Genomic DNA, 144,179 nt, shown 5'->3' on the forward strand with positions numbered 1-144,179 from the left:
CTCACTCCTGGCTGGAGCAGCGGGGTGCGGGGTGTCAAGAACCTCCTCCTCACTCCTGGCTGGAGCAGTGGGGTGCGGCGGTGTATTCTCTCATCTCTGCTTCTCTCTCTGTGATGTCAGAGGCTCAGTGTTTAGTTCAGGCATGTTGCCCAACACCCCACCCCCATTGGGCCAGGGGTCCTGCAGCAAACAGCCACACCTCATAACACAAAGTCCTGTGGAATGGAGTCACTGTGACAATCTCAATTGCATGGTCCTCACATCCACTCTCCTCAAAACCAGATTGGATGAGACAACCAGAGCTCTCTCCCCTGTGACATCTCCTCCAATGGGTTTTGAGGAGGCGAGGAGTATGCAATTGAGATTCTCCCATGGTGAGATTGGTGACACATTGCTCTAGTCTAGTTTGAGACCCAGTTTGCTGACTGAACTAAATCCCATAGTCTATCTTGCAGTATCATCGACTAAGCTGAACAAGCTCATGAAGTGGCTAATAACATGTGGGTTGAGAGAATGAAGCAATGCATGTCAGAAATGTAGGCCTACTGTTCTATTTCTGCGGTAAAGGAGGAGACAGGGAGCTGGACGACGAAAGAACGACACGAGTCAGAGCCATGTTTTTAACCAACTTTAATTCCATGTTTGGCCTTCAATGGTTTGTTTTACCCTGTCATCATTGGTCAGTCTGGTACAGAACAGGGCTGGCAGTAGTAGTTGCAGGTGCTAGTCCAGGGCCCTATTCATTAGGGAACACAAGCAAACAGCTTTAGTGTTGTTTTTTCATCTAAATTAAAACAAGCCTTTCTTATTGGACTAAATCCAGATATTCCCTCTGCTTCAGTCTGTTTGGTGTATAATGAACAAGACCCAGGGTTGGGTGAGGGACAGTCACAGGAGCAGAGTTTCAGAACACTTAAACACCTAGCTAAAGGAATGAGTGGTGGCTTTTTCCTGGCCCTCTTTCCTTGCTTGTTGCAACGGCAAAACCTCCTGTGCCACTGGCCCCGAAGAAAACTGAAAGGGGAAGGATGGAGGTGGGACTTTCAAAGCAGTGTGTGAGACGTCACCCGACCAGACCCCTCCCTGCCAGGAAATGTCAGAAGTCTGTCAGCCAGGTAATTATGCAGGCAACATCTGGAGCTCAAACTGAAGCTACTGATAGGTGCGAGTGCACCTTATTGCAAATGGATTGACCCAGAGTCATAAAACAGGTTTAACTGCATTTGAGCGCATACCCAGACTGTTGTTGTCTCAAAGTCCTGATCTCAGATCAGTTTTGCTTTTCACCTGTCAAAGGTTCCGGTTAAGATTGGTGCAGGCTAGAGCTGATCCCAGGTCTGCATTTTAGGGCAAGTTTTACGACGTGCAGTCAATGCCACATAGAGCTACCGCTTTCAAGGAGCAGGGACACTAATCCTGACACTTATAAGAAATCCCACTACAACCTCCGACGAGCCGTCAACCAGGCAAAGCCTCAATACAGGACTAAAATCGAATCCTACTACACTGGTTCTGACACTCAGATGTGGCAGAGCTTGTAAACGATCAAGGATTACAAAGGGAAACCCAGCCATGAGCTGCCCAGTGATGCAAGCCTACCAGACGAGCAAAATGCCTTCTATGCTCGCTTCGAGGAATGCACGAGAGCACCAGCTGTTCCGGACGACTGTTTGATTTCGCTCGCCATAGCCGATGTGAGTAAGACCTTTAAACAGATTAACATTCACAAGGCCGCGGGGGCAGATGGGTTACCAGGACGGGTACAAAGAGCATGCTCTGATCAGTTGGCAAGTGTCTTCACTGACATTTTCAACCTCTCCAGGACCCAGTCTGTAATACCTGCATGTTTCAAGCAGACCACCATAGACCCTGTGTCCAAGAATGCCAAGGTAACCCGTCTAAATCACTATCGCCCCATAGCACTCGGCTGTAGTGGAGCGGGTTGAGAGCTTCTAGTTCCTCGGCATCCACATCACTAAGGAATTAACATGGTCCAAACACACCAACACAGTCGTGAAGAAGGGACGACAACACCTCTTCCCCCTCAGGAGGCTGAAAAGATTCAGCATGGGCCCTCAGATCCCCAAAAAGTTCTACAGCTGTACCATCTTGACTGGCTGCATCATCGCTTGATATGGCAACTGCTTGGCATCCAACCGCAAGGCGCTACAGCGGGTAGTGCGTGAGGCCAAGTACATCACTGGGGCTGAACTTCCTGCCATCCTGGACCTCAATACCAGGCGGCGTCAGAGGAAGGCCCTAAATAATTGTCAGACTCCAGCCACCCAAGTCATAGACAAGCAGTACCTATGCACCAAGTCTGAAACGAAAAGAACCCTGAACAGCTTCTACCCCCAAACCTTAAGATTGCTAAATAGTTAACCAAATAGCTACCCGAACTATCTGCACTGACCCCCTTTTGCATCAACTCTTGACTCATCACATACGCTGCTGCTACTGCTAATTATCTATCCTATTGCCCAGTCACTTCACCCCTACCTATATGTATACTGCTGCTACTGTCTATTATCTATCCTATTGCCCAGTCACTTCACCCCTACCTATATGTATACTGCTGCTACTGTCTATTATCTATCCTATTGCCCAGTCACTTCACCCCTACCTATATTTATACTGCTGCTACTGTCTATTATCTATCCTATTGCCCAGTCACTTCACCCCTACCTATATTTATACTGCTGCTACTGTCTATTATCTATCCTATTGCCCAGTCACTTCACCCCTACCTATATGTATACTGCTGCTACTGTCTATTATCTATCCTATTGCCCAGTCACTTCACCCCTACCTATATTTATACTGCTGCTACTGTCTATTATCTATCCTATTGCCCAGTCACTTCACCCCTACCTATATTTATACTGCTGCTACTGTCTATTATCTATCCTATTGCCCAGTCACTTCACCCCTACCTATATTTATACTGCTGCTACTGTCTATCTATCCTATTGCCCAGTCACTTCACCCCTACCTATATTTATACTGCTGCTACTGTCTATTATCTATCCTATTGCCCAGTCACTTCACCCCTACCTATATGTACATATCTACCTCCATTACCTCATTCCCCTGCACATAGACTCCCTACTGGTACCCCGTGTATATGGCCAAGTTAACTTTACTCATTGTGTATTTATTCCTTGTGTTATTATCGTTCTATTGTTCTCTCTACATTGTTGGGAAGGGTAAGGAAGCATTTCACTGTTAGTCTACACCAGTTGTTTACGAAGCATGTGACAAAGAACACTTGATTTGGTTTTCGTTAGTGTTGTAATGGGGCCCACTGATGCCGGGTCAGTCAGGGGGGCAGGTTCCGTTGTCTGAGAGCTAATGACCCAGATCACATTCCATTTTATTGCAGTCATTTCTATTCACAAACCCCTTTAGAAGCCTTAGAAGATCCATTCAATATATTCAATTAAATAAATATACAGAAAGTATGGGGCGCGATAATGTTGAGTTCTATAAAAGTAGCCTCCCAGAGTAAGACCGGTCAAAGTACATTAATTAATAAGGGCTGCATAGTACAAGGGCAGGCGCTGTCATTTTAATAGCTGAATGACCATTTTTTGGGGGGGATGGGGTGGCTGAGTACTGTCTAACGGGGGGGGTACCAGACTGCATTGTGCACTTTACAAAACATTGTGCTGTTTTTCAGCATATAACATCGTACCTATTTGGCAAAGAAAACATTCATCGACCATCAAATCGTTATGAAATGAAACTTGAGGGACCGACATGGAGACACTGTACAGAGAAGAAGCTCCTTTTGAAGGTTCAAACTGAATAGAACTGTAACCTTTGACATGATTGGACCATGATGATGACAGACAGAAACACCAAAACATCTTCAGAGTCGAAATAAGCTTATTTTTCAATTCCTTGTACAATTGCCCAATTGACATCATTTATCGAAGGCTCCTGTGGGAAGTTTCCCCTAGGTACAGATCTGGAATCAGCTTCCCCTCCCCAATCCTAACATTAACCATTAGTGGGAGAAGTTAAAAACTGAGCCAAGATCAGCATCTAGTGGCAACGTCACCCTACTCCATTACTGAACACTTAATTAGGACTACTCAGACATTTAACAATAACCATTGGTAGACCAATATCACTAACATCCAAAAAGTCAGAAAAAAGCCAAGGTCTGACTTTACACCATTGTAGTCTGCTGTAGGCTTAATGAATGTGTTAGGTAATGGCATTCCAACTAATACAGTTTCCTATGAATATTTTACAGATTTTTCTGGTAAACTTGTAGAACTTGTGGCATAATGGTCCTGTAGTCTCCATCTGAGGTCATTTAAAGACAGAATGACAAAGACCACTTTCTATCTTAGTTTAGGTCTGCCCATAGAAATATAATCTACTGTGAAATTGTCATGGTCTGAGGGCCTTCACCCATTCTAGTGATTCTATGGGTCAGCCAATAACAAGGTTCTGGTGACCACTGACCATCCCACATGGAGATTTACACTATTAAACACCACGTAAAACAAATAACAAGATCATTGAATAGAATACTTCTGCGACCATCAGTGCTTCTCTCACGGTTTCATATACAAGAGTAAAGTAAATTCATGTAAAATGAGTAAAAAATAAAATTAAAAAACAATTTGTGCAATGACAAATGGTATGCCTTTGTTTATCTCTCAAAAGGTGAAATGTCTAGCTAGCAATTCAGGAGCTCCGGGCTGGCCCATGTGACAGTCCACCGTTTCATTCTCTCCCTGTGTCAGTTTAAAACCAGTCCGTTTACAATGCCAGTTTGAGTTTGTCTCGCAGAGTCAAGTCACTGTCCTTGGACAGGCAGTGTTGCCAGCATCCTCTCCTCTTTCTCTCTGCAGGCCCATAACAAGCTAAATGAAATCTGTAGTAGTTGATGATGTAACAAACATGAAGACATGATGAAGAACACAATTACATTAAAAAATGAAAAGGCTTCTTGATTGGCAGAGGTTCTTCTCAGCTTCCAGCCTATCACAGGTTCCAGTGAAGGTGTGGTCTGTGTCATTCATCCTAGATCTATTCCTGGGTTTAAGCCCTCATCCCAAAACCTCCCTCTTTCTCACAACCAGTCCTCTCTGCTCTCTCTTCCGTCCTGCCTGAGTTCCTCACTCTCTAGCTTCGTTCTGCCCAACGTTCTTAGCTGGGCCTAGCCCTGGGCTAGATGAACTTGAAGCACTTAGTCTTGTCGTGGGGTAGGCGCGTCTTGAAGAGCACAGAGTCCACGCGGAACTGCGTGTAGAGTAAGGGCATGTAGCCGTACACCTTGACAAAGAAGTTGATGCACTTGTGGCGCTCGTGGAAGTGAGAGTCGTCATGCGACAGGGCCTGAGGGCAGCCGGGGCAGCGGAAGGTCCAGCGAGACGTCACCTGAGATGGGGAGAGAGAGGGAATGTGTGAGACAGGGTGTGAGTCTGTATACATATCTAATTACAATGTAACAACCATTTTTATTGCTTTGTTGATACCGTGAACATGCAGTCGTAACATATGGTCGTACACGGAGTATACCAAACATTGCGTTGCACCCCCCCTTGCCTTCAGAACAGCCTCAATTCATTGGGGCATGGGACTCTACAAGGTCTCAAAAGTGTTCCACAGGGATGCTGGCCCATGTTGACTCCAATGTTTCCCACAGTTGTGTCAAGTTGGCTGGATGTCCTTTGGGTGGTGGACCATTATTGATACACATGGAAAACTGTTGAGCCTGAAAAACCCAGCAACGTTGCAGTTCTTGACAAAAACCGGTGCGCCTGGCACCTACTACCATACCCCGTTCAAAGGCACTTAAATATTTTGTCTAGCCAATTCACCCTCTGAATGGCACACACATACACAATCCATGTCTCAATTGTCTCAAGGCTTAAACATCCTTCTTTAATCTGTCTCCTCCCCTTCATCTACACTGATTGAAGTGGATTTAACAAGTGACATTAATAAGGGATCATAGCTTTCACCTGGAATCACCTGGTCAATCTATGTCATGGAAAGAGCAGGTGTTCTTAATGTTTTGTAAACTCAGTGTGTGTCAATGAATACTAGCACAGAAAGCTACTGAGCCAGTAACTGAAAGGTCGCTGGTTAGAATCCCTGAGTCGACTAGGTGAAAAATCTGCCAATGTGCCCTTAAGAGAGGCCCTTCAAATCTAATTGAAAGGCCCTCTGGATAAGAGTGTCTGCAAAATGACAAAAATGTCCAATGTAATTGTCCGCAACACACAAGATGGAGGCTTACTGCATCTCTTAAGGCTGATTTTCCAGAATATTTCAAGTCACTTAGTTACAGGAGATTACTTCCACTACCTGCACTATTCACCAGCCTAATTCCTACCAGGGAATTCCTGTCAAGTTACACACTCCATCAAAGCATGTCCTTAAATTCTAATTCTAAGAAACACCTCTGAATCAAGCCTCTGTATATCAAAGGGGCTAAAACTGAGGGTCTCACAACTTCCACTTGGCTTGGTTGGTATAATTAGTCCACTAGCCATAAATCTGTAAATACTAGTCAGAAATGTATTGCAAATAGATTTAGAGGGAAGCGCAAGCTTAGGGCAACAATTCAATCTCGCTGTGTACTGATTTATAATTCACAACAGTATATTGAACATGTCAGGTTGAGTAATGGTTGGTCTAAGTGAGCAGAAATATAAATAAGCAGGCCCCCGGGTGTGTTTTTTGAGAGTACATGTGTGTGTTCAAAATGTGTACGTTCGATGTGGGTGTGTGTGCATGCGTGGCCCATTGACCTTGATAGGGGGCTTGCGGGTGATGTGCGACACCAGGAAGTTCATGGCGATGTCCTCACAGTTGATATACTCATCCACTATGTCGCGGATGGCCTGGGGCATCACGTACGAGTACAGGTACGCATAGTACTGCAGCAGAGACAACATGCAGCAGAGGATCAATGTTCATTAGGGCACATAACATTTGAAACATAGGGTTCAGTAAGACAGGCGAGTTGGCAGCAGAGTTACGTCACATAGAGGTCAGGGGTCACAGGTTTGAATGATGGGAGAGGGGAGGGACTGTACCTTGTGAAAGAAGGCGGCGCCCGTCAGTACCATTGACAGTTCACAGGAGTAGTTAGAGTTGTAGAGCCACGACTGGTGGTTGACGTCCCAGGCATGGAACCTCCCAGGGAAGCCCACGATGCGGTCCCTGGCCTCCCTCCATACTCTGATAAACACAATGACACGTAGTGAAACGAGTTACTGACCATACTGTAAAACCCACAACCAGACTGTTATACAGTTACTAACCATACTCTGATACCCACAACCAGACTGTTATACAGTTACTAACCATACTCTGATAAACACAATGACACGTAGTGAAACGAGTTACTGACCATACTGTAAAACCCACAACCAGACTGTTATACAGTTACTAACCATACTCTGATAAACACAATGACACGTAGTGAAACGAGTTACTGACCATACTGTAAAACCCACAACCAGACTGTTATACAGTTACTAACCATACTCTGATAAACACAATGACACGTAGTGAAACGAGTTACTGACCATACTGTAAAACCCACAACCAGACTGTTATACAGTTACTAACCATACTCTGATACCCACACCAGACTGTTATACAGTTACTAACCATACTCTGATACCCACAACCAGACTGTTATATAGTTACTAACCATACTCTGATACCCACAACCAGACTGTTATACAGTTACTAACCATACTCTGATACCCACCAGACTGTTATATAGTTACTAACCATACTCTGATACCCACCAGACTGTTATACAGTTACTAACCATACTCTGATAAAAACAATGACACGTAGTGAAACGAGTTACTGACCATACTGTAAAACCCACAACCAGACTGTTATACAGTTACTAACCATACTCTGATACCCACAACCAGACTGTTATACAGTTACTAACCATACTCTGATACCCACAACCAGACTGTTATACAGTTACTAACCATACACTGATACCCACAACCAGACTGGTATATAGTTACTAACCATACTCTGATACCCACCAGACTGTTATACAGTTACTGACCATACTCTGATACAAACCAGACTGTTATACAGTTACTAACCATACTCTGATACCCACAACCAGACTGTTATACAGTTACTAACCATACTCTGATAAACACAATGACACGTAGTGAAACGAGTTACTGACCATACTGTAAAACCCACAACCAGACTGTTATACAGTTACTAACCATACTCTGATACCCACAACCAGACTGTTATACAGTTACTAACCATACTCTGATACCCACAACCAGACTGTTATACAGTTACTAACCATACTCTGATATCTACAACCAGACTGTTATATAGTTACTAACCATACTCTGATACCCACAACCAGACTGTTATACAGTTACTAACCATACTCTGATAAACACAATGACACGTAGTGAAACGAGTTACTGACCATACTGTAAAACCCACAACCAGACTGTTGTACAGTTACTAACCATACTCTGATACCCACCAGACTGTTATACAGTTACTAACCATACTCTGATACCCACAACCAGACTGTTATACAGTTACTAACCATACTGTGATTAACACAATGACACGTAGTGAAACGAGTTACTGACCATACTGTAAAACCCACAACCAGACTGTTATACAGTTACTAACCATACTCTGATACCCACCAGACTGTTATATAGTTACTAACCATACTCTGATACCCACAACCAGACTGTTATACAGTTACTAACCATACTATGATACCCACAACCAGACTGTTATACGTTTACTGACCATACTCTGATACCCACAACCAGACTGTTATACAGTTACTAACCATACTCTGATACCCACAACCAGACTGTTATATAGTTACTGACCATACTCTGATACCCACAACCAGACTGTTCTACAGTTACTGACCATACTCTGATACCCACCAGACTGTTATACAGTTACTAACCATACTCTGATACCCACAACCAGACTGTTATACAGTTACTGACCATACTCTGATACCCACCAGACTGTTATACAGTTACTAACCATACTCTGATACCCACAACCAGACTGTTATATAGTTACTAACCATACTCTGATACCCACCAGACTGTTATACAGTTACTAACCATACTCTGATATCTACAACCAGACTGTTATACAGTTACTAACCATACTCTGATACCCACCAGACTGTTATACAGTTACTAACCATACTCTGATATCTACAACCAGACTGTTATATAGTTACTAACCATACTCTGATACCCACAACCAGACTGTTATACAGTTACTAACCATACTCTGATAAACACAATGACACGTAGTGAAACGAGTTACTGACCATACTGTAAAACCCACAACCAGACTGTTGTACAGTTACTAACCATACTCTGATACCCACCAGACTGTTATACAGTTACTAACCATACTCTGATACCCACAACCAGACTGTTATACAGTTACTAACCATACTCTGATACCCACCAGACTGTTATATAGTTACTAACCATACTCTGATAAACACAACCAGACTGTTATACAGTTACTAACCATACTCTGATACCCACCAGACTGTTATATAGTTACTAACCATACTCTGATAAACACAACCAGACTGTTATACAGTTACTAACCATACTCTGATACCCACCAGACTGTTATACAGTTACTGACCATACTCTGATACCCACAACCAGACTGTTATACAGTTACTAACCATACACTGATACCCACAACCAGACTGTTATACAGTTACTAACCATACTCTGATACCCACCAGACTGTTATATAGTTACTAACCATACTCTGATACCCACAACCAGACTGTTATACAGTTACTAACCATACTCTGATACCCACAACCAGACTGTTATACAGTTATTGACCATACTCTGATACCCACAACCAGACTGTTATACAGTTACTAACCATACTCTGATACCCACAACCAGACTGTTATATAGTTACTGACCATACTCTGATACCCACAACCAGACTGTTATATAGTTACTGACCATACTCTGATACCCACAACCAGACTGTTCTACAGTTACTGACCATACTCTGATACCCACAACCAGACTGTTATACAGTTACTAACCATACTCTGATACCCACAACCAGACTGTTATACAGTTACTGACCATACTCTGATACCCACCAGACTGTTATACAGTTACTAACCATACGCTGATACCCACAACCAGACTGTTATATAGTTACTAACCATACTCTGATACCCACAACCAGACTGGTATACAGTTACTAACCATACTCTGATACAAACCAGACTGTTATATAGTTACTAACCATACTCTGATACCCACCAGACTGTTATACAGTTACTAACCATACTCTGATACCCACAACCAGACTGTTATATAGTTACTAACCATACTCTGATACCCACAACCAGACTGTTATACAGTTACTAACCATACTCTGATACCCACCAGACTGTTATATAGTTACTAACCATACTCTGATACCCACCAGACTGTTATACAGTTACTAACCATACTCTGATAAACACAATGACACGTAGTGAAACGAGTTACTGACCATACTGTAAAACCCACAACCAGACTGTTATACAGTTACTAACCATACTCTGATACCCACAACCAGACTGTTATACAGTTACTAACCATACTCTGATAAACACAATGACACGTAGTGAAACGAGTTACTGACCATACTGTAAAACCCACAACCAGACTGTTATACAGTTACTAACCATACTGTGATTAACACAATGACACGTAGTGAAACGAGTTACTGACCATACTGTAAAACCCACAACCAGACTGTTATACAGTTACTAACCATACTCTGATACCCACCAGACTGTTATATAGTTACTAACCATACTCTGATACCCACAACCAGACTGTTATACAGTTACTAACCATACTATGATACCCACAACCAGACTGTTATACGTTTACTGACCATACTCTGATACCCACAACCAGACTGTTATACAGTTACTAACCATACTCTGATACCCACAACCAGACTGTTATATAGTTACTGACCATACTCTGATACCCACAACCAGACTGTTCTACAGTTACTGACCATACTCTGATACCCACCAGACTGTTATACAGTTACTAACCATACTCTGATACCCACAACCAGACTGTTATACAGTTACTGACCATACTCTGATACCCACCAGACTGTTATACAGTTACTAACCATACTCTGATACCCACAACCAGACTGTTATATAGTTACTAACCATACTCTGATACCCACCAGACTGTTATACAGTTACTAACCATACTCTGATATCTACAACCAGACTGTTATACAGTTACTAACCATACTCTGATACCCACCAGACTGTTATACAGTTACTAACCATACTCTGATATCTACAACCAGACTGTTATATAGTTACTAACCATACTCTGATACCCACAACCAGACTGTTATACAGTTACTAACCATACTCTGATAAACACAATGACACGTAGTGAAACGAGTTACTGACCATACTGTAAAACCCACAACCAGACTGTTGTACAGTTACTAACCATACTCTGATACCCACCAGACTGTTATACAGTTACTAACCATACTCTGATACCCACAACCAGACTGTTATACAGTTACTAACCATACTCTGATACCCACCAGACTGTTATATAGTTACTAACCATACTCTGATAAACACAACCAGACTGTTATACAGTTACTAACCATACTCTGATACCCACCAGACTGTTATATAGTTACTAACCATACTCTGATAAACACAACCAGACTGTTATACAGTTACTAACCATACTCTGATACCCACCAGACTGTTATACAGTTACTGACCATACTCTGATACCCACAACCAGACTGTTATACAGTTACTAACCATACACTGATACCCACAACCAGACTGTTATACAGTTACTAACCATACTCTGATACCCACCAGACTGTTATATAGTTACTAACCATACTCTGATACCCACAACCAGACTGTTATACAGTTACTAACCATACTCTGATACCCACAACCAGACTGTTATACAGTTATTGACCATACTCTGATACCCACAACCAGACTGTTATACAGTTACTAACCATACTCTGATACCCACAACCAGACTGTTATATAGTTACTGACCATACTCTGATACCCACAACCAGACTGTTATATAGTTACTGACCATACTCTGATACCCACAACCAGACTGTTCTACAGTTACTGACCATACTCTGATACCCACAACCAGACTGTTATACAGTTACTAACCATACTCTGATACCCACAACCAGAATGTTATACAGTTACTGACCATACTCTGATACCCACCAGACTGTTATACAGTTACTAACCATACTCTGATACCCACAACCAGACTGTTATATAGTTACTAACCATACTCTGATACCCACAACCAGACTGGTATACAGTTACTAACCATACTCTGATACAAACCAGACTGTTATATAGTTACTAACCATACTCTGATACCCACCAGACTGTTATACAGTTACTAACCATACTCTGATACCCACAACCAGACTGTTATATAGTTACTAACCATACTCTGATACCCACAACCAGACTGTTATACAGTTACTAACCATACTCTGATACCCACCAGACTGTTATATAGTTACTAACCATACTCTGATACCCACCAGACTGTTATACAGTTACTAACCATACTCTGATAAACACAATGACACGTAGTGAAACGAGTTACTGACCATACTGTAAAACCCACAACCAGACTGTTATACAGTTACTAACCATACTCTGATACCCACAACCAGACTGTTATACAGTTACTAACCATACTCTGATAAACACAATGACACGTAGTGAAACGAGTTACTGACCATACTGTAAAACCCACAACCAGACTGTTATACAGTTACTAACCATACTCTGATAAACACAATGACACGTAGTGAAACGAGTTACTGACCATACTGTAAAACCCACAACCAGACTGTTATACAGTTACTAACCATACTCTGATAAACACAATGACACGTAGTGAAACGAGTTACTGACCATACTGTAAAACCCACAACCAGACTGTTATACAGTTACTAACCATACTCTGATACCCACAACCAGACTGTTATACAGTTACTAACCATACTCTGATACCCACAACCAGAGTGTTATACAGTTACTAACCATACTCTGATACCCACAACCAGACTGTTATACAGTTACTAACCATACTCTGATACCCACCAGACTGTTATATAGTTACTAACCATACTCTGATACCCACCAGACTGTTATACAGTTACTAACCATACTCTGATAAACACAATGACACGTAGTGAAACGAGTTACTGACCATACTGTAAAACCCACAACCAGACTGTTATACAGTTACTAACCATACACTGATACCCACAACCAGACTGTTATACAGTTACTAACCATACTCTGATACACACAACCAGACTGTTATATAGTTACTAACCATACTCTGATACCCACAACCAGACTGTTATACAGTTACTAACCATACTCTGATACCCACAACCAGACTGTTATACAGTTACTAACCATACTCTGATACACACAACCAGACTGTTATACAGTTACTAACCATACTCTGATACAAACCAGACTTTTATACAGTTACTAACCATACTCTGATACCCACAACCAGACTGTTGTACAGTTACTAACCATACTCTGATACCCACCAGACTGTTATATAGTTACTAACCATACTCTGATACCCACCAGACTGTTATATAGTTACTAACCATACTCTGATACCCACAACCAGACTGTTATACAGTTACTAACCATACTGTGATTAACACAATGACACGTAGTGAAACGAGTTACTGACCATACTGTAAAACCCACAACCAGACTGTTATACAGTTACTAACCATACTCTGATACCAACCAGACTTATACAGTTTGATTCAATTATGTAGAGGAAAAGTCAGCATTATACAGGGGAAAATGAGCGGAGAATTCCATCAAAATGTGACCACAATATAAACATATTGTGCTGTACATGAAGGCCTATAATGAAAAGTATTTAGCTGACAACAAGGTTTCTACAGCTCATCAGCAAGGACAGCAATCGACAAGGAGAAGAGTTCTATAGAGGTATGTGTTGTGCATTCATTTCTCTCCCACACACTGCACCCACTCATCTCTGAGGGGGTGTCCTCTCTGCATGCACACACACCTCTTCTGGAGTTACCTACATTTCTACTTCTGGTGAACAGAGGAATTCTCCATAAGTGCACACACATCAAGTATATACTCCTATCAAACGTCAGACCTTTTCCTTGGCGATCTAGCACATTCTCATTACATGCATGCTATAACAATTCCCAGTGGAGCTGTTCTAGGTGAGGAGAAACATTCCAGGATAGTTCCAGGAGAGTTCAAGGTGAGGAGGAACATTCCAGGATAGTTCCAGGAGAGTTCAAGGTGAGGAGGAACATTCCAGGATAGTTCCAGGAGAGTTCAAGGTGAGGAGGAACATTCCAGGATAGTTCCAGGAGAGTTCAAGGTGAGGAGGAACATTCCAGGATAGTTCCAGGAGAGTTCAAGGTGAGGAGGAACATTCCAGGATAGTTCCAGGAGAGTTCAAGGTGAGGAGAAACATTCCAGGATAGTTCCAGGAGAGTTCAAGGTAGGGAGAAACATTCCAGGATAGTTCCAGGAGAGTTCAAGGTGAGGAGGAACATTCCAGGATAGTTCCAGGAGAGTTCAAGGTGAGGAGGAACATTCCAGGATAGTTCCAGGAGAGTTCTAGGTGAGGATAAACATTCCAGGAGAGTTCTAGGTAGGGGGAAACATTCCAGGAAAGGATACATATTCCAGGTCAGTTCCAGGAGAGGAGAAACATTCCAGGAGAGTTTCTGGGGAGTTCATGACAAATGACACCATTCATACAGTGCAGCATTTTGCCTGCCCGGACATGCTGCAGTGGCTAACCTTTAGATGACGCACAGAGTGCTGTTCACATAATCACAAGCCCCCACTTAGGCTTTAAACTGTACTTAAAGCCACAGCCTGGGATTTAAAGCTGTTCAATAGTCAATTAAATCCTTGATATTTACCCATTGATCCTTGAAGAATGCAACTTATAAATGCCTGAGGGACGTAGCATAACTATGTCTTTACCATAACCCAAAATATAGGCTAAGGTTTTATTTCTCCATTGTTTAAAAACAGCAAGAATGTAAACAATGCATAGCTTCAAAATATGGTTAAGATTTTGTACAAATATGTTCAGCATGTAGAGCGCTGTCTATGGATTTGGGAGGGGTAACATTTCCCTAGCACGGCCATTTTGTTATTTATTTTTATCCAAGAACGTAGCTTTATATATAGTACTTACAGTGCATTCGGAAAGTATTTTTTGTTTAATTACAGCCTTATTCTAAAATTGATTAAATACTTCCCCCCCCATCTACACACAATTCCCCATAACGACGAAGCAAAAACAGGTATTTAGACATTTTTGCAAATGTATATAAAAAAACAACAGAAAGACCTTATTTATATAAGTATTCAGACCCTTTGCTATGAGACTCTAAATTGAGCTCAGGTGCATCCTGTTTCCATTGATCATCCTTGAAATGTTTCTACAACCTGATTGGAGTCCACATGTGGTAAATTCAATTGATTGGACATGATTTGGAAAGGCACACACGTCTATATAAGGTCCCGTAGATGACAATGCATGTCAGAGCAAAAAACATGCCATGAGGTCGAAGGAATTGTCTATAGTGCTCCGAGACAGGATTGTGTCGAAGCACAGATCTGGGGAAGGGTACCAAAATATGTCTGCAGCATTGAAGGTCCCCAAGAACACAGTGGCCTCCGTCGTTCTTAAATGGAAGAAGTTAGGAACGACCAAGCCTCTTCCTAGAGCTGGCCGCCCGGCCAAACTGAGCAATCAGGGGAGAAGGACCTTGGTCAGGGAGGTGACCAAGAACCGGATGGTCACTCTGACAGAGCTCCAGAGTTCCTCTGTGGAGATGGGAGAATCTCCCAGAAGGACAACCATATCTGCAGCACTCCACCAATCAGGCCTTTACGTTAAAGTGGACACGCGGAAGCCACTCCTCAGTAAAAGGCACATGACAGCCCGCATGGAGTTTGACAACAGGCACCTAAAGGACTCTCAGATCATGAGAAACAAGATTCTCTGGTCTGATCAAGGAAACGTCTGGAGGAAACCTGGCACCATCCCTACGGTGAAGCACGGTGGTGGCAGCATCATGCTGTGGGGATGTTTTTCAGCGGCAGGGACTGGGAGACTTGTCAGGATCGAGGGAAAGATGAATGCAGCAAAGTAGAGAGAGATCCTTGATTAAAAACTTGCTCCAGAGCACTCAGGACCTCAGACTGGGGCGAAGGTTTACCTTCCAACAGGACAATGACCCTAAGCACACAGCCAAGACAACGCAGGAGTGTCTTCAGGACAAGTCTCTGAATGTCCTTGAGTGGCCCAGCCAGAGCCCGGACTTGAACCCGTTGAACCCGACCGAACATTTCTGGAGAGACCTGAAAATAGCTGTGCAGGGACACTCCCCATCCAACCTGACAGAGCTGGAGAGGATCTACAGAGAAGAATGAGAGAATCTCCCTCAGTACAGGTGTGCCAAGCATGTAGCATCATACCCAAGACTCGAGGCTGTAATCACTGCCAAAAGTGCTTCAACAAAGTACTGAGTAAATGGTCTGAATACTTTCCGAATGCACTGTAAATATTCAAGGTGAGGCAAGTATAGCTCGGGTGGTGCTTGAAAATTCAACATGGTCCATTTTTCTCTTGTTGATCTGTCAGGGTCAGTGAGATCTGTGTTTGTTTTTTGTGGTATATTCTGTGCTACAAATGCTTTTCAATGCCAGTGTGGGTTGGTATTTGGTATTTTATTAGGATCTGCACGAGCTGTTGCAGCAGCTACTCTTCCTGGGGTCCACACAAAGCATGAAATAATACAGAACATTAATAGACAAGAACAGCTCAAGGACTGAACTACATAAATGTAAAACGTCCCACACAACCTACATATCAGTACATACACACAATATCTTTGATGGAAGGGAGTTCCACGCAATCATGGCTCTATATATTACTGCATGTTTTTTAACATTTGTTCTGGATTTTGGGACTGTGAAAAGACCCCTGGTGGCATGTCCGGTGGGGTAAGTGTGTGTGTGTCAGTGCTGTATGTAAGTTGATTATGCAAACATTTTGAATTTAACAATGTTTCTTATAAAAACAAGAAGTGATGCAGTCAGTCTCTCCTCTACATTTAGCCAAGAGAGATTGACATGCATAGTATTGATATTAGCTCTCTGAATGTTATATATATTTTTTTAATATTTTGGAATAAGTGTCAATTCACACATTTGTCATTATCTGTAGACAGATAATTTGTCTGCTGGGTTCCAAAGAAAAATGTACTTTTATAAATCTATTAAACACAAAACATATGGCACTTTCTTTTTCCAAAGAACTTTGGCTCCAATGACTGGTCCCGACACAGACTCCCCCCTCACTGACCTGAACCCAAACATGATCTCATCATGGCGGAGGTGGGCGTCGTCGTCGATGGACAAGATGGCTTCCGTCTCCACGACGTCCCAGGGCAGGAACCGGTTGTTGAGGCTGTTCTTCTCCGTGCGCACCACCTGCAGGACAGGAGACATGTTAAAGGGATAGGGCAACATCTTGGCAATGCCCTTTTGTCTACTTCCCCAGAGTCAAATGAACTCATGGATGAACTCATGGATACCATTTTTATGTCTATGCGTGCAGTTTGACGGAAGTTGAAGGTATTTTCTGGAGCCATTGCTAACTTGTGTTAGCGCAAAGACTGGAGGTCCACTGGAGTCTTCACTGAAAAATTATCTTTTAGTATTTTGTTCATTAGTTCACTGGTAATACAATCCCAATAATGTGTGTATGCCAGCAGTCAAATTTTCAAAATAGAGGACTTCCAGTACAGAGCAAAAACAGTGTGTTGTGCATCCTTTGAGTCCTAATGTGGAATTTCATTAAAGTAGGCCTACAGCACAGGGTAGTAAACCACTCCGCCCCCCTTTCTCAACAACATTCTTAGACTAACCCCTCTTTAAAAACATGAAAGTATGGACTGATCTATTAGCAAATAAGATTTAAGAGGATTTTAAAATGTGTCAACCAAATAGGCTATTAATTGAAGATCATTCAACTATCTTCCCATAATAACCCCCTACAGAGAGGAAACATCACCTACAGGCTGTGTCATTTGGGGTTCTTGAATATTCTGTTTAACTTCTCATCTATTATAAAAGCCAGACCTTTTCTGTGGACTAAACATTTTCTCTTTCCTTTTATATCAGCGGGTGTAATTTGACTGGCTGGCCTGCAGACTTCTAGGGAAAAGCTTCAAAGCGAAGCAAGGAGAGCAGATCAAATCAGCTTCAGGAGCTAGCCTGATGTACTAGAGCGCACTCTCTCAGACACACAGCCTTCTGAGACTGCTGCACCACATCACAGGTTGAGGTTACACTTTTTGCATTTCAGAGTATTCTCTCCCATTAATATGGTTTATTCTGAGCAGTGAGAGCACTAAGCAGCAGGGGTATGTTTGGTATTCAGCGACGGTGGAAGGTACTCACCACGATGGGCAGGCCGATGTCTGGCCACAGCAGGTCGTCTGAAGGAGGCTTGGGGGAGTTCCACACCACCACCACTTTGTTGAGGTAGGGCAGCCCGTTGAGCCTCTCCAGGGAGTTCATCAGAACCTCCTCCCTCTCGTAGGTCAGCATGACCACGGTGAACTGCTCCCGAGGCACGTTCCCACCCAGCGCTGCTTGAAACTCCTTCCCCGAGCCCCCCGTGCCACTGCCAATGGGGCGGAAGCCCGTGCCCGAACCCAGGAACTTGGCCTCCGAGGGCAGCACCGGGTCCAGCGGCGTGTGAGGGAAGAGGTGGAAAGGCCCCGGGGCGCGGTTCCAGGTCTGGTAGGTGTCGGATGCTGTGTACGTGAAGTTGCGAAGGAAGCGTGGTGAGGCGTAGGGTGGCTCTGTCTCCACGGGACCCAGGTCCAGGTCGCCATTGTCGGCCAGGTTAGCGTCCGTGCCCGCCATCTTGCCCGCCTTGTGGGGGATCTCCTGGGCGGGCTCCTCGTGGATGGGCGCGGGGGGGACCTGGATGCGGGTCCGGACGCTAGCCAGAATTGTGCCCAGGACGTTCTCTGAGGTAGAGAAGTAGGTTTCCCACAGGAAGCGGCCCTGCCGCCGCATGGCCAGTAGGTCATTGTCTGATAGGCTGCGTAGCAGGAAGTGCAGCTCGGTGATGCGGGGCTTGGGCACCATAATGGCCGCCTCGCTCCAGTGGACCAACTGATGGTAGGGCAGCCTGGCGTGGTCCCCCACTACCACAGGGATGGCCCCCACCTCCAGGGCCTCAAACAGCCTCATGCCGTTGCCCGCTGAGGCCATCAGTTGACCGTCCCCGGGGGAGATGACCAAGGCAAAGGTGGAGGCCTTAAGGACCTCTAGCCGCTCCTCCCTCTCCCCACACAGGGCCCACTCTGTGGGCAGGCTGGGCTGCGGGCTCTTACAGGTGAACTCCACCAGCACCTGGTCCAGGCGGCTGTCCTGCACTGCCTTAAGCGTTCCGATGATGCGATCGTCGTAGTCGGCTGGCGGGTCTCCCTCCATCTCCTCCTCAAAGGACTGGGGCGGCCCCTCCTGCAGGCTGCTCCTCAGAGACTCCACCCTCTCGCCCTGGAAGGTAAACAGGTACTTCCTCTTGACGGGCACCTGGGGCGGCACCTCCAGGAAGTTTGGCTCAGAGAGGGCGTGGACCAGTGGGGACACCACCAGGTCGAAGCCCTCGCGGTACTGCTGCTCAAGAAAGATGGACTGGGCCACTGCAGCCCGGCCAGTGCTCACATTGTACAGGAAGTTCTGCGTCATGGACTTCCTGGAAAGGTGGACCAGGAGATGGTTGTGTCCGTCAGACCTCCAGTATGGCAGAGCCTTCAGCTGCTTCTCCAGCGCTGAGGGGGCCGGGAGGGGGGAGGAAGGAGACTCCTGCAGCTCCCCCACCAGCACCACATACAGACAGGCGATGCTGGGGTTGTCCGTCACGTAGATGCTGCTCTTCACCGAGGTGGCGAAGGCCTGCCTGACCAGCGGGTCCAGGGACTCACCCCAGGGGTAGGAGGCAGTGTCGTAGACGTACACAGGGAAGCCCGAGGTCAACGGGCAGCGGGCGTAGTCGAAGCAGGAGCGCAGGCGGCAGATGTGGGCAGACTTGGGCGGGGGTAGTCCTGGGTCGTCCTTGTCAGGTATTAACCTCACGGGAAGCGAGAGCTTGGGCTGGTTCTGGGCCATCAGCTCCTTGTATGAGTGCTCCGTCTGGCTGATGACGTTCTTCAACTGCAGCAGGTCCTGCTTGGCACTGTCGATGCTACGCTTGCACGCCTCGATGCGCAGGTTGAGCCGGACGATCTCCCCGTTCAGCTCCTGCCGCTTGGCCTCCAGCTGTAGCAGCTCCTCGCTGACCGACTCGCGGATGCGGCACAGGTCCTGCACGTGCTTGGCTTCGCACAGCTCACCGCCGGGCCGAGGGCCGAAGATGCGCTTGTCGGGGCCGCCCGCCTCGTCGATGGTGGTGAGGTAGTAGTGGGCGATGAGCGGGAAGAAGACCAGGATGAAGAAGAGCATGAAGCTGAGCCAGGTGAGGCGCACGCGCCGCAGCACCCACGGCTGGCCACCAGCCCCCACCCCACCACCGTTACGCTGCATCATGGGTTAGGGTCACTGGGCTCAGCGCCGCACCGGAGAGTCTACTAGTATACAGGAATCAGCAGCCATGGTGCAACCTCGTCAACATGGTGAAAGTGTGGACGCTAAACCATCAGTTGTTCATTGACTTGTTTTGTCCTCATAAAATGTGGATCGACTTGATCTTGGTTTTCCTTTTGGTATCAGATGTCAAGGGACCTCACCTTTACCCTGCAGGTGTGCCATAGTTCAGACAAGTCCATGCCATCGTTCCTTTTGTATGATGTAGTTGTATTCCTGACCTATGTAAGCACAGTGTCGGGGGAGGGGAGCCCCATCCGGAAAACGCCTTGGACGAGAGCATGGCTGGTCACAGTGCAGCAGAGTGGCATCATCGGTTGGCCGCTCCTGCCCAGGTTGTGCCCATTATCTGGGTCCGAGTGGGTCTGCCGAAGAGCGAAAGGCCTCCAAATGTCAAAACCTAAAACAGATACAGAAAAACTATGTCAAAATGAGAATATGTAAGGTCCCTAAAGGCCCGCACATACTGTAGGATTTTGCAGTGTCAGCTGCTGGCACATGCGCAGATCAAATACACCTCTGCAGTTGACGTAGCCTACGTTGGTTGACGTAGCCTACGTTGGTTGACGTAGCTTACGTTGGTTGACGTAGCTTACGTTGGTTGACGTAGCTTACGTTGGTTGACATAGCCTACGTTGGTTGACGTAGCCTACGTTGGTTGACATAGCCTCGCAAGCCAATCGCAGAATGTAACGACAGAACGGAAGCAAAATGTTCAAATGTGTGCTTTTGTGTGAGTGACAGATGTTTAAAGTTAATTTAAAAAGTCCTATATACTGCATAATTTACTGCATTACAACACACAGCCTAGTTTTTCATTTCTCTCTACAGGCCTGAGATCAGTAAATGATCTGAAAAGCAGCACTGGGCGTACTGTATCAAAACTGCTGACACAAGGTAAGGTTCTACCAACAGCATCTCCTTCCTTGAGTCTACATCCTTATTAGGAACGAGGGCTTTCTCCTCCTCACCAGCTTTCACGTCACAGGCTACATCACTTACCAGACAGGTCTTCCTCCAAAAAGAACAAAAAAAAAATAATTAAAAAAGAGACTGCAGAATCACAATACCGACTAGGCTTCTCTGTGTTGGGGCAAACAGCAACAACAAAGGTTCAGGTTTGCTATCAGCAGATAAATCCTAGTGCAAATAAAAGAGACCGATTCAGCGTAAAGGGCAGTCGTGGACGGGAGGACACCTAAAATAAAATGTTGGGTTTTACTCCTCAAACAACAGCCCTAATGCATCAGTGAAGAATGAAAATAGCCTACTCTCTGGCAGACCAAAATAAAAAAAAGGCATGGAACACAAACTAATCAATGCTGGTTCCAGTCTCTGACAAGGCAACAAGGTCACTGTGTAGTATCCTCACTACTACACCAGCAGAAGCTGGTGCTAGGTCACTGTGTAGTATCCTCACTGCTACACCAGCAGAAGTTGGTGCTAGGTCACTGTGTAGTATCCTCACTGCTACACCAGCAGAAGTTGGTGCTAGGTCACTGTGTAGTATCCTCACTGCTACACCAGCAGAAGTTGGTGCTAGGTCACTGTGTAGTATCCTCACTGCTACACCAGCAGAAGTTGGTGCTAGGTCACTGTGTAGTATCCTCACTGCTACACCAGCAGAAGTTGGTGCTAGGTCACTGTGTAGTATCCTCACTGCTACACCAGCAGAAGTTGGTGCTAGGTCACTGTGTAGTATCATCACTGCTACACCAGCAGAAGTTGGTGCTAGGTCACTGTGTAGTATCCTCACTGCTACACCAGCAGAAGTTGGTGCTAGGTCACTGTGTAGTATCCTCACTGCTACACCAGCAGAAGTTGGTGCTAGGTCACTGTGTAGTGTCCTCTCTGCTACACCTGCAGAAGTTGGTGCTAGGTCTTATCAAATAGACCTGAACACTAAACCCACAACATCCTCATAGGGTTAACATCACAGAATGGAAATCAGATTGGAGAGTTCACGCTGACATATATCTTCATAAAAGACGAAGTACGTGTTTACCTTAGCAACAGAAAAGGTTCATTTGTTGATGGGCCTGAAAAACTCTGACGAATAGACTGCACCAATCATTGGACTAGTCTGCAGAAGTGTCACGTTCACTAACATGTCCTGGCAGGACACTCACAGATCCCGATGCCAAATAAAAACCATCTTTCCCTGGGTTCGGTGCCAGGAAAAACAGGAATTCCCCCCTGCTGACTCCATCTGACTGGGTTTCTGACACACACACACACACACACACACACAGTATGTACAGATAACCGAAAGCCTTGTGGTGATTTGGAGACTCAAGCATCCAGCAGGATGAGTGGGCATATGCATTTCTCTCCCCTAATGGAGCATCTTGCAATATGGCCTCGTGCACCTGCTCTCCTGCTGGAAGGTTGGGAGATGGAGACAAAGCGCACTGTGCACTTTGTGTAACATAGCCCATTACACACACCAGTAACATTCACTGCATCAGACCACACTAGTCTGTTCCTATTTTCCACACTGTAGTAGCCATCAGGGGCTAGCCTGGCTGCCATCAGGGGCTAGCCTGGCTGCCATCAGGGGCTAGCCTGGCTGCCATCAGGGGTTAGCCTGGCTGCCATCAGGGGCTAGCCTGGCTGCCATCAGGGGTTAGCCTGGCTGCCATCAGGGGCTAGCCTGGCTGCCATCAGGGGCTAGCCTGGCTGCCATCAGGGGCTAGCCTGGCTGCCATCAGGGGTTAGCCTGGCTGCCATCAGGGGCTAGCCTGGCTGCCATCAGGGGCTAGCCTGGCTGCCATCAGGGGTTAGCCTGGCTGCCATCAGGGGCTAGCCTGGCTGCCATCAGGGGCTAGCCTGGCTGCCATCAGGGGTTAGTCTTGTCAACACAGTACGTGTCATTACAGCAGCAGTAGTCATCAGCACAGCACAGAACAGCTGACTGACAAGCCCCAAGGAGCCCGTGTCACATGATTTAATCTCTGCCTTGGGACCCTTGACCCCCCCAGATGTCTGGCGGTGGGCCTGAGGTGCCACGGGGAGACTTAAGGGGTCTACAGACAATACACAAACAGGCTTCCAGGGAGCGTAGTGTTGCAATGTCTTGTTTCATCATAAAAGGGGCAGCTTCTTGTAATACCCTCAGTCATTCAACAGTTTTTTTTCTACCTGGAAGTTGAGACCTGACGTATCATTCCTTGCGAAGACTGAGGGGCAGTATGGAGTGAGTATTACAACGGAAGTCCCGCCCCTGTGTCTACATCACATCTTTTCCTGTATCCCGTCGGGTATAAACACAGACGAGATGGGTGTTCTGCTACTTCGTTTCTACGAAGCTTCCTTTCTTGTGCTTTTTATTTAGAGATTATGTCTATGTCCAGTTTCGAGGCGCGTCGGTGAGAGCTGCTGAGATAATAGAAGAACTTTTACTACCCTTCAATACGCTTGTATTCAGACAAGCAAGCAAAAGAATATAGCTGGAGGGAGATATCACAAAATTTGAACACGAATACATATAAAGAAACATGGAGTAAGATTTTGGACTGGTATGTTGGCAATCTATAAAGGGTGAAAGAGACGAGGAGTGGGGCTGCCACTGGTGTGAGTCCCACCGACTGTCTGACAACTGGATTGGCTTTGTGGTTACGTGAAACATCAGACAGACACCAATATGCCAGATACGGTACGTCATCATGCAGCTGAGTCCTTTGGTACAGTATGTGTGCTTGTGATCTTATGTTGAGCAGACCTAGTTAGAGCATGTGAAATCAGCTGTTTTGAATGGGAGAAATTGTGAGTGCCTGTGTTATAATAATGATGAGCAGGGCTAGTTCAAATATCTGAAAGCAGAGTTTTGTGTCTGCCTTAATTACATTGAGTTGTTCATGAAATCAGTTCTTTAAGTTAAACATGTTTAACTCAAAAGGAGCACATGGAGATAGTTTAAGATTTCTTGCATTGTATTCACCATCTGCTTGTACAGTCCAGAGACGGAGCGGAGCCCTGAGGGGCCCCATCTACAGGTGATTCATCGCATAGAACACACCAGACTAGCCTGACATGTAGCTAGCATTTGTAAACAGGCATATAACATGAGATCCGGAAGTTCAAACATTGTCGCTAGCTAGAATCAAAAAGAGCGGCTTGGCCCCTCTTCCTTGGTAAACTACTCTGGCTCCCCCTAGTGGATATACACTACACAAGGCTCCTCTTCCTTGGTAAACTACTCTGGCTCCCCCTAGTGGATATACACTACACAAGGCCCCTCTTCCTTGGTAAACTACTCTGGCTCCCCCTAGTGGATATACACTACACAAGGCCCCTCTTCCTTGGTAAACTACTCTGGCTCCCCCTAGTGGATATACACTACACAAGGCTCCTCTTCCTTGGTAAGCTACTCTGGCTCCCCCTAGTGGATATACACTACACAAGGCCCCTCTTCCTTGGTAAACTACTCTGGCTCCCCCTAGTGGATATTAGGGATGCACCGGTACAGTGGTCCCAGGTTCGGTATGCATCACGGTTTGTGGGCCACAGTAACGGTACGGTTTCGGTATCTTTATATTTAAGAAAAAAAATGTAAACACATCGCCCTTTAAACAATGAACTCTTTATTTTTCCTATAGACAAATCAAACTTTCCATTCAGAAAAATGGCAGCATGACTGACCAGGCCTGGTTTCTGTCTCTACTGTATGAAATCAAGGGGGGAAAAAACATTCAAATTAAAAGTGCTTCTTAGCTTTGACAACCTGTAGGTGCTTTGCCTTCTCTATTATAAATACAGGGTACATAATTGAATAGGCAATATTAGATGTAAAAATAACAAAAGTGCAACATCAAGTTTGGTACCCTATATGAGATATCTATTCCTTCATGTTGAGGTTCTTCTGTAAAAAGATAAGCATGTCAACATTCTCTAAAGCAAGACGAGAACGGCTTGCACTGACAATGTCCCCTGCGGTGGAGAAAACTCTCGCTTGCAACAGAGATTCCCCGGACACGGAGGCTTTGCAACATGGGGGAAGTTTTGCAACATGGGGGAACTTTGACTGGTTTGTTTTCCACCACACAAAAGGATCAGCATCCACATGAAGGCATTCTGCTGCCTCGTATGAGGTGACCTCCTCCTCAATCATTGTGGAAAAGGGCTTGGTCTGCTCCTCTGAAAAGCTCCCCAAAGAACTCTGCCATGGTCTTCTTTTGTGGAGGGGAGAATGAGGATGGATTTTCTTCTTCTGTGGATGGCCCTGCTTGAAACTGCAAGAAAAATGGCAAACATTATTAAGTGTAAGTGACACACATCATCACATTTTAACATGCATGATAAAAACAATAAAAAACAATATGAAAAATAATTTAAAAAATAGATAAAATACCTGATGTTCATGCTCCACAATTTATTTGATGAGATCCTTGTAGACTCTGTCGCAGCAGGCTGGCAGGGATTTAAACCTTGGACCAAGGGCTGTAGCTCTGTGATGGTCGTCTAGAAGATCTGTGTATCTTCTCTCCAAGTCCTGAGTGATGGCTGCCTTGGCCTCCCTGATTGTTGCACTGTCCTCAGGACCTGGTGCCATGGATTTGAGAATCATTGTTTTTAAGAGGGGGAATCATTGATGAGGTGGGACTTGTTTCACTGCTCATGAGACTAATCATTGTTTTCAGGGGGGTTGAGTAGCTGAATGAGTTTTTCTGCCAGCTTCAGTTCACTGTCAGTCAGCATGGCTATGTCTTTGACGGACTTCTTCACAGCCTTGTCCAGTACAGCAGAGTAGATGGCTGGTTGCTGTTCCATGTAACGTTCCAGCATGTCATGTATGGTATTCCAACAGGTTGTGACATCATGGATTCATTTGTGCTTTGATATAGAGTTGAAGTCAGAAGTTTACATACACCTTTGCCAAATACATTTAAACAAAGTTTCACAATTACTGACATTTAATCCTAGTAAAAATGATTCCCTGTCTTAGGTCAGTTAGGATCACCACTTTATTTTAAGAATGTGAAATGTCAGAATTATTTATTTCAGCTTATATTTCTTTCATCACATTCCCAGTGGGTCAGAAGTTTACATACACTCAATTAGTATTTGGTAGCATTGCCTTTAAATTGCTTAACTTGGGTCAAACGTTTTGGGTAGCCTTCCACAAGCTTCCCACAATAAGTTGGGTGAATTTTTGCACATTCCTCCTGACAGACCTGGTGTAACTGAGTCAGGTTTCTAGGTCTCCTTGCTCGCACACACTTTTTCAGTTCTGCCCACAAATGTTCTATAGGATTGAGGTCAGGGCTTTGTGACGGCCACTCCAATACCTTGACTTTGTTGTCCTTAAGCCATTTTGCCACAACTTTGGAAGTATGCTTGGGGTCATTGTCCATTTGGAAGACCCATTTGCGACCAAGCTTTAACTTCCTGACTGATGTCTTGAGATGTTGCTTCAATATATCCACATAATTTTACTTCCTCATGATACCATCTATTTTGTGTGGTGCACCAGTCCCTCCTGCAGCAAAGCACCCCCACAACATGATGCTGCCACCTCCGTGCTTCACCGTTGGGAAGGTGTTCTTCAGCTTGCAAGCCTCCCACTTTTTTCTCTAAACATAATGATGGTCATAATGGCCAAACAGTTCTATATTTGTTTCATCAGACCAGAGGACATTTCTCCAAAAAGTACGGTCTTTGTCCCCATGTGCAGTTGCAAACCATTGTCTGGCTTTTTTAATGGCAGTTTTGGAGCAGTGGCTTCTTCCTTGCTGAGTGGGCTTTCAGGTTATGTCGATATAGGACTCGTTTTTACTATGGATATAGACACTTTTGTACCCGCTTCCTCCAGCATATTCACAAGGTCCTTTGCTGTTGTTCTGGGATTGATTTGCACTTTACGCACCAAAGTAAGTTCATCTCTAGGAGACAGAACGCGTCTCCTTCCTGAGCGGTATGATGGCTACATGGTCGCATGGTGTTTATACTTTCGTACTATTGTTTGTACAAATGAACGTGGTACCTTCAGACGTTTGGAAATTGCTCCTAAGCATGAACCAGACTTGGAGGTCCACAATTCTTTTTCTGAGGTCTTGGCTGATTTCTTTTGATTTTCCCATGATGTCAAGCAAAGAGGCACTGAGTTTGAAGGTAGGCCTTGAAATACATCCACAGGTACACCTCCAATTGACTGAAATTATGTCAATTGGCCTATCAGAAGCTTCTAAAGCCATGACATCATTTTCTGGAATTTTCCAAGCTGTTTAAAGGCACAGTCAACTTAGTGTATGTAAACTTCTGACCCACTGGAATTGTGATACAGTGAATTATAAGTGAAATAATCTGTCTGTAAACAATTGTTGGAAAAATTACTAATGTCATGCATAAAGTAGATGTCCTAATGGACTTGCCAAAACTATAGTTTGTTAACAAGAAATTTGCGGAATGGTTGAAAAACTAGTTTTAATGACTCCAACCTAAGTGTATGTAAACTTCCGACTTCAACTATATTTAGCATCTCTTGCTTGACTGTCACAACTTGGTGAGCGGTGGTGCTTTTGTGAAAAAAAGTCACCACTTTTCTGACCTTCCTCAGGAGGCGAGACACTGCCTTGAGACTGCCCTCTTGCCTGTGAGGTTCAGGATGTGTGCAAAACATCTAATGTGGGGCCCAAACCCATCAGCTTCATGGATGGCGTTCAATGTTTTGTGCGTTATCTGTAGTGGCTGGGATAGTGATATTTGGTCTCTCTAGCTTCCACTCAGTCACAGCATTCATTCATTATAGGGGTAAGTGTGCGCTTGTATCACTCTCATACAGGTGATGAGATTGCAACACATAGCTCTTCATCTCCCAGACCAGTACATAGTGAACCGTCACAGTGAGGTAGCTTTGAGTTGCTCTGGCGGTCCAGCTACCAGTGGAGAGAGTTAGATAGGGTGTCTGTGTCAATTCCTTTTCAATGCCTCTCTGTGATGTTTCATAGAGTTTGGGAATTACTTTGCTGCTGAAATGCGTGCGGGAGGGGACATTGTAACCCAGTTCAATTTGTTTCATCAGGTGACGAAATCCCGAGTCAGTAACCACCGAATAGGGCTGCAAATACTTGGCTTTGAACACTCCCATTGCTTTCGTTATTTCTTTATGTTTTTCCAAATTGTTGTTGGAAGGCATCAGCGAGAGATTGTTGTGTTTTCGCTAACGAGTGGACTTTCCTTGGCTCCAGCTGCAAGGGTGATGGCGACGTAAATGACATGTTAGAAGTGTTTCCACTCGAGTAGCCGACACTGGCAAAGAAATGCGTGCAAACTGTACTTTGTTTACAGTCTTCTTACCCTCGTCATTGTATTGAACGCTGAATCCAAAATGTTTCCACACAGCGGATTTGAAAGACTGCGGTACCTCTTCAAATTTGCTTCACTCTGTCTCGCTAGCACTCGCCATTGTCACATTGGAGCTGAGAGAATATTTGTTTTTAGTTCCCCCCCCTCTTCATGGGGCTCATTTAGGGAGGTTTCCTACTGAGATCGTCCATTGGTTGTGTAAGGTGGAGGGGGTTGCGGTCACTGCGGTTGCCACATTTGGAGACATTGCTGTGGAGTAAAGTTTGTCAGCCCTCAGGAGCCCCCTAACGGCCTGGGGTCCCAAGCAGTTGCCTGCCTTGCCTGTTCACAAGCTGCACGTCTGGTTCTGTGGATCTAAATGTACAATGTGCGTGTAGTCTGCAGTGCAATAAGCATTTTTCGGAAAATATTGGAAAATGAGGCATATCGTAATTTCGCGATTCACGTGCGCGTATTGAACAGTAGGGGGCGTACGGAACGGTTTGACAACATATTGTGTACCGTTTCATCCGTAGTGGATATACACTACACAAGGCTCTTCTTGTTTGGTAAGCTACTCTGGCTCCCCCTAGTGGATATACACTACACAAGGCCCCTCTTCCTTGGTAAACTACTCTGGCTCCCCCTAGTGGATATACACTACACAAGGCCCCTCTTCGTTGGTAAGCTACTCTGGCTCCCCCTAGTGGATATACACTACACAAGGCCCCTCTTCCTTGGTAAACTACTCTGGCTCCCCCTAGTGGATATACACTACACAAGGCCCCTCTTCCTTGGTAAACTACTCTGGCTCCCCCTAGTGGATATACACTACACAAGGCCCCTCTTCCTTGGTAAGCTACTCTGGCTCCCCCTAGTGGATATACACTACTCGCCTCCCTGCGGACCTGGCATCCTTTCACTCCCTCCTCTCTACATTTTCCTCTTCTGTCTCCGCTGCTAAAGCCACTTTCTACCACTCTAAACTCCAAGCATCTGCCTCTAACCCTAGGAAGCTCTTTGCTACCTTCTCCTCCCTCCTGAATCCTCCTCCCCCTCCCCCCCCCTCCTCCCTCTCTGCGGATGACTTCGTCAACCATTTTGAAAAGAAGGTTGACGACATCCGATCCTCGTTTGCAAAGTCAAACGACACTGCTGGTCCAGATCACACTGCCCTACCCTGTGCTTTGACCTCTTTCTCCCCTCTCTCTCCAGATGAAATCTCGCGTCTTGTGACGGCCGGCCGCCCAACAACCTGCCCACTTGACCCTATCCCCTCCTCTCTTCTCCAGACCATTTCCGGAGACCTTCTCCCCTACCTCACCTCGCTCATCAACGCATCCTTGACCGCTGGCTACGTCCCTTCCGTCTTCAAGAGAGCGAGAGTTGCACCCCTTCTGAAAAAACCTACACTCGACCCCTCCGATGTCAACAACTACAGGCCAGTATCCCTTCTTTCCTTTCTCTCCAAAACTCTTGAACGCGCCGTGCTTGGCCAGCTCTCTTGCTATCTCTCTCAGAATGACCTTCTTGATCCTAATCAGTCAGGTTTCAAGACTGGGCATTCAACTGAGACTGCTCTTCTCTGTGTCACGGAGGCTCTCCGCACTGCTAAAGCTAACTCTCTCTCCTCTGCTCTCATCCTTCTAGACCTATCTGCTGCCTTTGATACCGTGAACCATCAGATCCTCCTCTCCACCCTCTCCGAGCTGGGCATCTCTGGCACCGCGCACGCTTGGATTGCGTCCTACCTGACAGGTCGCTCCTACCAGGTGGCGTGGCGAGAATCTGTCTCCGCACCACGTGCTCTCACCACTGGTGTCCCCCAGGGCTCTGTTCTTGGCCCACTCCTATTCTCGCTATACACCAAGTCACTTGGCTCTGTCATATCCTCACATGGTCTCTCATATCATTGCTATGCAGATGACACACAATTAATCTTCTCCTTTCCCCCTTCTGACAACCAGGTGGCGAATCGCATCTCTGCATGTCTGGCAGACATATCAGTGTGGATGACGGATCACCACCTCAAGCTGAACCTCGGCAAGACGGAGCTGCTCTTCCTCCCGGGGAAGGACTGCCCGTTCCATGATCTCGCCATCACGGTTGACAACTCCATTGTGTCCTCCTCCCAGAGTGCTAAGAGCCTTGGCGTGATCCTGGACAACACCCTGTCGTTCTCCACCAACATCAAGGCGGTGACCCGATCCTGTAGGTTCATGCTCTACAACATTCGCAGAGTACGACCCTGCCTCACACAGGAAGCGGCGCAGGTCCTAATCCAGGCACTTGTCATCTCCCGTCTGGATTACTGCAACTCGCTGTTGGCTGGGCTCCCTGCCTGTGCCATTAAACCCCTACAACTCATCCAGAACGCCGCAGCCCGTCTGGTGTTCAACCTTCCCAAGTTCTCTCACGTCACCCCGCTCCTCCGCTCTCTCCACTGGCTTCCAGTCGAAGCTCGCATCCGCTACAAGACCATGGTGCTTGCCTCACGGAGCTGTTAGGGGAACGGCACCTCCGTACCTTCAGGCTCTGATCAGGCCCTACACCCAAACAAGGGCACTCCGTTCATCCACCTCTGGCCTGCTCGCCTCCCTACCTCTGAGGAAGCACAGTTCCCGCTCAGCCCAGTCAAAACTGTTCGCTGCTCTGGCACCCCAATGGTGGAACAAGCTCCCTCACGACGCCAGGACAGCGGAGTCAATCACCACCTTCCGGAGACACCTGAAACCCCACCTCTTCAAGGAATACCTGGGTTAGGATAAGGTAATCCTTCTAACCCCCCCCCTTAAAAGATTTAGATGCACTATTGTAAAGTGGTTGTTCCACTGGATATTATAGGTGAATGCACCAATTTGTAAGTCGCTCTGGATAAGAGCGTCTGCTAAATGACTAAAATGTAAAATGTAAAATGTACACAAGGCTCCTCTTCCTTGGTAAACTACTCTGGCTCCCCCTAGTGGATATACACTACACAAGGCCCCTCTTCCTTGGTAAACTACTCTGGCTCCCCCTAGTGGATATACACTAGACAAGGCCCGTCTTCCTTGATAAACTACTCTGGCTCCCCCTAGTGGATATACACTACACAAGGCCCCTCTTCCTTGGTAAGCTACTCTGGCTCCCCCTAGTGGATATACACTACACAAGGCTCCTCTTCCTTGGTAAACTACTCTGGCTCCCCCTAGTGGATATACACTACACAAGGCCCCTCTTGTTTGGTAAACTACTCTGGCTCCCCCTAGTGGATATACACTACACAAGGCCCCTCTTCCTTGGTAAACTACTCTGGCTCCCCCTAGTGGATATACACTACACAAGGCCCCTCTTCCTTGGTAAACTACTCTGCCTCCCCCTAGTGGATATACACTGCACAAGGTGGACTTCCTCTCTGGCTGGAACGCAGCAAAAAGAGTCCGCGCCCCTCCCCCCCAAAAAACGACTCCACCCACATGCACGTAGATCAACGGTGTTAAGAGGGCCTATCAGGAGCCTCAGATGAATCACTGAGGGGCATCAGGCCTGTGATGCAGATCTCCAGAGTAAATGGGAGACAGATGCTGCAGCCTCTCGGGTCCAAACCAACGCCACCTCTAATCGGGCTGTGAACACACAGATTTAGTGTTGACGTTAGCCCTGGGGAGAAACACACACACCGAGTCTCATCTACAACGGCAGGACTTGGCTAATCCTCAGAGTACAGTCTCTACTACCGAGTTCAATTTCATCTGTAGGGTATGGAGGTGGAACACACACAAACGCACACAGACAGTATTGATCAAGCCAAACACAGTTTATGAGAGAATCAATGATAATCTAATCATCGGGATAGGCTCGTGTTGCGAGGCAGTTTTATGTAAAGCTAATAGATGACAGTGCTGAGGTGGTGTCCGCTTGCACTTGCACTCTGGGAGAAAGACCAGTGCAAGGAGGAATAGACAGAGGCAGCCCAGAACACATTGCATTACAGCGGCATGTATTAAGATGTGGTGTCCTTGCCTTCCCCTTCAAGCGGCTACATCAACAGGAATATGTAAAGCTGCCGGCCGATAATGTGTGAGAGCTTGGGCTAGCTCTATTTCAGGGGGCCAGAATTCAGCAACATTTTCAAATCAAGAGGCCACGGCGGGAGGGAGAGGCAGAAGCAGAGTCTGTTTGATGACCCAGATAAAGGATATTTTCACTCAACTGCTGAGTAGCCAGTCGATGGGTTAGTAAGCACATCGGTGCTCAGAGCTGGGGAACGGCGCAGTCTATACATTGGCGATTTTCCAAATTAATTTCATTTCGGCCGTATAAAAAACGCTGCTATGAACTTGTGAGCTATCTTGGCTAACTTTGTCAAATGATGTGTGTGTCAGGGGACAGTGACAAGGCAACGTGATGACGTTAGGATGATAAAAGGGTGTGAAAAGTGGTCATTGAGCCTAGAATGATGAAAAGGGTGAATCTAGGCCTAGTGAGCCTGGAAGGCTTATATCTTTATGGTGAAAACCAGACAGGTCTAGACTAGCAGGACAAGCGTCACTGACTAACCCTCCAGACAAAGTTTAAAGGGATACTGCAATATTCTGGCAATTAAGTCGTTTTTCTACTTAACCAAAACATACGCTACCATACCTGTTCACTTCGTCATTGCGCAAACGCTATTTAGCAAACTCTGAGGCAAGAGTAAAATCAACCTCAAAAGTTTCTCAGCTGGTAACCACGACAGTTTGAAGTAGCCCAAAGGAAATACACCCATAGACTTTTTCCAGATTTTGTTCTGTTACAAACTGGGATTAAAATGTATTTCTTAGGGCCACACAAGTGGCGCAGAGGTCTAGGCCCGGATTTGATCCCGGGCTGTGTCACAGCCGGCCATGCCCGGGTGACCCATGAGGCGGTGCACAATTGGCCCAGCATCGTCCGGGTTTAATTGACCAACTGATGGGCATATTTTTTTTACGTGATATTGCACTAGGAAAGGGATAACTTTACATAGAATGTAGGTTAATGAAATAATAAAAATAAAAATGTGATTACTTTTTAGCCTAGTGGTTCTGAACAGGCTAAAAGACATTCTTCGCACGCTTTGAGGATAACCCAGTGCAACTGACGTGGCCCGCTACCAAGGACGGTGGGCTCTCCTTCTCCGTGGACGACGTGAGAAAAACATTTATACATGTTAACCCTCGCAAGGCTGCCGGCCCAGACGGCATCCCTAGCCGCGTCCTCAGAGCATGCGCACACCAGCTGGCTGGTGTGTTCACGGGCATAGTCAATCTCTCCCCATCCCAATCTGCTGTCCCCACATGCTTCAAGATGGCCACCATTGTTCCTGTACCCAAGAAGGCAAAGGTAACTGAACTTAATGACTATCGCCCCATAGCACTCACCTCTGTCATCATGAAGTGCTTTGAGAAGCTAGTTAAAGATCATATCACCTCTAAGTTACCTGACACCCTAGACCCACCTCAATTTGCTTACTGCCCCAATAAATCCACAGACGATGCAATCGCCATCACTCTGCCCTATCCCATCTGGACAAGAGGAATACCTATGTAAGAATGCTGTTCATTGACTACAACACCATAGTACTATCCAAGCTTATCATTAAGCCCTAGGCCCTGGGTCTGAACCCCACCCTGTGCAACTGGGTCCTGGACTTCCTGACAGGAATCCCCCAGGAGGTGAAGTTAGGAAACATCACCACCATTCCACTGATCCGCACCACACAAGGGTGCCTGCTCAGCCTCCTCCTGTACTCCCTGTTCACCCACGCCTGGCATGACCTAGCACGCCTCCAACTCAATCATGAAGTCTGCAGACGACAACAGTAGTGGGCTTGATTACCAATGATGACGAGACAGCCTACAGGGAGGTGGTGAGGGCTCTGGGACAAACAACCTCGCACTCAACATCAACAAAACAAAGGAGATGATCGTGGACTTCAGGAAACAGCAGAGGGTGCACCCCCCCTATCTACATCGACGGGACCGCAGTGGAGAAGGTGGAATGTTTTAAGTTCCTGGGCGTACACATCACTGACAAACTGAAACGGACCACCCACACAGACAGTGTGGTGAAGAAAGAGCAACAGAGCCTCTTCAACCTCAGGAGGCTAAAGAAATTTGTCTTGTCACCTAAAACCCTCAAACTTTTACAGATGCACAACTGAAAGCATTCTGTCAGGCTGTATCACTGCCTGGTACAGGAACTGCACTGCCCTCAACCGCAAGGCTCTCCAGAGGGTGGTGCGGTCTGCCCAACGCATTAGTGGGCAAACTACCTGCCCTCCAGGACACCTACAGCGCCCGATGTCACAGGAAGGCCAAAAAGAAAATGAAGGACAACAACCACCCGCCTGCTCACCCCGCTATCATCCAGAAGGCGAGGTCAGTACAGGTGCATCAAAGCTGGGACCGAGAGACTGAAAAACAGCTTCTATCTCAAGGCCATCAGACTGTTAAACAGCCATCACTAGCACATTAGAGGCTGCTGCCTACAGGCATAGACTAGAAATCACTGGCCATTTAAGGAATGGAACACTAGTCACTTTAATAATGTTTACATATCTGGCATTACTCATCTCATATGTATATACTGTATTCTGTACTATTCTACGGTATCAGTCACTTAATGTTTACGTATCTTGCATTTCTCATCTCATATGTATATACTGTTTTCTATACTATTCTACTGTATCTTAGCCCGTTGCGCTCTGACATCGCTCGTCCATATGTATATAGGCCGTCATTGTAAATAAGAATTTGTTCTTAACAGACTTGCCTAGTTAAATAAAGGTTAAATAAAAATAAATAAATACAACTGTCTTAATTCATTCCTACTTAGATTTGTGTATACTGGGTATATGTTGTGTAATTTGTTAGATATTACTGCACTGTTGGAGCTAGAAGAACAAGCAATAACATCGGCTAATCATGTGTATGTGACCAATAAAATTTGATTTATAAGTATTTAGGCATATTATGTGAATTAGACCTCATGTGAAATCATTGAGAAAAGCACAAGAGTTACTGATGGATGTAGGCCAGTCTAGATTGTTTATGGGCTGATCATATAGAAATATCAAAGCATTCTTTCGATAGACAGACAATTGCTTAGGAGTTATGGCGCAGAAACCACTGACTTTTCTCTCATCAAGACCCCTGCTGGTAACAGTTACATGGTTAGGACAACTCATGAGGTCTCCTAAATGTCTGTCGACTAGGTGGACCTAAAGAGTCTTCATGCATAGCTTATATTTGTACCTATAAGAGTAGGAGTAAAATGACTAATCTCATCACTTATGACCAATTTTCTACTCAGACGCTTTGAGGATTTCCCCAGCTCATCTGACTCTGGGGAAGTAGAAACATTGATTATTTACCAGAATATCACAGTATCCCTTTAAGAATCACACAGAGTCAGAAGAACAGGTGGTTGAGTGAGAGAGAGGGACTTATCTCCTCGAAATGTACACTGTGACTGGGTGAGTGAGAGAGGAATTTTAAAAGGGAAGGAACTAGGAAGCATGAGTTTTTACTCACCAATGTAAAAGCAGTGTGGTCAAAGACTTAGCAGTAGTCACAATCTGGTTACCTATAAGTACAAACAGTTATGTTTTTGGGTTACAACAAATGTATTAACTTATTTCAGATATCTTCTTAACTACCCACAATGCACTCTTATCATATGGAGGATGTACTCTGTGTACTCTGTGCTACCGAGTTCGTATGCTTGCTCGGTAGCTAGCTCAAGTTGGCTAACGTTAGCCACAAGCCATGCTACCATGTAATTACATTCCAGACCAAGTGTTGGCGGTGGTGAGCTACAATCCACCAACCACAGGAAGTGTGATGTAAACAATGGGGCACGTGGGGCCATGCTCTTCACGGACTTTGTGGCTGAGTTATCTGGTGGGAACCCTGTAGCACAGCAGGCTCTGGTGCCTTCTTCCCGTGGGCTCGAAACGAAATAAAATCATACCTGCTTGCTCTAATTTTGTAGAACCTCGTCGGTTCTTTTTGTTTCGTAAACTTTTCAGCATGCTCTCTGAAGTAGTCTACAGGAGTTTTGTAAAATGTCCACCTTCGCTTAGTGCTAGCATGCTAGCTGACAGACATCTGGAATGTATGCTCTAGCAACTCCTGTGGCGGGCCGGGCGCATGCACTCTGACACAGTCGCCAGTTGTACGGTATTTCCTCTGACACATTGGTGTGGTTGGCTTCCGGGTTAAGCAGGCATTGTGTCAAGAAGCAGTGCGGCTTGGTTGAGTCGTGTTTGGGGGACGCATGGCTCTCGAACTTGGCCTCTCCTGAGTCTGTATGGGAGTAGCAGTGAATGGACAAGACTAACTACCAATTGAATACTACGAAATTGTGGAGAAAACCTTTCAACTTGACTTGTAACAATACATTCATAACATATTTGCTTGTAAGTTGGCTGAAAATTGAAGTTTTGTTGGAGTTCACATTAGGATTGCTTGCCGGGCCCTGCATTTTACGTCACCCCTCGGAAAACGTTTTCCGACATGATTTAAACTTTCTTCGGAATTCTGATCGGTTTTATGAAATAACTCGTAAAATAGAGAAGTGAGGTGTAACTTTGCATTGGGACATTTTGTGTGTACTAATGCAAAATCAATGTTATATTTATGCTTCATAACCTCTAAGCGCTTTTCAGATAGTCGGTGGAATATCGCAGAAAACCCTGCACAGTACACCACTTGTCCCTCTAGTCAACACGGCTAGTGCCTTCACACACACACACACACACAAAAAAGGCGACAGCTCACAGTCGATGCGACAGCTCACAGTCGATGCGACAGCTCACAGTCGATGCGACAGCTCACAGTCGATGCGACAGCTCACAGTCGATGCGACAGCTCACAGTCGATGCGACAGCTCACAGTCGATGCGACAGCTCACAGTCGATGCGACAGCTCACAGTCGATGCGACAGCTCACAGTCAATGCGACAGCTCACAGTCAATGCGACAGCTGGCGGTGAGAACTGCATCAAAATAAACCAACATTGCATAAAAACATATTTACATGCAACAGAAATTATGAATAAACAAATGTATTAGAAAACAAAGATTTGTATTGTTAAAAAGGATTCTAAACTGATAGCTAGCTAGCTGGAGTGGGCAAGTAAGCTGATTCTACTGTTGGACATACAGTACATGCTGATGGATCACCATGCAGGCCGTTTTGTACTGTGATTGGTCAACAACGACGGCACCACTTCAAAAATAGAGTAGAATCCTATTTTCTCCACCTAGTCTGAGCGGCTTCCACAGGCACAGCAGAGCACTCCACTTGGATAGAATTACACCCCCCGCCTAAGTTAAATTGAAAATGAATGGGCCACCCCATCCGCACTGTCGGTCAGCTCCTTTAGTGCCTCTAAATGTTTCAGTCTCTCTGCACACTGTGGCTGGGTGAGTGAGAGAGAGTGAGCCTTAAGGCACGTCTTGTGGAGAGAAGGAAAAAAGGCAGAGAGAACTGTTACATCCAGAGAGAGGGATATTAGATTTGAGTGGACTCAGACATTGGGACATTGCCTCAACTAGATTTGGGGATGGCAGGAAGAGAGGTTTAGTAGCTTGTCCGCAGTGTACAGTACCCTAATACATGTACAGGGCGGCAGGTAGCCTAACGGTTAGAGCATCGGGCCAGTAACTGAAAGGTCGCTGGTTTGAATACGAGTAAACAAGGTGAAGATTTGGTCGATGTGTCCTTGAGCAAGGCACTTAACCCTAATTTGCTCCAGGGGCGCCATACTAATATGGCTGACGCAGTAAAACAACACATTACACTGCACCTATCCGGTGTATGTGACAAATACACTACCGGTCAAAAGTTTTAGAACACCTGGTCATTTAAGGGTTTTTATTTTTTACTATTTTCTACATTGTAGAACAATAGTGAAGACATAAAAACTATGAAATAACAGGTGGAATCATGTAGTATCATGTAGTAACCAAAAAAGTGTTAAACAAATCAAAATATATTTAAGATTTCAAATAGCCACCCTTTGCCTGGATGACAACTTTGCACACGCTTGGCATTTTCTCAACCAGCTTCACGAGGTAGTCACCTGGAATGCATTTCAATTAACATGTGTCCCTTCTTAAAAGTTAATTTGTGGAATTTATTTCCTTCTTAATGCATTTGAGCCATTCAGTTGTGTTGTGACAAGGTAGGGGGGTATACAGAAGATAGCCCTATTTGGTAAAAGTCCGTATTATGGCAAGAACACCTCAAATAAGCAGAGAAACGACAGTCCATCATTACTTTAAGACATGGAGGTCAGTCAATCAGGAACATTTCAAGAACTTTGAACGTTTTTTTCAAGTGAGGTCGCAAAACCATCAAGCACTATGATGAAACTGGCTCTCATGAGGACCGCCACAGGAATGGAAGACCCAGAGTTACCTCCGCTGCAGAAGATAAGTTCATTAGAGTTACCAGCCTCAGAAATGGCAGCCCAAATAAATGCTTCACAGAGTTCAAGTAACAGACACATCTCAACATCAACTGTTCAGAGGAGAGTGTGTGAATCAGGCCCTTATGGTCAAATTTCTGCAAAGAAACCACTACTAAAGGACACCAATAAGAAGATGAGACTTGCTCGGGCCAAGAAACACAAGCAATGGACATTAGACCGATGTAAATTGGAGATTTTTGGTTCCAACCGCTGCCTTTGAGACGCGGTGTGGGTGAACAGATCTCGGCATGTATATTTCCCACTTTAAAGCATGGAGGAGAAGGTGTTATGGTACTTTGCTGGTGATAGTGTCTGACTTATTTAGAATTCAAGGCACACTTACCCAGCATGGCTACCACAGCATTCTGCAGTGATCCGCCATCCCATCTGGTTTGGGCTTAGTGGGACTATCATTTGTTTTTCAACAGGACAATGACCCAACACACCTCCAGGCTGTGTAAGGGCTATTTTACCAAGAATGAGAGTGATGGAGTGCTGCATCAGATGACCTGGCCTCCAGAATCCCCCGACCTCAATTAAACTGAGATGGTTTGGGATGAGTCGGACCGCAGAGTTAAGGAAAAGCAGCTAACAAGTGCTCAGCATATGTGGGAACTCCTTCAAGACTGTTGGAAAAGCATTCCAGGTGAAGCTGGTTGAGACAATGCCAAGAGTATGCAAAGTTGTCAAGGCAAAGGGTGGCTATTTGAAGAATCTCAAATATAAAATATATTTTGATTTGTTTTAACACTTTTTTTGGTTACTACATGATTCCATATGTGTTAATTCATGGTTTTGATGTCTTCAATATTATTCTACAAAGTGGAAAATAGTGAAAATGAAGAAAACCCCCTTTTTTTCTTTTACTTATTTCTGCAACACTATTGCAGAAAGGCTGAACAGAGTGAGGTCTGCCTACTAACTTATTTAGAATGTGAATTTGACAGAGCATGAGAGACCGACCGTGAGAGAGATACAGAGGACAGACGGGAGAAATCACACAGCGTGTATTTTTACTAAGGCCCAGTGTACCGTGTGCACTCCTCCAAAAGGGTACCAAAGAAAGCACTCTAAACTATTCAGATGGTGACTCTGATCTGTCATTCTTCAGTTCTTGCATCAGTGTTGTAAAATAGCAGCTCTGCAAAGCACAACAACTCATTATATAAGACTGCATTAGTACCCGGCTGACTTAATAGTACAGGGCAAAGCATGCTGACCGCCGGGGACAGGGGTCCTCGGTATACCTCGAGGGGCCATCGTTGAGCTGATATACGGCCGTCATAAACAGTGAACACCACACGAGGGACTTGGTGATCCAGAATGCACAGATTTTCTGAGTTTCCTAAGGCATCAACTGGCACGGTGCTCTGCTGATGAACACGTGACCCCAGCAGATGACACTGTCTGTGTCCCAAATGGCACCCTATCCTCTACATCACGCATCACTTTTAACCAGAGACCCCATGGGCCCTGGTCAAAAGTGGTGCACTATATTAGGCAGTAGGGTGCAATTACAGGACGGAACCAATGTGTGAGTAGTGAGTAAGTGTATTTTTGAGAAACGCTCTACCTGGGCCTGTGCCTGTCTGATTTCCTAATAGCATCCCTCCCTGTGTGTTTTCAGTAAACTACCAAGTGAATTCACTGGTATGTTGCAGCAACCTTGGAGTATTCTCTGAGAGGAAAAACCAGGAAGACAGCCGTGGAGCAGGGCACAGGGCTGTACAGGGAGGGGTGTGGAGGAAGAGGAGAGGAGGAAGACAGCTGTGGAGCAGGGCACAGGGCTGTACAGGGAGGGGTGTGGAGGAAGAGGAGAGGAGGAAGACAGCTGTGGAGCAGGGCACAGGGCTGTACAGGGAGGGGTGTGGAGGAAGAGGAGAGGAGGAAGACAGCTGTGGAGCAGGGCACAGGGCTGTACAGGGAGGGGTGTGGAGGAAGAGGAGAGGAGGAAGACAGCTGTGGAGCAGGGCACAGGGCTGTACAGGGAGGGGTGTGGAGGAAGAGGAGAGGAGGAAGACAGCTGTGGAGCAGGGCACAGGGGCTGTACAGGGAGGGGTGTGGAGGAAGAGGAGAGGAGGAAGACAGCTGTGGAGCAGGGCACAGGGCTGTACAGGGAGGGGTGTGGAGGAAGAGGAGAGGAGGAAGACAGCTGTGGAGCAGGGCACAGGGCTGTACAGGGAGGGGTGTGGAGGAAGAGGAGAGGAGGAAGACAGCTGTGGAGCAGGGCACAGGGCTGTACAGGGAGGGGTGTGGAGGAAGAGGAGAGGAGGAAGACAGCTGTGGAGCAGGGCACAGGGGCTGTACAGGGAGGGGTGTGGAGGAAGAGGAGAGGAAGACAGCTGTGGAGCAGGGCACAGGGCTGTACAGGGAGGGGTGTGGAGGAAGAGGAGAGGAGGAAGACAGCTGTGGAGCAGGGCACAGGGCTGTACAGGGAGGGGTGTGGAGGAAGAGGAGAGGAGGAAGACAGCTGTGGAGCAGGGCACAGGGGCTGTACAGGGAGGGGTGTGGAGGAAGAGGAGAGGAGGAAGACAGCTGTGGAGCAGGGCACAGGGCTGTACAGGGAGGGGTGTGGAGGAAGAGGAGAGGAGGAAGACAGCGGTGGAGCAGGGGCACAGGGGCTGTACAGGGAGGGGTGTGGAGGAAGAGGAGAGGAGGAAGACAGCTGTGGAGCAGGGGCACAGGGCTGTACAGGGAGGGGTGTGGAGGAAGAGGAGAGGAGGAAGGCAGCTGTGGAGCAGGGCACAGGGCTGTACAGGGAGGGGTGTGGAGGAAGAGGAGAGGAGGAAGGCAGCTGTGGAGCAGGGCACAGGGCTGTACAGGGAGGGGTGTGGAGGAAGAGGAGAGGAGGAAGGCAGCTGTGGAGCAGGGCACAGGGCTGTACAGGGAGGGGTGTGGAGGAAGAGGAGAGGAGGAAGGCAGCTGTGGAGCAGGGCACAGGCTGTACAGCCCTGCTCCAGGAGGGTGAGAATAGGAGAGCAGCAGCTGTTTCAGCCATGGCTCATATGCAGCCAGCTGACTGTGAGCCACCTTGAGGGCCTCTCTCTTGCAGAGTTACAGTGGAACCACAGTGACATGGCTAGATGGGATACATCTTAAGTCAAAAGGTTGCATGTCAGAGGGAATTTTAGCATTTGATCTAACTCACCCTTTTCAAACCCTTAACCTCATTCTCCTAACCTACTACATGAATTCTCCTAAACTTCTGCGAAAAGTCTATTCTGATGGTAGCTGTATACTATCTACTCCAGCGCCACAGAGCAAGGCAGAGGCAGAAACGCAGAAAACCTTCCTCTTCTAGGACTCCTCATTAATAGCAGTCAGATAATTCAGCTCCAATAAATAACATTTAGCTGGTTTGTGATAAAACAGTCTCTGTGGTGGTGCATTGGAGCCTTGCATACAATAGTGATTAGAGTGCACTCCTTGTGGTCCACCTCATACCGCATACAGTGTGTGTGTGTGTGTGTGTGTGTGTGTGTTTTTACATATGGTGCGTACAGAGTGTTCCACTGACAGATGGGCCTGGGTGCCTCCAAGCCAGCTCTCTGAATATGACAGAGATAAGAGCAGTTTCAGTGTCCCACAGGGAAAGGTGGACAAGAATAGAAGCAGAAGCGCTTCAGTTAGCATGTTGAGAAAGACTATTGGAAATAATGAATAAGGTGCAACCTGCAGTGTTATCAAATGTATGCAAAAACATGGGTGGTACAACAATAATGAAAGAAAAATATAAAATATAAATTTAAGTACATTTAAATAAATTCATTAGGCCCTAATCTATGGCTTTCACATAACTGGGCAGGGGCGCAGCCATGGGCATAGACCCACCCACTTGGGAGACAGGCCCACCTTCTGGGGAGCTAGGCCCAGCCAATCAAAATTAGTTTTTCACCACACAAGGGCTTTATTAGAGACATAAATACTCCTCAGTTTCAGTTGTCCGGGCGGCTGGTCTCGGACAATCCGCTGGTGAAAAAGCCAGATGTGGAGGTCCTGGGCTGGAATGGTTACAAGTAGTCTACGTTTGTGTGGCCGGTTGGACGTACTGCCAAATTCTCCAAAATAATGCTGGATGTGGCTTATGGTAGAGAAATTAATTTTCAATTCTCTGGCAACAGCTCTGGTGGACATTCCTGCGGTCAGCATGCCAATTGCACCCTCCCTCAAAACTTTTGACATCGGTGGTATTGAGTTGATTGACAAAACTGTAGATTTTAGAGAGTGACCTTTTATTGTCCCCAACACAAGGTGCATCTGTGTAATGAACAGTGGTGGAAAAAGTACCCAAATGTCATACTTGAGTAAAAGAATAGAAAGTCACCCAGTAAATAGTAAAAGTTGAAGTAAACCAGTAAAATACTACTTGAGTAAAAGTCTAAAAGAATTTTGTTTTAAATATACTTAAGTATCAAAAGTACAAGTATAAATCATTTCAAATTGCCTATATTAAGCAAACCAGATGGCACAATTTTATTTTTTTTATTTAGGATAGCCAGGGGCACACTCCAACACCTGACATAATTTACAAAACGAAGCATGTGTTTAGTGAGACAGCCAGATCGGAGGCAATAGGGATGACCAGGGATGTTCTCTTGATAAGTGCTTGAATTTAACAATTTTCCTGTCCTGCTAAGCATTCAAAATGTAACAAGTACTTTTGAGTGGCAGGGAAAATGTATGGAGTAAGAAGTACATTATTTTCTTTAGGAATGTAGTGAAGTAAAAGTAGTCAAGAATATAAATAGTAAAGTGAAGTACAGATATCCCCAAAAACTACTTAAGTAGTACTTTCAAATATTTTCACTTAAGTACTTTACACCACTGGTAATGAACATGCTATTTAATCAGCTTCTTGATATGCTACACCTGTCAGGTGGATGGATTATCTTGGCAAAGGAGAAATGCTCAATAACAGGGATGTAAACACATTGGTGCACAAAATGAGAGAAATAAGCTTTTTGTGCGTTTGGAACATTTCTGGGATATTTTATTTCAGCTAATGAAACACAGGACCAACGCTTTACATGTGGCTACAGTGGTGGTGAGGCACCTAAAAACCCAAAGCCCGAAGAAAATTAAACAAAAGTAGTTAGTCCAGTGTTTCGCAAATTCAGGTCCTCGAGACCCCAAGGGGTGTATATTTCAGTTTTTGCCCAAGCACTACACCCTTGGGGGTCCCGATGAGGAAGAAGAGGTGGTGGTGTTTGGGAAACGTTGAGTTAGTCTGACAACCGTTTGAAAGACTGAGCCCAATGCCTAGTGGGGAACAAAACAAACAAGCCTTAGGCATGAAAACTAGTGTGAAAAGCTGTTGAATGGAAAGCAAAGAAACAATTGATGTTTTCTTCTGTAAAACTGCTGTCAGCACAGGCACCCTCTCAGTCAGGAGTGACGCGTCGATAGAAACACGCTTCAGGTTTCTTCTGTAAAACTGCTGTCAGCACAGGCACGCTCTCAGTCAGGAGTGACGCGTCGATAGAGAAACGCTTCAGGTTCCTTTTTGCGACAGTGAGGGAGACAGACGGGGTTCTCCCGTTTTTCAGTGTAGAACAGCTCTTATACACTTGTCTAATAAGCTCGAACAGACAAGTTAGATCACTAGAGGCAATAAATGCATGGTCTGTATGATGCATTGCCAGGCTGAGCATCCATCTTAATAAGGGGATTCAAACTAAAAAGCTGTGACTGACCACAATCAAATTACAGACAAAGCCCTCATGGTACTCGTTAAATGATGTGCCTGCCTAATAAGGCTATTTATTTCTTTTTTGCTCTCGACTCCTTGGCTGCTGTGTGAAACTTCCCACTCGCAGACAGACATTAAGCCCCTTACCCCTGTCACTCACAACAAAAGACTAAAGATCATTTCTTATGATCTGGAGAAAAAAAAAATGGAAGCAGTTTCAACTTTTTGCATTTGAAGTTTGGTCCGACAGAATCAGTTATATGGTCATTGAAACACAGACATTATTTTACTGATGAGAACTTAACCTTTCTACTGACACCCTTTTTAGGTCTCAAATAGAAACATTTTAAAACAGACCATACTAAAACCGGCAGTATCAAGTGAACACGATTGTAGAAAATTGATGCTCCATCTCTGTCAGGTGCGGAATTGCGGTACCACATACGGCTTAGCAGCATTTTTGCCACAGACATTTATGTGCTAGCTGTCTTTTCTGTTTAATAAATGTGACTGACCACCTTATGGTGCAAAATTTGAAAGTGTTTTTAAAATTATTATTTTTTACATTGGATGAAAGTAGAGACTCGGCGCTACAAAATGGTATATCATACACTGCAGTTGAGTAACAATGGGAAAGTAATTATGCTTTAAAAGTTGATGAACTTGTTACTCCACTTCAGAGAAAATGTCTCTTGAATGTTTTGGTACACCCACTGGAGAACTCTTCTTTGTCTACACCTATTCAGCATCATTCACACCCTCTTAAGCTTTAGCCCCACCGATCTCTTTAAGGATTCAGGTGAGGCCATGTGCTAAACAGAGTGAGTAAGGTACAGTAGTAAACAAAAGATTAAAACTAAAAAAGTGGCCTACATCCTAATCTGACTTTGGTGCTGGTCATATTGTTCTTCACTTTACCGTCAACGGTAAACACACTATATAAAATCAAACTTTAATTTGTCACATGCAGAGGATACAGAAGGTGTAAACAGCACAGTCAAATGGTTACCTGCATATTTGCATAGTAGCAATATCAAAAATAGAAAGACTTCAGATTCAAATATTTAGATATTAGATAATGCTAACCCATAGAGTTGTTTAAATTTTTGGGTCATGTGAAAGAAATTCTATAACCACCCCCCAGCCACATCTAGCTAAGTGGATGGATCACTATTGTCTAGATATATACACATGTTCATTGGCAGTAATCACCTCCAGACACACCTAACTTGATGGGTCATGAATAATCTGGCAAAGTAGAATCTTTTGCTTAGACATGTAGCTAGCTACTGACTATATAAAATAATGAACCATAATCCCAACCCATACAGTAGTACTAGCAATGCAAATTGATTGCCATAGCTAGCCACCATGCATGAAAAGCTGTAGTATTGATTTTAAAAAATGACCCATTTTTCTCCCCTATTTCGTGGTATCCGATTGGTTGTTACAGTCTTGTCTCATCGACGCAACTCTCGTACGGACTCGGGAGTGGCGAAGGTAGAGATCCATGTGTCCTCCAAAACACAACCCAGCCAAGCCACACTTCTTGACAACGCCCGCTTAACCCACACCAACGTGTCGGAGGAAACACCGTGCACCTGGCGACCGTGTCAGCGTTAGGCTATAAATAGCAACGCAAATGGATTTCTGAGATACTAAGAAAATTACTACACAGATCATACACATAACGTTAGCTAGCTAACAGTATGATTTAACTTAAAGAAAACTGACAAAATTGGAAACGTATAATATCAGAAAATGTAGCAAGACTAGTACCTGTATAAATGGATGAACGCTTCACAGCAGACTAACGTTAGTTTTGATTGTACAGCTAGTTTGGACCAAGTTGTGTCAAGTTACTCCGGTTCACACTGACCGTGTGAAAAAAGTAAATCGATCCCAACTTTTTCCCACTGATCTTTGTTGATAGTGCCTGCTAAATTCAGGGCTGCAATGCTGTTGAGAGTAGTAGCGACACTTTTGCAGTTTGCCATGGCTAATGTTACAGGGCATTCGGAAAGTATTCAGACCCTTTGACATGTTCCACATTTTGTTACGTTACAGCCTTATTCTGAAATTGATTAAATAGTTTTTTCCCCTCAAAATCAACACACAATTCCCCATAAGGTTGTGTGTGCAAATGTATTAAAAATTAAAAACTGAAATTATACATTTGGAAAGTTATCCAATTCTTCTATGAAGATCATCTCAAGCTCTGTCAGGTTGGATGGGAAGCGTCACTCCAGAGATGTTCGATCGGGTTCAAGTCCACTCAAGGACATTCAGACACTTGTCCTGAAGCCACACCTGCATTGTCTTGGCTGCATGATTAGAGTCGTTGTCCTGTTGGAAGGTGAACGCTCGCCCCAGTCTGAGGTCCTGAGCGCTCTGGAGCAGGTTTTCAATCAAGGATATCTGTACTTTGCTCTGTTCATCTTTTCCTCGATCCTGACTAGTCCCTCTGTCTCTGCCGCTGAAAAACATCCCCAAAGCATGATGCTGCCACCACCGTGCTTCACCGTAAGGATAGTATTGGCCAGGTGATGAGCTGTGCCTGGTTTCCTCCAGACATGACACTTGACATTCAGGCCAAAGAGTTCAATCTTGGTTTCATCAGACCAGATAATCTTTTAGGTGCCTTTTGGCAAACTCCAAGTGGGCTGTCATGTGGCTTTTACTGTGTTGTGGCTTCCGTCTGGCCACTCTACCATAAAGGCCTGATAGGTGAAGTGCTGCAGAGATGGTTGTCCTTCTGGAAGGTTCTCCCATCTCCACAGAGGAATGCTGGAGCCATGTCAGATTGACCATCGGGTTCTTGGTCACATCCCTGACAAAGGCCCTTCTCCCCCGATTGCTTAGTTTGGCCGGGCGGCTAGCTCTATGAAGAGTCTTGGTGGTTTCAATTGTCTTCCATTTAAGATGGAGGCCACTGTGTTCCTGGTGGACCTTCAATGCTGCAGAAATAAATGTTTTGGTATCTGTCTCGACACAATCATGTCTGAGTTTTACTGACAATTCCTTCGATACCATGGCTTGGTTTTTGCTCTGACATGCACTGTCAACGGTGGAACCTAATATAGACAGGTGTGTGCCTTTCCAAATCATGTCCAATCAATTGAATTTACCACATGGACTCCAATCAAGTTGTAGAAACATCAAGGATGATCAATGGAAACAGGATGCACCTGAGCTCAATGTAGAGTCTCACAGCAAAGGGTCTGAATACTTATGTAAATAAGGTATGTTTATTTTTTAATACATTTGCTAAAATTTATAAAAACCTGTTTTCACTTTGTCATTATGGGGTAGTGTGTGTAGATGGATGAGGAAAAGATAACCCATTTTAGAAAAAGTCTGTAATGTAACAAAATGTGGGAAAAGTGAAGGGGTCCGAATACTTTCTGAAGGCACACACACACACACACACACACACCACAGCCAGCCCTAACAACAAAAAATCCTCCCTCTTGTCATCTGGCCAAGGCAGCCCTGTTTCCAGGGCCTCTATTTCCCAGCCCAGGCTGCTAGCCCACAGATGGAGGCAGGTCCTGCCAACAGCTGCCAGCCCCAGCCCACCCAATCCTGCAGCCACCCCATTCTCAAGACACTGATGGATTGTGGGAGAGCAGCCAGGGTGATAATGCCCTACCATGGGGGAATTACTACCTGATGGAGATGGGACCCAAGTCTTAAAGGGAAAATCCACCCAAAACCACTCATTCCTTTATTTAGTGTTAAATAAACACAATATTTTGTGTGAACACGTTTCATTTTGGCATTATATTAAGGTTGGTAGCAACATGGAACATAATTGTGGAAATCTGTTGGAGCTCAAGTTGACTACAAAATCCACAATGCAATGCTCTCTCTATGGGCTGGCTAGCTAGCAAACGTAGCTACACAGAATAAAACAGAAAACAATATCAACATGTAACGTAGCTAGTTAGTGCAGTTTATTTAGGCGATTTTACAGCTAACTCACCATGTTCAACCTTTAAATTGATGTGCCTGACAGAGTGGAGTATAACAAATCGCAATGGCAGATACAGTTATGATGGGAAACGTTGCCCATGCACGTCAATGGGCCACACTGTGCATTCTGGGCAACTCTGGGACAAGGAGTGATTGGGAGTCAATTGGGCGCCAGCTAAAAAAAAATATATATATATTTGCTTGAATTTCGTCAACAAAAATGACATTACTACAAATCTTTTCAGAGATGTGAGATGAACTTGCTATCTGTTGCACCGTATAGTTTCGAAGTCGTGACATTACGTACTTAAGGTAAATATGCATGTTTCTCGACATATACAGTGACTTTGAGAAGGGATTGCGTGACGATTAGCTTAGTAATCACGGGACGCAGCATGACAACGTGAACGAAAAAATGTGGAATAAGCAAACGCTTTGATTTCAGGTCAAACAGGTGGAAAATGGGTCTTAGAAGGTATTATGAAATACATCAAAATACAATAAAGTTGAAGACCCCTGCCAACTAATATCAACATATACAGTGGGGGGGGGAAAAGTATTTGATCCCCTGCTGATTTTGTACGTTTGCGCAGTTACAAAGAAATGATCAGTCTATAATGTTAATGGTAGGTTTATTTGAACAGTGAGAGACAGAATAACAAAAAAATCCAGAAAAACGCATGTCAAAAATGTTATAAAATTATTTGCATTTTAATGAGGGAAATAAGTATTTGACCCCTCTGCAAAACATGACTTAGTACTAATATATTATAATATATAATATAAATAAAATATTAGTATTTATATAGCGGAACGTCTGTCCTCAACAGGTTTTAAGCAGATGGGGCATCATATTGTGTTAGCATTGGCAGCTGTACAGATTTCTCAAACATGTCAGAACTCTATCTTGATTTCCTTGCATTTTTTCTGTTCTCCATTCTCGGCCCGTCTGCTCCTACCCCATCTTCTCCGAGCAGAGCAAGAAGGCCTGTAGCTCCTACCTATATATGTAGAACTTTATGAGCTGGATTGCCTGTCCTTACAGTTTGTTTATTTTCATTTGCGCTTGTTAGCATATTTAGTTAGCAGCCTCCATGGAAATTCGTTATTACTTGCGCAAATTTTGTTAGCATTCTGGTAATAGACGCCCAATGGGCTTTTTACCACCCTCGTGTACTAAGCCGGTAATACCATAAATCCTGGGATGAGAGAAGAACAGTATGAAAATCTGGATACTGCCCTTTCATAGTATAGTTCAGTACAATACAACGTAGAGTACACCAGAGTTGAGTACACTATAATGTACTGATATCTACTGTACTATACGCGACTGTTCTATACTCTACTCTATTGACCTGTACTTTCATGTCCAAACTTGTTAAACATAAGAAGCTAACGATTGGTCCAGATTAATTCTGAACCAACCAAATTTGATCTGTTTGGGGGCAGAGCGACAAATTTATTTTTTATTTATTTCACCTTTATTTAACCAGGTAGGCTAGTTGAGAACAAGTTCTTGCAACTGCGACCTGGCCAAGGTAAAGCATAGCAATTCAACACAAAAAACAACAGTTACACACATGGAATAAACAAAAGATAGTCAATAACAAAGTAGAAAAAACAAAACAAAAAAGTCTATATACAGTGAGTGCAAATGAGGTAAGATAAGGGAGGTAAGGCAATAAATAAGCAATGGTGGCGAAGTAATTACAAAATACCAATTAAACACTGGAATGGTAGATGTGCAGAAGATGAATGTGCAAGTAGACATACTGGGGTGCAAAGGAGCAATAAATAAATAAATAAATACAGGATGGGGATGAGTTAGTTGGATGGGCTGTTTACAGATTGGCTATGTACAGGTGCAATTATCTGTGAGCTGCTCTGACAGCTGGTGCTTAGTGAGCTAGTGAGGGAGATATGAGTCTCCAGCTTCAGAGATTTTTGCAGTTCGTTCCAGTCATTGGCAGCAGAGAACTGGAAGGAAAGACGACCAAAGGAGGAATTGGCTTTAGGGGTGAGCAGTGAGATATACCTGCTGGAGCGTGTGCTACAGGTGGGTGCTGCTATGGTGACCAGTGAGCTGAGATAAGGCGGGGCTTTACCTAGCAGAGACTTGTAGATGACCTGGAGCCAGTGGGTTTGGTGACGAGTATGAAGCAAGGGCCAACCAACGAGAGCATAGAGGTCGCAGTGGTGGGTAGTATATGGGGCTTTGGTGACAAAACGGATGGCACTGTGATAGACTGCATCCAATTTGTTGAGTAGAATGTTGGAGGCTATTTTGTAAATAACGTCGCCAAAGTCGAGGATTGGTAGGATGGTCAGTTTTACAAGGGTGTTTGGCAGCATGAGTGAAGGATGCTCTGTTGCGATATAGGAAGCCGATTCTAGATTTAATTTTGGATTGGAGATGCTTAATGTGAGTCTGGAAGGAGAGTTTACAGTCTAACCAGACACCTAGGTATTTGTAGTTGTCCACGTATTCTAAGTCAGAGCCGTCCAGAGTCGTGATGCTGGACAGGCGGACAGTGATCGATTGAAAAGCATGCATTTAGTTTTACTTGCATTTAAGAGCAGTTGGAGGCCATGGAAGGAGAGTTGTATGGCATTGAAGCTCATCTGAAGGTTAGTTAACACAGTGTCCAAAGAGGGGCCAGAAGTATACAGAATGGTGTCATCTGCGTAGAGGTGGATCAGAGAATCACCAGCAGCAAGAGCGACATTATTGATGTATATAGAGAAGAGAGTCGGCCCGAGAATTGAACCCTGTGGCACCCCCATAGAGACTGCCAGAGGTCCGGACAACAGGCCCTCCGATTTGACACACTGAACTCTATCAGAGATGTAGTTGGTAAACCAGGGGAGGCAATCATTTGAGAAACCAAGGCTTTCGAGTCTGCCAATAAGAATGTGGTGATTGACAGAGTCGAAAGCCTTGGCCAGGTCGATGAAGATGGCTGCAAAGCCAGTGTGAAGAATAATACTCAAATACGCAAAGGAGGATATTGCATATTTATACCTGTGTAGTACAGATCAGGGACCCATGATGAATTTCCATTACGGCAATTCCGTTACTACTTCACTTACTTTAGTTCAATTACCAAGAGATTTTTTCCAAAGTCAATGTGTCATGTCATAGCTGACATCCCATTCTTTCTGCAGACATCTTTGAATCTTAATTCAGAGCAGATTTTTAAAACAGTTTTGGGAAAACGTGGATATAACAGAATTTCAACAAAATCTCCCTCAGTTTATCAAACCTGGCATCCGCATAGTTATTCCAGTAAATGTGTTTCTGCATGATGTTAAGTGTAAATTGTTACAAGAAACGACTGTCCATCATTACTTTAAGACATGAAGGTCAGTAAATCCAGAAATGTTCAATTACTTTGAAAGTTTCTTCAAGTGCAGTTGCAAAAATCATCAAGCGCAATGATGAAACTGGCTCTCATGAGGACCGGCACAGGAAAGGAAGACCCAAATGTGAGATTTTTGGTTCCAACCGCCATGTCTTTGTGAGACGCAGAGTAGGTGAACGGACGATCTCTGCATGTGTGGCTCCCACCGTGTGGGGGTGTTTTGCTGGTGACACTGATTTATTTAGAATTCAAGGCACACTTAACCAGCATGGCTACCACAGTATTCTGCAGGGATACGCCATCCCATCTGGTTTGCTCTTAGTAGGACTATCATTTGTTTTTCAACAGGACAATGACCCAACACACCTCCAGGCTGTGTAAGGGCTATTTTACCAAGAATGAGAGTGATTGAGTGATGCATCAGATGACCTGGCCTCCACAATCCCCCGACCTCAATCAAATTGAGATGGTTTGGGATGAGTCGGACCGCAGAGTTAAGGAAAAGCAGCTAACAAGTGCTCAGCATATGTGGGAACTCCTTCAAGACTGTTAGAAAAGCATTCCAGGTGACTACTTCATGAAACTGGTTGAGAGAATACGAAGAGCGTGCAAAGCTGTCATCAAGGCAAAGGGTGGCTACTTTGAATAATCTCAAATATAAATATATTTTGATTTGTTCAATACTTTTTTGGTTACTACATGACTCCATATGTATTATTTCATAGTTTTGATGGCTTCACTATTATTCGACAATGTAGAAAGTAGTAAAAATAAAGAAAAACCCTTAAATGAGTAGGTGTCCAAACTTGACTGGTACTGTACATTTCACTTGTACACTATTTTATAATAAGGTAGGTCTATTATCGTAAGCATGCGATAGCAACAAAAAAATAATCATTATGACAAGAGAAAAACTATATGGTAACACTTGATCCATTCCAGTAACACGTAATCAACCTTGGTAATATTTGATGTTGTGGACATTGATCCACAAACCATTCCAGCAGTATCTATCCAAACGCTTTCAGGAGCCAGAGCACAGAAAACTGGCACTATAAATGTGTTGTGAAAGGGACCCGGGTAGACCATGTCTTAAAACCTCTTCGGGCTAGGGGGCAGTATTTTGATGTCAGGATGAAAAGCATGTCCAAAGTAAACTGCCTGTTACTCAGGCCCAGAAGCTAGGATATGCATATAATAGAAAACACTCTAAACTTTCTAAAACTGTTAAAATAATGTCTGTCAGTGTAACAGAACTGATATGGCAGGCGAAACCCCGAGGACAAACCACCCCCCCCCAAAAAAAATATTCAGCCTACCACTGATTCCAATGGCTGTCATGTTAATTATGAGGTGAAATCCTCCCAGATTGCAGTTCCTAGGGCTTCCACTAGATGTCAACAGTCTTTAGAAAGAGTTTCAGGCTTGTTTTTGGAAAAATTTGCTAGAATTTGTAGTTTTTCTAAGTAGCTCCCATTTTGGCTGTAGTGTTTTCATGCTCGTGGATGAGAGCGTGTTCTTTGTTGTTTATCACCGGTAAAGACAATAACGATTCTCCGTCTTAAATTGTATCGTTTATTTACATATTAGGGTACCTTAGGTTTGATTATAAACGTTGTTTGACTTGTTTGGATAAGTTTATTGGTAACATTTGGGATTCATTTTGTATGCATTTTGAAGGAGGGAAACCGGTGGATTATTGAATGAAGCGCGCCAGCTAAACTGAGTTTTTGGGGATATAAAAAATGACATTATCGAACAAAATAACCATTTATTATGTAGCTGGGACCTTTGAGTGCCAACAGAAGAACTTCAAAGGCAAGGCATTTATTATATCGCCATTTCTGACTTTCGTTGCGCACCTGCCTGGTTGAAATATGTTTTTCATGCTTTTGTATGCGGGGCGCTGTCCTCAGATAATCGCATGGTGTGCTTTCGCACAGCGGCTGGATTAACAAGAAGTTAAGCTTTATTTTGATGTATGACACTTGTATTTTCATGAATGTTAAATATTTCTATCATTTGAATTTCTCGCTCTGCAATTTCACCAGATGTTGTCGAGGTGGGTCGCTAGCGGAACGCCTGCGCCAGAAAGGTTAAGTGCCTTTTCACAGGATATTATGTTCTGCTGTTCTGGCACCCCACTAAGAAAACACACTGACCGGGCTGCCATTCAAAAATGTACCCTTGGCCCATGCTAGGTTGGCTAGCTATTTATTTTGAACTGCTTTCATCTTAACACATACTGTATGTTTACCATGTGTGGGGGTAGGATTGCCATCGGGGTCCTCAAAAAAAAAGGGGGGGGGGAGAGGGCAGACGGGGCTCTGGGAAAATGTAGTTTGGGAGATAATGGATTAGCTAAGTAATCCCGGTAGTGAAGCAGGCCACGATTGAACATGCGTGTGCCTCTGCTATCCACCGTCTCCACCAAGATACACATGAGTTCTGACATCTCTATCTCATACCAACATTCTCTTACACAGTGCAATGTTTCACTCTTCAAGTTCATTTAAATCAGCCTCTGATTCATTCACATTCTCCACCTACAGTTGACATCTGTTCATGTTCTCTAAAACGCAATAAAGTGAACTGCAGAAGTGAGTGGCTTGGCCCTATATAAATACATCTTGCACTGTCAGAGAACGAGACAACATAAAACAGATGTTGACGAGTACGGCTTTAGAGCCCGCCCAGCGACACGAACACTCAAGGCCAAACACAGCCAAACTTCTGCACTCACTCAGCGTCGCCAGCGAGAAGTTCGAGCAGACACTGCAAAAGGCAACACCTCTGGATTATTTGCTCATTTATTGTCATTAAGCTGGTTGAAGTAATTCCCCACACAGTATTGCTGCATAAGGAAATAATTAACCCTTTACACTTGTGGGAATTGGCCTATATGGATAGGGCTAAATTAAAATGTTTCTTACAGAAGAAATATGAAGCGCATATGCATAAGCATGGTAGCAATTGAAAGGGAACAGTTCGGAGATCATTGAAAAATGATTAGACCAAAGTTAAGGACATAATAGTTCACCTGACACAACTGAATCCAAACATTACACTGTTGATTGCATGTGCATTTTACATTTACTGTACTTTTCGCTGCATTTGTTGATAACAAAATTTGACATAGAACAACAAATTGACAAGGGTTTGAGTGAGAGGACTAACTAGTGTCTCCAAGTGGATACACACCTCTCCAGCGTGTGTACAGTTCCTAAGTCATTTCAATGCACTATTATGATTCAAAGAAGTCTTCAACTATAATAGTGATTTTTTTTAGCTCTCATAGCTGTGCTGTTGAGGAACCAGAGCAAGCACACTTTTTGTTTCCCATTTTCTGGTGTCTCTAAGAGTGACAGACATTTTGGACCATTTTTTTGTTTGTTTTCCTAATAGTTTTTTGTGTGTATTTTACCCTTTTTCTCCCCAAATTCGTGATATCCAATTGCGAGCTTGTCTCATCGCTGCAACTCCCCAACGGGCTCGGGAGAAGTGTAGGTCGAGTCATACATCCTCTGAAACATGACCCGCCAAACCGTCCTTCTTTACACCGACCCGCTTAACCAAGAAGCAAGCCGCACCAATGTGCCAGAGGAAACACTGTTCAACTGACGACCAAAGTCAGCCATGTCATTTATAACATGTTACTGTACAGCCACTGCGTTCCAATTTAGGAGCTTATCAGTGTCCAAATCAGCCATTTTCAAGTATAATGGGTTAAAATGTTTAATGAAAGGCAGTGTGAAAACAAGAGCCCATGTCACAGCACAGTAATGAAATGCTGATTGTGTCAATATCACAACTTGCAGCTAAAGTTGATTACTTGGTGACCACAAGAGAAGATCATTGGGTGACACAGCTATCATGCCCCTATGAGAGCATCAATAACCTTGTCCACTGTTAAAGGCTGTTATCCCATGTGGTACATATTGACTTATTCTCTTGCTGGGGTCCATGGAAAACAATTACATCACCGGTCTGTCACTACTGGGCAGAAGGTAGCCTAGCGGTTAGAGCGTTAAGGTCAATAACCGTATGGTTGCTAGTTCAAAACCCTGAACCGATAAGGTGCAAATCTGTTGATGTGCCCTTGAGCAAGGCACTTGCCCTAATTACTCCATGGTCGCTGTTCATAATGGCAGTGTGAAAAGGGACAAATATAAGCACCCACCCACAGCAAACTTCTATGAACTAAATCTGATGCTGCTGACCAGGTGGAACATTATTGAACCAATAAAACAATCTACATACCTAAGATTGTTTTAATGTGACCATCAAGGCCCCCCCTAGACATACTGGCCATCATTAGCTTATATATGCTCAGGTTGCCTTTCCCACGGAATTGCCCTCATATCTTCTACGTGTTGTATCAACTGCAACTGGGTTTCCGTTATGAAAATGTGGAGCTGGACATTGACCAGCAACATTTTAATTATCGGACATTTGAGACATTTACTGGACCCATATGAATTAGATGCATAACCTGATTAGGGCGTCCACCCACGATGCTCAGAATGACAGAAAACACATTTAGAATATGGTCATTCAGATATGGCTGTGTGGGAACACTAACCTTGCCTATCAAGGCCTGTATTAATTTAACTTATTTTATTATGCTTCCAAAACTGTACCGCAAGCGACGCCTGTTCATTTAAAAAAAAAAATCTTTATTTAACTAGGCAACTCAGTTAAGAACAAATTCATTTTACAATGACAACCCACTGTTCCCTGGTAGGTTAACTGCCTTGTTCAGGGAGAGAACAACATGTTTACCTTGTCAGCTCGTGTACTCGATCAAGAAACCTTTTGGTTACTGGCCCAACGCTCTTACCACTAGGCTACCTGCCTTCTTCCAATAACTCTTATGTTTAATGAAACAGAGTCATGATCAAGGGATAGCTAGGCCTATTACTGTTGATAATGCAACTATGGAGGAGTGTGCACATCCTAGCTTGTTTTCAATAAAGTATCCATACTCCATCAGTCACAAGATACATTTTAAATCATATGAAATCCAAATAGGCAACTAGCGGTAAGGCAACCTGAGGTTAGTCTTCTTAGTGCCGTCACTTTGGTAACGTTACCACAATTAGTAAGGGGTAGCTTCATCTGGGACCTCTACTGAAGCTTAACGTAACAGAACAGGGTTTCCCAAAAGCATCATAGCACTAAGATATTTTAGTTTCAGTGGAATCGTGACGAACGAAAGATGATCTTAGTGCTACGAAGCTTTAGGGACACTCAGCCCAGAACAATATTACAAAATGGTAAGCTACAATGTATTGGTTCTAAATCCTTGTTGTTGGTTTCACCCTTCATTGTACTGTACCATGATTCACTCTTCAATGGTAACGTTAGCCATTTGAAAAGGAGTGTATCTAGTGTGCCGGCTAGCCAACTACAATGCAGCATGCACATCAAATGGGGAAAAAGACAAGCTACTTTTGGGGTTGCATTGACTAGCTAGCTAACTATTTCCGATACTTGCTACAATAAACATACTTTTGGTTGCTTGTAACACAAACCTCAAGTGCCGTTGTGTAATTTCAAGTTGATACATTTTTGCCATCAAACTAACGCTGACTGGATGCTCGAGTTGACGTGTGTCGGTCAGAGGGAGAGATCAAAACAAACACGCTTGAGACTGTACCAATAACGACACGACACACACGCAGTGCTAACCAGCTGGCAATAAGGGTTTTTCAGCGCAAAATACTCGAGGCGAAATAAGTTAATTACGGAATAGCTACAGAAAGGAATATACGTCTCGGCACAATAATAAGACAATATAATGTGATTGAGAAAAGGAGGGGGGCAATTAGCCAGCTAACGTTAGCCACAATAGGCATTTGCTTGCTAGCAGACGAACGTTAGCTTAGTTAGCTTGCTACTCACCCGGTATGAGGCTCCAAAATGTTAAAAATATATATATACTTCAATCAGCTTCAAAACATATTTCGCGTTATACAAGTTGATAACAAAATGGCATGCTCGGTGTTAGGTTTTATTTTTGTAAGCATGTCCATGCCAATCGCGCGCTGTACGAGTAGCTAGATCCCCCTGTGTGCACGACCAAGGCTGCATTGTTGAAGGCTAGGCAAACACATATACTGAAGCATTCTGGGAGAAGGAGACGCTGAACCTTGGACAAACTGTAGGTGGAGTGCTACACCTGGTGGCCATAAAAGGTAGACTGTATACTGAGCAGTTGTCAAATATTTGTTTTAATTTAACTAGGCAAGCCAGTTAAGAAGACATTCTTATTTACAATGACGGCCTACACAGGCCAAACCCGGGGGGGTTTGTGCACCGCTCTATGGGACTCCCAATCACGGCCGGATTCGAACCAGGGTGTCTGTAGAGACACCTCCAGCACTGCGATGCTGGGGAGTTGTATACAGTCTCTGACACTAGTGTAGGCCAAGCCAACACGATGAACTTAATGTACACGAAAAATAAAATAATACAGCCATAAACAGTCGATGTCATTATTTAAACAGTTAAAGGGGCAGTCTGCAGTTCAAACAATAACAAAGCAGAATAGCTCGCCACTGATTTGGGGATGAGGTGGAGAAATGTAACAACTCCCCGAGTCAAAGACAGAGAGCAATGGATGCAAGGACTGATCATCCATGAGATCAACATTACAGTTTTAACCATGTTTTGAGGCTATACAGTGTTTGTTTACAATTACATTACTTATCAAGTATATTTGGGGGCCTGATGGGCTATGACAGTTGAACTAAACTCAAGTGTTATTCTAAGTTGTATTCTTCAAGAATCAATGGGTATATGTCATGAATTTAAAAGTACAAAAATGAGTGTTGTAATCGCAGATTTCCCCTTTAAATTGTGTGAACTAAGGAGTATGTAGCAGGGGCATAATTTCTATTTGTCAAACGGCAGTCAAGCATCGATCATAATTTCAACAGAATACCCTCGGTATTTATTGGAAAGGTGCATCAAGCTCATCACCTTGCACTTTCACCACCATGTGAAGTTCATCATAACTTATTTCATCTGTAGCCTAATAAACTGCATGGCTTCCCGAGTCGTAGTGGGAGGACCCACCATATCATCGCGTGACTCCAAGTTTACTTTGATTTGATGGCTATAATATCAATATTTGCCCATAAATACAGTTCCCTGCCATTTATTGCATAATGCATTTTACCAAAATAAAAAGATCCCACCGTGTCCAACGAAAAAATGATCTGCCGTCAATTATAAAATTGTAAGGAAACTTCCGGTTTCCATCACAGCTGTCATAATTTTTTTTATACTGTATGACTTTACTCGCATAAAAACTGTGAATGAATATGTGGTATGGAACGATTTCAATGCCAACAGAAATTGTATTTGAATTTGATCATTTTAAATTTGTATTAGGATATTGAATTTGATTGTACATTTTTGTTTATGTTTAATGCAAAAATTGAATCATTGAATTCATAAATTGAATGTGTATTTCATGATTTGAAACTAAATTGAATATTAGATGCTATTGCATTGTTGGAGATAAGAACACAAGCATTTCGCTACATCCGCAATAACATCTGGTAAATATATGTATGTGACCAATAACATTTGATTTGATTTGAATGACTATTGCGTTCAACTTTCAAATAAAATATCTATTTAATCGAATATTCAAAATCAATATTTATATATTCAGTTTAAATATGGTATATGTTGCATGTATTGTCTGTGTGTCTTAGTTTACAAACCATAATTATAAGTTAATCAAAGTTTATTATATTCAACTTCTCAGTTTTCAAAAATGTGAGAAAACATCCTGGAACTTCACCAGCAATAGAGGGTATATGCAGGTACAGTGTATGCCATCTACATATGTTTTATTTATATTTAACTAGGCAAGTCAGTTAAGAACAAATTCTTATTTATAAAGACGGCCTACAACAGCCGAACACATACAACACAGGGCCAATTACACACCGCCCTACGGGACTCCCAATCACAGCTGGTTGTGTAACAGCCTGGATTTGAACCAGAGTGTCTGTAGTGACACCTCAACACTGAAATATGCAGTGCCTTAGACCACTGCGCCACTCGGGAGCCCACAAAGTAGTGTAGTGGAGGTATACGCCATATCAATTAATTAGACTGATCAGAAGGTGTTCTGATTTTACCCAGATGTCAAAAGTGGTCTTCTGATGTAGTTTAAGCATTGTTATGGACTTTGAACGTGTCATTTTGTTGTTTTTCTATTTTAAAAAGTGTGACTTTGAGGGCAAAAACCTCAATGAAAAGAATCTGACTCATTTGACTGCCTCCTGTATCTGTTTCAATAGTAAGCATACTATTAGCCTACTTGCTAAGTACAGTTTGGCTTGGCCTGAATATGAAAGACCAATATGGGATTTATACTTTTAGGTCATTCAGAGTGTATGTCACTGTTTCTCAAATAATTTTTCACACAGGGCATCTTTCCTTCGCTTGGCCGTTTGGGAACTTTTTGGCAAAATTAGAGTATACCCACTTCATCACTGTTTGCCAGCCACTGTTTCCCCCGCCCTCCCTTCTGCAAATATTACAATAACTCTATCCTTCCGATTCCTGCTTACAAGCAAAAACTCAAACAGGAAGTACCAGTGATGCGCTCATTACAGAAGTTCTCCGATGAAGCGGATGCTAAGCTACAGGACTGTTTCGCTAGCACCGACTGGAATAAGTTCCAGGATTCATCCAATAACATTGAGGAATTTACCACAATAGTCACCGGCTTCATTAATCGAAGGCACCGTCCCCACAGTGACCGTACATAGAGTACCAGTCAAACGTTTGGACACACCTACTCATTCAAGGGTTTTTCTTTATTTTTAACTATTTTCTACATTATAGAATAATAGTGAAGAAATAAAAACTATGCAATAACACATATGGAATCATGTAGTAACCAAAAAGGTGTTAAACAAATCAAACTATATTTTAGATTTTAGATTCTTCAAAGTTGCCACCCTTTGCCTTGATGACAGCTTTGCACACGCTTGGCAACCTCTCAACCAGCTTCATCTGGAATGATTTTCCAACAGTCTTGAAGGAATTCCCACATATGCTGAGCACTTTCTTGGTTGCTTTTCCTTAACTCTGCAGTCCAACTCATCCCAAATCATCTCAATTGCGTTGAGGTCAGGTGATTGTGGAAGCCAGGTCATCTGATGCAGCACTCCATCACTCTACTTCTTGGTCAGATAGCCCTTACATAGCCTGGAGGTGTGTTTTGGGTCATTGTCCTGTCGAAAAACAAATGATAGTCCCACTAAGCGCAAACCAGATGGGATGGTGTATCGCTGCAGAATGCTGTGGTAGCCATGCTGGTTAAGTGTGCCTTGAATTCTAAATAAATCACAGACAGTGTCACCAGCAAGCACCCCCACACCATCACACCTCCTCCATGCTTCATGGTGGGAACCACACATGCGGAGATCATCTGTTCACCTACTCTGTCTCACAAAGACACGGCGGTTGGAACCAAACATCTCAAATTTGGACTCATCAGACCAAAGGACACATTTCCACTGGTCTAATGTATACATTCATGTACATACTACCTCAATTGTCCCGACCAACCAGTACTCCCGCACATTGGCTAACCGGGCTATCTGCATTGTGTCCCACCACGCGCCAACCCCTCTTTTTACGCTACTGCTACTCTCTGTTCATCATAGATGCATAGTCACTTTAACCATACCCACATGTACATACTACCTCAATAAGCCTGACTAACCGGTGTCTGTATATAGCCTTGCTACTGTTATTTTCAAATGTCTTTTTACTGTTGTTTTATTTCTTTACTTACCTACACACACACACACACACACACACACACACACACACACACACACACACACACACACACACACACCTTTTTTTTCGCACTATTGGTTAGAGCCTGTAAGTAAGCATTTCACTGTAAGGTCTACACCTGTTGTATTCGGCGCACGTGACAAATAAACTTTGATTTGATTTGAATGTCCATTTCTTGTGTTTCTTGGCCCAAGCTTGTCCTCTAGTAGTGGCAATTTGACCATGAAGCGCCTGTTTCACGCAGTCTCTGAAGAGTTGATGTTGAGATTTGTCTGTTACTTGAACTCTGTGAAGCATTTATTTGGCCAGCAATCGGAGGTGCATTTAACTCTAATGAACTTATCCTCTGCAGCAGAGATAACTCTGGGTCTTCTTTTCCTTTGGCGGTTCTCATAAGAGCTAGTTTCAAGCAAGGAGGTGGACAGTGAGATCCTATTGACGGTTTTATTTTGCATGTTTCCATCTGGGAACACCTGCTCTGTGAAGTGCGGGTGTGCAGTAACTCAATCCGCCCTTGCACTCCTTCTAAAAAAAAAATTCAAACTTTGTCAAAACAGATAACTTTGTGCGGATCAAATGTTTCATTGATGAGAACATTTGCAGAATGTCAGCCAAAGCCCATCTAGCTCAATCTTCTCCCGCTGCCTGCCACTGGGCTTCCTCTCATCACCATATTTGGTAGTGAGTGGAAACGCTAAACCGCATGCTTCACATTTATACATCCGGTTAAATATCTGGTTCATTGTTTTATGTGTCAACGTCTTGACAAAGTGATCAGCTCGAACTGCCCAATAGCAGATTTTCATACCCATGGTCTAATGTTTGCCTGGAGGTGAGCACATTCTCACATCAAATTACATTTTTATAAATTCCAACTTTTGCGTGAGGCCCCAGCATCTTTGGTAGAGAATATCACTGCCTGCACAGTAGAGGGCGATAAAGTGTTTTATTAAGCTGGAGATTTGTAATTTACATACAGTACAAAAGGAGTCCCTTTTGCCGCATGTTGATGACGTCAGTATTAAAAAATATTCGACAACATGGAGAAGAAACATGTGTCAGCTTTTGAATTGTACAAAAATGCGCTATTAGAATCGACTCCTGAAGTTAAACCATCATCTGTGCAGGTACTTGGGGTTACGTTATTACTGGTGTTTGCCCCCTGCAATTTCAGATAGTTTTGGTAAAAGTGACTTTACATTGTCTCGTGTTAGGCAGGCACGCACATCAACTGGGTTGACAAATCTACGGAAGAAAGCTAGCTAACAGATGCAATGTGAAGTGGGCTTGTTGAATAATGTCCTTCTGTTGAATATACTTTTGCAATGTGCATATGATTACCCGAAACCATTTCAAACTGATTGCCTTTGCCTACTGGATGATTTTCTAGGTTACACCAAAGAAGAAGAAGCGAAAGGAAAATGGCTTCCAGCCCCCAAAATCCATCAAAAAGGTCAAAATGAAACCGATGGTCAAGCAGGTCATGAAATCGTCTCAGAGAGAGGAGAGGTTGGAGAGACTTGAAGAAGTTAGTTTGTACAATCAAACTCACTCCCTCTATATTGAAGCCACTTGTTCACATACTGTAACTGTTTGACTGTGGTTCTCTAGCCATACCTGTCATTGTCTTGCTGTATGCAGGAGGTGCAGTGTGGAGAGAAAAGCGGAGAAGCACTAGAGGCTCTGCTGAGTGACCTGGCTAAAGTTAGCAACAGCCGGGAGAGGGCCAGCAGACTGTTCCAGTGGCTCATCCACCCCATTCCTTCCATGAGCTTCTTCGGGTACTGATGCCTGTGTAGCTTTGGTTTTCACAGTACAATCATGGACTAGATTGCACAGGGAGATATCCTTTTAACTTTATTGACTTCCTTCATCGCAGGGATACATGGGAAAAGAAGCCAGTTTTGATCAAACGTCAGAATCCAGACTACTACAAGGGACTGTTCTCCACAGCAGAGTTTGATCGCATTTTAAGACAGGTAAGGTGTCATGACTAGCTAGACATCTTCTGTCATTTTTGTTTGATCAGATCAGGTTAATGTTGCTGTTGACATTTCCAGGATGATGTTCAGTATGGAGTGAACCTGGATGTCACCAGCTACACAAACGGCAAAAGAGACACGCACAATCCTCCAGGGAGGGCTCTTCCTTTCACTGTATGGGAATTCTATGAGGTAAAAACCAAATTAAAGTCTCCTGATTGCCAATTTCTATTTAATTAGTGTGAGCAAGTTTTTAGAATTTAGATCGTGCCAATATCTGTGTGACATGTAGTAAGTTCTTAGTACCTCATAATATTGAAACCTAACCATGTGTCCTCTAGCTCAGTTAGTAGAACATGACGCCAGTAGTGGGTTGGATTCCCGCGACTAAAATGTGTGCATGCATGACTAAGTCGCTTCGGGAAAAGCGTGTGTTAAGTGACATTTATTATTATCCAGAGTGGTTGCTCCCTCCGTATGCTGAACCCCCAGGCCTTCTCCTCCACTGTGTGGAGTGTGCTGTCCATCCTCCAGGAGCAGTTTGGCAGCATGGCAGGAGCTAACGTGTGAGTGACCCTGTCTGACAACCTCTGACCAGTGAGATGCTCTCACACAACATTGAGGGCTCTATTTCTGGGTTGCGTTAAGCCAGTGCACTTGTCAAATGCATACTCTTGATGTTTGTAAACCTAACGCCAGGATTGGTAATTTACCTGTCTTATATGAGCTCGCTAGTGGGAGGGGTGGCAATATCTGAGCTGTGTTCTTAAAAACGTGTGCCAGTTTCAGGCAGTGCTGGTGGGGCTATTTAAGACCAACCAGAAACTGGTCTTGGTTGTAACCCGGCTGACGGCGGAAGCTCAGCCTATCCAGCCGTGACGCACAGTGTCCATATGCACATGGAACGAGAGCAATGTTCTTTTTGTGCTGTAACCTCGTATTTAAAAACATAACCAAGCATAGCCTCCTCTCTCAATGAAGGCTGTTTTTTTTTTGGTAATGCATTTGCCAAGTTGTCAAGACTATCATAAAGGGCTTGGCTCGTGAGAACGCTTTGAAATAAATCTTAATCACCAAAGCTTTATTAAAAGATCACATTTGGGAGCAGCCACTTTATCTAGGTAGGCTATAGTACATTATTTTAGCCAGCTCCTGTTTTGGAATGAGAGATGAGATGATCCAGTGACCTTCGTTTTTAGAAAAATGTATTTTTTCCGTTTCATTTAATTAAAAATAAAAAAAATCCCTTATAGGCTACCCTTACCCTACTATAACAGAAATGTGTCTGCTGTCTTTCTTGTCATGGCCATGCATTTGCCAAATAGCCTATCCATAAAACATTTCTAAATGGTTTACTCATGAGGCTTTTTCCGTCAAGCTTTTGCATTATTCACATAGGCCTACCTGCAGTGAATAGGCTACTCCGTTAGGTTTGTATCCATCCCCATTTCCACAGAGCGCCTCTTGTCCGCTTACCAAATATGCACTCCTCCAAAAGTATTCACATGTTCCTGCCATATTACCATGTCAACTGTAGGCCTAGGCTATATCTTGCTTATTGAGAACGTGCCTCACAGATAAAATACAATTTAGGAGAGCCTAGTGAAGGCCTATACTCGTTGAAGCCAATTACAACAATGTTGATTGTCAACACTCAACATACTGAGCAAACACTGGCTGTTTTTACTGTTGCTATAACTTGTTACTGTAGCCTGTGCTATTTAATAAACTGTATCAATCCACAATGGACTAGGAAGAGAATATTCAGTGCCCTCCGCCGGATTGGAGTTGATGACAATGCAGACTGTCAATAACAACCAGAACTTAAGACAACAGTATTAAGCGTTGACACGCATTGATTGGCCAGTGAGTAGCCAAGCCCTCTCCACACCTATAATTTATTTATTTGCCAAACCCAGCTCTTTTGCCCCAGCTATTGCGCTCATAATTACTCCAATGAAAATATAAATAATATTTCTGACCCATCCCTGGTCCTAAACCCCTTTCACCAGTGCTAAGATTTACCATTGTGTTAGGTTTGTTTAAAATAGAGCCCTGAAAGTCATTGAACATGTATGGGACTGTGAAAATAATTTCCTTCCTTTGAGGACAAACTATTATGATGCATCCTTACCTCATGCTGAATATTGATTCACCTCATGTGACATTACAGTAAAGTAGTTTTGTGTCCCCAGGTATCTGACACCTCCAGGAACACAAGGCTTTGCTCCACATTATGATGACATCGAGGCCTTTGTGGTTCAGCTGGAAGGGAAGAAGCACTGGAGAGTTTACAACCCCAGGTGACTGAGTTATGAACAGTCTAAATCCAGTTTATAAAATTCCCAAAAAGGTGATCAGCACCCAGTGCATGCATCAACCCATTTTGAACCAGATTCATATCATTAAACTAATTCTGTATATTTTCTGGGATGTTTGATTGCTACACTTTTTAGGTCAGAAGATGAGGTCTTGCCTGTCGTTTCCAGTCGTAAGTATTCCTTTGTCCACTCTTTTTCCTATAAATAGACTATAAGCACGACAGATCACTTCCCAGTCCCCTCTGCCTCAGCCTCATTCCTTCCAGATGATTTGTTATTCCTCCTCCTCCAGCTAACTTCAGCCAGTCGGAGATTGGGAAACCCATCCTGGAGGTGGTTCTGGAGGCTGGGGATCTCCTCTACTTCCCCCGAGGGTTTATCCACCAGGGGGACTGCCTGCCGGATGCTCACTCCCTCCACATCACTGTCTCATCTTACCAGAGGAACAGCTGGGGAAACCTACTGGCAAAGGTGTGTTGTCAATCCTCTGCTTTCCTTGTATGTGACACTGTCCAGTTCTGTCTCATTTTGTATCAACTTTGATGTAGATTGGGCATGGATCAATTTACACTTGAGTTAAAAAAAAACTAAAATATTGAATGATATACAATGTCATGTCTATACAACATGGATGTACTTGGAAGTATAGGCTTGTGTTGTGTTTGATGCAGAATATGATCTCTGACAGGTGGTCCCAGCAGCCCTAGAGATGGCCATGGAGGAGGACGTGGACTTCAGACGAGGCCTGCCTGTGGATTACCTGACCTACATGGGGGTGCAGAACTCAGACGAGGTACTTCAGACACTGTTGTTTACTTGTCGCTGGAGTCCAATTGACCTCTGAGCACCTACTCTCAACAGGGGTGTGTTCAGAAGGGTGAAAAATTCAGAATGTTGAACGGATAGAGCTGACATCATTGCCTATGCCCCATGGCAAGTAAGAATGTCTTTTCTACAGAATATATATACTCTACCGTTCAAAAGTTTGGGGTCACTTAGAATTTCATTGTTTTTGAAAAAAGCTTTAAAAAAAAAAAGTCCATTTAAAATAACATCAAATTGATCAGAAATGCAGTGTAGACATTGTTAATGTTGTAAATTGACTATTGTAGCTGGAAACAGCTGAATTAAAACATAAAATAATGGAATATCTACAGAGGCCCATTATCAGCAACCATCACTCTTGTGTTCCAATGGCACATTGTGTTAGCTAATCCAAGTTTATCATTTTAAAAAGGCTAATTGATCATTAGAAAACCCTTTTGCAATTATGTTAGCACAGCTGAAAACTGTTGTTCTGATTAAAGAAGCAATAAAACTGTCCTTCTTTAGACTAGTTGAGTATCTGGAGCATCAGCATTTGTGGGTTTGATTACAGGCTAAAAATTGCCAGAAACAAAGGCCTTTCTTCTGAAACTCGTCAGTCTATTCTTGTTCTGAGAAATGAAGGCTATTCCATGCGAGAAATTGCCAAGAAACTGAAGATCTCGTACAACTCTGTGTACTACACCCTTCACAGAACAGTGCAAATTGGCTCTAACCAGAATAGAAAGAGGAGTTGGAGGCCCTGGTGCACAACTGAGCAAGAGGACAAGTACATTAGTGTCAGTTTCTCAAACTAGACGCCTCACAAGTCCTCAACTGGCGGCTTTATTAAATAGTATCCGCAAAACACCAGTCTCAACGGTGAATAGGTGACTTCGGGATGCTGGCCTTCTAGGCAGAGTTCCTCATTCCAGTGTCTGTTCTTTTTCCCATCTTAATCTTTTCTTTTTATTGGCCAGTCTGAGATATGGCTTTTTCTTTGCAACTCTGCCTAGAAGGCCAGCATCCCGGAGTTGCCTCTTCACTGTTGATGTTGAGACTGGTGTTGGAACACAGGAGTGATGGTTGCTGATAATGGGAATCTGTACGCTTATGTAGATATTCCATTAAAAATCAGCTGTTTCCAACTACAATAGTAATTTACAACATTAACAATGTATACTATTTCTGATCAATTTGATATTTTAATGGGCTTTTCTTTCAAAAACAAGGACATTTCTAAGGGACCCCAAACTTTTGAACGGTAGTGTATATGTGAACATTCTCTGTAATGTTGCACCCTCTTGAAAGTCCTGTGTGTCTGTGTGTGTAGGAGGATCCACGCAGGGCGCAGTTCCTATCCAGAATAGAAGAGCTGATGAAGAAGCTATCAACCTTTGCCCCTGTGGATGCTGCTGTGGATCAGAAAGCTAGGGACTATCTCCATGACTGTCTCCCCCCGATGCTCACCGCAGGTACCACAATCTACTGCTGAAATTCCAACATTGACTTTTGACTCCTAGGTCAGTAGTTCAAACTGTGCCCCCCACCCTAAGGAACTCCATCTGGTTTAAGTTACTCTTGAAAGTTGTAATAGTAGAATGTACATGGTGCAATTTCAAAATTGGGTAGTGCATAATCAGTTCCTCTTGTCATGTTAGTCATTACAGACCTATTTAGAACTTGTCAGAAATGTCCGGATCAACTAGCCCATTTCAGCATTTAAATAAAAAAATGTTATGGCCCATAGATTTTGTTGATATTTGACTCATTTTAATATCACATTTGACATGCAAAATGTATAGAATTGCAGAAAAATGTGCTTTAAAACGGCAAAATGTTCTATGCTCCCCATGACAAAATGTGGATAATTGTAGGAAGTAAGCTTTAAACCTGCAAAATATTCTCTCCACCAACTAGAGGGGTGTGAACAGTTTGAACAGTGCTAGTGCCTATAGAAATAGATGAGGTGCGGGATGTAACTTCCTGGATGTTCCCTGATGCTGGAAGGGGGGGCTGAGTGAAAAAGTTTGGAACCTCTGCTCTAGGGCTTCCCAAACTCGGTCCTGCCGGTTTTTGCCCTAGCATTACACAGCTGATTGAAATAGTCAACTTGATGAGTTGGTTATTTGAATCAGCTATGTAGTGCTAGGGCAAAAACAAATGTTCACCCGGGGGAGGGAGGGGGCGGACCCTGGTCTAGACTGCCACGTGGCCCGTGTTACTGATTCTAGTTATAATCCACAGAGGAGCGGGCCAGCAGTGTCCAGGGAGCTCCTTCCAGGTGGGAGGATGGAGAGGCTGTGGACGTGGGTGTGACCATCAGGGGCCATACCAGAGTCAGACTCATCCGTTCTGGAATCGCCAGGTAGATCTGACATGTATCATCCTATGACTTACAAAAGCATAGCTCTTACAAAAATGTTCCCAGAAATGACCTTGACTTTTCTTTGTGCTGCTGCAGGTTATGCAGTGATGGAGAAGCAGTTTGGCTTTACTACACTGCAGATAACTCCAGAGTCTACCACAAAGAGGAGCCCAAGAGCATTGAAATAAAAGCAGAGGTATGAATGAATTGCCTTGCTACCATAGCAGTGACGTGTTCCTGCTTGAGATGCTGCACTGCAGTGATGGCCTTTGTGTTCAACATGATGTAACTCTTTCAGCAAACAGATGGCATGGAGTTTCTGATCCATGCGTATCCAAAGTTTGTGACAGTGGGCAGCTTGCCATGCGAGTCGGCTGAGGACAAGGTATGTTTATCAACATGTACGCTGCCGTCTGCATGTCAGTAGTGCAGATATTTGGATGGTCGAGTTATGCTAGTCAGTGCTTGGGTCAGACTGCACTGCAGTTTTCTTACAGATGTAATTCTGTGCTCTCTTCCAGGTGTCCTTGGCTGAGCTGCTGTTTGAGAAAGGGCTTATTCACACTGCAGAACCTCTGCAGCGATCCTGAATCATGGAGGGACTCTAATACAAGTTTGACAAGAAATATATGCTGCATCCTTGACCTCTCACTATGTGTAGGAAGAATTTCTGGTTTTAGGACAGCAGTCAAATGAACTCTGAGCAGTGCATCAGCATTGCCCTCTACAACTAACTCCTCTAGACTCTTCCAAAAACGATGGTGCAATGCTGGAACACAATGATCAATCAAAAGTAATAGGTCTGTAATAGCCCATTTATAATATTAACCTTTACTTGTTCAGTAAGTATTGCATTAAAACTGTCTTGCATATTGGTGTGTAAATCAATCCTAGTTTCTGTGTGTTGCTAATGGAAGTATATTGTTATAGAAGTGTCCAATTTTGCATTATTGCTACGATTGCGTATACTTTATCACACAAATGATTCACTAGCTGACAAAGGGACATGTTTATTAGTCGATACAGTGACAGAAACTTCTTATTGGCGTACTTGATTTGAAAACCATCCAGACAATAGGAGATGTGACTTGGGGCACAAATATTCCAGGTGACGGGTGGGTCTACTTCCAGGTGACTTCCTCACCTGGCTTCAGCTCCCTATACATAAGGGAGAATATTCAGAGGACCATCAGTACACATTTGGACTATTGCTAGGAATGTATCCTTTCATATGAAGGCTAGATACCGACGCCTGATTCAAACCAGAAGACCAAGATGTACTGGGCCGGACTGGTCTTGAATCTGCCATAGTTTGTGAAAAGAGAATATCTGCGCCAGCACAGTATGGTTTGCCTCTATATTGTGCATCAGTGGGTGCAGATTTAACTCACCTGCTGTACAATGCACTTTTGTTCCTGAAAGCAGTCAGCTTCTGGTCCTGTGCGCTGTCCATGTAGATCCCGATCACAAAGCCGAGGGGGACAAATATGTTCACCCAATGGTCACGCATCAGGGCAGCAAAGTTCACCATTGTTTCCTGGTTGGTGAAAAAAAATGTATTTACAGTATACTGTATGCAGCCACATTCTATAAAAAAATATTTGGTGCAGCTATAGATGTGTGACAGCATAATAAACCAGCATGAATGCAAGTCTGTTTCTGCTGTCAAGTTCTAAGGAGTTGGCAAGAATGCATAAAGAGACGAACCCGGTTGAATAATGGCAAGCTAACTGTTAGTGGACCACAACCAGTTGGCTAAATTAGATGAACATTAGTTGTTAGCGAACTGTTTACCCTAGTGTCCACACAACTGTTATCAGCAAATACACGTTCATTTTTTGGTTTGTTGTTGATGTTACTACCACAGCAAGCTAACTTTAGCCCAATATTGGACTAAAGGAGCCTAACTTCACTCTTTAGTCCAAGGTGGACCATACATGTGTTTAAATGGCGAATTGGCTCTTACAGCCAAATACTCCATCTAAATGTGAATCGATTCTCAATTACGGTACGGTTCTAGAAACAAATCACTAGTTTAATTTCACAAACGCAAAATGCACACAATGTTCCTGTAAACTGTTTTAAACGGGTTTTACACAGTTGCAGCTGGCAGTATTTTTCAGTGACATGCTGAGTTCACACACAGGTGTTCAGAGAGCAGACAGTTAATTAGCACAGGTTTTGTTTTCCGTAAACAAGCACTGTAACATGGAAATATGTCCATGTGGGAACACAACCATAAAAAAGGTATCAATGTAACCTTTTGTTTGTGGGACATTATTTGTCGTTATGAAAGATAAGGTCCTTCTGCTTCTAAAACCGTACCGCAAGCGATGCGTGTTCATGTTCAGACCCGAACACCGCGTTTCTTGACTCGTGTTATGGAACTGAGTCACGATCATGGGCTAGTTCATCATTGACTCCAGCTGGTTATCTAGCAAGCAATAAGCCTCTGTTCTTCCCACAATAATTCTACAGAATGTTGCGATTGCAAGTTATACATTGAAGTATTGCACGCACGGCTATAGAAATACATATCGCAAACTAAGAATGAACATACAGTAAAAGTGACATTTACCTAGCCTTTGCCTTCAGCTTCTCTCGCTCATTGGGCTTCAGAGGACATTGGACCCTACCAAGTGCTCTAAAATGGTGGTGTTAACTTGTTGAGTAAATATTATCCGGTTCACATACATTTGATACTGCCATCCCACATTGTTTATGAAAATGTATAACACTCCAAAATATACCGTAACCCTAAAGATCTTTATTTATTAAATGCATTTAAGTTATGTAATGAAAAATGCTTTTAAATTGAATATGTCTTGAACTTCAGAATATGAGCTAATTAGTCTGGAGGATCATTTTTATTTGAATAGTAAAACGAGTGCATTTCTTTGGCAATACAATTATTTATATTTACTCCGCCATAGATATGATTTAATGGTATCTCCCAGTGACCTTTGACGTTTCAGCGGCAAACATGTCTGCGTCGATGGAAGAAGTGTGGACAATCTTTGCTAAAAATGTCATAATATTATAACGTTAGACTCTTCTTGTTATTGAATTTTTTGCTCAATTGAAGTTAAAACCTATATGGCACTTGATGGTATGTTACTCGTTAGTCTATGGCCCATTGTAATAGCAACATTTGTCTGCTAGCAAACTTAGCATGCTAGCTAACGTTAGCTAACCGGGACTGCTAACAATTACTTTAGCTTGTGATCTCATAACTAGTTAACGTTAGCGCTGTATGATAGTGTTTTATTGTCTAGTAAATCTTGAAACTGCTGTGAAGTTGTATAATGTCCATACCATTTATGGACCATGGTTGTTTCCATTTTTCAGTTTACAATACATGCATACCTCAGTCATATTGCTGCATGTGAAGTGGTTCATCAAATAATCTTGTTAATAGCTAGTTAACTATGTTCTATGTCTTGTCCCTGTAGTATGACACCTGAGGAAAATGACGTCTATTATCAAACTGACTGCTGTGTCAGGGGTGCAGGAGGAGTCTGCCCTCTGCTACCTGCTGCAGGTGGATGAGTTCCGCTTCCTCCTGGACTGTGGCTGGGATGAGAGCTTCTCCATGGACATCATTGATTCCATGAAAAGGTAGAAGCCCACATCATAATCTAAGCCAGTAGTTCTCAATGGGGTACTTGGCATATCTAAATGGAGTACTTGGGAAGACTCAGAACATGGGCCTAATGATTGGTTACACATGAAGGGGGTACATTGGGCAGGGCAAAATGTGATTGGAGTTACTAATTGAGAATCTCGATGTCAGCTATTTAGACATCCCCACCACAGTCTCAATTTAATTGATTCCTAAAGTCAACAACTAGAACTTGTCCCAGTCAATCAGATTTCTTACGGGCCATTCCCCCTCCTCTCCAGGTATGTCCACCAGGTTGACGCGGTGCTCCTCTCCCATCCCGACCCCCTGCACCTGGGGGCCCTGCCCTATGCTGTGGGCAAGCTGGGCCTAAACTGCCCCATATATGCCACCATCCCCGTCTACAAGATGGGTCAGATGTTCATGTATGACCTGTATCAGGTGAGGCAGAGGTGTGCTAACCTGGTCCCAGATCAGCTTTTGGTGTCTTGCCAACTCTGCAAGACAGCACAAACAGATCTGGGACCAGGCTAGGGGATTAATGCGATGTACTGCACCAGCGTTTCCCAAAACTGGTCCTGGGGACCCCAAGGGGTGCACATATTTTTGGGGGTCCTAGCACTAGACAGCTGATTCAAATAATCAAAGCTTGATGATTATTTCAATCAGCTGTGTAGTGCTAGGGAAAAAAACAAAGTGGGGAACCGAAACGTGGGGGGGGTGGGAGTACAAGAGGTAACAGTGCACTGTAAAACCGAAACGTGGGGGGTGGGAGTACAAGAGGTAACAGTGCACTGTAAAACCGAAACGTGGGGGGTGGGAGTACAAGAGGTAACAGTGCACTGTAAAACCGAAACGTGGGGGGTGGGAGTACAAGAGGTAACAGTGCACTGTAAAACCGAAACGTGGGGGGGGTGGGAGTACAAGAGGTAACAGTGCACTGTAAAACCGAAACGTGGGGGGGTGGGAGTACAAGAGGTAACAGTGCACTGTAAAACCGAAACGTGGGGGGGTGGGAGTACAAGAGGTAACAATGCACTGTAAAACCGAAATGTGGGGGCAGAGGGGGTAACAGTGCACTGTAAAACTATTCTCACTTGTGATCTGTTGTTTGGTAGTCGCGCAACAACACTGAGGACTTCAACCTGTTCACCCTGGATGATGTGGACTGCGCTTTCGACAAGATCCAGCAGTTGAAGTACTCCCAGATTGTCAATCTGAAAGGTCAGTAATCTATGTATCAGTGTTACATAATGACTCGATTATAATATATAATTTCTATTGACTCCTGCTGAGTAATGTACTGTATCTGTTCAAACCATAACACTGGTCTCCAGTAATCCATCTTTCCTATTTGACAGGGAAGGACATGGTCTGTCCAATTTCGATTGACTCCTGTTGTAGTGATCTCTTTGCGCTAGCATAAAACACTGGTTCAATCGACCTTTCTACTTTTTGTTTACAGGGAAAGGACATGGTCTGTCCATCACTCCACTTCCTGCTGGTCACATGATCGGAGGGACCATCTGGAAGATTGTGAAGGATGGGGAGGAGGAGATTGTTTACGCTGTGGACTTCAACCACAAAAGAGAGATGTGAGTAGAGGGAGGGAGAGATGTGAGCAGAGGGAGGGAGAGATGTGAGCAGAGGGAGGGAGAGATGTGAGCAGAGGGAGGGAGAGATGTGAGCAGAGGGAGGGAGAGATGTGAGCAGAGGGAGGGAGAGATGTGAGCAGAGGGAGGGAGAGATGTGAGCAGAGGGAGGGAGAGATGTGAGCAGAGGGCCATCCCAGACTAAAAAAATAAATATAACTTGGTCGCCCGAGAGTCGTCTGTTCTTTCGACCATTCGATTGGTCGAAATTTGATCATGTGTATTTTTCCATATATAGACACATCCTATGTGTTTTAATCAAATCAACTCTATGCACTGAGCTTGTCTGATGCTTTAAGTGCACTGTTTGATGAAATAATTAAGACGCACAGATGACTAGAGGTCTAGAACACAATTGATTTGATTGGGCCGGGATCAGACTTGATGCTCTCTGTTTAAAAGAAAAAAGAATGACAGCGAGTGACTTGCACCCGTTGTCTCTCCTCCCTGCTGCAGCTACCACCACAGAACATCAAAATGTTTATCACGCTGTCCATGTTGCTGAAGCTGCAAAATAATTACAGCCAATTCTGACTGAACAGTTCTGTCACGCAAAAAAACAAACATTCCCTATTCCCTCAAGCCTTAGTCTTTACGTGACACATGTATGCATTGCATGCACATGACCAATAGGGCCTGACCTGTAGCATATCATAATCACATTAATAAATTGGTTATAACAAACTCTGAACACCGGAACGTGACGGTGAAATGGATGCAGATGACGTGACAAATAAACTGGAAACGGGGGAATGTTTGGTTGCTCAGGAGGTAAAGAGGAAGTCAGTTGTGTGGAATAAATGGGACTAGTTGTGGGAAATACTGGAGATCAATAGAAAGGTGAGGAGTAAGCGCTGCGTACATATGATGTGTGTCAAACAGGTGCTGTTAGATTACAATATACTTTTTATGACCGTTTGGAACAACACTAAATAAATTATAAGTGCACCGTAGAGTCTTAAGTTTTATTTTTTGGTTATTACAGCAAAGACTAAAAACAGTTGCATGCATTCGTGAATGCAGCTGCCAACATGGAATAGTTTATTTACTAATTATTGAAGGGTCACTTTGTTATTTTAAATCTAAAATGCTTGATTGCATTTAAAAACATGAGTCACTCCTGATGTGAAGGAATGAATGATTGATACAGTTGCCTATATAAGTATTGAAGCAGGCCTAAGTTACGTTAATAGCCTATATAAGTATTGAAGCAGGCCTAAGTTACGTTAATAGCCTATATAAGTATTGAAGCAGGCCTAAGTTACGTTAATAGCCTATATAAGTATTGAAGCAGGCCTAAGTTACGGTATTAGCCTATATAAGTATTGAAGCAGGCCTAAGTTATTAAGTCTAAACAGGATGCGCTCTTAGGCTTACAGCTTGGTGGTGGTTATACAAGGCTGCTATACTAAGCCTACTAATCATAATGGCATTAATTATTATAATGATGATCATTATAGTAATAATAATAGCAATTAGAAGGAGATAAAGGGGGGTTATTATAAATCAAAATTTTCGGACAATTTGGAACAGTGTAAACAACACTAAATACATTATAAATAATACCAGAGAGGCTGGTCTAACGAACAAGTGTAAAGCCTTTATTAAAGCACAGCAAAGATTTAAGAACAGCTGAATTTGTGAAATTGTTTATCAGACATGTGGTTGTGTGAGGCTTGGTGCCTCACAGAATCAGTAAGCTAATTAACCTGTTGAGGACAGACGTTCCGCCTGCGGAACCCCTAGCCAACAGCCAATGGCATCGCACGGCGCGAAATACAAAACCAACTAAAATACCACAATTCAATTTTGTCAAACAATCAACTATTTTACACCATTTTAAAGATAAGACTCTCGTTAATCTAACCACATTGTCCGATTTCAAAAAGGCTTTACAGCGAAAGCAAAACATTAGATTATGTCAGGAGAGTACCCAGCCAAAAAATAATCACACAGCCATTTTCAAAGCAAGCATATATGTCACAAAAACCCAAACCACAGCTAAATGCAGCACTAACCTTTGATGATCTTCATCAGATGACACTCCTAGGACATTGTTATATAATACATGCATGTTTTGTTCAATCAAGTTCATATTTATATCAAAAACCAGCTTTTTACATTAGCATGTGACGTTCAGAACTAGCATACCCACCGAAAACTTCCGGTGAATTTACTAAATTACTCATGATAAACGTTCACAAAAAAACATAACAATTATTTTAAGAATTATAGATACAGAACTCCTTTATGCAATCGCGGTGTCAGATTTTAAAATAGCTTTTCGGCGAAAGCACATTTTGCAATATTCTGAGTACATAGCTCGGCCATCACGGCTAGCTATTTTGACACCCACCAAGTTTGGGACAACCTAAACTCAGAATTACTATTAGAAAAATTTGATTACCTTTGCTGTTCTTCGTCAGAATGCACTCCCAGGACTTCTACTTCAACAACAAATGTTGTTTTGGTTCCAAATAATCCATAGTTATATTCAAATAGCTCCGTTTTGTTCGTGCGTTCAGGTCACTATCCGAAGGGTGACGTGCGAGCGCATTTCGTGACAAAAAATGTCAAAATATTCCATTACTGTACTTAGAAGCATGTCAAACGCTGTTTAAAATCAATTTTTATGCTATTTTTCTCGTAAAATAGCGATAATATTCCAACCGGGCAACGTTGTATTCATTCAAAGGCTGAAAGAAAAAAATGTAGAATTCTCGTGACGGCGCATCTCCAGTGTCACTGTCCCCAGGCTGACCACTCACAAATTCTGCTGCTGTTCTTTGCCCACAGACAGTAGACACCCCATTCCACTTTCTGGCGGCTTTAGAGAGCCAATGGAAGCCTTAGAAAATGTCACGTTACAGCACAGATGCTGTATTTTCAATAGAGATGCAACAGAAGGACAACAAATTGTCAGACAGGGCACTTCCTGTATGGAATCTTCTCAGGTTTTGGCCTGCCATATGAGTTCTGTTATACTCACAGACACCATTCAAACAGTTTTAGAAACTTTAGAGTGTTTTCTATCCAAATCTACTAATTATATGCATATTCTAGTTTCTGGGCAGGAGTAGTAACCAGATTAAATCGGGTACGTTTTTTTATCCGGCCGTGAAAATACTGCCCCCTATCCCAAAGAAGTTAAACAAACACTCTGAGTAGAGGGATGGAGAGAAGAGCAAGAAATAGATGTGGGAAGGCGAGCTGAGGGGTGGGAAGGCGAGCTGAGGGGTGGAGGGGAAAGAGGGAGAGCTGTCGGTGGCGGGGAAAGAGGGAGAGCTGTCGGTGGCGGGGAAAGAGGGAGAGCTGTCGGTGGGGGGGAAAGATGGTAATAGTGTTTTTTGTTTATTTTCTCCAGCCACCTGAATGGGTGTACGTTGGAGTCGGTGAGTCGTCCCTCTCTTCTCATCACAGACTCGTTCAACGCTACATACGTGCAGCCGCGTCGCAAGCAAAGGGACGAGCAGCTCCTTAGTAAGTTAATCAACACTCAATCATCTGCAGTCCTAGCTTGGTCACAGATATGTTTGTGCTGTCTTACCAACTCCTGTGGTCACTGGAAAGTCATGACCATAGGAGTTGGCCAGACAACACAAAAAGATCTGGGACCAGGCTACAGTAATACCTATTGGTTGAATATGAAGGGGGAAATAAAGTGACTTACCAGTCGTCCGTCCGTCCCCCCTCCTTCAGCCAATGTAATGGAGACCCTACGCGGCGACGGCAACGTGCTGATCGCGGTGGATACGGCAGGCCGTGTACTGGAGCTGGCTCAGCTGCTGGACCAGATCTGGAGGACAAAGGACGCCGGGCTGGGGGTCTACTCTCTGGCCCTGCTCAACAACGTCAGCTACAACGTGGTGGAGTTCTCCAAGTCTCAGGTCTGAGTCACACACATACCCTTTCATTACCTGACCACACAGTACCAGTCTTTGCTTCAGCCTGCCTGGAGTGCCAGATGGGTGGGGTTTGCACTTTTGGGACTTTTCTATTGGTTCAGTTGCAACATGTGAGCACAGCTAAAAAGTATTTGAAAGAACTAAAAAATAAAATAAAAATAAATAAAAAAATCCCCAGGTCCAGTACCATCTACAAATAAGTGCTTTTATTCACGTTTCAATAGTGCTCACTACTCATTTAAATGGGCTGTCATATGTAACATGCTGCATATTTTGAAAGGTATGAAAATGTTAGCATTTTGTGGCACGGAATTAATATATTTTGCAAAATGTAGTATGTCACAAACGGTACCTCAAACAGTCCGTCTTGCTTCACTCTGTCATTGTAATAGGCATGGTAACAATAGTGGTGGCTGTTATATTCTGCCCTACAGGTGGAGTGGATGAGTGACAAGCTGATGCGCTGCTTCGAAGACAAGCGCAACAACCCCTTCCAGTTCCGCCACCTGTCCCTGTGCCACAGCCTGGCAGACCTGGCACGCGTGCCCAGCCCCAAGGTGGTGCTCTGCAGCCAGCCCGACCTGGAGTCTGGCTTCTCCCGCGAGCTCTTCATCCAATGGTGTCAGGACGCCAAGAACTCTGTGATCCTTACCTACCGTACCACGCCCGGCACCCTGGGCCGCTACCTCATCGACAACCCCGGGGAAAAGATGCTGGACCTGGAGGTGAAACTATAAGAGAAGACTTTAGGGAAGAAGAGCTGCCATTTTGGCTCAGATTTTTGGATTTATCTGTTTGTGCAGCGTGTCCATATGGCTCTTCCTGTCTCCCAGTTTCCATCTCAACTCAAGCATGGGAACAGCTTGATATGTCACACTGGCTTTCTCACCCCCCCCCCCCCTTTTCATACATTTTTGTTGTCATGTTGACAGATTAGGAAACGGGTGAAGCTGGAAGGCAGAGAGCTGGAAGAATACCTAGAGAAAGAGAGAATGAAGAAGGAAGCTGCCAAAAAACTTGAACAAGAAAAAGAGTGAGTCACTGACACTTTATTTCTGGCCTATTCATATTTACAATACTACTGCACTATGAATAATATTCTTCCAGGTGGGTTAGGGATATTATTTAGCTGTTTTCTGTGTGTTTGTATGTGTGATTACATTTGAGTCATTTAGTAGACGCTCTTATCCAGTGCGACTTACAGAGCATCCATCTTAAGAGGTGAGACAGCCACAACATCACGGTTGTTCTCCAGGAATGAATATGTTCGTCTTTCAGGTGACTAAACAGCAGGATTGTGTGTGTGTCTAATATATTTGTGTCTGTCTCAGGGTGGACGTTGACTCGAGTGATGAGAGCGACATGGAGGATGACCTGGAGCTGCCGGCGGTGGTGAAAACCAAACACCATGATCTCATGATGAAGGGAGACGGCATCCGCAAGGGCAGCTTCTTCAAACAGGCCAAGAAGTCTTACCCCATGTTCCCCACCCACGAGGAGAGGGTCAAATGGGACGAGTACGGAGAGATCATCAGGTAGTGTAGTCAGTGAACTAGTAGTATTATGGAGAGATCATCAGGTAGTGTAGTCAGTGAACTAGTAGTATTATGGAGAGATCATCAGGTAGTGTAGTCGGTGAACTAGTAGTATTTTGGAGAGATCATCAGCTAGTGTAGTCAGTGAACTAGTAGTATTATGGAGAGATCATCAGGTAGTGTAGTCAGTGAACTAGTAGTATTATGGAGAGATCATCAGGTAGTGTAGTCGGTGAACTAGTAGTATTATGGAGAGATCATCAGGTAGTGTAGTCGGTGAACTGGTAGTATTATGGAGAGATCATCAGGTAGTGTAGTCGGTGAACTAGTAGTATTATGGAGAGATCATCAGGTAGTGTAGTCGGTGAACTGGTAGTATTATGGGGAGATCATCAGGTAGTGTAGTCGGTGAACTGGTAGTATTATGGAGAGATCATCAGGTAGTGTAGTCAGTGAACTAGTAGTATTATGGAGAGATCATCAGGTAGTGTAGTCGGTGAACTAGTAGTATTATGGAGAGATCATCAGGTAGTGTAGTCGGTGAACTAGTAGTATTATGGAGAGATCATCAGGTAGTGTAGTCGGTGAACTGGTAGTATTATGGAGAGATCATCAGGTAGTGTAGTCGGTGAACTGGTAGTATTATGGAGAGATCATCAGGTAGTGTAGTCGGTGAACTGGTAGTATTATGGAGAGATCATCAGGTAGTGTAGTCAGTGAACTAGTAGTATTATGGAGAGATCATCAGGTAGTGTAGTCAGTGAACTAGTAGTATTATGGAGAGATCATCAGGTAGTGTAGTCGGTGAACTAGTAGTATTATGGAGAGATCATCAGGTAGTGTAGTCGGTGAACTAGTAGTATTATGGAGAGATCAGGTAATAGAAACAGGAAATCCCTTTGGATAATGACATCTAGCTATGCATTGTAATCTTTGTAGTAGCAGCTCCAGATGGCGTCACACAATATTGTACTAAAGAATGAATGACTGTGTCTCCAGACCAGAGGACTTCCTGGTACCAGAGCTCCAGGCCACTGAGGAGGAGAAGAACAAGCTGGAGTCGGGCATGGCCAATGGGGACGAACCCATGGACCAGGACTCCTCATCCAAAGTACCTACCAAGTGTACTTCCACTACGGAGAACCTAGAGATCAAGTAATTGGGCCCAAACACCTAAATGAGAGCAGACGTATTCAGAGCCTCTCACTGCTAAAATCATTCTGATTTATATTCTAATGACATACAAGGCATATTGCTGAAAAATGTAAGTTTGTGATTTTAATTATACTGCCAAGACTAAGTAATTTTTTTTACTTGCACAAAATATGAATTGTGCCCATTTCTTTCTAATATGATCCTAAAAGTCATCGTTTTTTTTCTTAATAATGCATATTTAAAATATTGAGAAATTATAAATTCTGGTCTTCCTGTGCAGAGCCAGGGTGACTTACATCGACTACGAGGGCCGCTCGGACGGCGACTCCATCAAGAAGATCATTAACCAAATGAAGCCACGGCAGCTGGTGATCGTGCACGGCCCCCCCGAGGCCAGCCTGGACCTGGCCGAGTCCTGCAAGGCCTTCACCAAGGACATCAAGGTCTACACACCCAAGCTGCAGGAGACTGTGGACGCCACCAGTGAGACACACATTTACCAGGTAGAATGTCATACAAAAACACATGCTCATGCAGGATATTTTGGGACAGGTTTTTGACTAATGCCCTGTGAATAATTGACCCATTTGACATATCATTTTGTGTTATCACGATTCACCAGTCAGAAAGTTGATGCGCTTTAGTCACGGTTACTGTAACTCAGGGCTGGGTAACTCCAGTCCTCCAGGGCCTGAACGGTGTCACACTGTTTCTCCATCCCTAGCAAACACAGCTGATTTAATCAAATGTCATTCTAAACTGAAGATAAATAATGAGGTGATTATTGGAGTCAGGTGTGTTAGCTGGGGCAAAACTGTGACACCAATCAGGCCCTGGAGGACTGGAATTGCCCACCCCTGCTGTAGCTAATCAAACCCAGCTCAAGCCATCTTAGAATTCTGGACCAGACAATGGGTCAATTGTGTATAAGGTTTATAATAATATAATATATGCCATTTAGCAGACACTTTTATCCAAAGCGACTTCCAGTCAAGCGTGCATAAATATTACGTATGGGTGGTCCCGGGAATCAAACCCACTATCCTGGTGTTGCAAATGCCATGCTCTACCAACTGATCTACAGAAGCTGTTTTATTTATGTGCAGAAACACGTAAACGTTGAGCTTAACCACTTTCTGTCATATGTACATAAGAGGTTGTGTTGTTCTTCCCCAGGTGCGGTTGAAAGACTCACTGGTGAGCTCGCTGCAGTTCTGCCGCGCCAAGGACACAGAGCTGGCGTGGATCGATGGCGTACTGGACATGCGTGTGGTCAAGGTGGACACAGGCGTGCTGCCTGAGGAGGGCATGGTGAAAGGCGAGAAGGGAACTGGCGAGGAGGTTGTGGAAGACAGCGAGCTGGCCATGGACGTGACCCCTGCTGACGATGCCACCACAGACCATAGCGTGGTGGCGCAGCAGCGCGCCATGAAGACGTTGTTTGGCGAGGATGTGCGCGAGCTGTCGGAGGAGAGTGATGTCATCCCTACCCTGGAGCCTCTGCCCGCCCACGAGGTGAGAGTGAGCGCTGGCCCCGGGGGAGAGGGAGAGCACTGGCCCCGGGGGAGAGGGAGAGCACTGGCCCCGGGAGGGAGGGAGGGCGGGAGAGCGCTGGCCCCGGGGGAGAGGGAGGGCGGAGAGCGCTGGCCCCGGGGGAGAGGGAGGGAGGGAGAGCGCTGGCCCCGGGGGAGAGGGAGGGAGGGAGAGCGCTGGCCCCGGGGGAGAGGGAGGGAGGGAGAGCGCTGGCCCCGGGGGAGAGGGAGGGAGGGAGAGCGCTGGCCCCGGGGGAGAGGGAGGGAGGGAGGGAGAGCGCTGGCCCCGGGGGAGAGGGAGAGCACTGGCCCCCGGGGGAGAGGGAGGGAGGGAGGGAGAGCGCTGGCCCCGGGGGAGAGGGAGGGAGGGAGAGCGAGCGCTGGCCCCGGGGGAGAGGGAGGGAGAGCGAGCGCTGGCCCCGGGGGAGAGGGAGGGAGAGCGAGCGCTGGCCCCGGGGGAGAGGGAGGGAGAGCGAGCGCTGGCCCCGGGGGAGAGGGAGGGAGAGCGAGCGCTGGCCCCGGGGGAGAGGGAGGGAGGGAGAGCGCTGGCCCCGGGGGAGAGGGAGAGCGCTGGCCCCGGGGGAGAGGGAGGGAGGGAGAGCGCTGGCCCCGGGGGAGAGGGAGGGAGGGAGGGAGAGCGCTGGCCCTGGGGGAGAGGGAGGGAGAGCGCTGGCCCCGGGGGAGAGGGAGGAGAGCGAGCGCTGGCCCCGGGGGGGAGAGCGAGCGCTGGCCCCAGGGGAGAGAGAGAGAGCGAGCGAGCGCTGGCCCCGGGGGGAGAGAGGGAGAGAGAGCGCTGGCCCCGGGGGAGAGAGAGAGAGAGAGAGAGGGAGGGAGAGAGAGCGCTGGCCCCGGGGGAGAGAGAGAGAGAGCGCTGGCCCCGAGAGAGGGAGGGAGAGCGAGCGCTGGCCGGGAGGGGAGAGCGAGCGCTGGCCCCGGGGGAGAGAGAGGGAGGGAGGGAGAGCGAGCGCTGGCCCCGGGAGAGAGAGAGAGGGAGGGAGGGAGAGCGAGCGCTGGCCCCGGGGGAGAGAGAGAGAGAGAGCTGGCCCCGGTAGAGAGAGGGAGGGAGAGCGAGCGAGCGCTGGCCACGGTAGAGAGAGAGAGGGAGGGAGGGAGAGCGAGCGCTGGCCACGGTAGAGAGAGAGAGAGAGAGCTGGCCCCGAGGGAGGGAGAGCGAGCTCTGGCCCCGGGGGAGGGGGAGAGAGAGAGCTGGCCCCGAGAGAGGGAGGGAGGGAGAGAGAGAGAGAGCTGGCCCCGAGAGAGGGAGAGAGAGAGAGAGCTGGCCCCGAGAGAGGGAGGGAGAGAGAGAGAGAGCTGGCCCCGAGGGAGGGAGAGCGAGTTCTGGCCCCGGGGGAGGGAGAGCGAGTTCTGGCCCCGGGGGAGGGAGAGCGAGCTCTGGCCCCGGGGGAGGGAGAGCGAGCTCTGGCCCCGGGGAGAGGGAGAGCGAGCTCTGGCCCCGGGGGAGAGGGAGAGGGAGAGCGATCGAGCGCTGGCCCCGGGGGAGAGGGAGGGAGGGAGGGAGGGAGAGCGATCGAGCGCTGGCCCCGGGGGAGAGGGAGGGAGGGAGGGAGGGAGAGCGATCGAGCGCTGGCCCCGGGGGAGAGGGAGGGAGGGAGGGAGGGAGGGAGAGCGAGCGAGCGCTGGCCCCGGGGGAGAGGGAGGGAGGGAGGGAGGGAGGGAGAGCGAGCGAGCGCTGGCCCCGGGGGGGAGGGAGGGAGGGAGGGAGGGAGAGCGAGCGAGCGAGCGCTGGCCCCGGGGGAGAGGGAGGGAGGGAGAGCGAGCGAGCGCTGGCCCCGGGGGAGAGGGAGGGAGGGAGGGAGAGCGAGCGAGCGCTGGCCCCGGGGGAGAGGGAGACTACCGAGTTAAACCCAGGACTTTTGTTTTATTCAGGGGGTGAAATTATGGGTTGACCGATATGAGAATAGACACTCAGAGCAGCAGAATGGACTGGAAGGATCTATCCTGTGGTTAATTCCTCAAGAGAAAAAGAAGGGATTAATAAACAGATGTCAATATATCTTCAGCATCTTAATCTTTACCAACACTAAGGTTAAAATGTTATAGTCCTATGTTGTAAACATTGTGATCAACCAAATTTAGATTTACGTATTTCAAAATGAATTCATTATAAAATGGTCAAACTAATGAGATCAGAAGCTGTGTAGTTGTGGTTGCACTCAGTCAAACTGATGTGAGATCAGAGTTACCAATATATTAACTGTATGTTTGTTGTTCTAGAAAGTCCAACTGATCTAAGATCAGAGGTGCTTTCAACAAGGGAAGTAGTTTGCAAATGTTAGCTAGCATATTCCATTCACCATAACATTTTGGAATATACATTAAAATCGTTCAACTGAAATTGTTTCTAAGTAACATGTTCGCCGCAAACAGAAGCCTCGTTAAACTCACCTCCAATGTATAGCGACTGTATGGTTTTAGTTCCACAGAGTCCAACTGGTCTGAGATCAGGTGTATAGAGACTTTAGTTTTTAGTTCTGCAGAGTCAATAGAGTCCAACTCTGTCTGGAATCAGGTGTATAGAGGTTTTAGTTCTGCAGAGTCCAACTCTGTCTGGGATCAGGTGTATAGAAAACAGTTGTGGTTCTAACCCATACACACCCTGTCTAACTCACAGATCCCAGGCCACCAGTCAGTGTTTATCAACGAGCCGCGCCTGTCCGACTTCAAGCAGGTGTTGCTGAGGGAGGGCATCCAGGCTGAGTTTGTGGGAGGAGTGCTGGTGTGTAACAACATGGTGGCCGTCCGCAGGGTGAGTTTACTGTCCGTCTGTCCCCCCCCCCCCCAACACACTCATTCAGCCCAACTCGGTGGCCTTGTAGTTAGTGTCTGCCCTGAGGTTGGGAGTTCGATCCCCGGCCGAGTCATACCAAAGTCTCTGCTTGGCACTCAGCATTAAGGAGAAAGATTGGGGTAAGGCCCTGTGATAGACGAGCGTCCTGTCCAGGGGGTGTACTTGTACATCAAGATGCCTCACACTACAGAGATAGGAGCCTATGAGCCGTTCCAGGTCACATTAGCCAAGGCTCCTTACATTTAGCTCTCTGTGACAGTCTAAACCATCCCCTTCACTGAGCTGCTGCATGAGAAATGGTAAATAAGCCCAGAGGGTGCATGGGGTGGCCTGTGTTGTCAACAAAATGACCAACTATATATGTATTTAACTTTAATTTAATTGAATAGCGATTGTTATTTATTTACAAGAATGCTCTGGGGAAGGAAGGATGATGCAGGAACGACATGATACATTTTATTCAAAGTTGGCAATTAGCAGACGTAACAGCCAAGACTAGAAACCTGTGACAATAAACCATTTCTGCTTCTGTACAAAAGTCAGCAACACTCAATCTCCATTTTGCATCTACTTGTGATTTTGTTTGTGTATAATTTGTTATGATGTTGGGAGTTTTCCAGTGATAATGCACGTGTGACCCCTCTAACCCTTGTCTCCTCCCCTGTACAGACGGAGGCAGGGCGCATCGGCCTGGAAGGCTGCCTGTGTGATGACTATTATAAGATCCGTGAGCTGCTGTATCAGCAGTATGCTGTGGTGTAGGAGTGAGGAGCTGTATCAGCAGTATGCTGTGGTATACTGTAGGAGAGAGGAGCAACATGCAGCAGAGATGGTGTCAGTCATGACAGTATCACACAGACAGGATGAAGGGGAGCGAGGACTATTACCCAGAGGACCACAGGGTTCTGAGCTCCCCTCGGGAGCCTCTCCAGCTGTTTGAATTCCAACTGCTGTGCTGATTTGTCCTTTTTCCCCCCATTTTAAAAATCTGTTTACTGTTTATTGTGCGTCTTTCCCCACCGCAGTGAGAGACAGATGGGCTTTTCTGGAGTGACCTCTTCTTGATGTGAACACATGATGTAACCCTTAGGGTGATTTTTACCTCTCCTCAAGCCCCCTCGGCTCTGGACTGGGCTGGCGAGGTGAAAGCTCACCACACGCTGCAGAGTCCCAACGTAGGCTGGAATGGGTTATCAGTGGATCTGGTTTTTTTGTTTCTCATTAAAGCTGCAATATGTAACGTTTTGGGTGACCCAACCAAATTCACATAGAAATGGGAGTTTTTGATCTGTCGTTCTCATTGAAAGCAAGTCTAAGAAGTGGTAGATCTGTTGTATTTCTATGCTTCCCATTACGTTTTGTTTTTGCATCTTTTACTTTCGGATTCATACACCAGCTTCAAACAGCCAAAAATGCTATATTTTGGGTTATGGAAAATATATTTCACAGCGGTTTAGATGGTACAATGATTCTCTACAGTATACATTGTTTGTTTAGTCACAAACTGAGATTAGGAGAACTATTAGAATTTTAGCAACCAGGAAATGGTGGAGCAATTACTGCATATTGGACCTTTAAATTCCCTTTTCTGAACAAATAAATGTTTGTTTGCTATATATTTTTCCGTGGGTTGAGAGGGGAACGAGACGTGTGTACGCTGTAGGCGGGGTTGGGGTCAATTCAGGAAGTGAACAGTGTTTCAATGAGGTCCATTTTTTTTAAACTTTTTTTTATAGAGTTTTCATTTTTACTTCCTGAGTTGATTAAATGGAATTGAAATGGAATAGCCTGTATGTAGGCAAGTACCATTACAGGGGCTTTACTAAACTGTACTGCTGCAGTTACAGTATGACACCACCAGATGGAGTCATGTTTCATCCATTCTGTCTGCCTCAGATTCCCTTTATCAAGTGTGTTCACACAGCAGCAATTCCAGGGTTAGAGATGACATTGTCCCTGCAATGATATCTTGGTAAATTAGCATAATATACTGTCAGGTAAATAACATGCTAGAATAGTCCATTCTCTCATGCTTGTATTTCAGGTAACTGAAATCAGGTTTATTATGAGACTGAGGAAAGTAAAAATGGATTTTAAAATGGCTCGCTGGTTTGTGCTAATTTTTCTAATCTACATAAGGTCAATGTTATCCCTGTGAAGTTTGAATTACCCATTGTATCGGGAGTGTGTGTACAGTAGGCCTAAATGGCAACCTAATTCCTTTATAGTGCACTTCTTTTAGCCCTATGCTGAAAAGTAGTGCACTCTAAAGGGAGGAGGGTGCCATTTCAGACACAGCCGTGTGTGAGGGTGTCAGTGTTGTGACTAACATGAGGGGGGAGCAAAGCAGCCTTTTTTCCTGTTCGGCCGTGGCTCGTCATTGGCTGATGTCCGCTGCTGCAGCACATCGTATCTGCTGATTACGTTCACAGGCAGGCAGCGTTGTGCTAATCCCCAGGGTGGGCCCAAGCCTTCCTACCACATGGTCACTGCTGTGGCTTTACCCACCACAACAAAGCACCACCCTACCTCACACATTATACACACTCAATGACGTCACACTAACGTCCATGTCTGCTAGTAGAACGCCCCACGTATGACCCTGCGGCCAGTCAGAGTACGGTGGGCCACAAACACACTAGTCAGGGTGGGCCGAGAGGGGGATCATGGATGGAGGGAGTTATAGGCATGAGCAGCATGGAGGGCTGGCCCACTGACGTGCGACTAGGACAGTTTTATACAGTACAGTTACGTAACATACAGTTTTGCACTTTAGAAACATTAAAATTTAAATGCCCTTTTTTATAATCCATGGCACAGGCACACGCACAAAAAAACTTGAACGTCAGTAACCCCTTCTGTGACTGAGAGGGAAATAGAGAGAATGGGATAGAGATAAACAGAGAAAACAAGACAGACAGACCGAGAGAGAGATAGAGGCTCCTCTGTGCCGCAGGGCATGCCAGGCCTGCCCAGTCACTGCTTTTCATTTTGATAATTGACGGCAAGAACGCCAGAAATGTCCATCAGCGTAATCCTCTTAGCTTTCATAATGCTGACTCTGTCACAGAAGCCCCTGTTTTAATGTAACGAGTAGCTAAGCCTGCCTAGCGTGGCCATGGGACATCATGAGTCGCTCTGCCACCTCGGTCCACTAAGGCCCCACTCCCCCGGAGCCAGGGAGGACACCTGTGGGTTCTGCCCCCTGAGTGTTTCCCAAATGGTACCCTATTTCCTATATAGTGCACTACATTTGACCAGAGCCCTATGGGCCCTTGTAAAAGTCAGAAATAGGCTGCCATTTGGGACGAAGGCTCTTTCTCCCGCACTCACTCAACAAGTTCCCTTATAATCGATCCTGAGATCAGGTTAAATTAGTCAAGCTGTTGTGTTCCTGATTCCTGAGCACCATGGGGTGGGAGGACCAGAGTGAATATCCTCTCTCTCACCCTCCCTCCCCCACAAGGCTGACCACGTAATGCTGCCAGTGACATCAATGGAATAATGTGAAAGAGGAGTGGTTTTCTAGGAAACTGAATGTTCTAAACATAACATATGTCAGACACAAAGCAAAGTTCCAGCTTTCATTGACTGGGCTCCAGAAGTTATGAACAGTTTCATGTGGGTGTGGAACATTCCAGGTTTCCTGCATGCGGGTACAAGGAGGGATCTGCTTCTCCCCTCCCTCTCTCCCCCCCATTCGCTCTCCCTCCGTCTCTAGATCTCTGATTCCCCCTCGACCCCATGGGGCTGGGTAATCCTCCTATCACAGCGTCTTCCTGTGGTAATGGTCCTCAGCAGGGGAGCCAGTCATGCCCACTCACTAGTAAAACAAACATGGAGGGGCTGGCTTGGGGCTGCATGGCTGGGGTAGCTGGGGATGCAATGGGCTGAGCATCCTCTGAATAACACAGTTACTGTGGTGATCCTCTTACGCAATCTGCTCCTCACACCAGCCTACAATGCAAGGTAGGCGATCTCTGTGAGCACAAATCCATCCACAAAGGCAGGCGGTTCACTGCCAGATTATCCCAGGGGCCAATCATACAGGCAGCTGCCATGTTGCCTTTGTGATAAGACAATGGTGCTTTTTGTTGTTAGTGTGCATTTGTGGATGAAGGACAAAGGGTGATAGAGATGATGGAGCTATGGATGAGATACAGCTGATCGTTTGTGCGTGTGTGACTGCCTGGATATTACTCTAGCCTAGATCATGAAAGATAGTTTTTCTTGTCAAGAAGACAGGGCAGAATATTTTCCAATTCAAAACCAACCGGAACAGTTGGTGTGTGTGACCTGAAGCGATGCTAGCTGGATGAGGGCAGTTTCAGCCCGTAGCAAACAGCTAGCATTAGCTCCCACTGTCATGTAGTTACAGCTAGAGTCAGCAGAATGAGACCTGGCTCTCCGGCTCATCCTAATCAGCCTGCGTCAGTGGGAAAGAGCACTATCTGATTTGACATGCCTGACAATGCTGTGAAAATAGCTGCTGGTGATAAGAGGAGTAGGGCTGAAAGGGTTCAGTTGTGCGTCTCAAATGGCTCCCTATTCCCTATATAGTACACTACTTTTGACCAGGACCCACTGGGCTCTGATCAAAAGTAATGCACTATGTAGGTATGGTGTGTCATTTGGGATTCTGACAGTGTTTAAAAGTAGTGCACTATGTAGGGAATAGGGTGTCATTTGGGACACTACCAGTGTTAATTTGAAAGCTGTCCAGATATACAGCAAACCTGTGCACAGTAGTAGGCTACAGCCAGGGGTGGAAATGTAAAAAGTCACTCTGGGAACGGACCAATGTAAAATCTTTGAATTCACCTTAAAAAAAACACATTTTTACATGTCAAAATGATTTCCCATTTTTAACCCCCTTGGTAAATGTGGTACTTTATGGCTATGAATCAGCCTGCATGGCCGATGTTAGAAATTAGGTAGAGATGTTTTGCAGGTAGAGATGGTGTGATAAAAATGTGTTGTGCTGTCAGATGTTTTTGTGCTTTGTCACGTAAGGGCATCATATACATGGTCTCCCACGGTGGCATCATTTTAATCATTTTCCACTGATCTTTGGACTGTTTTAAAAAAAAAAAAACTAACAACAAAAAAACAACCCTAAGCAAGATTGTAAAGTAGGTGGATGTGGTTGAACTGAAATAAACTGACGTTTTTTCATTCTGAATGATTTGAACAATCTGTACATGACGAAGGCAGCATGGAAAATCAATAGCATTTGGATGGATTTCACAGTTGTATATTTTAGACAAATATATAAACTCAGCAAAAAAATTAACATCCCTTTTTCAGGACCCTGTCTTTCAAAGATAATTCATAAAAATCAAAATAACTTCACAGATCTTCATTGTAACAGGTTTAAACACTGTTTCCCATGCTTGTTCAATGAACCATAAACAATGAACATGTACCTGTGGAGCAGTCGTTAAGACACTTACAGCTTACAGACGGTAGGCAATTAAGGTCACAGTTATGAAAACTTAGGACACTAAAGAGGCCTTTCTACTGACTGAAAAACACCAAAAGAAAGATGCCCAGGGTCCCTGCTCATCTGCGTGAATGTGCCTTAGGCATGCTGCAAGGAGGCATGAGGACTGCAGATGTGGCCAGGGCAATAAATTGCAATGTCCGTACTGTGAGACGCCTAAGACAGCGCTACAGGGAGACAGGATGGACAGCTGATCGTCCTCGCAGTGGCAGACCACGTGTAACAACACCTGCACAGGATCGGTTGATCTGAACATCACACCTGTGGGACAGGTACAGGATGTCAACAACAACTGCCCGAGTTACACCAGGAACGCACAATCCCATCAGTGCTCAGACTGTCTGCAATAGGCTGAGAGGCTGGACTGAGGGCTTGTAGGCCTGTTGTAAGGCAGGTCCTCACCAGACATCACCGGCAACAACGTCGCCTATGTGCACAAACCCACCGTCGCTGGACCAGACGACTGGCAAAAAGTGCTCTTCACTGACGAGTTGCAGTTTTGTCTCACCAGGGGTGATGGTCAGATTCGCGTTTATCGTCGAAGGAATGAGCGTTACACTGAGGCCTGTACTCTGGAGCGGGATCGATTTGGAGGTGGAGGGTCCGTCGTGGTCTGGGGCGGTGTGTCACAGCATCATCGGACTGAGCTTGTTGTCATTGCAGGCAATCTCAACATTGTGCGTTTCTCCCATTCTTCTCTGCAGATCCTCTCAAGCTCTGTCAGATTGGACAGGGACCGTTGCTGCACAGCTATTTTCAGGTCTCTCCAGAGATGTTTGATCGGGTTCAAGTCCGGGATCTGGCTGGGCCACTCAAGGACATTCAGAGACTTGTCCCAAAGCTACTCCTCTGTTGTCTTGGCTGTGTGCTTATGGTCATTGTCCTGTTGGAAGGTGAACCTTCACCCCAGTCTGAGGTCCTGAGTGCTTTGGAGCAGGTTTTCATCAAGGATTTCTCTGTACTTAACTCTGTTCATCTTTGCCTTGATCCTGACTAGTCTCCCAGTCCCTGCTGCTGAAAAACATCCCCACAGCATGATGCTACCACCACCATGCTTCACTGTTGTGATGGTGCCAGGTTTCCTCTAGATGTGATGCTTGGCATTAAAGGCCAAAGAGTTTAATCCTTCAATGCTGCAGAAATGTTTTGGTATCCTTCCCCAGCTCTGTGCCTCGAAACAGTCCTGCCTCTGAGCTCTACGGACAGTTCCTTCGACCTCATGGCTTAGTTTATGCTCTGACATGCACTGTCAACTGTGGGACCTTATATAGACAGGTGTGTGCCTTTCCAAATGATGTCCAATCAATTGAATTTACCATAGGTGGACTCCAATCAAGTTGTAGAAACATCTCAAGGATGATCAATGGAAACAGAATGCACCTGAGCTCAATTTGGAGTCTCAAAGCAAAGGGTCTGAATACTTGTGTAAATAAGGTATTTCTGTTTGTTATAAGTTAGCAAACATTTCTAAAAACCTGTTTTCGCTTAGTCAATATGTGGTATTGTGTGTAGATTAATGAAGATTATACATTTTGTTGTAAGGTTGTAACATAACAAAATGTTGAAAAAGTCAAGGAGTCTGAATACTTTCAGAAGGCACCGTAGATCCAAATGGCATGGTGAAATGTTTTCTTGATTTCACATTACTTAAACTCAACCAAATGAAAATGAAAACTAGACGTTGAACTGACATCTGTGCCCAGTGGGGTGCTTCAAACTAATGATGACTTTAGTGCAGTTCTTTACAAACTTATAGAAAAACACAATGCCAGCCATTACCATCATTTTTTATATATTGTCACATACACCTGATAGGTACAGTGAAATGTGTTGTTTTACAGGGTCAGCCATAGTAGTACGGCATCCCTGGAGCTTTGACCTTGTCGGCCCAGGTATTTGAACCAGCAACCTTTGCCTGCCTTCCTTGCTTCTCGGCAGTCAGAAGAATAATGAAGTTATTTATGTGAGGCTCATTACAAGTGGCCCGTGCCTTCGCCGAGATAGCCCCATCGTCTGAATCGTCTGAACTAAGGACGGAACTTGAATGAGAAACCTTGGAAAAATTGCCCCATTTTACAGTAAAAAAAAAAAACATAATTCAATCTGGTCAAGTACTCCTAGGGCTTTTGTCCAAATGAATAGGATCATTTGAAACAGCAAAATGACTGGAGTGTCATTGGGCCTGGAGCACCAAGGTGATATTTTGTAAGGACTGTAAAGTGTTGCAGTGGTATGAAGGATGAGTTCTTTCACTAGACAGAATGTGGGCAGGTCAGGAAGTAGACCAGAGTTTAAAGGGACACTTCACTCCGAAATAAAAGCTGGTCAGATGTTTTCAGAACTCAAAATGGGTCTAAAGTCAAGATAAATCCACATTCTACGCCATCAGTTGTTAAATTCCAGCCATAGATTAGCACCGGAAATCAGATTATTATACACTGCTTGTCTTTCCCATCCATTTCAAGGATATTCTTCATAGTGGAACAGGTGATGTTTACCAATAAGTCATGGCAGCAGCCAGCAGAACATATCTCCCTGTATTTGGGAAGAGATCAATCTCTTCTGGGAAAATTGTGTTTGCCTGGCCTGTCTGTATCAGAGGTAACACTCAGTGGATGATTGTGTCCACTTGTTATGGAGATGACATCAGTCAGTCAGTCATAGTGGAGATAACATCAGTCAGTCAGTCAGTCAGTCATAGTGGAGATAACATCAGTCAGTCAGTCATAGTGGAGATGACAGTCAGTCAGTCAGTCATAGTGAAGATAACAGTCAGTCAGTCAATCATAGTGGAGATGACATCAGTCAGTCAGTCATAGTGGAGATGACATCAGTCAGTCAGTCAGTCATAGTGGAGATGACATCAGTAAGTCAGTCAGTCAGTCATAGTGGAGATGACATCAGTAAGTCAGTCAGTCAGTCATAGTGGAGATGACATCAGTCAGTCAGTCATAGTGGAGATGACATCAGTCAGTCAGTCATAGTGGAGATGACATCAGTCAGTCAGTCATAGTGGAGATGACATCAGTCAGTCAGTCAGTAATAGTGGAGATGACATCAGTCAGTCAGTCAGTAATAGTGGAGATGACATCAGTCAGTCAGTCAGTAATAGTGGAGATGACATCAGTCAGTCAGTCAGTCATAGTGGAGATGACATCCGTCAGTCAGTCAGTCATAGTGGAGATGACATCAGTCAGTCAGTCATAGTGGAGATGACATCAGTCAGTCATCATAGTGGAGATGACATCAGTCAGTCAGTCATAGTGGAGATGACATCAGTCAGTCAGTCAGTCATAGTGGAGATGACATCAGTCAGTCAGTCATAGCGGAGATGACATCAGTCAGTCAGTCAGTATAGTGGAGATGACATCAGTCAGTCAGTCATAGTGGAGATGACATCAGTCAGTCAGTCAGTCATAGTGGAGATGACATCAGTCAGTCAGTCATAGTGGAGATGACATCAGTCAGTCATAGTGGAGATGACATCAGTCAGTCAGTCATCTAGTGGAGATGACATCAGTCAGTCAGTCAGCATAGTGGAGATGACATCAGTCAGTCAGTCATAGTGGAGATGACATCAGTCAGTCAGTCATAGTGGAGATGACATCAGTCAGTCAGTCATAGTGGAGATGACATCAGTCAGTCAGTCAGTCATAGTGGAGATGACATCAGTCAGTCAGTCAGTCATAGTGGAGATGACATCAGTCAGTCAGTCATAGTGGAGATGACATCAGTCAGTCAGTCATAGTGGAGATGACATCAGTCAGTCAGTCATAGTGGAGATGACATCAGTCAGTCAGTCAGTCATAGTGGAGATGACATCAGTCAGTCAGTCATAGTGGAGATGACATCAGTCAGTCAGTCATAGCGGAGATGACATCAGTCAGTCAGTCATAGTGGAGATGACATCAGTCAGTCAGTCATAGTGGAGATGACATCAGTCAGTCAGTCATAGTGGAGATGACATCAGTCAGTCAGTCATAGTGGAGATGACATCAGTCAGTCAGTCATAGTGGAGATGACATCAGTCAGTCAGTCATAGTGGAGATGACATCAGTCTCGTCATAGTGGAGATGACATCAGTCAGTCAGTAATAGTGGAGATGACATCAGTCAGTCAGTCATAGTGGAGATGACATCAGTCAGTCAGTCAGTCATAATGGAGATGACATCAGTCAGTCAGTCAGTCATAGTGGAGATGACATCAGTCAGTCAGTCATAGTGGAGATGACATCAGTCAGTCAGTCATAGTGGAGATGACATCAGTCAGTCAGTAATAGTGGAGATGACATCAGTCAGTCATAGCGGAGATGACATCAGTCAGTCAGTCAGTCATAGTGGAGATGACATCAGTCAGTCAGTCATAGTGGAGATGACATCAGTCAGTCAGTCATAGTGGAGATGACATCAGTCAGTCAGTCATAGTGGAGATGACATCAGTCAGTCATAGCGGAGATGACATCAGTCAGTCAGTCAGTCATAGTGGAGATGACATCAGTCAGTCATAGTGGAGATGACATCAGTCAGTCAGTCATAGTGGAGATGACATCAGTCAGTCAATCATAGTGGAGATGACATCAGTCAGTCAGTAATAGTGGAGATGACATCAGTCAGTCATAGCAGAGATGACATCAGTCAGTCAGTCAGTCATAGCGGAGATGACATCAGTCAGTCAGTCATAGTGGAGATGACATCAGTCAGTCAGTCAGTCATAGTGGAGATGACATCAGTCAGTCAGTCATAGTGGAGATGACATCAGTCAGTCAGTCAGTCATAGTGGAGATGACATCAGTCAGTCAGTAATAGTGGAGATGACATCAGTCAGTCAGTCAATCATAGTGGAGATGACATCAGTCAGTCAGTAATAGTGGAGATGACATCAGTCAGTCATAGCAGAGATGACATCAGTCAGTCAGTCAGTCATAGCGGAGATGACATCAGTCAGTCAGTCAGTCATAGTGGAGATGACATCAGTCAGTCAGTCATAGTGGAGATGACATCAGTCAGTCAGTCAGTCATAGTGGAGATGACATCAGTCAGTCAGTAATAGTGGAGATGACATCAGTCAGTCAGTCAGTCATAGTGGAGATGACATCAGTCAGTCATAGTGGAGATGACATCAGTCAGTCAGTCATAGTGGAGATGACATCAGTCAGTCAGTCATAGCGGAGATGACATCAGTCAGTCAGTCATAGCGGAGATGACATCAGTCAGTCAGTCATAGCGGAGATGACATCAGTCAGTCAGTCATAGCGGAGATGACATCAGTCAGTCAGTCATAGCGGAGATGACATCAGTCAGTCAGTCATAGCGGAGATGACATCAGTCAGTCAGTCATAGTGGAGATGACATCAGTCAGTCAGTCATAATGGAGATGACATCAGTCAGTCAGTCAGTCATAGTGGAGATGACATCAGTCAGTCAGTCATAGTGGAGATGACATCAGTCAGTCATAGCGGAGATGACATCAGTCAGTCAGTCAGTCATAGTGGAGATGACATCAGTCAGTCATAGTGGAGATGACATCAGTCAGTCAGTCATAGTGGAGATGACATCAGTCAGTCAGTCATAGTGGAGATGACATCAGTCAGTCATAGTGGAGATGACATCAGTCAGTCAGTCATAGCGGAGATGACATCAGTCAGTCAGTCAGTCATAGCGGAGATGACATCAGTCAGTCAGTCATAGTGGAGATGACATCAGTCAGTCAGTCATAGTGGAGATGACATCAGTCAGTCAGTCAGTAAGTGGAGATGACATCAGTCAGTCAGTCATAGTGGAGATGACATCAGTCAGTCAGTCATAGTGGAGATGACATCAGTCAGTCAGTCATAGTGGAGATGACATCAGTCAGTCAGTCATAGTGGAGATGACATCAGTCAGTCAGTAATAGTGGAGATGACATCAGTCAGTCATAGCGGAGATGACATCAGTCAGTCAGTCAGTCATAGTGGAGATGACATCAGTCAGTCAGTCATAGTGGAGATGACATCAGTCAGTCAGTCATAGTGGAGATGACATCAGTCAGTCAGTCAGTCATAGTGGAGATGACATCAGTCAGTCATAGTGGAGATGACATCAGTCAGTCAGTCATAGTGGAGATGACATCAGTCAGTCAGTCATAGTGGAGATGACATCAGTCAGTCATAGTGGAGATGACATCAGTCAGTCATAGTGGAGATGACATCAGTCAGTCAGTCATAGCGGAGATGACATCAGTCAGTCAGTCATAGTGGAGATGACATCAGTCAGTCAGTCATAGTGGAGATGACATCAGTCAGTCAGTCATAGTGGAGATGACATCAGTCAGTCAGTCATAGTGGAGATGACATCAGTCAGTCAGTCATAGTGGAGATGACATCAGTCAGTCAGTCAGTCATAGTGGAGATGACATCAGTCAGTCAGTCATAGTGGAGATGACATCAGTCAGTCAGTCAGTCATAGTGGAGATGACATCAGTCAGTCAGTCATAGTGGAGATGACATCAGTCAGTCAGTCAGTCATAGTGGAGATGACATCAGTCAGTCAGTCAGTCATAGTGGAGATGACATCAGTCAGTCAGTCAGTCTTAGTGGAGATGACATCAGTCAGTCAGTCATAGTGGAGATGACATCAGTCAGTCAGTCATAGTGGAGATGACATCAGTCAGTCAGTCATAGTGGAGATGACATCAGTCAGTCAGTCAGTCATAGTGGAGATGACATCAGTCAGTCATAGTGGAGATGACATCAGTCAGTCAGTCATAGCGGAGATGACATCAGTCAGTCAGTCATAGTGGAGATGACATCAGTCAGTCAGTCATAGTGGAGATGACATCAGTCAGTCAGTCATAGTGGAGATGACATCAGTCAGTCAGTCATAGTGGAGATGACATCAGTCAGTCAGTCATAGTGGAGATGACATCAGTCCGTCATAGTGGAGATGACATCAGTCAGTCAGTCAGTAATAGTGGAGATGACATCAGTCAGTCAGTCATAGTGGAGATGACATCAGTAAGTCAGTCAGTCATAATGGAGATGACATCAGTCAGTCAGTCAGTCATAGTGGAGATGACATCAGTCAGTCAGTCATAGTGGAGATGACATCAGTCAGTCAGTCATAGTGGAGATGACATCAGTCAGTCAGTCATAGTGGAGATGACATCAGTCAGTCATAGCGGAGATGACATCAGTCAGTCAGTCAGTCAGTCATAGTGGAGATGACATCAGTCAGTCAGTCATAGTGGAGATGACATCAGTCAGTCAGTCATAGTGGAGATGACATCAGTCAGTCAGTCATAGTGGAGATGACATCAGTCAGTCAGTCAGTCATAGTGGAGATGACATCAGTCAGTCAGTCATAGTGGAGATGACATCAGTCAGTCATAGTGGAGATGACATCAGTCAGTCAGTCATAGCGGAGATGACATCAGTCAGTCAGTCAGTCATAGCGGAGATGACATCAGTCAGTCAGTCATAGTGGAGATGACATCAGTCAGTCAGTCAGTCATAGCGGAGATGACATCAGTCAGTCAGTCATAGTGGAGATGACATCAGTCAGTCAGTCATAGTGGAGATGACATCAGTCAGTCAGTCATAGTGGAGATGACATCAGTCCGTCATAGTGGAGATGACATCAGTCAGTCAGTCAGTAATAGTGGAGATGACATCAGTCAGTCAGTCATAGTGGAGATGACATCAGTCAGTCAGTCAGTCATAGTGGAGATGACATCAGTCAGTCAGTCAGTCATAGTGGAGATGACATCAGTCAGTCAGTCATAGTGGAGATGACATCAGTCAGTCAGTCATAGTGGAGATGACATCAGTCAGTCAGTCATAGTGGAGATGACATCAGTCAGTCATAGCGGAGATGACATCAGTCAGTCAGTCAGTCATAGTGGAGATGACATCGTCAGTCAGTCATAGTGGAGATGACATCAGTCAGTCAATCATAGTGGAGATGACATCAGTCAGTCAGTCATAGTGGAGATGACATCAGTCAGTCATAGCGGAGATGACATCAGTCAGTCAGTCAGTCATAGTGGAGATGACATCAGTCAGTCATAGTGGAGATGACATCAGTCAGTCAGTCATAGTGGAGATGACATCAGTCAGTCAATCATAGTGGAGATGACATCAGTCAGTCAGTAATAGTGGAGATGACATCAGTCAGTCATACAGTGGAGATGACATCAGTCAGTCAGTCAATAGCGGAGATGACATCAGTCAGTCAGTCATAGTGGAGATGACATCAGTCAGTCAGTCAGTCATAGTGGAGATGACATCAGTCAGTCAGTCATAGTGGAGATGACATCAGTCAGTCAGTCAGTCATAGTGGAGATGACATCAGTCAGTCAGTCATAGTGGAGATGACATCAGTCAGTCAATCATAGTGGAGATGACATCAGTCAGTCAGTAATAGTGGAGATGACATCAGTCAGTCATAGCAGAGATGACATCAGTCAGTCAGTCAGTCATAGCGGAGATGACATCAGTCAGTCAGTCAGTCATAGTGGAGATGACATCAGTCAGTCAGTCATAGTGGAGATGACATCAGTCAGTCAGTCAGTCATAGTGGAGATGACATCAGTCAGTCAGTCATAGTGGAGATGACATCAGTCAGTCAGTCAGTCATAGTGGAGATGACATCAGTCAGTCAGTCATAGTGGAGATGACATCAGTCAGTCAGTCATAGTGGAGATGACATCAGTCAGTCAGTCATAGCGGAGATGACATCAGTCAGTCAGTCATAGCGGAGATGACATCAGTCAGTCAGTCATAGCGGAGATGACATCAGTCAGTCAGTCATAGCGGAGATGACATCAGTCAGTCAGTCATAGCGGAGATGACATCAGTCAGTCAGTCATAGCGGAGATGACATCAGTCAGTCAGTCATAGTGGAGATGACATCAGTCAGTCAGTCAGTCATAATGGAGATGACATCAGTCAGTCAGTCAGTCATAGTGGAGATGACATCAGTCAGTCAGTCATAGTGGAGATGACATCAGTCAGTCATAGCGGAGATGACATCAGTCAGTCAGTCAGTCATAGTGGAGATGACATCAGTCAGTCATAGTGGAGATGACATCAGTCAGTCAGTCATAGTGGAGATGACATCAGTCAGTCAGTCATAGTGGAGATGACATCAGTCAGTCATAGTGGAGATGACATCAGTCAGTCAGTCATAGCGGAGATGACATCAGTCAGTCAGTCAGTCATAGCGGAGATGACATCAGTCAGTCAGTCAGTCATAGCGGAGATGACATCAGTCAGTCAGTCATAGTGGAGACGACATCAGTCAGTCAGTCAGTCATAGTGGAGATGACATCAGTCAGTCATAGTGGAGATGACATCAGTCAGTCAGTCATAGTGGAGATGACATCAGTCAGTCAGTCATAGTGGAGATGACATCAGTCAGTCAGTAATAGTGGAGATGACATCAGTCAGTCAGTAATAGTGGAGATGACATCAGTCAGTCATAGCGGAGATGACATCAGTCAGTCAGTCAGTCATAGTGGAGATGACATCAGTCAGTCATAGTGGAGATGACATCAGTCAGTCAGTCATAGTGGAGATGACATCAGTCAGTCAGTCATAGTGGAGATGACATCAGTCAGTCATAGTGGAGATGACATCAGTCAGTCAGTCATAGTGGAGATGACATCAGTCAGTCAGTCATAGTGGAGATGACATCAGTCAGTCATAGTGGAGATGACATCAGTCAGTCAGTCATAGCGGAGATGACATCAGTCAGTCAGTCAGTCATAGCGGAGATGACATCAGTCAGTCAGTCATAGTGGAGATGACATCAGTCAGTCAGTCATAGTGGAGATGACATCAGTCAGTCAGTCATAGTGGAGATGACATCAGTCAGTCAGTAATAGTGGAGATGACATCAGTCAGTCAGTCAGTCATAGTGGAGATGACATCAGTCAGTCATAGTGGAGATGACATCAGTCAGTCAGTCAGTCATAGCGGAGATGACATCAGTCAGTCAGTCATAGTGGAGATGACATCAGTCAGTCAGTCAGTCAGTCATAGTGGAGATGACATCAGTAAGTCAGTCAGTCAGTCATAGTGGAGATGACATCAGTAAGTCAGTCAGTCAGTCTTAGTGGAGATGACATCAGTCAGTCAGTCATAGTGGAGATGACATCAGTCAGTCAGTCATAGTGGAGATGACATCAGTCAGTCAGTCATAGTGGAGATGACATCAGTCAGTCAGTCAGTCATAGTGGAGATGACATCAGTCAGTCATAGTGGAGATGACATCAGTCAGTCAGTCATAGTGGAGATGACATCAGTCAGTCAGTCATAGTGGAGATGACATCAGTCAGTCAGTCATAGTGGAGATGACATCAGTCAGTCATAGTGGAGATGACATCAGTCAGTCAGTCATAGTGGAGATGACATCAGTCAGTCAGTCATAGTGGAGATGACATCAGTCAGTCAGTCATAGTGGAGATGACATCAGTCAGTCAGTCATAGTGGAGATGACATCAGTCAGTCATAGTGAATGACATCAGTCAGTCATATAGTGGAGATGACATCAGTCAGTCAGTCATAGTGGAGATGACATCAGTAAGTCAGTCAGTCATAATGGAGATGACATCAGTCAGTCAGTCATAGTGGAGATGACATCAGTCAGTCAGTCATAGTGGAGATGACATCAGTCAGTCAGTCATAGTGGAGATGACATCAGTCAGTCAGTAATAGTGGAGATGACATCAGTCAGTCATAGCGGAGATGACATCAGTCAGTCAGTCAGTCAGTCATAGTGGAGATGACATCAGTCAGTCAATCATAGTGGAGATGACATCAGTCAGTCAGTAATAGTGGAGATGACATCAGTCAGTCATAGCGGAGATGACATCAGTCAGTCAGTCAGTCATAGTGGAGATGACATCAGTCAGACATCGTCAGTCATAGTGGAGATGACATCAGTCAGTCAGTCATAGCGGAGATGACATCAGTCAGTCAGTCAGTCATAGCGGAGATGACATCAGTCAGTCAGTAATAGTGGAGATGACATCAGTCAGTCAGTCAGTCATAACGGAGATGACATCAGTCAGTCAGTCAGTCATAGTGGAGATGACATCAGTCAGTCAGTCATAGCGGAGATGACATCAGTCAGTCAGTCAGTAATAGTGGAGATGACATCAGTCAGTCAGTCATAGTGGAGATGACATCAGTCAGTCAGTCATAGTGGAGATGACATCAGTCAGTCAGTCATAGTGGAGATGACATCAGTCAGTCATAGTGGAGATGACATCAGTCAGTCAGTCAGTAATAGTGGAGATGACATCAGTCAGTCAGTCAGTAATAGTGGAGATGACATCAGTCAGTCAGTCAGTAATAGTGGAGATGACATCAGTCAGTCAGTCATAGTGGAGATGACATCAGTCAGTCAGTCATAGCGGAGATGACATCAGTCAGTCAGTCATAGCGGAGATGACATCAGTCAGTCAGTCATAGCGGAGATGACATCAGTCAGTCAGTCATAGCGGAGATGACATCAGTCAGTCAGTCATAGCGGAGATGACATCAGTCAGTCAGTCATAGCGGAGATGACATCAGTCAGTCAGTCATAGCGGAGATGACATCAGTCAGTCAGTCATAGTGGAGATGACATCAGTCAGTCAGTCATAATGGAGATTACATCAGTCAGTCAGTCAGTCATAGTGGAGATGACATCAGTCAGTCAGTAATAGTGGAGATGACATCAGTCAGTCATAGCGGAGATGACATCAGTCAGTCAGTCAGTCATAGTGGAGATGACATCAGTCAGTCAGTCATAGTGGAGATGACATCAGTCAGTCAGTCATAGTGGAGATGACATCTGTCAGTCAGTCATAGTGGAGATGACATCAGTCAGTAATAGTGGAGATGACATCAGTCAGTCATAATGGAGATGACATCAGTCAGTCAGTCATAGTGGAGATGACATCAGTCAGTCAGTCATAATGGAGATTACATCAGTCAGTCAGTCAGTCATAGTGGAGATGACATCAGTCAGTCAGTAATAGTGGAGATGACATCAGTCAGTCATAGCGGAGATGACATCAGTCAGTCAGTCAGTAGTGGAGATGACATCAGTCAGTCAGTCATAGTGGAGATGACATCAGTCAGTCATAGTGGAGATGACATCAGTCAGTCAGTCATAGTGGAGATGACATCAGTCAGTAATAGTGGAGATGACATCAGTCAGTAATAGTGGAGATGACATCAGTCAGTCATAATGGAGATGACATCAGTCAGTCAGTCATAGTGGAGATGACATCAGTCAGTCAGTCATAGTGGAGATGACATCAGTCAGTCAGTCATAGTGGAGATGACATCAGTCAGTCAGTCATAGTGGAGATGACATCAGTCAGTAATAGTGGAGATGACATCAGTCAGTCATAATGGAGATGACATCAGTCAGTCAGTCATAGTGGAGATGACATCAGTCAGTCAGTCATAGCGGAGATGACATCAGTCAGTCAGTCATAGCGGAGATGACATCAGTCAGTCAGTCATAGCGGAGATGACATCAGTCAGTCAGTCATAGCGGAGATGACATCAGTCAGTCAGTCATAGCGGAGATGACATCAGTCAGTCAGTCATAGTGGAGATGACATCAGTCAGTCAGTCAGTCATAGTGGAGATGACATCAGTCAGTCAGTCATAGTGGAGATGACATCAGTCAGTCAGTCAGTCATAGCGGAGATGACATCAGTCAGTCAGTCAGTCATAGCGGAGATGACATCAGTCAGTCAGTCATAGTGGAGATGACATCAGTCAGTCAGTCAGTCATAGTGGAGATGACATCAGTCAGTCAGTCATAGTGGAGATGACATCAGTCAGTCAGTCAGTCATAGTGGAGATGACATCAGTCAGTCAGTAATAGTGGAGATGACATCAGTCAGTCAGTCAGTAAGCGGAGATGACATCAGTCAGTCAGTCATAGCGGAGATGACATCAGTCAGTCAGTCATAGCGGAGATGACATCAGTCAGTCAGTCATAGCGGAGATGACATCAGTCAGTCAGTCATAGCGGAGATGACATCAGTCAGTCAGTCATAGCGGAGATGACATCAGTCAGTCAGTCATAGCGGAGATGACATCAGTCAGTCAGTCATAGTGGAGATGACATCAGTCAGTCAGTCAGTCATAATGGAGATTACATCAGTCAGTCAGTCAGTCATAGTGGAGATGACATCAGTCAGTCAGTAATAGTGGAGATGACATCAGTCAGTCATAGCGGAGATGACATCAGTCAGTCAGTCAGTCATAGTGGAGATGACATCAGTCAGTCATAGTGGAGATGACATCAGTCAGTCATAGTGGAGATGACATCAGTCAGTCAGTCATAGTGGAGATGACATCAGTCAGTAATAGTGGAGATGACATCAGTCAGTCATAATGGAGATGACATCAGTCAGTCAGTCATAGTGGAGATGACATCAGTCAGTCAGTCATAATGGAGATTACATCAGTCAGTCAGTCAGTCATAGTGGAGATGACATCAGTCAGTCAGTAATAGTGGAGATGACATCAGTCAGTCATAGCGGAGATGACATCAGTCAGTCATAGTGGAGATGACATCAGTCAGTCATAGTGGAGATGACATCAGTCAGTCATAGTGGAGATGACATCAGTCAGTCAGTCATAGTGGAGATGACATCAGTCAGTAATAGTGGAGATGACATCAGTCAGTAATAGTGGAGATGACATCAGTCAGTCATAATGGAGATGACATCAGTCAGTCAGTCATAGTGGAGATGACATCAGTCAGTCAGTCATAGTGGAGATGACATCAGTCAGTCAGTCATAGTGGAGATGACATCAGTCAGTCAGTCATAGTGGAGATGACATCAGTCAGTCAGTCATAGTGGAGATGACATCAGTCAGTCATAGTGGAGATGACATCAGTCAGTCATAATGGAGATGACATCAGTCAGTCAGTCATAGTGGAGATGACATCAGTCAGTCAGTCATAGCGGAGATGACATCAGTCAGTCAGTCATAGCGGAGATGACATCAGTCAGTCAGTCATAGCGGAGATGACATCAGTCAGTCAGTCATAGCGGAGATGACATCAGTCAGTCAGTCATAGCGGAGATGACATCAGTCAGTCAGTCATAGTGGAGATGACATCAGTCAGTCAGTCAGTCATAGTGGAGATGACATCAGTCAGTCATAGCGGAGATGACATCAGTCAGTCAGTCAGTCATAGTGGAGATGACATCAGTCAGTCATAGTGGAGATGACATCAGTCAGTCATAGTGGAGATGACATCAGTCAGTCAGTCAGTCATAGTGGAGATGACATCAGTCAGTCAGTCATAGTGGAGATGACATCAGTCAGTCATAGTGGAGATGACATCAGTCAGTCAGTCATAGCGGAGATGACATCAGTCAGTCAGTCAGTCATAGCGGAGATGACATCAGTCAGTCATAGCGGAGATGACATCAGTCAGTCAGTCATAGTGGAGACGACATCAGTCAGTCAGTCAGTCATAGTGGAGATGACATCAGTCAGTCATAGTGGAGATGACATCAGTCAGTCATAGTGGAGATGACATCAGTCAGTCAGTCATAGTGGAGATGACATCAGTCAGTCAGTAATAGTGGAGATGACATCAGTCAGTCATAGCGGAGATGACATCAGTCAGTCAGTCAGTCATAGTGGAGATGACATCAGTCAGTCAGTCATAGTGGAGATGACATCAGTCAGTCAGTCATAGTGGAGATGACATCAGTCAGTCATAGTGGAGATGACATCAGTCAGTCATAGTGGAGATGACATCAGTCAGTCAGTCATAGCGGAGATGACATCAGTCAGTCAGTCAGTCATAGCGGAGATGACATCAGTCAGTCAGTCATAGCGGAGATGACATCAGTCAGTCAGTCAGTCATAGTGGAGATGACATCAGTCAGTCAGTCATAGTGGAGATGACATCAGTCAGTCAGTCAGTCATAGTGGAGATGACATCAGTCAGTCAGTAATAGTGGAGATGACATCAGTCAGTCAGTCAGTCATAGTGGAGATGACATCAGTCCGTCATAGTGGAGATGACATCAGTCAGTCAGTCAGTAATAGTGGAGATGACATCAGTCAGTCAGTCATAGTGGAGATGACATCAGTCAGTCAGTCAGTCATAATGGAGATGACATCAGTCAGTCAGTCAGTCATAGTGGAGATGACATCAGTCAGTCAGTCATAGTGGAGATGACATCAGTCAGTCAGTCATAGTGGAGATGACATCAGTCAGTCAGTAATAGTGGAGATGACATCAGTCAGTCAGTCAGTCATAGTGGAGATGACATCAGTCAGTCAGTCAGTAATAGTGGAGATGACATCAGTCAGTCAGTCATAGTGGAGATGACATCAGTCAGTCAGTCATAGTGGAGATGACATCAGTCAGTCATAGTGGAGATGACATCAGTCAGTCAGTCAGTAATAGTGGAGATGACATCAGTCAGTCAGTCAGTAATAGTGGAGATGACATCAGTCAGTCAGTCAGTAATAGTGGAGATGACATCAGTCAGTAATAGTGGAGATGACATCAGTCAGTCAGTCATAGCGGAGATGACATCAGTCAGTCAGTCATAGCGGAGATGACATCAGTCAGTCAGTCATAGTGGAGATGACATCAGTCAGTCAGTCATAGTGGAGATGACATCAGTCAGTCAGTCATAGCGGAGATGACATCAGTCAGTCAGTCATAGCGGAGATGACATCAGTCAGTCAGTCATAGCGGAGATGACATCAGTCAGTCAGTCATAGCGGAGATGACATCAGTCAGTCAGTCATAGTGGAGATGACATCAGTCAGTCAGTCAGTCATAATGGAGATTACATCAGTCAGTCAGTCAGTCATAGTGGAGATGACATCAGTCAGTCAGTCATAATGGAGATTACATCAGTCAGTCAGTCAGTCATAGTGGAGATGACGTCAGTCAGTCAGTAATAGTGGAGATGACATCAGTCAGTCATAGCGGAGATGACATCAGTCAGTCAGTCAGTCATAGTGGAGATGACATCAGTCAGTCATAGTGGAGATGACATCAGTCAGTCATAGTGGAGATGACATCAGTCAGTCAGTCATAGTGGAGATGACATCAGTCAGTAATAGTGGAGATGACATCAGTCAGTAATAGTGGAGATGACATCAGTCAGTCATAATGGAGATGACATCAGTCAGTCAGTCATAGTGGAGATGACATCAGTCAGTCAGTCATAGTGGAGATGACATCAGTCAGTCAGTCATAGTGGAGATGACATCAGTCAGTCATAGTGGAGATGACATCAGTCAGTCAGTCATAGTGGAGATGACATCAGTCAGTAATAGTGGAGATGACATCAGTCAGTCATAATGGAGATGACATCAGTCAGTCAGTCATAGCGGAGATGACATCAGTCAGTCAGTCATAGCGGAGATGACATCAGTCAGTCAGTCATAGCGGAGATGACATCAGTCAGTCAGTCATAGCGGAGATGACATCAGTCAGTCAGTCATAGCGGAGATGACATCAGTCAGTCAGTCATAGCGGAGATGACATCAGTCAGTCAGTCATAGTGGAGATGACATCAGTCAGTCAGTCAGTCATAATGGAGATGACATCAGTCAGTCAGTCAGTCATAGTGGAGATGACATCAGTCAGTCAGTCATAGTGGAGATGACATCAGTCAGTCATAGCGGAGATGACATCAGTCAGTCAGTCAGTCATAGTGGAGATGACATCAGTCAGTCATAGTGGAGATGACATCAGTCAGTCAGTCATAGTGGAGATGACATCAGTCAGTCAGTCATAGTGGAGATGACATCAGTCAGTCATAGTGGAGATGACATCAGTCAGTCAGTCATAGCGGAGATGACATCAGTCAGTCAGTCAGTCATAGCGGAGATGACATCAGTCAGTCAGTCAGTCATAGCGGAGATGACATCAGTCAGTCAGTCAGTCACGTCATAGTGGAGATGACATCAGTCAGTCAGTCATAGTGGAGATGACATCAGTCAGTCAGTCATAGTGGAGATGACATCAGTCAGTCAGTCATAGTGGAGATGACATCAGTCAGTCAGTAATAGTGGAGATGACATCAGTCAGTCAGTAATAGTGGAGATGACATCAGTCAGTCATAGCGGAGATGACATCAGTCAGTCAGTCAGTCATAGTGGAGATGACATCAGTCAGTCAGTCATAGTGGAGATGACATCAGTCAGTCAGTCATAGTGGAGATGACATCAGTCAGTCAGTCAGTCATAGTGGAGATGACATCAGTCAGTCAGTCATAGTGGAGATGACATCAGTCAGTCAGTCATAGTGGAGATGACATCAGTCAGTCATAGTGGAGATGACATCAGTCAGTCATAGTGGAGATGACATCAGTCAGTCAGTCATAGCGGAGATGACATCAGTCAGTCAGTCAGTCATAGCGGAGATGACATCAGTCAGTCAGTCATAGTGGAGATGACATCAGTCAGTCAGTCATAGTGGAGATGACATCAGTCAGTCAGTCATAGTGGAGATGACATCAGTCAGTCAGTCAGTCATAGTGGAGATGACATCAGTCAGTCAGTAATAGTGGAGATGACATCAGTCAGTCAGTCATAGTGGAGATGACATCAGTCAGTCAGTCATAGTGGAGATGACATCAGTCAGTCAGTCACCTAGCGGAGATGACATCAGTCAGTCAGTCATAGTGGAGATGACATCAGTCAGTCAGTCACTCTAGTGGAGATGACATATGTAAGTCAGTCAGTCAGTCATAGTGGAGATGACATCAGTAAGTCAGTCAGTCAGTCTTAGTGGAGATGACATCAGTCAGTCAGTCATAGTGGAGATGACATCAGTCAGTCAGTCATAGTGGAGATGACATCAGTCAGTCAGTCATAGTGGAGATGACATCAGTCAGTCAGTCAGTCAGTCATAGTGGAGATGACATCAGTCAGTCATAGTGGAGATGACATCAGTCAGTCAGTCAGTAATAGTGGAGATGACATCAGTCAGTCAGTCAAAGTGGAGATGACATCAGTCAGTCAGTCAGTCATAATGGAGATGACATCAGTCAGTCAGTCAGTCATAGTGGAGATGACATCAGTCAGTCAGTCATAGTGGAGATGACATCAGTCAGTCAGTCATAGTGGAGATGACATCAGTCAGTCATAGCGGAGATGACATCAGTCAGTCAGTCATCTCATAGTGGAGATGACATCAGTCAGTCAGTCATAGTGGAGATGACATCAGTCAGTCAATCATAGTGGAGATGACATCAGTCAGTCAGTAATAGTGGAGATGACATCAGTCAGTCATAGCGGAGATGACATCAGTCAGTCAGTCAGTCATAGTGGAGATGACATCAGTCAGTCATAGTGGAGATGACATCAGTCAGTCAGTCATAGTGGAGATGACATCAGTCAGTCAGTCATAGCGGAGATGACATCAGTCAGTCAGTCAGTAATAGTGGAGATGACATCAGTCAGTCAGTCATAGTGGAGATGACATCAGTCAGTCAGTCATAGTGGAGATGACATCAGTCAGTCATAGTGGAGATGACATCAGTCAGTCAGTCAGTCATAGCGGAGATGACATCAGTCAGTCAGTCATAGTGGAGATGACATCAGTCAGTCAGTCAGTCAGTCATAGTGGAGATGACATCAGTAAGTCAGTCAGTCAGTCATAGTGGAGATGACATCAGTAAGTCAGTCAGTCAGTCTTAGTGGAGATGACATCAGTCAGTCAGTCATAGTGGAGATGACATCAGTCAGTCAGTCATAGTGGAGATGACATCAGTCAGTCAGTCATAGTGGAGATGACATCAGTCAGTCAGTCAGTCATAGTGGAGATGACATCAGTCAGTCATAGTGGAGATGACATCAGTCAGTCAGTCAGTAGTGGAGATGACATCAGTCAGTCAGTCAAAGTGGAGATGACATCAGTCAGTCAGTCAGTCATAATGGAGATGACATCAGTCAGTCAGTCATAGTGGAGATGACATCAGTCAGTCAGTCATAGTGGAGATGACATCAGTCAGTCAGTAATAGTGGAGATGACATCAGTCAGTCATAGCGGAGATGACATCAGTCAGTCAGTCAGTCATAGTGGAGATGACATCAGTCAGTCATAGTGGAGATGACATCAGTCAGTCAGTCATAGTGGAGATGACATCAGTCAGTCAGTCATAGTGGAGATGACATCAGTCAGTCATAGCGGAGATGACATCAGTCAGTCAGTCAGTCATAGTGGAGATGACATCAGTCAGTCATAGTGGAGATGACATCAGTCAGTCAGTCATAGTGGAGATGACATCAGTCAGTCAGTCATAGCGGAGATGACATCAGTCAGTCAGTCAGTAATAGTGGAGATGACATCAGTCAGTCAGTCATAGTGGAGATGACATCAGTCAGTCAATCATAGTGGAGATGACATCAGTCAGTCATAGTGGAGATGACATCAGTCAGTCAGTCAGTAATAGTGGAGATGACATCAGTCAGTCAGTCAGTCATAGTGGAGATGACATCAGTCAGTCAGTCATAGTGGAGATGACATCAGTCAGTCAGTCATAGTGGAGATGACATCAGTCAGTCAGTCATAGTGGAGATGACATCAGTCAGTCATAGTGGAGATGACATCAGTCAGTCAGTCAGTAATAGTGGAGATGACATCAGTCAGTCAGTAAGTAATAGTGGAGATGACATCAGTCAGTCAGTCATAGTGGAGATGACATCAGTCAGTCATAACATCATAGCGGAGATGACATCAGTCAGTCAGTCATAGTGGAGATGACATCAGTCAGTCAGTCATAGTGGAGATGACATCAGTCAGTCATAGTGGAGATGACATCAGTCAGTCAGTCAGGGATACTCAGTCCGTCATAGTGGAGATGACATCAGTCAGTCAGTCAGTAATAGTGGAGATGACATCAGTCAGTCAGTCATAGTGGAGATGACATCAGTCAGTCAGTCAGTCATAATGGAGATGACATCAGTCAGTCAGTCACTAGTGGAGATGACATCAGTCAGTCAGTCATAGTGGAGATGACATCAGTCAGTCAGTCATAGTGGAGATGACATCAGTCAGTCAGTAATAGTGGAGATGACATCAGTCAGTCATAGCGGAGATGACATCAGACAGTCAGTCAGTCAGTCATAGTGGAGATGACATCAGTCAGTCATAGTGGAGATGACATCAGTCAGTCAATCATAGTGGAGATGACATCAGTCAGTCAGTAATAGTGGAGATGACATCAGTCAGTCATAGCGGAGATGACATCAGTCAGTCAGTCAGTCATAGTGGAGATGACATCAGTCAGTCAGTCATAGTGGAGATGACATCAGTCAGTCAGTCATAGTGGAGATGACATCAGTCAGTCAGTCATAGCGGAGATGACATCAGTCAGTCAGTCATAGCGGAGATGACATCAGTCAGTCAGTCAGTCATAGCGGAGATGACATCAGTCAGTCAGTCATAGTGGAGATGACATCAGTCAGTCAGTCAGTAGCGGAGATGACATCAGTCAGTCAGTCAGTCATAGTGGAGATGACATCAGTCAGTCAGTATAGCGGAGATGACATCAGTCAGTCAGTCGTCATAGTGGAGATGACATCAGTCAGTCAGTCATAGTGGAGATGACATCAGTCAGTCAGTCATAGTGGAGATGACATCAGTCAGTCATAGTGGAGATGACATCAGTCAGTCATAGTGGAGATGACATCAGTCAGTCAGTCAGTCATAGTGGAGATGACATCAGTCAGTCAGTCATAGTGGAGATGACATCAGTCAGTCAGTCAGTAATAGTGGAGATGACATCAGTCAGTCAGTCAGTCATAGTGGAGATGACATCAGTCAGTCAGTCATAGCGGAGATGACATCAGTCAGTCAGTCATAGCGGAGATGACATCAGTCAGTCAGTCATAGTGGAGATGACATCAGTCAGTCAGTCATAGTGGAGATGACATCAGTCAGTCAGTCATAGTGGAGATGACATCAGTCAGTCAGTCATAGTGGAGATGACATCAGTCAGTCAGTCATAGTGGAGATGACATCAGTCAGTCAGTCATAGTGGAGATGACATCAGTCAGTCATAGTGGAGATGACATCAGTCAGTCAGTCAGTAATAGTGGAGATGACATCAGTCAGTCAGTCAGTCATAATGGAGATGACATCAGTCAGTCAGTCAGTCATAGTGGAGATGACATCAGTCAGTCAGTCATAGTGGAGATGACATCAGTCAGTCAGTCATAGTGGAGATGACATCAGTCAGTCATAGCGGAGATGACATCAGTCAGTCAGTCAGTCATAGTGGAGATGACATCAGTCAGTCAGTCATAGTGGAGATGACATCAGTCAGTCAGTCATAGTGGAGATGACATCAGTCAGTCAATCAGTCAGTGAGATGACATCAGTCAGTCATAGTGGAGATGACATCAGTCAGTCAGTCATAGTGGAGATGACATCAGTCAGTCATAGTGGAGATGACATCAGTCAGTCAGTCATAGTGGAGATGACATCAGTCAGTCAGTCAGTAATAGTGGAGATGACATCAGTCAGTCAGTCAGTAATAGTGGAGATGACATCAGTCAGTCAGTCATAGTGGAGATGACATCAGTCAGTCAGTCAGTCATAATGGAGATGACATCAGTCAGTCAGTCAGTCATAGTGGAGATGACATCAGTCAGTCAGTCATAGTGGAGATGACATCAGTCAGTCAGTAATAGTGGAGATGACATCAGTCAGTCATAGCGGAGATGACATCAGTCAGTCAGTCAGTCATAGTGGAGATGACATCAGTCAGTCAGTCATAGTGGAGATGACATCAGTCAGTCAATCATAGTGGAGATGACATCAGTCAGTCAGTAATAGTGGAGATGACATCAGTCAGTCATAGCGGAGATGACATCAGTCAGTCAGTCAGTCATAGTGGAGATGACATCAGTCAGTCAGTCATAGTGGAGATGACATCAGTCAGTCATAGTGGAGATGACATCAGTCAGTCAGTCAGTAATAGTGGAGATGACATCAGTCAGTCAGTCAGTATGTGGAGATGACATCAGTCAGTCAGTCAGTAATAGTGGAGATGACATCAGTCAGTCAGTCAGTAATAGTGGAGATGACATCAGTCAGTCAGTCATAGCGGAGATGACATCAGTCAGTCAGTCATAGTGGAGATGACATCAGTCAGTCAGTCATAGTGGAGATGACATCAGTCAGTCAGTCATAGTGGAGATGACATCAGTCAGTCAGTCATAGTGGAGATGACATCAGTCAGTCAGTCATAGTGGAGATGACATCAGTCAGTCAGTCATAGTGGAGATGACATCCAGTCAGTCAGTCATAGCGGAGATGACATCAGTCAGTCAGTCATAGTGGAGATGACATCAGTCAGTCAGTCAGTAATGGAGATGACATCAGTCAGTCAGTCATAGTGGAGATGACATCAGTCAGTCAGTCATAGTGGAGATGACATCAGTCAGTCATAGCGGAGATGACATCAGTCAGTCAGTCAGTCATAGTGGAGATGACATCAGTCAGTCATAGTGGAGATGACATCAGTCAGTCAGTCATTAGTGGAGATGACATCAGTCAGTCAGTCATAGCGGAGATGACATCAGTCAGTCAGTCAGTAGTGGAGATGACATCAGTCAGTCAGTCATAGTGGAGATGACATCAGTCAGTCAGTCAGTCAGTCAGTCATAGCGGAGATGACATCAGTCAGTCAGTCATAGTGGAGATGACATCAGTCAGTCAGTCATAGTGGAGATGACATCAGTCAGTCAGTCATAGTGGAGATGACATCAGTCAGTCATAGTGGAGATGACATCAGTCAGTCAGTCATAGTGGAGATGACATCAGTCAGTCAGTCATAGTGGAGATGACATCAGTCAGTCAGTCATAGTGGAGATGACATCAGTCAGTCAGTCATAGTGGAGATGACATCAGTCAGTCAGTCATAGTGGAGATGACATCAGTCAGTCATCCTAGTGGAGATGACATCAGTCAGTCAGTCATAGTGGAGATGACATCAGTCAGTCATAGTGGAGATGACATCAGTCAGTCAGTCAGTATGTGGAGATGACATCAGTCAGTCAGTCAGTAATAGTGGAGATGACATCAGTCAGTCAGTCATAGTGGAGATGACATCAGTCAGTCAGTCATAGTGGAGATGACATCAGTCAGTCAGTCATAGCGGAGATGACATCAGTCAGTCAGTCATAGTGGAGATGACATCAGTCAGTCAGTCATAGTGGAGATGACATCAGTCAGTCAGTCATAGTGGAGATGACATCAGTCAGTCAGTCATAGTGGAGATGACATCAGTCAGTCAGTCATAGTGGAGATGACATCAGTCAGTCAGTCATAGTGGAGATGACATCAGTCAGTCAGTAGTGGAGATGACATCAGTCAGTCAGTCATAGCGGAGATGACATCAGTCAGTCAGTCATAGTGGAGATGACATCAGTCAGTCAGTCATAATGGAGATGACATCAGTCAGTCAGTCAGTCATAGTGGAGATGACATCAGTCAGTCAGTCATAGTGGAGATGACATCAGTCAGTCAGTCATAGTGGAGATGACATCAGTCAGTCAGTCATAGTGGAGATGACATCAGTCAGTCAGTCATAGTGGAGATGACATCAGTCAGTCATAGTGGAGATGACATCAGTCAGTCAGTCATAGTGGAGATGACATCAGTCAGTCAGTCATAGTGGAGATGACATCAGTCAGTCAGTCATAGTGGAGATGACATCAGTCAGTCAGTCAGTCATAGTGGAGATGACATCAGTCAGTCAGTCATAGTGGAGATGACATCAGTCAGTCATAGTGGAGATGACATCAGTCAGTCAGTCATAGTGGAGATGACATCAGTCAGTCATAGTGGAGATGACATCAGTCAGTCAGTCAGTCATAGTGGAGATGACATCAGTCAGTCAGTCAGTAATAGTGGAGATGACATCAGTCAGTCAGTCATAGTGGAGATGACATCAGTCAGTCAGTCATATAGTGGAGATGACATCAGTCAGTCAGTCATAGTGGAGATGACATCAGTCAGTCAGTCATAGTGGAGATGACATCAGTCAGTCAGTCATAGTGGAGATGACATCAGTCAGTCATAGTGGAGATGACATCAGTCAGTCAGTCATAGTGGAGATGACATCAGTCAGTCAGTCATAGTGGAGATGACATCAGTCAGTCAGTCAGTCATAGTGGAGATGACATCAGTCAGTCAGTCATAGTGGAGATGACATCAGTCAGTCAGTCATAGTGGAGATGACATCAGTCAGTCAATAGTGGAGATGACATCAGTCAGTCAGTCATAGTGGAGATGACATCAGTCAGTCAGTTAGTGGAGATGACATCAGTCAGTCAGTCATATAGTGGAGATGACATCAGTCAGTCAGTCATAGTGGAGATGACATCAGTCAGTCAGTCAGTAATAGTGGAGATGACATCAGTCAGTCAGTCAGTAATAGTGGAGATGACATCAGTCAGTCAGTCATAGCGGAGATGACATCAGTCAGTCAGTCATAGTGGAGATGACATCAGTCAGTCAGTCATAGTGGAGATGACATCAGTCAGTCAGTCATAGTGGAGATGACATCAGTCAGTCAGTCATAGTGGAGATGACATCAGTCAGTCAGTCATAGTGGAGATGACATCAGTCAGTCAGTCATAGTGGAGATGACATCAGTCAGTCAGTCATAGTGGAGATGACATCAGTCAGTCAGTCATAGCGGAGATGACATCAGTCAGTCAGTCAGTCATAGTGGAGATGACATCAGTCAGTCAGTCATAGTGGAGATGACATCAGTCAGTCAGTCAGTCATAGTGGAGATGACATCAGTCAGTCAGTCATAGTGGAGATGACATCAGTCAGTCATAGCGGAGATGACATCAGTCAGTCAGTCAGTCATAGTGGAGATGACATCAGTCAGTCATAGTGGAGATGACATCAGTCAGTCAGTCAGTAATAGTGGAGATGACATCAGTCAGTCAGTCAGTCATAGTGGAGATGACATCAGTCAGTCAGTCATTAGTGGAGATGACATCAGTCAGTCAGTCAGTAATAGTGGAGATGACATCAGTCAGTCAGTCATAGCGGAGATGACATCAGTCAGTCAGTCATAGCGGAGATGACATCAGTCAGTCAGTCATAGTGGAGATGACATCAGTCAGTCAGTCATAGTGGAGATGACATCAGTCAGTCAGTCATAGTGGAGATGACATCAGTCAGTCAGTCATAGTGGAGATGACATCAGTCAGTCAGTCATAGTGGAGATGACATCAGTCAGTCAGTCATAGTGGAGATGACATCAGTCAGTCAGTCATAGTGGAGATGACATCAGTCAGTCAGTCATATAGTGGAGATGACATCAGTCAGTCAGTCAGTCATAATGGAGATGACATCAGTCAGTCAGTCAGTCATAGTGGAGATGACATCAGTCAGTCAGTCATAGTGGAGATGACATCAGTCAGTCAGTCATAGTGGAGATGACATCAGTCAGTCATAGCGGAGATGACATCAGTCAGTCAGTCAGTCAGTCATAGTGGAGATGACATCAGTCAGTCATAGTGGAGATGACATCAGTCAGTCAATCATAGTGGAGATGACATCAGTCAGTCAGTAATAGTGGAGATGACATCAGTCAGTCATAGCGGAGATGACATCAGTCAGTCAGTCATAGTGGAGATGACATCAGTCAGTCAGTCATAGTGGAGATGACATCAGTCAGTCATAGTGGAGATGACATCAGTCAGTCAGTCAGTAATAGTGGAGATGACATCAGTCAGTCAGTCAGTAATAGTGGAGATGACATCAGTCAGTCAGTCAGTAATAGTGGAGATGACATCAGTCAGTCAGTCAGTAATAGTGGAGATGACATCAGTCAGTCAGTCATAGTGGAGATGACATCAGTCAGTCAGTCAGTCATAATGGAGATGACATCAGTCAGTCATAGTGGAGATGACATCAGTCAGTCAGTCATAGTGGAGATGACATCAGTCAGTCAGTCATAGTGGAGATGACATCAGTCAGTCAGTCATAGCGGAGATGACATCAGTCAGTCAGTCATAGTGGAGATGACATCAGTCAGTCAGTCATAGTGGAGATGACATCAGTCAGTCAATCATAGTGGAGATGACATCAGTCAGTCAGTAATAGTGGAGATGACATCAGTCAGTCATAGAGGAGATGACATCAGTCAGTCAGTCAGTCATAGTGGAGATGACATCAGTCAGTCAGTCATAGTGGAGATGACATCAGTCAGTCATAGTGGAGATGACATCAGTCAGTCAGTCAGTAATAGTGGAGATGACATCAGTCAGTCAGTCAGTAATAGTGGAGATGACATCAGTCAGTCAGTCAGTAATAGTGGAGATGACATCAGTCAGTCAGTCAGTAATAGTGGAGATGACATCAGTCAGTCAGTCATAGTGGAGATGACATCAGTCAGTCAGTCATAGTGGAGATGACATCAGTCAGTCAGTCATAGTGGAGATGACATCAGTCAGTCAGTCATAGTGGAGATGACATCAGTCAGTCAGTCATAGTGGAGATGACATCAGTCAGTCAGTCATAGTGGACATGACATCAGTCAGTCAGTCATAGTGGAGATGACATCAGTCCGTCATAGTGGAGATGACATCAGTCAGTCAGTCATAGCGGAGATGACATCAGTCAGTCAGTCATAGTGGAGATGACATCAGTCAGTCAGTCAGTCATAATGGAGATGACATCAGTCAGTCAGTCAGTCATAGTGGAGATGACATCAGTCAGTCAGTCATAGTGGAGATGACATCAGTCAGTCATAGCGGAGATGACATCAGTCAGTCAGTCAGTCATAGTGGAGATGACATCAGTCAGTCATAGTGGAGATGACATCAGTCAGTCAGTCATAGTGGAGATGACATCAGTCAGTCAGTCATAGTGGAGATGACATCAGTCAGTCATAGTGGAGATGACATCAGTCAGTCAGTCATAGCGGAGATGACATCAGTCAGTCAGTCAGTCATAGCGGAGATGACATCAGTCAGTCAGTCAGTCATAGCGGAGATGACATCAGTCAGTCAGTCATAGTGGAGACGACATCAGTCAGTCAGTCATAGTGGAGATGACATCAGTCAGTCATAGTGGAGATGACATCAGTCAGTCAGTCATAGTGGAGATGACATCAGTCAGTCAGTCATAGTGGAGATGACATCAGTCAGTCAGTAATAGTGGAGATGACATCAGTCAGTCAGTAATAGTGGAGATGACATCAGTCAGTCAGTCAGTCATAGTGGAGATGACATCAGTCAGTCAGTCATAGTGGAGATGACATCAGTCAGTCAGTCATAGTGGAGATGACATCAGTCAGTCAGTCAGTCTAGTGGAGATGACATCAGTCAGTCAGTCATAGTGGAGATGACATCAGTCAGTCAGTCATAGTGGAGATGACATCAGTCAGTCAGTCATAGTGGAGATGACATCAGTCAGTCATAGTGGAGATGACATCAGTCAGTCATTAGTCAGTCATAGTGGAGATGACATCAGTCAGTCAGTCATAGCGGAGATGACATCAGTCAGTCAGTCATAGCGGAGATGACATCAGTCAGTCAGTCATAGTGGAGATGACATCAGTCAGTCAGTCAGTCATAGTGGAGATGACATCAGTCAGTCAGTCATAGTGGAGATGACATCAGTCAGTCAGTCAGTCATAGTGGAGATGACATCAGTCAGTCAGTCATAGTGGAGATGACATCAGTCAGTCAGTCAGTCATAGTGGAGATGACATCAGTCAGTCAGTCAGTCATAGCGGAGATGACATCAGTCAGTCAGTCATAGTGGAGATGACATCAGTCAGTCAGTCAGTCATAGTGGAGATGACATCAGTCAGTCAGTCAGTCATAGTGGAGATGACATCAGTCAGTCAGTCAGTCTTAGTGGAGATGACATCAGTCAGTCAGTCATAGTGGAGATGACATCAGTCAGTCAGTCATAGTGGAGATGACATCAGTCAGTCAGTCATAGTGGAGATGACATCAGTCAGTCAGTCAGTCAGTCTAGTGGAGATGACATCAGTCAGTCATAGTGGAGATGACATCAGTCAGTCAGTCAGTAATAGTGGAGATGACATCAGTCAGTCAGTCATAGTGGAGATGACATCAGTCAGTCAGTCAGTCATAGTGGAGATGACATCAGTCAGTCAGTCATCTAGTGGAGATGACATCAGTCAGTCAGTCATAGTGGAGATGACATCAGTCAGTCAGTAATAGTGGAGATGACATCAGTCAGTCATAGCGGAGATGACATCAGTCAGTCAGTCAGTCAGTCATAGTGGAGATGACATCAGTCAGTCAATCATAGTGGAGATGACATCAGTCAGTCAGTCATAGTGGAGATGACATCAGTCAGTCATAGCGGAGATGACATCAGTCAGTCAGTCACTAGTGGAGATGACATCAGTCAGTCATAGTGGAGATGACATCAGTCAGTCAGTCATAGTGGAGATGACATCAGTCAGTCAGTCATAGCGGAGATGACATCAGTCAGTCAGTCAGTAATAGTGGAGATGACATCAGTCAGTCAGTCATAGTGGAGATGACATCAGTCAGTCAGTCAGTCATAGTTGAGATGACATCAGTCAGTCAGTCATAGCGGAGATGACATCAGTCAGTCAGTCAGTTAGTGGAGATGACATCAGTCAGTCAGTCATAGTGGAGATGACATCAGTCAGTCAGTCATAGTGGAGATGACATCAGTCAGTCAGTCATAGTGGAGATGACATCAGTCAGTCATAGTGGAGATGACATCAGTCAGTCAGTCAGTAATAGTGGAGATGACATCAGTCAGTCAGTCAGTAATAGTGGAGATGACATCAGTCAGTCAGTCAGTAATAGTGGAGATGACATCAGTCAGTCAGTCAGTAATAGTGGAGATGACATCAGTCAGTCAGTCATAGTGGAGATGACATCAGTCAGTCAGTCATAGCGGAGATGACATCAGTCAGTCAGTCATAGTGGAGATGACATCAGTCAGTCAGTCATAGTGGAGATGACATCAGTCAGTCAGTCATAGTGGAGATGACATCAGTCAGTCAGTCATAGTGGAGATGACATCAGTCAGTCAGTCATAGTGGAGATGACATCAGTCAGTCAGTCATAGTGGAGATGACATCAGTCAGTCAGTCATAGTGGAGATGACATCAGTCAGTCAGTCATAGTGGAGATGACATCAGTCAGTCATAATGGAGATGACATCAGTCAGTCAGTCAGTCATAGTGGAGATGACATCAGTCAGTCATAGTGGAGATGACATCAGTCAGTCAGTCATAGTGGAGATGACATCAGTCAGTCAGTAATAGTGGAGATGACATCAGTCAGTCAGTAGCGGAGATGACATCAGTCAGTCAGTCAGTCATAGTGGAGATGACATCAGTCAGTCAGTCATTAGTGGAGATGACATCAGTCAGTCAGTCATAGTGGAGATGACATCAGTCAGTCAGTCATAGCGGAGATGACATCAGTCAGTCAGTCATAGCGGAGATGACATCAGTCAGTCAGTCATAGCGGAGATGACATCAGTCAGTCAGTCATAGTGGAGATGACATCAGTCAGTCAGTCATAGTGGAGATGACATCAGTCAGTCAGTCATAGTGGAGATGACATCAGTCAGTCAGTCATAGTGGAGATGACATCAGTCAGTCAGTCATAGTGGAGATGACATCAGTCCGTCATAGTGGAGATGACATCAGTCAGTCAGTCAGTAATAGTGGAGATGACATCAGTCAGTCAGTCAGTCATAATGGAGATGACATCAGTCAGTCAGTCATAGTGGAGATGACATCAGTCAGTCAGTCATAGTGGAGATGACATCAGTCAGTCAGTCATAGTGGAGATGACATCAGTCAGTCATAGCGGAGATGACATCAGTCAGTCAGTCAGTCATAGTGGAGATGACATCAGTCAGTCAGTCATAGTGGAGATGACATCAGTCAGTCAATCATAGTGGAGATGACATCAGTCAGTCAGTAATAGTGGAGATGACATCAGTCAGTCATAGCGGAGATGACATCAGTCAGTCAGTCAGTCATAGTGGAGATGACATCAGTCAGTCAGTCATAGTGGAGATGACATCAGTCAGTCAGTCATAGTGGAGATGACATCAGTCAGTCAGTCATTAGTGGAGATGACATCAGTCAGTCAGTCAGTAAGTGGAGATGACATCAGTCAGTCAGTCAGTAATAGTGGAGATGACATCAGTCAGTCAGTCAGTAATAGTGGAGATGACATCAGTCAGTCAGTCATAGTGGAGATGACATCAGTCAGTCAGTCATAGTGGAGATGACATCAGTCAGTCAGTCATAGTGGAGATGACATCAGTCAGTCAGTCATAGTGGAGATGACATCAGTCAGTCAGTCATAGTGGAGATGACATCAGTCAGTCAGTCATAGCGGAGATGACATCAGTCAGTCAGTCATAGTGGAGATGACATCAGTCAGTCATAGTGGAGATGACATCAGTCAGTCAATCATAGTGGAGATGACATCAGTCAGTCAGTCATAGTGGAGATGACATCAGTCAGTCAGTCATAGCGGAGATGACATCAGTCAGTCAGTCAGTCATAGTGGAGATGACATCAGTCAGTCAGTCATAGTGGAGATGACATCAGTCAGTCATAGTGGAGATGACATCAGTCAGTCAGTCAGTAATAGTGGAGATGACATCAGTCAGTCAGTCAGTAATAGTGGAGATGACATCAGTCAGTCAGTCATAGTGGAGATGACATCAGTCAGTCAGTCAGTAATAGTGGAGATGACATCAGTCAGTCAGTCATAGTGGAGATGACATCAGTCAGTCAGTCATAGTGGAGATGACATCAGTCAGTCAGTCATAGTGGAGATGACATCAGTCAGTCAGTCATAGTGGAGATGACATCAGTCAGTCAGTCATAGTGGAGATGACATCAGTCAGTCAGTCATAGTGGACATGACATCAGTCAGTCAGTCATAGTGGAGATGACATCAGTCAGTCAGTCATAGCGGAGATGACATCAGTCAGTCAGTCATAGCGGAGATGACATCAGTCAGTCAGTCATAGTGGAGATGACATCAGTCAGTCAGTCAGTCATAATGGAGATGACATCAGTCAGTCAGTCATAGTGGAGATGACATCAGTCAGTCAGTCATAGTGGAGATGACATCAGTCAGTCAGTCATAGTGGAGATGACATCAGTCAGTCAGTCATAGTGGAGATGACATCAGTCAGTCATAGTGGAGATGACATCAGTCAGTCAGTCATAGTGGAGATGACATCAGTCAGTCAGTCATAGTGGAGATGACATCAGTCAGTCAGTCATAGTGGAGATGACATCAGTCAGTCAGTCAGTCATAGCGGAGATGACATCAGTCAGTCAGTCATAGCGGAGATGACATCAGTCAGTCAGTCATAGTGGAGATGACATCAGTCAGTCAGTCAGTCATAGTGGAGATGACATCAGTCAGTCATAGTGGAGATGACATCAGTCAGTCAGTCATAGTGGAGATGACATCAGTCAGTCAGTCATAGTGGAGATGACATCAGTCAGTCAGTAATAGTGGAGATGACATCAGTCAGTCAGTCATAGTGGAGATGACATCAGTCAGTCAGTCAGTCATAGTGGAGATGACATCAGTCAGTCAGTCATAGTGGAGATGACATCAGTCAGTCAGTCATAGTGGAGATGACATCAGTCAGTCAGTCATAGTGGAGATGACATCAGTCAGTCATAGTGGAGATGACATCAGTCAGTCAGTCATAGTGGAGATGACATCAGTCAGTCAGTCATAGTGGAGATGACATCAGTCAGTCAGTCAGTGGAGATGACATCAGTCAGTCACGTCAGTCATAGTGGAGATGACATCAGTCAGTCAGTCATAGCGGAGATGACATCAGTCAGTCAGTCATAGCGGAGATGACATCAGTCAGTCAGTCATAGTGGAGATGACATCAGTCAGTCAGTCATAGTGGAGATGACATCAGTCAGTCAGTCATAGTGGAGATGACATCAGTCAGTCAGTCAGTCATAGTGGAGATGACATCAGTCAGTCAGTAATAGTGGAGATGACATCAGTCAGTCAGTCAGTCAGTCATAGTGGAGATGACATCAGTCAGTCAGTCATAGTGGAGATGACATCAGTCAGTCAGTCATAGTGGAGATGACATCAGTCAGTCAGTCATAGTGGAGATGACATCAGTGCAGTCAGTCAGTCATAGTGGAGATGACATCAGTCAGTCAGTCAGTCATAGTGGAGATGACATCAGTCAGTCAGTCATAGTGGAGATGACATCAGTCAGTCAGTCATAGTGGAGATGACATCAGTCAGTCAGTCATAGTGGAGATGACATCAGTCAGTCAGTCAGTCATAGTGGAGATGACATCAGTCAGTCATAGTGGAGATGACATCAGTCAGTCAGTCATTAGTGGAGATGACATCAGTCAGTCAGTCATAGTGGAGATGACATCAGTCAGTCAGTCAGTCATAGTGGAGATGACATCAGTCAGTCAGTCATAGTGGAGATGACATCAGTCAGTCAGTCATAGTGGAGATGACATCAGTCAGTCAGTCATAGTGGAGATGACATCAGTCAGTCATAGCGGAGATGACATCAGTCAGTCAGTCAGTCATAGTGGAGATGACATCAGTCAGTCAATCATAGTGGAGATGACATCAGTCAGTCAGTAATAGTGGAGATGACATCAGTCAGTCATCTAGTGGAGATGACATCAGTCAGTCAGTCAGTTAGTGGAGATGACATCAGTCAGTCAGTCATAGTGGAGATGACATCAGTCAGTCAGTCATAGCGGAGATGACATCAGTCAGTCAGTAATAGTGGAGATGACATCAGTCAGTCAGTCATAGTGGAGATGACATCAGTCAGTCAGTCAGTCATAGTGGAGATGACATCAGTCAGTCAGTCATAGCGGAGATGACATCAGTCAGTCAGTCAGTAATAGTGGAGATGACATCAGTCAGTCAGTCATAGTGGAGATGACATCAGTCAGTCAGTCATAGTGGAGATGACATCAGTCAGTCAGTCATAGTGGAGATGACATCAGTCAGTCATAGTGGAGATGACATCAGTCAGTCAGTCAGTAATAGTGGAGATGACATCAGTCAGTCAGTCAGTAATAGTGGAGATGACATCAGTCAGTCAGTCAGTAATAGTGGAGATGACATCAGTCAGTCAGTCAGTAATAGTGGAGATGACATCAGTCAGTCAGTCATAGTGGAGATGACATCAGTCAGTCAGTCATAGCGGAGATGACATCAGTCAGTCAGTCATAGTGGAGATGACATCAGTCAGTCAGTCATAGTGGAGATGACATCAGTCAGTCAGTCATAGTGGAGATGACATCAGTCAGTCAGTCATAGTGGAGATGACATCAGTCAGTCAGTCATAGTGGAGATGACATCAGTCAGTCAGTCATAGTGGAGATGACATCAGTCAGTCGTCATAGTGGAGATGACATCAGTCAGTCAGTCAGTAATAGTGGAGATGACATCAGTCAGTCAGTCATAGTGGAGATGACATCAGTCAGTCAGTCAGTCATAATGGAGATGACATCAGTCAGTCAGTCAGTCATAGTGGAGATGACATCAGTCAGTCAGTCATAGTGGAGATGACATCAGTCAGTCAGTCATAGTGGAGATGACATCAGTCAGTCAGTAATAGTGGAGATGACATCAGTCAGTCATAGCGGAGATGACATCAGTCAGTCAGTCAGTCAGTCAGTCATAGTGGAGATGACATCAGTCAGTCATAGTGGAGATGACATCAGTCAGTCAATCATAGTGGAGATGACATCAGTCAGTCAGTAATAGTGGAGATGACATCAGTCAGTCAGTCATAGCGGAGATGACATCAGTCAGTCAGTCAGTCATAGTGGAGATGACATCAGTCAGTCATAGTGGAGATGACATCAGTCAGTCAGTCATAGTGGAGATGACATCAGTCAGTCAGTCATAGCGGAGATGACATCAGTCAGTCAGTCATAGCGGAGATGACATCAGTCAGTCAGTCAGTCATAGCGGAGATGACATCAGTCAGTCAGTAATAGTGGAGATGACATCAGTCAGTCAGTCATAACGGAGATGACATCAGTCAGTCAGTCAGTCATAGTGGAGATGACATCAGTCAGTCAGTCATAGCGGAGATGACATCAGTCAGTCAGTCAGTAATAGTGGAGATGACATCAGTCAGTCAGTCATAGTGGAGATGACATCAGTCAGTCAGTCATAGTGGAGATGACATCAGTCAGTCAGTCATAGTGGAGATGACATCAGTCAGTCAGTCATAGTGGAGATGACATCAGTCAGTCAGTCAGTAATAGTGGAGATGACATCAGTCAGTCAGTCAGTAATAGTGGAGATGACATCAGTCAGTCAGTCAGTAATAGTGGAGATGACATCAGTCAGTCAGTCATAGCGGAGATGACATCAGTCAGTCAGTCATAGCGGAGATGACATCAGTCAGTCAGTCATAGTGGAGATGACATCAGTCAGTCAGTCATAGTGGAGATGACATCAGTCAGTCAGTCATAGTGGAGATGACATCAGTCAGTCAGTCATAGTGGAGATGACATCAGTCAGTCAGTCATAGTGGAGATGACATCAGTCAGTCAGTCATAGTGGAGATGACATCAGTCAGTCAGTCATAGTGGAGATGACATCAGTCAGTCAGTCATATTGGAGATGACATCAGTCAGTCAGTCATAGTGGAGATGACATCAGTCAGTCAGTCATAGTGGAGATGACATCAGTCAGTCAGTCATAGTGGAGATGACATCAGTCAGTCAGTCATAATGGAGATGACATCAGTCAGTCATAGTGGAGATGACATCAGTCAGTCAGTCATAGTGGAGATGACATCAGTCTGTCAGTCATAGTGGAGATGACATCAGTCAGTCAGTCATAGCGGAGATGACATCAGTCAGTCAGTCAGTCATAGTGGAGATGACATCAGTCAGTCATAGTGGAGATGACATCAGTCAGTCAATCATAGTGGAGATGACATCAGTCAGTCAGTCATAGTGGAGATGACATCAGTCAGTCATCAGTGGAGATGACATCAGTCAGTCAGTCAGTCATAGTGGAGATGACATCAGTCAGTCATTCATAGTGGAGATGACATCAGTCAGTCAGTCATAGTGGAGATGACATCAGTCAGTCAGTCAGTCATAGTGGAGATGACATCAGTCAGTCAGTCATAGTGGAGATGACATCAGTCAGTCAGTCAGTAGTGGAGATGACATCAGTCAGTCAGTCATAATGGAGATGACATCAGTCAGTCAGTCAGTCATAGTGGAGATGACATCAGTCAGTCAGTCATAGTGGAGATGACATCAGTCAGTCAGTCATAGTGGAGATGACATCAGTCAGTCAGTAATAGTGGAGATGACATCAGTCAGTCATAGCGGAGATGACATCAGTCAGTCATAGCGGAGATGACATCAGTCAGTCAGTCAGTCATAGTGGAGATGACATCAGTCAGTCATAGTGGAGATGACATCAGTCAGTCAATCATAGTGGAGATGACATCAGTCAGTCAGTAATAGTGGAGATGACATCAGTCAGTCATAGCGGAGATGACATCAGTCAGTCAGTCAGTCATAGTGGAGATGACATCAGTCAGTCAGTCATAGTGGAGATGACATCAGTCAGTCAGTCATAGTGGAGATGACATCAGTCAGTCAGTCAGTAATAGTGGAGATGACATCAGTCAGTCAGTCAGTAATAGTGGAGATGACATCAGTCAGTCAGTCATAGCGGAGATGACATCAGTCAGTCAGTCATAGCGGAGATGACATCAGTCAGTCAGTCATAGTGGAGATGACATCAGTCAGTCAGTCATAGTGGAGATGACATCAGTCAGTCAGTCAGTCATAGTGGAGATGACATCAGTCAGTCAGTCATAGTGGAGATGACATCAGTCAGTCAGTCATAGTGGAGATGACATCAGTCAGTCAGTCATAGTGGAGATGACATCAGTCCGTCATAGTGGAGATGACATCAGTCAGTCAGTCAGTAATAGTGGAGATGACATCAGTCAGTCAGTCATAGTGGAGATGACATCAGTCAGTCAGTCATAATGGAGATGACATCAGTCAGTCAGTCAGTCATAGTGGAGATGACATCAGTCAGTCAGTCATAGTGGAGATGACATCAGTCAGTCAGTCATAGTGGAGATGACATCAGTCAGTCAGTCATAGTGGAGATGACATCAGTCAGTCATAGCGGAGATGACATCAGTCAGTCAGTCAGTCATAGTGGAGATGACATCAGTCAGTCAGTCATAGTGGAGATGACATCAGTCAGTCAATCATAGTGGAGATGACATCAGTCAGTCAGTAATAGTGGAGATGACATCAGTCAGTCATAGCGGAGATGACATCAGTCAGTCAGTCAGTCATAGTGGAGATGACATCAGTCAGTCATAGTGGAGATGACATCAGTCAGTCAGTCATAGTGGAGATGACATCAGTCAGTCAGTCATAGCGGAGATGACATCAGTCAGTCAGTCATAGCGGAGATGACATCAGTCAGTCAGTCAGTCATAGCGGAGATGACATCAGTCAGTCAGTAATAGTGGAGATGACATCAGTCAGTCAGTCAGTCATAACGGAGATGACATCAGTCAGTCAGTCAGTCATAGTGGAGATGACATCAGTCAGTCAGTCATAGCGGAGATGACATCAGTCAGTCAGTCAGTAATAGTGGAGATGACATCAGTCAGTCAGTCATAGTGGAGATGACATCAGTCAGTCAGTCATAGTGGAGATGACATCAGTCAGTCAGTCATAGTGGAGATGACATCAGTCAGTCATAATGGAGATGACATCAGTCAGTCAGTCATAGTGGAGATGACATCAGTCAGTCAGTCATAGTGGAGATGACATCAGTCAGTCAGTCAGTAATAGTGGAGATGACATCAGTCAGTCAGTCATAGTGGAGATGACATCAGTCAGTCAGTCATAGCGGAGATGACATCAGTCAGTCAGTCATAGCGGAGATGACATCAGTCAGTCAGTCATAGTGGAGATGACATCAGTCAGTCAGTCATAGTGGAGATGACATCAGTCAGTCAGTCATAGTGGAGATGACATCAGTCAGTCAGTCATAGTGGAGATGACATCAGTCAGTCAGTCAAGTGGAGATGACATCAGTCAGTCAGTCATAGTGGAGATGACATCAGTCAGTCAGTCATAGTGGAGATGACATCAGTCAGTCAGTCAGTAATAGTGGAGATGACATCAGTCAGTCAGTCATAGTGGAGATGACATCAGTCAGTCAGTCATAGTGGAGATGACATCAGTCAGTCATAGTGGAGATGACATCAGTCAGTCAGTCATAATGGAGATGACATCAGTCAGTCAGTCAGTCATAGTGGAGATGACATCAGTCAGTCAGTCATAGTGGAGATGACATCAGTCAGTCAGTAATAGTGGAGATGACATCAGTCAGTCATAGCGGAGATGACATCAGTCAGTCAGTCAGTCAGTCATAGTGGAGATGACATCAGTCAGTCACTAGTGGAGATGACATCAGTCAGTCAATCATAGTGGAGATGACATCAGTCAGTCAGTCATAGTGGAGATGACATCAGTCAGTCAGTCATAGTGGAGATGACATCAGTCAGTCAGTCATAGTGGAGATGACATCAGTCAGTCAGTCATAGTGGAGATGACATCAGTCAGTCAGTCATAGCGGAGATGACATCAGTCAGTCAGTCATAGCGGAGATGACATCAGTCAGTCAGTCAGTCATAGTGGAGATGACATCAGTCAGTCAGTCATAGTGGAGATGACATCAGTCAGTCAGTCATAGTGGAGATGACATCAGTCAGTCAGTCATAGTGGAGATGACATCAGTCAGTCAGTCATAGTGGAGATGACATCAGTCAGTCAGTCAGTAATAGTGGAGATGACATCAGTCAGTCAGTCAGTAAGTGGAGATGACATCAGTCAGTCAGTCATATAGTGGAGATGACATCAGTCAGTCAGTCATAGCGGAGATGACATCAGTCAGTCAGTCATAACGGAGATGACATCAGTCAGTCAGTCATAGTGGAGATGACATCAGTCAGTCATAGTGGAGATGACATCAGTCAGTCAGTCAGTAATAGTGGAGATGACATCAGTCAGTCAGTCAGTAATAGTGGAGATGACATCAGTCAGTCAGTCAGTAATAGTGGAGATGACATCAGTCAGTCAGTCAGTAATAGTGGAGATGACATCAGTCAGTCAGTCATAGCGGAGATGACATCAGTCAGTCAGTCATAGTGGAGATGACATCAGTCAGTCAGTCATAGTGGAGATGACATCAGTCAGTCAGTCATAGTGGAGATGACATCAGTCAGTCAGTCATAGTGGAGATGACATCAGTCAGTCAGTCATAGTGGAGATGACATCAGTCAGTCAGTCATAGTGGAGATGACATCAGTCAGTCAGTCATAGTGGAGATGACATCAGTCCGTCATAGTGGAGATGACATCAGTCAGTCAGTCAGTAATAGTGGAGATGACATCAGTCAGTCAGTCATAGTGGAGATGACATCAGTCAGTCAGTAATAGTGGAGATGACATCAGTCAGTCATAGCGGAGATGACATCAGTCAGTCAGTCATAGTGGAGATGACATCAGTCAGTCATAGTGGAGATGACATCAGTCAGTCAATCATAGTGGAGATGACATCAGTCAGTCAGTAATAGTGGAGATGACATCAGTCAGTCATAGCGGAGATGACATCAGTCAGTCAGTCAGTCATAGTGGAGATGACATCAGTCAGTCATAGTGGAGATGACATCAGTCAGTCAGTCATAGCGGAGATGACATCAGTCAGTCAGTCATAGCGGAGATGACATCAGTCAGTCAGTCATAGCGGAGATGACATCAGTCAGTCAGTCAGTCATAGCGGAGATGACATTAGTCAGTCAGTCATAGTGGAGATGACATCAGTCAGTCAGTCAGTCATAGCGGAGATGACATCAGTCAGTCAGTCATAGTGGAGATGACATCAGTCAGTCAGTCATAGCGGAGATGACATCAGTCAGTCAGTCAGTAATAGTGGAGATGACATCAGTCAGTCAGTCATAGTGGAGATGACATCAGTCAGTCAGTCATAGTGGAGATGACATCAGTCAGTCAGTCATAGTGGAGATGACATCAGTCAGTCATAGTGGAGATGACATCAGTCAGTCAGTCAGTAATAGTGGAGATGACATCAGTCAGTCAGTCATAGTGGAGATGACATCAGTCAGTCAGTCAGTAATAGTGGAGATGACATCAGTCAGTCAGTCATAGTGGAGATGACATCAGTCAGTCAGTCATAGCGGAGATGACATCAGTCAGTCAGTCATAGCGGAGATGACATCAGTCAGTCATAGCGGAGATGACATCAGTCAGTCAGTCATAGTGGAGATGACATCAGTCAGTCAGTCATAGTGGAGATGACATCAGTCAGTCAGTCATAGTGGAGATGACATCAGTCAGTCAGTCATAGTGGAGATGACATCAGTCAGTCAGTCATAGTGGAGATGACATCAGTCAGTCAGTCATAGTGGAGATGACATCAGTCCGTCATAGTGGAGATGACATCAGTCAGTCAGTCAGTAATAGTGGAGATGACATCAGTCAGTCAGTCATAGTGGAGATGACATCAGTCAGTCAGTCAGTCATAATGGAGATGACATCAGTCAGTCAGTCAGTCATAGTGGAGATGACATCAGTCAGTCAGTCATAGTGGAGATGACATCAGTCAGTCAGTAATAGTGGAGATGACATCAGTCAGTCATAGCGGAGATGACATCAGTCAGTCAGTCAGTCAGTCATAGTGGAGATGACATCAGTCAGTCATAGTGGAGATGACATCAGTCAGTCAATCATAGTGGAGATGACATCAGTCAGTCAGTAATAGTGGAGATGACATCAGTCAGTCATAGCGGAGATGACATCAGTCAGTCAGTCAGTCATAGTGGAGATGACATCAGTCAGTCATAGTGGAGATGACATCAGTCAGTCAGTCATAGTGGAGATGACATCAGTCAGTCAGTCATAGTGGAGATGACATCAGTCAGTCAGTCATAGCGGAGATGACATCAGTCAGTCAGTCAGTCATAGTGGAGATGACATCAGTCAGTCAGTCATAGTGGAGATGACATCAGTCAGTCAGTCAGTCATAGTGGAGATGACATCAGTCAGTCAGTCATAGTGGAGATGACATCAGTCAGTCAGTCATAGCGGAGATGACATCAGTCAGTCAGTCATAGTGGAGATGACATCAGTCAGTCAGTCATAGTGGAGATGACATCAGTCAGTCAGTCATAGTGGAGATGACATCAGTCAGTCAGTCATAGTGGAGATGACATCAGTCAGTCAGTCAGTAATAGTGGAGATGACATCAGTCAGTCAGTCATAGTGGAGATGACATCAGTCAGTCAGTCAGTAATAGTGGAGATGACATCAGTCAGTCATAGTGGAGATGACATCAGTCAGTCAGTCAGTAATAGTGGAGATGACATCAGTCAGTCAGTCATAGCGGAGATGACATCAGTCAGTCAGTCATAGTGGAGATGACATCAGTCAGTCAGTCATAGTGGAGATGACATCAGTCAGTCAGTCATAGTGGAGATGACATCAGTCAGTCAGTCATAGTGGAGATGACATCAGTCAGTCAGTCATAGCGGAGATGACATCAGTCAGTCAGTCATAGTGGAGATGACATCAGTCAGTCAGTCATAGTGGAGATGACATCAGTCAGTCATAGTGGAGATGACATCAGTCAGTCAGTCATAGTGGAGATGACATCAGTCAGTCAGTCATAGTGGAGATGACATCAGTCAGTCAGTCAGTCATAATGGAGATGACATCAGTCAGTCAGTCAGTCATAGTGGAGATGACATCAGTCAGTCAGTCATAGTGGAGATGACATCAGTCAGTCAGTAATAGTGGAGATGACATCAGTCAGTCAGTCAGTCATAGTGGAGATGACATCAGTCAGTCAATCATAGTGGAGATGACATCAGTCAGTCAGTCATAGTGGAGATGACATCAGTCAGTCAGTCATAGCGGAGATGACATCAGTCAGTCAGTCAGTCATAGTGGAGATGACATCAGTCAGTCATAGTGGAGATGACATCAGTCAGTCAGTCATAGTGGAGATGACATCAGTCAGTCAGTCATAGCGGAGATGACATCAGTCAGTCAGTCATAGCGGAGATGACATCAGTCAGTCAGTCAGTAATAGTGGAGATGACATCAGTCAGTCAGTCATAGCGGAGATGACATCAGTCAGTCAGTCATAGCGGAGATGACATCAGTCAGTCAGTCATAGTGGAGATGACATCAGTCAGTCAGTCATAGTGGAGATGACATCAGTCAGTCAGTCAGTCATAGTGGAGATGACATCAGTCAGTCAGTCATAGTGGAGATGACATCAGTCAGTCAGTCATAGTGGAGATGACATCAGTCCGTCATAGTGGAGATGACATCAGTCAGTCAGTCAGTAATAGTGGAGATGACATCAGTCAGTCAGTCATAGTGGAGATGACATCAGTCAGTCAGTCAGTCATAATGGAGATGACATCAGTCAGTCAGTCAGTCATAGTGGAGATGACATCAGTCAGTCAGTCATAGTGGAGATGACATCAGTCAGTCAGTCATAGTGGAGATGACATCAGTCAGTCAGTCAGTCATAGTGGAGATGACATCAGTCAGTCATAATAGTGGAGATGACATCAGTCAGTCAGTCAGTCATAGTGGAGATGACATCAGTCAGTCATAGTGGAGATGACATCAGTCAGTCAATCATAGTGGAGATGACATCAGTCAGTCAGTAATAGTGGAGATGACATCAGTCAGTCATAGCGGAGATGACATCAGTCAGTCAGTCAGTCATAGTGGAGATGACATCAGTCAGTCATAGTGGAGATGACATCAGTCAGTCAGTCATAGCGGAGATGACATCAGTCAGTCAGTCATAGCGGAGATGACATCAGTCAGTCAGTCATAGTGGAGATGACATCAGTCAGTCAGTCATAGTGGAGATGACATCAGTCAGTCAGTCATAGTGGAGATGACATCAGTCAGTCAGTCATTAGTGGAGATGACATCAGTCAGTCAGTCATAGCGGAGATGACATCAGTCAGTCAGTCAGTAATAGTGGAGATGACATCAGTCAGTCAGTCATAGTGGAGATGACATCAGTCAGTCAGTCATAGTGGAGATGACATCAGTCAGTCAGTCATAGTGGAGATGACATCAGTCAGTCATAGTGGAGATGACATCAGTCAGTCAGTCAGTAATAGTGGAGATGACATCAGTCAGTCAGTCAGTAATAGTGGAGATGACATCAGTCAGTCAGTCATAGTGGAGATGACATCAGTCAGTCAGTCAGTAATAGTGGAGATGACATCAGTCAGTCAGTCATAGCGGAGATGACATCAGTCAGTCAGTCATAGCGGAGATGACATCAGTCAGTCAGTCATAGTGGAGATGACATCAGTCAGTCAGTCATAGTGGAGATGACATCAGTCAGTCAGTCATAGTGGAGATGACATCAGTCAGTCAGTCATAGCGGAGATGACATCAGTCAGTCAGTCATAGTGGAGATGACATCAGTCAGTCATAGTGGAGATGACATCAGTCAGTCAGTCATAGTGGAGATGACATCAGTCAGTCAGTCATAGTGGAGATGACATCAGTCAGTCAGTCAGTCATAGTGGAGATGACATCAGTCAGTCAGTCATAGTGGAGATGACATCAGTCAGTCAGTCATAGCGGAGATGACATCAGTCAGTCAGTCAGTCATAGCGGAGATGACATCAGTCAGTCAGTCATAGTGGAGATGACATCAGTCAGTCAGTCAGTCATAGTGGAGATGACATCAGTCAGTCAGTCATAGTGGAGATGACATCAGTCAGTCAGTCATAGTGGAGATGACATCAGTCAGTCATAGCGGAGATGACATCAGTCAGTCAGTCAGTCATAGTGGAGATGACATCAGTCAGTCAGTCATAGTGGAGATGACATCAGTCAGTCAGTCATAGTGGAGATGACATCAGTCAGTCAGTCATAGCGGAGATGACATCAGTCAGTCAGTCAGTAGATGACATCAGTCAGTCATAGTGGAGATGACATCAGTCAGTCAGTCAGTCATAGTTGAGATGACATCAGTCAGTCAGTCATAGTGGAGATGACATCAGTCAGTCAGTCAGTAATAGTGGAGATGACATCAGTCAGTCAGTCATAGTGGAGATGACATCAGTCAGTCATAGTGGAGATGACATCAGTCAGTCAGTCAGTAATAGTGGAGATGACATCAGTCAGTCAGTCATAGTGGAGATGACATCAGTCAGTCAGTCAGTCATAGTGGAGATGACATCAGTCAGTCAGTCATAGTGGAGATGACATCAGTCAGTCAGTCATAGTGGAGATGACATCAGTCAGTCAGTCATAGTGGAGATGACATCAGTCAGTCATAGCGGAGATGACATCAGTCAGTCAGTCAGTCATAGTGGAGATGACATCAGTCAGTCATAGTGGAGATGACATCAGTCAGTCAGTCATAGTGGAGATGACATCAGTCAGTCAGTCATAGTGGAGATGACATCAGTCAGTCATAGCGGAGATGACATCAGTCAGTCAGTCATAGTGGAGATGACATCAGTCAGTCATAGTGGAGATGACATCAGTCAGTCAGTCATAGTGGAGATGACATCAGTCAGTCAGTCATAGTGGAGATGACATCAGTCAGTCAGTCATAGCAGAGATGACATCAGTCAGTCAGTCAGTCATAGCGGAGATGACATCAGTCAGTCAGTCATAGTGGAGATGACATCAGTCAGTCAGTCATAGTGGAGATGACATCAGTCAGTCAGTCAGTAATAGTGGAGATGACATCAGTCAGTCAGTCATAGTGGAGATGACATCAGTCAGTCAGTCATAGCGGAGATGACATCAGTCAGTCAGTCATAGTGGAGATGACATCAGTCAGTCAGTCATAGTGGAGATGACATCAGTCAGTCAGTCATAGTGGAGATGACATCAGTCAGTCAGTCATAGTGGAGATGACATCAGTCAGTCAGTCATAGTGGAGATGACATCAGTCAGTCAGTCATAGTGGAGATGACATCAGTCCGTCATAGTGGAGATGACATCAGTCAGTCAGTCATAGTGGAGATGACATCAGTCAGTCAGTCATAGTGGAGATGACATCAGTCAGTCAGTCATAATGGAGATGACATCAGTCAGTCAGTCAGTCATAGTGGAGATGACATCAGTCAGTCAGTCATAGTGGAGATGACATCAGTCAGTCAGTCATAGTGGAGATGACATCAGTCAGTCAGTCATAGCGGAGATGACATCAGTCAGTCAGTCAGTCATAGTGGAGATGACATCAGTCAGTCATAGTGGAGATGACATCAGTCAGTCAATCATAGTGGAGATGACATCAGTCAGTCAGTAATAGTGGAGATGACATCAGTCAGTCATAGCGGAGATGACATCAGTCAGTCAGTCAGTCATAGTGGAGATGACATCAGTCAGTCATAGTGGAGATGACATCAGTCAGTCAGTCATAGTGGAGATGACATCAGTCAGTCAGTCATAGCGGAGATGACATCAGTCAGTCAGTCATAGCGGAGATGACATCAGTCAGTCAGTCAGTCATAGCGGAGATGACATCAGTCAGTCAGTAATAGTGGAGATGACATCAGTCAGTCAGTCATAACGGAGATGACATCAGTCAGTCAGTCATAGTGGAGATGACATCAGTCAGTCATAGTGGAGATGACATCAGTCAGTCACTCAGTAATAGTGGAGATGACATCAGTCAGTCAGTCAGTAATAGTGGAGATGACATCAGTCAGTCAGTCAGTAATAGTGGAGATGACATCAGTCAGTCAGTCATAGCGGAGATGACATCAGTCCGTCATAGTGGAGATGACATCAGTCAGTCAGTCAGTAATAGTGGAGATGACATCAGTCAGTCAGTCATAGTGGAGATGACATCAGTCAGTCAGTCAGTCATAATGGAGATGACATCAGTCAGTCAGTCAGTCATAGTGGAGATGACATCAGTCAGTCAGTCATAGTGGAGATGACATCAGTCAGTCAGTAATAGTGGAGATGACATCAGTCAGTCATAGCGGAGATGACATCAGTCAGTCAGTCAGTCATAGTGGAGATGACATCAGTCAGTCATAGTGGAGATGACATCAGTCAGTCAATCATAGTGGAGATGACATCAGTCAGTCAGTCATAGTGGAGATGACATCAGTCAGTCATAGCGGAGATGACATCAGTCAGTCAGTCAGTCATAGTGGAGATGACATCAGTCAGTCATAGTGGAGATGACATCAGTCAGTCAGTCATAGTGGAGATGACATCAGTCAGTCAGTCATAGCGGAGATGACATCAGTCAGTCAGTCATAGCGGAGATGACATCAGTCAGTCAGTCATAGCGGAGATGACATCAGTCAGTCAGTCATAGTGGAGATGACATCAGTCAGTCAGTCATAGCGGAGATGACATCAGTCAGTCAGTCATAGAGGAGATGACATCAGTCAGTCATAGTGGAGATGACATCAGTCAGTCAGTCAGTTAGTGGAGATGACATCAGTCAGTCAGTCATAGTGGAGATGACATCAGTCAGTCAGTCAGTAATAGTGGAGATGACATCAGTCAGTCAGTCATAGCGGAGATGACATCAGTCAGTCAGTCATAGTGGAGATGACATCAGTCAGTCAGTCATAGTGGAGATGACATCAGTCAGTCAGTCATAGTGGAGATGACATCAGTCAGTCAGTCATAGTGGAGATGACATCAGTCAGTCAGTCAGTCATAGTGGAGATGACATCAGTCAGTCAGTCAGTAATAGTGGAGATGACATCAGTCAGTCAGTCATAGTGGAGATGACATCAGTCAGTCAGTCAGTCATAGTGGAGATGACATCAGTCAGTCATAGTGGAGATGACATCAGTCAGTCAATCATAGTGGAGATGACATCAGTCAGTCAGTCATAGTGGAGATGACATCAGTCAGTCAGTCATAGCGGAGATGACATCAGTCAGTCAGTCAGTCATAGTGGAGATGACATCAGTCAGTCATAGTGGAGATGACATCAGTCAGTCAGTCATAGTGGAGATGACATCAGTCAGTCAGTCATAGTGGAGATGACATCAGTCAGTCAGTCATAGCGGAGATGACATCAGTCAGTCAGTCAGTCATAGTGGAGATGACATCAGTCAGTCAGTCATAGTGGAGATGACATCAGTCAGTCAGTCATAGCGGAGATGACATCAGTCAGTCAGTCATAGTGGAGATGACATCAGTCAGTCATAGTGGAGATGACATCAGTCAGTCAGTCATAGTGGAGATGACATCAGTCAGTCAGTCAGTAATAGTGGAGATGACATCAGTCAGTCAGTCAGTAATAGTGGAGATGACATCAGTCAGTCAGTCATAGCGGAGATGACATCAGTCAGTCAGTCATAGCGGAGATGACATCAGTCAGTCAGTCATAGTGGAGATGACATCAGTCAGTCAGTCATAGTGGAGATGACATCAGTCAGTCAGTCATAGTGGAGATGACATCAGTCAGTCAGTCATAGTGGAGATGACATCAGTCAGTCAGTCATAGTGGAGATGACATCAGTCAGTCAGTCATAGTGGAGATGACATCAGTCAGTCAGTCATAGTGGAGATGACATCAGTCAGTCAGTCAGTCATAGTGGAGATGACATCAGTCAGTCAGTCATAGTGGAGATGACATCAGTCAGTCAGTCAGTCATAGTGGAGATGACATCAGTCAGTCAGTCAGTCATAGTGGAGATGACATCAGTCAGTCAGTCATAGTGGAGATGACATCAGTCAGTCAGTCATAGTGGAGATGACATCAGTCAGTCAGTCATAGTGGAGATGACATCAGTCAGTCAGTCATAGTGGAGATGACATCAGTCAGTCAGTCATAGTGGAGATGACATCAGTCAGTCAGTCATAGTGGAGATGACATCAGTCAGTCAGTCAGTAGTGGAGATGACATCAGTCAGTCAGTCATAGTGGAGATGACATCAGTCAGTCAGTCATAGTGGAGATGACATCAGTCAGTCAGTCATAGCGGAGATGACATCAGTCAGTCAGTCATAGTGGAGATGACATCAGTCAGTCAGTCATAGTGGAGATGACATCAGTCAGTCAGTCATAGTGGAGATGACATCAGTCAGTCAGTCATAGTGGAGATGACATCAGTCAGTCAGTCATAGTGGAGATGACATCAGTCAGTCAGTCATAGTGGAGATGACATCAGTCCGTCATAGTGGAGATGACATCAGTCAGTCAGTCAGTAATAGTGGAGATGACATCAGTCAGTCAGTCATAGTGGAGATGACATCAGTCAGTCAGTCAGTAGTGGAGATGACATCAGTCAGTCAGTCAGTCATAGTGGAGATGACATCAGTCAGTCAGTCATAGTGGAGATGACATCAGTCAGTCAGTCATAGTGGAGATGACATCAGTCAGTCAGTCAGTCAGTCATAGTGGAGATGACATCAGTCAGTCATAGTGGAGATGACATCAGTCAGTCAATCATAGTGGAGATGACATCAGTCAGTCAGTAATAGTGGAGATGACATCAGTCAGTCATTAGTGGAGATGACATCAGTCAGTCAGTCATAGCGGAGATGACATCAGTCAGTCAGTCATAGCGGAGATGACATCAGTCAGTCAGTCATAGTGGAGATGACATCAGTCAGTCAGTCATAGCGGAGATGACATCAGTCAGTCAGTCATAGTGGAGATGACATCAGTCAGTCATAGTGGAGATGACATCAGTCAGTCAGTCAGTCATAGTGGAGATGACATCAGTCAGTCAGTCATAGTGGAGATGACATCAGTCAGTCAGTCATAGTGGAGATGACATCAGTCAGTCAGTCAGTAATAGTGGAGATGACATCAGTCAGTCAGTCAGTCATAGTGGAGATGACATCAGTCAGTCAGTCATAGCGGAGATGACATCAGTCAGTCAGTCATAGCGGAGATGACATCAGTCAGTCAGTCATAGTGGAGATGACATCAGTCAGTCAGTCATAGTGGAGATGACATCAGTCAGTCAGTCATAGTGGAGATGACATCAGTCAGTCAGTCATAGTGGAGATGACATCAGTCAGTCAGTCATAGTGGAGATGACATCAGTCAGTCAGTCATAGTGGAGATGACATCAGTCAGTCAGTCATAGTGGAGATGACATCAGTCAGTCAGTCAGTAATAGTGGAGATGACATCAGTCAGTCAGTCATAGTGGAGATGACATCAGTCAGTCAGTCAGTCATAATGGAGATGACATCAGTCAGTCAGTCAGTCATAGTGGAGATGACATCAGTCAGTCAGTCATAGTGGAGATGACATCAGTCAGTCAGTCATAGTGGAGATGACATCAGTCAGTCAGTCACTAGTGGAGATGACATCAGTCAGTCAATCATAGTGGAGATGACATCAGTCAGTCAGTCATAGTGGAGATGACATCAGTCAGTCATAGCGGAGATGACATCAGTCAGTCAGTCAGTCATAGTGGAGATGACATCAGTCAGTCAGTTAGTGGAGATGACATCAGTCAGTCAGTCATAGTGGAGATGACATCAGTCAGTCAGTCATAGCGGAGATGACATCAGTCAGTCAGTCATAGTGGAGATGACATCAGTCAGTCAGTCATAGTGGAGATGACATCAGTCAGTCAGTCATAGCGGAGATGACATCAGTCAGTCAGTCATAGCGGAGATGACATCAGTCAGTCAGTCATAGTGGAGATGACATCAGTCAGTCAGTCATAGTGGAGATGACATCAGTCAGTCAGTCAGTCATAGTGGAGATGACATCAGTCAGTCAGTCATAGTGGAGATGACATCAGTCAGTCAGTCATAGTGGAGATGACATCAGTCCGTCATAGTGGAGATGACATCAGTCAGTCAGTCATTAGTGGAGATGACATCAGTCAGTCAGTCATAGTGGAGATGACATCAGTCAGTCAGTCAGTCATAGTGGAGATGACATCAGTCAGTCAGTCAGTCATAATGGAGATGACATCAGTCAGTCAGTCAGTCATAGTGGAGATGACATCAGTCAGTCAGTCATAGTGGAGATGACATCAGTCAGTCAGTCATAGTGGAGATGACATCAGTCAGTCAGTCATAGTGGAGATGACATCAGTCAGTCATAGCGGAGATGACATCAGTCAGTCAGTCAGTCATAGTGGAGATGACATCAGTCAGTCATAGTGGAGATGACATCAGTCAGTCAGTCATAGTGGAGATGACATCAGTCAGTCAGTAATAGTGGAGATGACATCAGTCAGTCATAGCGGAGATGACATCAGTCAGTCAGTCAGTCATAGTGGAGATGACATCAGTCAGTCATAGTGGAGATGACATCAGTCAGTCAGTCATAGCGGAGATGACATCAGTCAGTCAGTCATAGCGGAGATGACATCAGTCAGTCAGTCAGTCATAGCGGAGATGACATCAGTCAGTCAGTAATAGTGGAGATGACATCAGTCAGTCAGTCATAACGGAGATGACATCAGTCAGTCAGTCAGTCATAGTGGAGATGACATCAGTCAGTCAGTCATAGTGGAGATGACATCAGTCAGTCAGTCAGTTAGTGGAGATGACATCAGTCAGTCAGTCATAGTGGAGATGACATCAGTCAGTCAGTCATAGTGGAGATGACATCAGTCAGTCAGTCATAGTGGAGATGACATCAGTCAGTCAGTCAGTCATAGTGGAGATGACATCAGTCAGTCAGTCAGTAATAGTGGAGATGACATCAGTCAGTCAGTCAGTAATAGTGGAGATGACATCAGTCAGTCAGTCATTAGTGGAGATGACATCAGTCAGTCAGTCATAGTGGAGATGACATCAGTCAGTCAGTCATAGCGGAGATGACATCAGTCAGTCACTAGCGGAGATGACATCAGTCAGTCAGTCATAGTGGAGATGACATCAGTCAGTCAGTCATAGTGGAGATGACATCAGTCAGTCAGTCATAGTGGAGATGACATCAGTCAGTCAGTCATAGTGGAGATGACATCAGTCAGTCAGTCATAGTGGAGATGACATCAGTCCGTCATAGTGGAGATGACATCAGTCAGTCAGTCATAGTGGAGATGACATCAGTCAGTCAGTCATAGTGGAGATGACATCAGTCAGTCAGTCAGTCATAATGGAGATGACATCAGTCAGTCAGTCAGTCATAGTGGAGATGACATCAGTCAGTCAGTCATAGTGGAGATGACATCAGTCAGTCAGTCATAGTGGAGATGACATCAGTCAGTCATAGCGGAGATGACATCAGTCAGTCAGTCAGTCAGTCATAGTGGAGATGACATCAGTCAGTCATAGTGGAGATGACATCAGTCAGTCAATCATAGTGGAGATGACATCAGTCAGTCAGTAATAGTGGAGATGACATCAGTCAGTCATAGCGGAGATGACATCAGTCAGTCAGTCAGTCATAGTGGAGATGACATCAGTCAGTCATAGTGGAGATGACATCAGTCAGTCAGTCATAGTGGAGATGACATCAGTCAGTCAGTCATAGCGGAGATGACATCAGTCAGTCAGTCATAGCGGAGATGACATCAGTCAGTCAGTCATAGCGGAGATGACATCAGTCAGTCAGTAATAGTGGAGATGACATCAGTCAGTCAGTCATAACGGAGATGACATCAGTCAGTCAGTCATAGAGGAGATGACATCAGTCAGTCATAGTGGAGATGACATCAGTCAGTCAGTCAGTAATAGTGGAGATGACATCAGTCAGTCAGTCATAGTGGAGATGACATCAGTCAGTCAGTCAGTAATGTGGAGATGACATCAGTCAGTCAGTCATAGCGGAGATGACATCAGTCCGTCATAGTGGAGATGACATCAGTCAGTCAGTCAGTAATAGTGGAGATGACATCAGTCAGTCAGTCATAGTGGAGATGACATCAGTCAGTCAGTCAGTCATAATGGAGATGACATCAGTCAGTCAGTCAATAGTGGAGATGACATCAGTCAGTCAGTCATAGTGGAGATGACATCAGTCTGTCAGTAATAGTGGAGATGACATCAGTCAGTCATAGCGGAGATGACATCAGTCAGTCAGTCAGTCATAGTGGAGATGACATCAGTCAGTCATAGTGGAGATGACATCAGTCAGTCAATCATAGTGGAGATGACATCAGTCAGTCAGTAATAGTGGAGATGACATCAGTCAGTCATAGCGGAGATGACATCAGTCAGTCAGTCATAGTGGAGATGACATCAGTCAGTCATAGTGGAGATGACATCAGTCAGTCAGTCATAGTGGAGATGACATCAGTCAGTCAGTCATAGCGGAGATGACATCAGTCAGTCAATAGCGGAGATGACATCAGTCAGTCAGTCAGTCATAGCGGAGATGACATCAGTCAGTCAGTCATAGTGGAGATGACATCAGTCAGTCAGTCAGTAATAGTGGAGATGACATCAGTCAGTCAGTCATTAGTGGAGATGACATCAGTCAGTCAGTCATTAGTGGAGATGACATCAGTCAGTCAGTCATAGCGGAGATGACATCAGTCAGTCAGTCATAGCGGAGATGACATCAGTCAGTCAGTCATAGTGGAGATGACATCAGTCAGTCAGTCATAGTGGAGATGACATCAGTCAGTCAGTCATAGTGGAGATGACATCAGTCAGTCAGTCATAGTGGAGATGACATCAGTCAGTCAGTCATAGTGGAGATGACATCAGTCAGTCAGTCATAGTGGAGATGACATCAGTCAGTCAGTAAGTTAGTGGAGATGACATCAGTCAGTCAGTCATAGTGGAGATGACATCAGTCAGTCAGTCAGTCATAATGGAGATGACATCAGTCAGTCAGTCAGTCATAGTGGAGATGACATCAGTCAGTCAGTCATAGTGGAGATGACATCAGTCAGTCAGTAATAGTGGAGATGACATCAGTCAGTCATAGCGGAGATGACATCAGTCAGTCAGTCAGTCAGTCATAGTGGAGATGACATCAGTCAGTCATAGTGGAGATGACATCAGTCAGTCAATCATAGTGGAGATGACATCAGTCAGTCAGTCATAGTGGAGATGACATCAGTCAGTCATAGCGGAGATGACATCAGTCAGTCAGTCAGTCATAGTGGAGATGACATCAGTCAGTCATAGTGGAGATGACATCAGTCAGTCAGTCATAGTGGAGATGACATCAGTCAGTCAGTCATAGCGGAGATGACATCAGTCAGTCAGTCATAGCGGAGATGACATCAGTCAGTCAGTCAGTCATAGCGGAGATGACATCAGTCAGTCAGTAATAGTGGAGATGACATCAGTCAGTCAGTCATAACGGAGATGACATCAGTCAGTCAGTCATAGAGGAGATGACATCAGTCAGTCAGTCATAGTGGAGATGACATCAGTCAGTCAGTCATTAGTGGAGATGACATCAGTCAGTCAGTCAGTTAGTGGAGATGACATCAGTCAGTCAGTCAGTAATAGTGGAGATGACATCAGTCAGTCAGTCATAGC

The 144,179-nt window shown here is 44.8% G+C and overlaps 3 protein-coding genes and 1 long non-coding RNA gene across 9 annotated transcripts; 2 read left to right on the plus strand and 2 right to left on the minus strand.

Annotated features, from left to right (window-relative positions):
• Positions 1–3,190: 3,190 nt before the first annotated feature.
• On the minus strand, positions 3,191–58,729 carry LOC106608199 (exostosin-like 3). 5 transcript variants are annotated; one of them, XM_014205997.2, is made up of 8 exons: positions 58,532–58,729; positions 37,906–38,122; positions 36,658–36,709; positions 18,641–21,239; positions 17,541–17,668; positions 7,065–7,209; positions 6,777–6,905; positions 3,191–5,397 (listed from the first exon to the last, which is right to left on the minus strand). In XM_014205997.2, exons 4-8 carry the CDS (start codon positions 20,780–20,782, stop codon positions 5,188–5,190), a joined length of 2,754 nt encoding a protein of 917 aa, XP_014061472.2. In that variant the 5' UTR covers positions 20,783–21,239; positions 36,658–36,709; positions 37,906–38,122; positions 58,532–58,729; the 3' UTR covers positions 3,191–5,187. The 5 variants fall into 5 exon arrangements, with proteins under 5 accessions (XP_014061472.2, XP_014061474.2, XP_014061473.2 ...); XM_014205999.2 differs by lacking the exon at positions 37,906–38,122; XM_014205998.2 differs by lacking the exon at positions 36,658–36,709.
• Positions 25,913–70,827, plus strand: LOC106608197 (ribosomal oxygenase 1). Of its 2 annotated transcripts, none has more exons than XM_045721079.1 (15): positions 25,913–26,100; positions 63,855–63,992; positions 64,106–64,245; positions 64,344–64,443; positions 64,525–64,638; positions 64,906–65,012; positions 66,642–66,749; positions 66,903–66,937; positions 67,060–67,238; positions 67,456–67,560; positions 68,905–69,046; positions 69,819–69,939; positions 70,036–70,135; positions 70,238–70,324; positions 70,461–70,827. In XM_045721079.1, exons 2-15 carry the CDS (start codon positions 63,924–63,926, stop codon positions 70,527–70,529), a joined length of 1,476 nt encoding a protein of 491 aa, XP_045577035.1. In that variant the 5' UTR covers positions 25,913–26,100; positions 63,855–63,923; the 3' UTR covers positions 70,530–70,827. The 2 variants fall into 2 exon arrangements, with proteins under 2 accessions (XP_045577035.1, XP_014061470.1); XM_014205995.2 differs by lacking the exon at positions 25,913–26,100 and adding an exon at positions 63,315–63,591.
• A 106-nt stretch (positions 70,828–70,933) lies between these two features.
• LOC106608198 (NADH dehydrogenase [ubiquinone] 1 beta subcomplex subunit 1) lies at positions 70,934–72,650 on the minus strand. Its single transcript, XR_001329409.2, has 3 exons — positions 72,518–72,650; positions 71,331–71,476; positions 70,934–71,097 (listed from the first exon to the last, which is right to left on the minus strand). It is a non-coding gene; the product is annotated as an NADH dehydrogenase [ubiquinone] 1 beta subcomplex subunit 1 (long non-coding RNA).
• A 245-nt stretch (positions 72,651–72,895) lies between these two features.
• LOC106608196 (cleavage and polyadenylation specificity factor subunit 2) lies at positions 72,896–88,251 on the plus strand. Its single transcript, XM_014205994.2, has 15 exons — positions 72,896–73,048; positions 73,392–73,557; positions 73,843–74,002; positions 74,680–74,785; positions 75,027–75,156; positions 78,578–78,693; positions 78,913–79,100; positions 79,553–79,843; positions 80,051–80,151; positions 80,450–80,653; positions 81,653–81,808; positions 82,089–82,311; positions 82,985–83,323; positions 85,973–86,107; positions 86,819–88,251. The coding sequence occupies exons 2-15, from the start codon at positions 73,409–73,411 to the stop codon at positions 86,909–86,911; spliced, it is 2,391 nt and encodes a 796-aa protein (XP_014061469.1). The 5' UTR covers positions 72,896–73,048; positions 73,392–73,408; the 3' UTR covers positions 86,912–88,251.
• Positions 88,252–144,179: the final 55,928 nt, after the last annotated feature.

Source organism: Salmo salar, chromosome ssa06, assembly GCF_905237065.1.
Source record: "Salmo salar chromosome ssa06, Ssal_v3.1, whole genome shotgun sequence".
Lineage (NCBI taxonomy): Eukaryota > Metazoa > Chordata > Actinopteri > Salmoniformes > Salmonidae > Salmo > Salmo salar.

Coding starts and splice junctions, on each gene's coding strand:
- LOC106608197 (XM_014205995.2), top strand. CDS start 63,505: ATGGAGAAGAAACATGTGTCAGCTTTTGAATTGTACAAAAATGCGCTA. Junction 67,239..67,455: donor GGGGAAACCTACTGGCAAAG/GTGTGTTGTCAA, acceptor GATCTCTGACAG/GTGGTCCCAGCAGCCCTAGA. Junction 70,136..70,237: donor GCATTGAAATAAAAGCAGAG/GTATGAATGAAT, acceptor TAACTCTTTCAG/CAAACAGATGGCATGGAGTT.
- LOC106608196 (XM_014205994.2), top strand. CDS start 73,409: ATGACGTCTATTATCAAACTGACTGCTGTGTCAGGGGTGCAGGAGGAG. Junction 74,786..75,026: donor CCAGATTGTCAATCTGAAAG/GTCAGTAATCTA, acceptor TTTTGTTTACAG/GGAAAGGACATGGTCTGTCC. Junction 75,157..78,577: donor TTCAACCACAAAAGAGAGAT/GTGAGTAGAGGG, acceptor TATTTTCTCCAG/CCACCTGAATGGGTGTACGT.
- LOC106608199 (XM_014205996.2), bottom strand. CDS start 20,782: ATGATGCAGCGTAACGGTGGTGGGGTGGGGGCTGGTGGCCAGCCGTGG. Junction 17,669..18,640: donor ACATCGGCCTGCCCATCGTG/GTGAGTACCTTC, acceptor CCTGTCCTGCAG/GTGGTGCGCACGGAGAAGAA. Junction 7,210..17,540: donor GAGATCATGTTTGGGTTCAG/GTCAGTGAGGGG, acceptor TGTGTTTATCAG/AGTATGGAGGGAGGCCAGGG.